Source organism: Neodiprion virginianus, chromosome 4 (genome assembly GCF_021901495.1).
Source record: "Neodiprion virginianus isolate iyNeoVirg1 chromosome 4, iyNeoVirg1.1, whole genome shotgun sequence".
NCBI classification, from domain to species: domain Eukaryota; kingdom Metazoa; phylum Arthropoda; class Insecta; order Hymenoptera; family Diprionidae; genus Neodiprion; species Neodiprion virginianus.
In genome coordinates this window covers 280996-396812 of record NC_060880.1, presented here as the reverse complement: position 1 = coordinate 396812, position 115817 = coordinate 280996, and the positions used below count along the sequence as shown (strand labels likewise).

At 39.0% G+C, this 115817-nt stretch overlaps 13 protein-coding genes and 2 long non-coding RNA genes across 33 annotated transcripts; 9 read left to right on the top strand and 6 right to left on the bottom strand.

The window, feature by feature from the left end:
- Positions 1–4334: 4334 nt before the first annotated feature.
- On the bottom strand, positions 4335–29634 carry LOC124302210 (unc-112-related protein-like). 3 transcript variants are annotated; one of them, XM_046758116.1, is made up of 8 exons: positions 29496–29634; positions 8855–9088; positions 8011–8279; positions 7501–7920; positions 6993–7421; positions 6690–6902; positions 6365–6601; positions 4335–5851 (listed from the first exon to the last, which is right to left on the bottom strand). In XM_046758116.1, the coding sequence occupies exons 1-8, from the start codon at positions 29632–29634 to the stop codon at positions 5651–5653; spliced, it is 2142 nt and encodes a 713-aa protein (XP_046614072.1). In that variant the 3' UTR covers positions 4335–5650. The 3 variants fall into 3 exon arrangements, with proteins under 3 accessions (XP_046614072.1, XP_046614073.1, XP_046614074.1); XM_046758117.1 differs by having other exon boundaries at positions 7501–7917; XM_046758118.1 differs by lacking the exon at positions 29496–29634 and adding an exon at positions 14396–14432.
- LOC124302237 (uncharacterized) lies at positions 24831–29866 on the top strand. 2 transcript variants are annotated; one of them, XR_006907658.1, is made up of 3 exons: positions 24831–24971; positions 29101–29427; positions 29500–29866. It is a non-coding gene; the product is annotated as an uncharacterized LOC124302237 (long non-coding RNA). The 2 variants fall into 2 exon arrangements; XR_006907657.1 differs by lacking the exon at positions 24831–24971 and adding an exon at positions 28797–29008.
- Positions 29867–32838: 2972 nt separating this feature from the next.
- Positions 32839–36451, top strand: LOC124302222 (acyl-CoA Delta(11) desaturase-like). The gene is made up of 5 exons (XM_046758149.1): positions 32839–33190; positions 34124–34254; positions 34377–34582; positions 35143–35328; positions 35420–36451. Exons 1-5 carry the CDS (start codon positions 32947–32949, stop codon positions 35817–35819), a joined length of 1167 nt encoding a protein of 388 aa, XP_046614105.1. The 5' UTR covers positions 32839–32946; the 3' UTR covers positions 35820–36451.
- Positions 36452–36742: 291 nt separating this feature from the next.
- LOC124302239 (uncharacterized) lies at positions 36743–37103 on the bottom strand. Its single transcript, XR_006907660.1, has 2 exons — positions 36981–37103; positions 36743–36791 (listed from the first exon to the last, which is right to left on the bottom strand). It is a non-coding gene; the product is annotated as an uncharacterized LOC124302239 (long non-coding RNA).
- Positions 37104–38161: 1058 nt separating this feature from the next.
- Positions 38162–40135, top strand: LOC124302224 (putative transferase CAF17 homolog, mitochondrial). The gene is made up of 2 exons (XM_046758151.1): positions 38162–39768; positions 39994–40135. Exon 1 carries the CDS (start codon positions 38633–38635, stop codon positions 39731–39733), a length of 1101 nt encoding a protein of 366 aa, XP_046614107.1. The 5' UTR covers positions 38162–38632; the 3' UTR covers positions 39734–39768; positions 39994–40135.
- A 2185-nt stretch (positions 40136–42320) lies between these two features.
- On the top strand, positions 42321–59414 carry LOC124302208 (NADPH--cytochrome P450 reductase). 5 transcript variants are annotated; one of them, XM_046758108.1, is made up of 11 exons: positions 42321–42892; positions 52275–52486; positions 53008–53200; positions 54634–54783; positions 56021–56145; positions 56607–56795; positions 56881–57119; positions 57215–57546; positions 57635–57896; positions 58013–58241; positions 58327–59414. In XM_046758108.1, exons 2-11 carry the CDS (start codon positions 52308–52310, stop codon positions 58469–58471), a joined length of 2043 nt encoding a protein of 680 aa, XP_046614064.1. In that variant the 5' UTR covers positions 42321–42892; positions 52275–52307; the 3' UTR covers positions 58472–59414. The 5 variants fall into 5 exon arrangements, with proteins under 5 accessions (XP_046614064.1, XP_046614063.1, XP_046614062.1 ...); XM_046758107.1 differs by lacking the exon at positions 42321–42892 and adding an exon at positions 49567–49593; XM_046758106.1 differs by lacking the exon at positions 42321–42892 and adding an exon at positions 51126–51232.
- Positions 58548–67955, bottom strand: LOC124302206 (enolase-phosphatase E1). The gene is made up of 6 exons (XM_046758102.1): positions 67258–67955; positions 66599–66700; positions 65155–65345; positions 64498–64630; positions 64283–64406; positions 58548–64191 (listed from the first exon to the last, which is right to left on the bottom strand). Exons 1-6 carry the CDS (start codon positions 67360–67362, stop codon positions 62525–62527), a joined length of 2322 nt encoding a protein of 773 aa, XP_046614058.1. The 5' UTR covers positions 67363–67955; the 3' UTR covers positions 58548–62524.
- Positions 67956–68608: 653 nt separating this feature from the next.
- On the bottom strand, positions 68609–73615 carry LOC124302193 (zinc finger protein 225-like). Of its 2 annotated transcripts, XM_046758057.1 has the most exons (5): positions 73338–73615; positions 73078–73292; positions 72715–72792; positions 72495–72625; positions 68609–72223 (listed from the first exon to the last, which is right to left on the bottom strand). In XM_046758057.1, exons 2-5 carry the CDS (start codon positions 73259–73261, stop codon positions 69227–69229), a joined length of 3390 nt encoding a protein of 1129 aa, XP_046614013.1. In that variant the 5' UTR covers positions 73262–73292; positions 73338–73615; the 3' UTR covers positions 68609–69226. The 2 variants fall into 2 exon arrangements, with proteins under 2 accessions (XP_046614013.1, XP_046614014.1); XM_046758058.1 differs by lacking the exon at positions 73338–73615 and having other exon boundaries at positions 72495–72641; positions 73078–73286.
- Positions 73616–74383: 768 nt separating this feature from the next.
- LOC124302209 (BTB/POZ domain-containing protein KCTD3) lies at positions 74384–82932 on the top strand. 4 transcript variants are annotated; one of them, XM_046758112.1, is made up of 11 exons: positions 74384–74592; positions 74902–75215; positions 75833–75994; positions 76091–76291; positions 76404–76883; positions 76977–77093; positions 78318–78338; positions 78986–79125; positions 79217–79403; positions 79485–79763; positions 79919–82932. In XM_046758112.1, exons 1-11 carry the CDS (start codon positions 74531–74533, stop codon positions 80125–80127), a joined length of 2172 nt encoding a protein of 723 aa, XP_046614068.1. In that variant the 5' UTR covers positions 74384–74530; the 3' UTR covers positions 80128–82932. The 4 variants fall into 4 exon arrangements, with proteins under 4 accessions (XP_046614068.1, XP_046614069.1, XP_046614067.1 ...); XM_046758113.1 differs by lacking the exon at positions 78318–78338 and having other exon boundaries at positions 78965–79125; XM_046758111.1 differs by lacking the exon at positions 78318–78338 and having other exon boundaries at positions 78962–79125.
- Positions 80975–84473, bottom strand: LOC124302227 (CAAX prenyl protease 2). Of its 2 annotated transcripts, none has more exons than XM_046758156.1 (6): positions 84343–84473; positions 83552–83657; positions 83344–83482; positions 83024–83260; positions 82837–82899; positions 80975–82731 (listed from the first exon to the last, which is right to left on the bottom strand). In XM_046758156.1, exons 1-6 carry the CDS (start codon positions 84456–84458, stop codon positions 82517–82519), a joined length of 876 nt encoding a protein of 291 aa, XP_046614112.1. In that variant the 5' UTR covers positions 84459–84473; the 3' UTR covers positions 80975–82516. The 2 variants fall into 2 exon arrangements, with proteins under 2 accessions (XP_046614112.1, XP_046614113.1); XM_046758157.1 differs by having other exon boundaries at positions 84271–84379.
- Positions 84474–84602: 129 nt separating this feature from the next.
- Positions 84603–100398, top strand: LOC124302199 (F-box only protein 11). 5 transcript variants are annotated; one of them, XM_046758078.1, is made up of 10 exons: positions 84638–84740; positions 85854–85955; positions 86264–86560; positions 86924–87712; positions 87799–88651; positions 88726–88946; positions 89022–89240; positions 89354–89561; positions 89683–89846; positions 100320–100398. In XM_046758078.1, exons 1-9 carry the CDS (start codon positions 84644–84646, stop codon positions 89810–89812), a joined length of 2916 nt encoding a protein of 971 aa, XP_046614034.1. In that variant the 5' UTR covers positions 84638–84643; the 3' UTR covers positions 89813–89846; positions 100320–100398. The 5 variants fall into 5 exon arrangements, with proteins under 5 accessions (XP_046614035.1, XP_046614034.1, XP_046614033.1 ...); XM_046758077.1 differs by lacking the exon at positions 100320–100398 and adding an exon at positions 90939–97589; XM_046758076.1 differs by lacking the exon at positions 100320–100398 and adding an exon at positions 90784–97589.
- LOC124301974 (centrin-3-like) lies at positions 98979–100372 on the top strand. The gene is made up of 4 exons (XM_046757644.1): positions 98979–98993; positions 99657–99897; positions 100019–100213; positions 100320–100372. The coding sequence occupies exons 1-4, from the start codon at positions 98979–98981 to the stop codon at positions 100370–100372; spliced, it is 504 nt and encodes a 167-aa protein (XP_046613600.1).
- Positions 100399–100460: 62 nt separating the features above from the next.
- Positions 100461–101260, top strand: LOC124302233 (vesicle transport through interaction with t-SNAREs homolog 1B). The gene has a single exon (XM_046758176.1). The coding sequence runs from the start codon at positions 100461–100463 to the stop codon at positions 100803–100805; it is 345 nt and encodes a 114-aa protein (XP_046614132.1). The 3' UTR covers positions 100806–101260.
- LOC124302221 (39S ribosomal protein L37, mitochondrial) lies at positions 101079–103229 on the bottom strand. The gene is made up of 7 exons (XM_046758148.1): positions 102986–103229; positions 102690–102872; positions 102369–102596; positions 102192–102311; positions 102017–102123; positions 101730–101912; positions 101079–101646 (listed from the first exon to the last, which is right to left on the bottom strand). The coding sequence occupies exons 2-7, from the start codon at positions 102860–102862 to the stop codon at positions 101225–101227; spliced, it is 1233 nt and encodes a 410-aa protein (XP_046614104.1). The 5' UTR covers positions 102863–102872; positions 102986–103229; the 3' UTR covers positions 101079–101224.
- Positions 103230–103383: 154 nt separating this feature from the next.
- LOC124302196 (uncharacterized) lies at positions 103384–111679 on the top strand. Of its 3 annotated transcripts, none has more exons than XM_046758064.1 (6): positions 103384–103702; positions 105285–105668; positions 105771–106162; positions 106580–106694; positions 107265–107715; positions 107853–111679. In XM_046758064.1, exons 1-6 carry the CDS (start codon positions 103648–103650, stop codon positions 109501–109503), a joined length of 3048 nt encoding a protein of 1015 aa, XP_046614020.1. In that variant the 5' UTR covers positions 103384–103647; the 3' UTR covers positions 109504–111679. The 3 variants fall into 3 exon arrangements, with proteins under 3 accessions (XP_046614020.1, XP_046614022.1, XP_046614021.1); XM_046758066.1 differs by lacking the exon at positions 103384–103702 and adding an exon at positions 103806–104192; XM_046758065.1 differs by lacking the exon at positions 103384–103702 and adding an exon at positions 104232–104314.
- The last annotated feature ends 4138 nt before the right edge of the window (positions 111680–115817 follow it).

Here is a 115817-nt window from a genome sequence, read left to right as displayed (position 1 = left end):
TTTGACCAAAAAATTTTTCGTCTCAGAATTGATTCGTATGACTCTTTCCCGACCAATTGGACCCCCAGGAACTCAGAAAACGCAGCAAAAGGAGCGTGGGATCAACGGGAGAGAAGATACGAGGAAAAAAGCACCTGCTGAAAAATGTCGAAAATTCAGGTTTTCGTTTTTTGGCTGTAACTTTCGATGCGCTGATCGCAGCGTATTGGGACTGCGCCTAATCGATTTCTCTCGCAAAATTTCGTCGGAAAAGTGCCACAATCAATTTATTCCAGCACTTTTGAAAATCGCGAAAATTTTCGCCAAAAATACAAAGGGGTTAACCTTCCTTTTTTTTTGACCAAAAAATTTTTCGTCTCAGAATTGATTCGTATGACACTTTCCCGACCAATTGGACCCCCAGGAGCTCGAAGAACGCAGCAAAAGGAGCGTGGGATCAACGGGAGAGAAGATACGAGGAAAAAAGCACCTGCTGAAAAATGTCGAAAATTCAGGTTTTCGTTTTTTGGCTGTAACTTTCGATGCGTTGATCGCAGCGTATTGGGATTGCGCCCAATCGATTTCTCTCGCAAAATTTCGTCGGAATAGTGCCACAATTAATTTATTCCAGCACTTTTGAAAATCGCGAAAATTTTCGCCAAAAATACAAAGGGGTTAACCTTCCTTTTTTTTTGACCAAAAAATTTTTCGTCTCAGAATTGATTCGTATGACTCTCTCCCGACCAATTGGACCCCAAGGAACTCAGAAAACGCAGCAAAAGGATCGTGGGATCAACGGGAGAGAAGATACGAGGAAAAATGCACCTGCTGAAAAATGTCGAAAATTCAGGTTTTCGTTTGTTGGCTGTAACTTTCGATGCGCTGATCGCAGCGTATTGGGACTGTGCCCAATCGATTTCTCTCGCAAAATTACGTCGAAATAGTACCTGAAAGAATTGATTCCAGCACTTTTGAAAATCGCGAAAATTTTCGCCAAAAATACAAAGAGTTAACCTTCCTTTTTTTTTGACCAAAAAATTTTTCGTCTCAGAATTGATTCGTCTGACTCTCTCCCGACCAATTGGACCCCAAGGAACTCAGAAAACGCAGCAAAAGGATCGTGGGATCAACGGGAGAGAAGATACGAGGAAAAAAGCACCTGCTGAAAAATGTCGAAAATTCAGGTTTTCGTTTTTTGGCTGTAACTTTCGATGCGCTGATCGCAGCGTATTGGGACTGCGCCCAATCGATTTCTCTCGCAAAATTACGTCAAAATAGTACCTGAAAGAATTGATTCCAGCACTTTTGAAAATCGCGAAAATTTTCGCCAAAAATACAAAGGGATCAACTTTCGATGCGTTGATCGCAGCGTATGGGGACTGCGCCCAATCGATTTCTCTCGCAAAATTACGTCGAAATAGCGCCAGAAAGAAAGGATTCCAGCACTTTCAAAAATCGCGAAAATTTTCGCCAAAAATACAAAGGGGTTAACCTTCCTTTTTTTTTGACCAAAAAATTTTTCGTCTCAGAATTGATTCGTATGACTCTTTCCCGACCAATTGGACCCCCAGAAACTCAGAAAACGCAGCAAAAGGAGCGTGGGATCAACGGGAGAGAAGATACGAGGAAAAAAGCACCTGCTGAAAAATGTCGAAAATTCAGGTTTTCGTTTTTTGGCTGTAACTTTCGATGCGCTGATCACAGCGTATTGGGACTGCGCCCAATCGATTTCTCTCGCAAAATTTCGTCGGAATAGTGCCACAATTAATTTATTCCAGCACTTTTGAAAATCGCGAAAATTTTCGCCAAAAATACAAAGGGATCAACTTTCGATGCGTTGATCGCAGCGTAATGGGACTGCGCCCAATCGATTTCTCTCGCAAAATTTCGTCGGAATAGTGCCACAATTAATTTATTCCAGCACTTTTGAAAATCGCGAAAATTTTCGCCAAAAAATCAAAGGGGTTAACCTTCCTTTTTTTTTGACCAAAAAATTTTTCGTCTCAGAATTGATTCGTATGACTCTTTCCCGACCAATTGGACCCCCAGGAACTCAGAAAACGCAGCAAAAGGAGCGTGGGATCAACGGGAGAGAAGATACGAGGAAAAAAGCACCTGCTGAAAAATGTCGAAAATTCAGGTTTTCTTTTTTTGGCTGTAACTTTCGATGCGTTGATCGCAGCGTATTGGGACTGCGCCCAATCGATTTCTCTCGCTGAATAACGTCGAAATAGTGCCTGAAAGAATTGATTCCAGCACTTTAGAAAATCGCGAAAATTTTCGCCAAAAATACAAAGGGGTTAACCTTCCTTTTTTTTGACCAAAAAATTTTTCGTCTCAGAATTGATTCGTATGACTCTCTCCCGGCCAATTGGACCCCAAGGAACTCAGAAAACGCAGCAAAAGAATCGTGGGATCAACGGGAGAGAAGATACGAGGAAAAAAGCACCTGCTGAAAAATGTCGAAAATTCAGGTTTTCGTTTTTTGGCTGTAACTTTCGATGCGTTGATCGCAAGCGTATTGGGACTGCGCCCAATCGATTTCTCTCGCAAAATTACGTCGAAATAGCGCCAGAAAGAATTGATTCCAGCACTTCTGAAAATCGCGAAAATTTTCGCCAAAAATACAAAGGGGTTAACCTTCCTTTTCTTTTGACCAAAAAATTTTCCGCCTCAGAATTGATTCGTATGACTCTTTCCCGACCAACTGGACCCCAAGGAACTCAGAAAACGCAGCAAAAGGTGCGTGGGATCAACGGGAGAGAAGATACGAGGAAAAAAGCACCTGCTGAAAAACGTCGAAAATTCAGGTTTTCGTTTTTTGGCTGTAACTTTCGATGCGTTGATCGCAGCGTATTGGGACTGCGCCCAATCGATTTCTCTCGCAAAATTACGTCGGAATAGCGCCAGAAAGAGTTTATTCCGGCACTTTTCAAAATCGCGAAAATTTTCGCCAAAAATGCAAAGGAGTTAGCCTTTTTTTTTTTTATTTCCTACAATCGCGAACGTTTAGGTCAACGATACTTTTACCGCAGAAATAATTCAAACAATCCGACTCAGTCTGATTGGACCCGAAGGCATTAGCAAAGTAATCAAGCCGTCTTAAGTCAAGCAGCTGCGTATGTAGGAATCAAATTCTCAGAATTTTCGCTGTTGTCTGATCCGGAGATTGCTAAAATTATAGTCATCCTAATTAAGTTTCCTAACTCGAACAAAAATCTGAAATATTCAATCTTATATCGTTTAGGAACCAGCCCAATTTTAGCAGCGGATGAAAAATTTTCGTCATATACGTTTCCTAAGTTTTATCTCCTACATCCCAAATTGACCTAGTTTTTCCTTACATGTTTTCAAATTATGAAACACAGTCACAAATTTCATTGTGTCTAACAATTTATGGATTAACCCGATTGGCATTATGTGATTTTGAAGGAATAGATAAACAACTTATTGACGTGGTGATCATAATTCCATTTACTGCATAATCGTCATCCAACAATATACAAATTTTCATTTTGAGCTAATGAAAGTGGTTGTATTAATATATATACACATATCATATATATATATATATATATATATATATATATATATATATTTATGTTATTTGATTTGAATTGCATATGTATACAAATAATGTAGAATTTTTCGGTCAATTATATTGTGTAGAGTTTGTGGGCTGCGTTCGCACTTTGTTAAGTTTGAAATAATTCCATCAACAGAACAACTGGTAGTTCATTCTATCTTTCTTCTCATTTCCGCGTTTGCTTGCTTTCTAACACTTATTACTAGTACAGTCGGGTCCCGCATTAGTGCCTGGTAGGGATAAAAGGGGAATAGTTTTTTGGCGAATCGGCGTTTCCCCACCTTCGATCTCCGCACTCACACCCGGATTTTCTGCTCACTTCACTAATTAGTGGCGAGCGCTCTAGTGACAACACATATAACGAACGAAAAGAAATATTGGTTGACGGCATTATTAACATTACGGTACGAAAAATTATAGCTCGCGATAATTTTCTGAGATATGGGGAAAAGGGGTCACGCATAAAACTAGAGAAGCAGCACTATTGGGAGACGCGACCGTATTGAGTCATTTAGGTGCAATGCAAGAATACCTAACAAGACGAACATATAGGATTATTTGATTTAATCGCGGCTAATCGCATAAGTCAGCGTGGCAGATATGAAAAGGAAAGTCGAAACTACAAAACGTAATTAATATTAGTTCCGAGTCAAGAACGTGCGTTCACATCTGTACTTCGTATCATCCCAATCATCTGATAATTCAAGATAAGGTTGATCCACAACGCCTGGAGTAATCAAAGTTTCACTAGAATAAATACGAATATGCATAGCAGATATCGAATTTAACACCTCCCAAATTATCGTACAAAATGTAAAGCATACATGTCATATCACTATTTGCATTACTAAAGGCACATAAAACTTTGTAATACTTCCGCGTATTTGTTCTCTTAGTATGCATGTTCAATATTTTTAGTTAAGAATACTTTCAAAATACATTATCTATTTAACAAGCTTACAAGTTATACATTAATCAAAACGCTTGTGTAAATATTAAACGTCGGTTTAGAAATTGCAAGAAATGTGTAAGAATCATACAATTACCGCTGCTAACATTTGCCTTCGAAACATAGTTATCAGCGATCACTATTATGTGTAATTCCCGACCCATATGATAAATTCATATTGATCAACAAACGATATTTATGTTCATATTTATATTTATATTTATATTTATATTTATATATCCATTTGTTTATATAATATAAATATAACATATGGTGTTACTATGTTATTATAGATGTTATTATACGATAAAAGAAAGGTTTGTGTAAACGAGATATTTCTAAATATATTTTATAACTATAGATACGACATAATTAAATGAAGCTTCGTGAAAATAAGGGATATGGGACAATTCATTCACTTTTTTTCATCCCAGATTCTAGTAATTCGTGTGCAATATTGTACAAAATATACTGGAATAATTCTCCAGAGTAAATGCTCAAATTCCAACTACTGCTGTCTCTCTCTCCCTCACCCTCTCACTCGCTATGTTTGTCTGTTTCTACTCCGAGGCTAAAGGCTGGGTGACAAACGTTCTTCTTCAGTAGCCAAACTACAAGATATTGGATAAAATTCACATCATGCCTGTTCAACATATTTACAATTTGACCAACTTGGGTTTTAGTTTGAAACTATTCATTGTCAACATTTTTATTTTCAAAATTATGATTTAAACCGCATGCACACACACACATACACGCGCGCGCACGATTTTTTACACGTCCAGGCGCACACACACAGCCACACAAACACACAACTTTTGTTCCACGAATTGAGTTTAATTTAGATTCTTCTCGAAAAGAAAATAGAAATGACTATAATAATAAAAACAACAATAATAATAATAATAATGGGAAATAACAATCTCTTAGTAAAAGCTTCACTATAGATTGGTTAATCCTTTACAATTCATACATAATGAATAATGTAATATGTATAATATATCGGTAAAACAAAATTTCACTTCGATTTCTGCTCCCTTCAAAATATAGTATCTGATGTGACTGAGGGAAGGAAATTTTAACGAAACAAGAAAATTGCCGCACTGCAAATAAATAAATGAGGTATCTCAGTGGGCTTATACCCATCCTCCTGTCAGTTTGTGGAACAATTCCTCATTCAGGGTTTGATTAGCCTCTTTAGAACGCATTGAGAGGAATATGTAGCCCCCGATGAACTCGTGAACAACCTTACAGTCGGCTGAATGACATTCGAATATGACATTACCTTCCTCGAACTGTACCATCATGTGCTTGACTTCCCAGTTAACGTTCCATGCCTGGTATAAAAAAGGAATGAAAAATTCTTTGATTAGTCAGAGTGACGACAGATGACCGTGTTCAAAATTTCAGGGCATTTCCTTTTCTTCCAAAGCCCACTTACTCAAAATTCCCTGTTTTTATACCTATGATGCTTCCGTAATGGTGACGTAAACACAAGTCAAGGTTACTTGTAGAGAATGGTGTAATTAAATAGTTGGAGCAGATTTTACAACAACGTACAAATTAAAAACTTGAAGGTGTTACAATGCTGCTCTAAATATATGTAAAATATTTGATTTGTCATTAGTTATGCCTTTCATTACTATACTTCAAGTGAAATAATATTGAAAAATAAAGCTGGTGACTCCCCTCAAATTTTCCCGAATTTTAATAGGTTTTGGAGAATTTTCGGGAGATTTCCAAAGCGCGAGAATTTTCTCAAATGTCCCTGATTTCCCGCTTCTGTCGCTACCTTTTCAGTGAAAAGATGAAAACGAGAAGACAAAAATCATATCGAAAAACTGAATTACCTTCATGGTATTGTATCTCCATGTTCTGAGATGATCCCCGCTGCTCAGCTCCATCCTCATAAGCCTATTGTTCGCAACGCCGAGAAGTTCTTCCTTGCTTTTGTCCATAAACTTGACTATGAACAAAGATATGCCATAGTCTGGAAGTGACTGCCACGCCTTGATGTAGTTCAATTTAGCCTCGATGAGTGGCAAGTCTTTGACGTTGGTGTGAGCCTCCAATATTCTCTGAACCAACTGCTTATGCAAAGAGTGCAGATGATTGAGTTGTGTTTTTCTTGAGCGAATGTAGAATGAATTATGCACTATATGAATCTCAACTTACCTTGCCCTTTAGCTTCTTCGCAAATCTTGGAGCTACATAATCTTCTGGATTGATATCTAAAGAACTCGGATTGATTGCTGGAGCAGGAGCAGGTCTTTGAAGTTGCAAAAACGCCATTATACTGTTGACCTCAGTTTCGTACGTAGCGTCAGCCAAGCTGCGTCCCTTTGCAGCTAATCTGCAGGCTGCCATCCACTTTGCATATTGTTGCTCCTGTTGTAGGGGGTAGGAGTTTAGTCAGTGAAAGCTTATACCCTTCAATTTTCAAACACTCGTGTAGAGTAAATTAGAAGCGATTCTTACCGTGTCACACCTAATCCACATTTCCGTCATGCCCTCAGCACTGGGTACTTCGAGTCTGATTCCGTACCGACCTTGCGAAAGGTTAACGTCAGGCGTGACTTCGCATCCGCGAAGATTAATGCTGTGAACAGGTGATCCAGATCCGTTCAATTCTTCCTTAGTCTTGTACAACCTCAGCTGAAGGTCTCTGCATGTGAACCAGTAGCGTTTAAACGCCTTGAGAGTGAATCGTTTTGGTTTTAGGAAGCGGAGATAGTCGCAAAGCTCCGGAACCTGAGTAATGTCACTCGGACTGTTGCCGATGCTGCTCCCCTCCAAGGTGACCTGAAGGTCTGTGAGCGCGGCGTCTATGTCGTCCTCTACGGGGCTTGCGGATCCGTTGCTGTCAAAATTTGGCTGCGGCACGCTCGCCTGGAGGTTCACTTGAACCTGCAACGTACGGAGACGAACGAAATGAGCGATAACCTCGCAAATGGACAAAGACTCGCCTACTCTACCAAGCGCATACCTGCAGGGCTGCAAACATAAGCATCTCCTCCTCGGTGCAGTCGAGTTCTTCGGCAAGCAATTGCCACTTGGCTTGTTCGTATATCATATTGATGCGTACAGCGTCGGTTTTTGGGTTCAGATCGTAAAACGAGTAGAATTTGAACTTTAGCCTTAGAGTATCGAACTCTCTGATTCCCTGCTCCATTATAGACAGCGAAGAATCCAGCCAGGCGACGTTCATCCTGGCTCGTTCCACCAGGGTCTTTGGTCTGATAACTTGTGACCGCGTCTCGGGAGACACGAAGGATGGACTGTGCGCCAGAGAATCGCTCAGACCACCGTTCAATGCCTCTAAACTCATCGTACTGTTGTTGGCATTGAAGGAACCGTTGCTACCAAAGCCGGATGAGTTGTTGTTACGCTTCCAGGTTCCAGTCTGCTGCGAATGGGATGAATCAGATCAGGGATGAAATGTGGCGGTGATTCCGAGGGTAAGAAGAAGACGGGGTGGTGGTAACGGGAGACTTACGGAGACTGGCGAGCTTATGGGTGTGCTGTGATTCTTATTATTCGGCGTCACCGGAGCGCACATGAACGGACTGCTCTGGTCGAGACTGCCGGTAGAGCCACTCGGACTCTGCGTAGCCGGAATGAAAGTGTTGGTATCCGGAGACACGTTCCACTGGCCATTTTTCTGTATTTCAATTTTCTTCTTCACAGGAAGATCCTTCAAGTTGTACTTCAAGTGATTGGGCTCGAGCGGTTTGCAGAACGATAACTCCTCAGGGTGTCTGATGCCTGAAACGAGAGAAACGAAAAAAAAAAGGTAATGTACACAAGACGCAACGGCGTGCAAACATCGCTCCACGTGTAAAACCCGTTGCACTACCAGCAGCGATCAACGTACAGTACTGCATATGGATGAGAGATATATTTAAAGTAGATCGTGATTCGTATGCGCTCTACGACATCACAGAGGACGCGCTGTGCTCGCCTACGAGCAAGAAGAAGGCCATCATTTGGGTCATCAGTCGTCATATCGAGCAAACGAGCTCTGTATAATATATAATTGCAAACTCGTATAAATTAGCCGAAACGTTGCTGCGAGCGATATCGTCCGACTAATTTCATCGCGACGTCGTGAAAAATAGGTGTAAAAATAAAAATGTGCAAATAAATGGAATATTTCGTAATCGTGCTGTTTAATATAAACATGTACGGCTGGTAGAAAATATGATAAGAATGAGAACCGAAGTTCTCCTGTAGGTACTCGATTTCAGGCTGACTGCAATCTCGCAAAATCGATTTGATCTGCATCCTTATATAGAGCAAATTCAATCGAGTTAATTAGCGTGGCGTGGGGGGATACATACCTAACTCCTTGCAGAGATTGATGACGGCGTTGAATGTCTTGACAGAGAAGTCGACTCTGCAGTCGAGGCAACGAAGATCCGGTAACTGAACCCTAAGAGTCTTGTGCATGGGGGTGAAGTGGAGCACAGCATCGGCTGCAACTCCGTACTGATCCAGGGTGCTCTTAGTTCTGGTTAGCCAATCGTTCCGAGCTGGCCACCACAACGCGTGATCGGACCAGTCCATCGCGATGTCTGTAATCAAAATAACGAAGGCATGAAACATAAGTTAACCCTGCAGAGGCACCGTTGCCTCTTATTTTGCAGATGGCGGCAATTATCTCTATGATTCGCCATAAACCAAGCCTACAGCAATACGAGGTGGTCACGTTTTTCAACCGCAGAAGGGACAGCAAACCGTAGAACGAACGAAACGGCATCCTGTAACAACAACACATGTTCATTCGTCGCGCCAACCAGGATCTTTGTGGAACTTCTGTATGGTGCTACTAAAGCCACATCTGCAGCCGTTCACACTTTCATTTACGGCGCCCGCATGGACGTGTCGTTGGTTATACTTGCACATACAGAGATTAGACCATTATACATCGCATCCCAAACCACGATCACTATACCGAGGCATAGAAGTTTCCGTGTAATTTCTTTAGCTGAATTTTATAGCTTTGCTACTCCTCGTACCGTTAGAAAAAGTAACAGGAAATCATCAATATCATTCGCGCAGAATTAGTGAAATTGTTTATTTACTGTTTATTCCTCAAATTTCGTCCGGCAATATGCTTTTCGCCCCGGTGTCGTAACTTTGAGCAGAGGATGGGCGGGGGGGGGGGGGAGTGAGAGGCGGGGGAGAGGACCTCGTAGCACCTCACGACAAGCTGCAGTGCAGCAGCTAAGACGAGGGTGTCGAGTGGCAGAGCCCACCGTAAGGGGAGCTGTTCAAGGGTTTCAACCCCGAGCGACTGCTACTGCAGAGGAAAGCAGCAACGGACGAAATACTTCTCGTTACACCTTGCTCAAGGATTACTAATAAATCGTCAATAAGAAATAACGACCATTCTTTTCTACTCCATTCCATACATGCGAAAATTATTCAATTTAATTTCCTGCGATCCGGGATTTTTTGTCACATATACACATTTGCTAATACCTGTCAACAACGTAGCTGCAGCTTTAATCCCACTGGGTTCTATAATTCCCAACGTGACGTGAGATTCGACGGTAATGAAAGAAAAAAAAAAAACTACCACGCAAGAACGAAAGAATCAAGTATTTCGAGTGTTTCAACCTTAAGCGAGAATTAAAAAATTAAACGCGCGAGTCGAGCTTGTTAGAGCTGTTTTCTGTTAAATTTTCCCCCACAGCGACGCGTGCTGCCGCGTTCGAAGACTGCGATGACAGGTGTTGACCGAACTGCTGCTTGTACTGTTTAGTTCCTTCGGGCATACAAGGGCCGAGAATGATGCTGTGCTGCAACGCACGGACCCCGTCCCTTAATGGACTCGCGTACGCAGAAAGGGCGACAGCATAAGCCGCGGCGACGCGCGATGCAATAAACTCCCTTTAGGAAAACACAGGAAGTTGACTCAAGGAGTGGGTGGCTGGGTATAAGATATATAAGATAGCTGCGCGTAGTAAACTGCAAAGGCAAAGGTCTTGAGCCAGTTTCTTCTCACCCTCGTTCATCGTCAGTCAGCCTCTCTCTTTTTTCCTCTCCTCACTGACATCGTCTGTCTTTCCTCGTTGCACGAGCAGCAGCAGATAACCAGCGTATCGCTCGAGGACGGGAATCACGTCAAGAGTTGACCCGGGTCCTGACCGAGTGAGTGCGCTTTCGCTTTTACTTTTTCCTTTCTCTCGGGCAGCGAGCGTCTCAAGGACTTTCGTAGCTTTTAGAAGATAATTAGGACCGGCGTAATGTCACCGCAACAATTACTTTCCCTTTCCTCGAACAATATACGAACGCAGATAACTGAGACCTTCGCTTCGGAATATTTCAACTCGCACGAATCCCGAAATTTTCCTGTGAATTGCCTAATCGTAACTTTCGTTCCCTGTATCTATTACGTAGTAGCCACCTACCTACCTACCGCACCGAGACTCGAGGCATGCGGTAGGGTATTTCTAAAAGCGTGTTGCTGCATCGTGCAGCTGCATGCGTCCAAACTCCAAGTTATAAATAAAACCGCGTAGCTTCACGTTATAGCCGCAGTGCATATACCGTAAGGTTATCGCATGCGTGCCCTGCGTGCATTTCGCGCCTACAGCGGTTCCAGCGACGATCAAATCCGATTTCTTGCCGAAAAATCACGCCGATAAATCATGGAATAATAAAAAGCGACGAGCATTGAGGTATTCGTGAATAATATTCTCCGAAAATCCGCCGTCCGTACGAAAGTTTACTTTCCAAATTCCACGCCGTTAATTGCCATCTATTGCCACCGTATCGCAGTATCACACACTGGGGGAAACGCTTGCTATAGGAGAAAATTAGGTGTGGCAACAATCAACCGGAGCTGAGCATCGAAGGGCGTCGATACAAAGATCGAATCGTGCAACTGGGACAGGCTTCGTGTATTCGTGTAAACTGTGAAGCGTATAAACGATCCCGCAGCCGCGGCATGCAGGAAATGGCGATGACGAATACGTTCGAACAATTTCCTAGCTTTATTTTAAGATATGTGCGTCGTTGTTCATAGGCATTGCGCTATCGTCTATACTTATACATTTTTGTGCAAACAAACGGCAGGCAAATCCGTCTCGCTTAATCGGTGATTATTTTCGCTCCCTCCCTTCTTTCTTTCTTTCTTTTTTTCTTTTTTTTTCCAATTAGGTACACGTTTGACATGAAAATGAAAACTGGTACGTGTCATCCATAATAAATTTTTTTCTTCTCGCCTATACCGTTTGATTGACCAATCAGATAACTATATATGTATAGATGATATAGAACTAACGCAAAAATATTGCAAACATAATTGCAAATGTAAAAAATATGCAGATACAGATGTAAAACATCACTTTAATGAAGAATGAAACATGCGCCAGTATTCTTAAAACATGGCATACTAAATCCTCGCACGGCACGTAACATGCCTAGGTTTTATAATTAATGCACGAATTACACACTGCAAAATATTTTACAACGTGTGTACTTCGCATGTTTTAAATATTCACGATTCGCGAAACGCGCATCGCCCCGTAATTCTTAGGTCATTATTATAATTACAATTAAAACCCTGGCACGTGGTACGATTCACTCGGCCTTCCGTGCGTGAAATTATTCCCGGCACGGACTGACTGCGTATTTAATTCAAAACGACGACAGAACGACAAAAATTTAACAAGCTGTTCAAAATGGGTCATCCATTTCATAGAGAACGACAAAGTTAATTAACAATAAGTATCTATCGTACGGAAAATTTTTCTACGTACAGTCGTAAATATTATAATGACAACTACAGCAAAAAAAATGTTGCATATAAACACGCGACGAATACGACGAATGTAATTTTTTGTTATCAGTACAACGTCAATTACATCGGAATTCGATTAAGAAATAAAGAAATACATAACGCTATTTATTTTGATCACTTTCAAGAACAGATTTTTCTTGTAAAAATCTGTGCAATATGTAAGAATCCGCATTGTACAACGCATAAAATGAATTATTCACTATCACGCGGGTACGATTATCAAGCATCTGATCACAGATACGCTGTAAAATAATTCACACGATGAATATTATTATACATACATGTGTTCAACGATAACAAAACGATTAAATGCCTGCAATCAAGTTGTGGCTCAAAAACCGAAAGGGGGAGTCGGATCACCGTGCCGTCACTCCTGTAATAATTGTGATGATAATGACAAAATAGACAGCGGCTAAGGGAGTATAAAAGAGAGACCCGACCTGTTGCGTCGGGCGGGGGGCAAACTCATAGGCCTTATTTAACATATTTAACGGATATATGTACATATTAACACGCAAGTTCAACCCACGCGCCTCCTCCGCAATCAATCCGATATAGCTCTGCACTGCGTGAGAGTAAACTGTGTGAACTTGGCAAACTCGAATGTCGACATATGTCATGAATAAATCCAAGTTCATTTGGCATCCATGTTAGTTCAATAATTCGGTAGAAATTTTAAAAAACTTAAAATTACCAACTTCGTTCTGCATCCCCGACAGATGTTTTTTTTTAAATTTAACATATCAGAGATATTAGGATAATATGTGAGGATTGAATTGTAGTTTTATCGGCACGAAGATTACTTCTGCAGTTCCCAACGGATTAATAACGATAACAATTCGTTCAATTTTCTCGCCTTACATCCTCCGTAAAACGAGGAATTATCTTCAATTTTCAACCTCGCTTCGCAGCCGCTCGTCGCCAAGAGTCAATTTGTTTGAACTTTGAGAGTTTTGCGTAAATTAACTGCACTGCACGCAATTGGTACAATAACAGTAATAACAACAACAACAACAAAGAGAATAAACGAGTGGCGCGAGTCGACTCCAGCGACTCATAATCGCGTCAGCCATGATGATCCAATTCCTCTGGACGATTATACGCGATGATGTTGTAATACAATTCATGGATCTACACCTCCGTTCAATGGGCGTGACACGTGTGTACGCAACGCTTGTACGTGTGATGTACATGTTTTACCCATACACCGTGGACCCAATAACGGAGTATAATTTGCTGGCCGAATCTCATTACACCTGATACTGCGGTATTAAGCTTCGTCGCGCCGGCAGAGAAGAGAACGGTAGCGAAGTGATACAGTAAAACGCTTTTACATCTTCTAAAATAAAGACTGACTCACGTCCCGTATACACACGCTGGGACGTCAAGCGCTCTTTATTATTACGTACGTTATACAGGCCGCAAATGGACCGAATATATGCGATTCCAACGCGTCCACGACGGCCTCAGTCGACGGAAGAATGGAATGTTTCTTGACGAACGGTGATCGGTTTTGGGGTAAACATATTATTGTTAGCGATTGTAAAAACACGCCGATTGTACACCTGGAACAGGCGCGACATATTATACGTTAAAAACTGACGGGCAAGCTTGCAGATGCGTAGGTACGGTTAGAGCCGATACAACGGCCGTTGAGATAAAACGTAAACGCACCCTTCCGCCATAAATAATGTCATCATTTATCATCGAACGTTGATAATCGCGGGGGCGTGTTTCGACGAAGCATCGTCGGTTGCATTCGCTAGCCAGGCGTAACGGGTCCTCGTTCTCTTGTACTTTGACACGCGACGCGTTACAGAGATCAAAAAGATATGAACTTTCGCTATCGTCTACACCTAATTACTGCAGATTTAACATTTTATTCTCTATTCCGTTATCGTGTTGTTTTAGTTTCTCGTGCATTTCTTCAGCTTTGTAACATGGAACTTGTGTGAAGAATGAGCTGGGACAGAAAAAAAAAATCTACCGTATGTCAACGCTGACAATAAGCCATATTAAATTGCGGTAACAAAATGGGCGTATATTCAAACGAGGCTTATTCAAAACTCACCGCCAGTGAAAATAAAATTCATCCAATTCTCTGCGAGTAAACGTCGAAGACAGAGCGTTCGATGGTTGAATCGTTCGGTGAGCCATGTGGTAAACGTGCGTAATGGATGCGACGGTGTAATGGTATGCCTGCAGGTACAAGTACAACTGCGTCACGAGCAACGTGACAATCACGAGCATCAAAGGCAGCAGTAAACTGCAGCATAATGCCAGCGGACTGGCTCCGCGATGAAAAGCTCTCTTACACACTCGTCTATCTACAACCTCCTGGGGCACGGATGATAAATGGAAACGAGCCATAATTAAAAACCATCAACTCCAATGAATTTCAATAGGTCGATAAAAGAATAGCCCAGCGTGCTTCGGTGTTACGTGCATTATTGTAGTCACGCCCGTATAATATAATATTAATAATAACGTGGCGACGCGTTCCAAGAGAAAATGCAACCCTGCAGTGATTTAAACCATACGTTATGAAATCGGGCGAAGAAGAAGAATTAATGAAAAGAAGAAAATAATTTTACGTGGCTGAGTGTGCATTATATTCATTTGTTTATTTATTGTTTGTTCTTGCAACACGGCGGCCACAAATTTTGGGAGAGAAAAATTCCATAACATTTCCAGGTTTTCCAGGATCTAAAACCTAGTTTCTCCTCACATTTTCCCAGTTCTAGTAAGTTACTAAAACCTGAGTCGTTCAGCTTATCGACTCTAAAATTCGTTTCAAATTCAATTCGAATTGAAGAAAAATATTATGTACAAAAAACCGTCAGTTTGGGCCAATTTGTTTTCTCGGCGAAACCTGAAAAGTAAACCTGAAAACCTAAAAACAATTATTTCTAATTCCTACGATAGAAAACTGATATTTACAGTTTTTTCCATGACCCCCTTTAAATACCCCGACATTTCCAGGCGTGTGGGCGCACCATGTACAAATTTATTCTGCAATCGTCGTGAATTCCGAGGAAGAGACGAAGAGATTTAACCGTTCGCTTCCTCGACTATACATATATCCGTGACGTGCTTTAATTTCGTGTCCGCAGGTTGATAACATTTACGATGCAGATCAGCCGGCACACGTCGACTCGCCAGAGAAATCGAATATCGATTAACCCCAGCGAGATATCAGGACTTGGAACGACGACGGTGGGTGCAGCGCTCGCTACGACCCGACCTAATTATTTTTTTATCCTTCCAATTTCTGTATACGTACGTTCCAGTCGTGGAGATTGTCATTTTCTGAAAAGTCAGCGCGGGTCCGGCTTAATTTATTACATACTCGAATACATGTATCCATTATTTACAACTTGAAGTCTTCGTCTAATCCAAATTGTTCATCCAATTTTCGCTGCCACGTCAAACTGGTTTCTAAAAGTTACAAATACGGATAGGTATAATAAAGCTGCGGGACATATCATACATGTACTATTGTATTAAAGTTTCTAGATTCAGCTGCGCGAAAACCGACGAGGCGTGTATGTATAATAGATAGACGCAATGGCGACTGAACAATGCCAACGATATTCGGATGGCCCGACGTGATTGATGCGCGTTAGCCTATTCAGACGGCTATTTTGTGATGCGGAATCGCGAGGCTAGCCGAGGGCACGACCGGTGATCCGTAATTCTCTCTGCATGGAATAGTTTCACCGGCACAGCTGACACGCCATGGCGAAATAATGCGAAATACGGCAAGCACGGAAACACACGTGCACGGAGGGAAAAGAATTCTCCAACCAACATAAATAGAATTTGTTGCTTTCGACCATTCGCTGCAATCTAGGCTAGTATCCCGTACCTCTTCCACGTACGATGACTTAAATTTGTAAAAATGATTTAGTCGAGCGAATTCTTTGATTCGACGAAAGCCTTTTTTCTCACGTTCGAGTGAACCTTTTGATGTGTTTCCGAAATTGAGTCAACTAAATATCATACATCACTTCACCGGGCAGCGAAGTTTCTCGCCAGGGAAGTAACTTGAGAGAAGATGGTTATAAAATAGAGTGGTCGGCTAGGAAGTCAGATACGGATGATGAAAGGTAAATTTGTCATCGGGCCTGTCAAAGCCGAAGAGAGCGTTAATACCAAGTATCGAGTCATCGAAATTGATATTGACTACAAAGAAAGAAAAATCAAAAACTATAGCCACATGTCCAATTTATACTTTATTAAGTATATTGTGTTAAATAACCCTTTCCCTCCGTGTACCTATAAAATAAATTCAAAGATCAATATGTCGAGTTGTCAAATAAAGTCGCAAAAAACACCATGACGATAGGAGGAAAAAAAAAAAGAATGTGCGCAATTATAGCTCGGTACACCCTGCAATATTCTCTCCGCGTCCCTCAAACAATCGTCGAACCGAAAACAAAAAGGTGGAGGTCTCCCGTGTCGGAGGGTTAAAATAATCCGACGAGAACGGTCGCATTCGCGCATTCAACGCTGCGGTTAAAATTATAAAAGGACCGCGAAATTGTCAAGTTGAAATAACCCCAAGTTATTATACCACGTGCATGTGTACGAAAATATACCCATAGACACGAAGTGGTTCTTCGTCATACACGATTCAAGGACGTCGTCGTTTAGGGCCGTTTGTAAAACACGAATCCTTTTGCGACCCAATTATACTGCAACCAATTAGCGGATAGCAGCCTCGTGTCTGCAAGATCATAGCGTAAAGGCTGTATCACATGCGGCAGTGGAAGGACCGTATGACCTACTTCCGAACGAACCATCCTAAGGAAAATGCCACCTCGACCCATTGTCACCCATTGTCAGAGTATATGAGGTGTACCAACTCCGGCGTACGTAGATGTAACATCATGTTTCACTCTTCTGTTTTCATTTCTCCTCATCATTTTTCTTCAAAATTTTCAATACTTTACAGATTCTTTGTCTTCTATGTTTTGTAAGAAAAAAAAAAAATTCAATGCTCCTCTGTGGTTGAAAACTTGACGTTTTCCTCTTTTTCCCCGCAATCTTTCAATTTTATAAAGACAGAGAACAGAGCATGGAAATCATTTTATTTATCACAGTGATATTGCCAAAGAAACTTTTTATCCCCGTGATACGTACGCGCCTGGTATATGACCCCGTAGCGAGTTTTTTACCGTCGACTGATGATGATTGACGAAATTTACTTCGCTCGCCATCAAAGCGACCTACAGCAACAACATATTCCCTTCTATCCTTTCTAGCCGTAGAGCGGCAGCAACGGTCGGCGTCGCGGCGTCATTCTCCAAAGATAAATTCGGCTGGCATAGATTTGTGTTATTCCCCTTCCTGATAAAACTGGGTCGGTATGAATAACATTTATAGCACAGGGTCATTTCGACGCCGTCCCTGCTGCGTATTAATCTCAAAGAGACTTGTTCTTCATCTTCATTCCACTTGCGTAATATGTGAGTCGCGTGCGAAAACTATTATTTTCTTTTTTTTTCTTCTTAGCTTCACTCACCTGTCGATGCCTACCTTCGTTGTACAAAGTCTGTACAGTCTGCTAATTAACGTAATTTTTTTTAAATCCTTTTCATCGGGATAATTTGGAAATTATCATTGGCCTGTCCACTGCTACGTCCAAGGTGCATAACGTGTGCAAAATAGGAATTCGAAACGTGGTTACAAGAGGCAGCGGTGTGACGGCAGGTCGAACCGAAACGGAAGACCGAACAAACTTCAAACGTAATCGATTTCACCCTTCGACGCTCCCATTTTCCTATCTTTAACACACACGCACACACCGAAATCAGTGGTGCATCAGGGGCGTTTCCCTATATATTACACGTCCAGAGAGAAAGAGAGAGAGAGAGAGAGAGAGAGAGAGAGAGAGAGAGAGAGAGAGAGAGAGAGAGAGAGAGAGAGAGAGAGAGAGAGAGAGAGAGAGAGAGAGAGAGAGAGAGAGAGAGAGAGAGAGAGAGAGAGAGAGAGAGAGAGAGAGAGAGAGAGAGAGAGAGAGAGAGAGAGAGAGAGAGAGAGAGAGAGAGAGAGAGAGAGAGAGAGAGAGAGAGAGAGAGAGAGAGAGAGAGAGAGAGAGAGATATTGGAAAAGATAAACAAGTAGATTTGTTGCTGTTATACGAGTAACTCAATATTTTGCACCCGTGGTGAGAAAATTCATTAATTACTGTACGTGACGCATTTCCGGTTCAATTTTCTTGATTCTTAATTTTCTTCTAATCTCGGCCTTGATCCTAGTTTATAATATATTTGAGTTTTTGACGGTTCGATGACTGTTCAGAATGTGTGTTGTCGTGTCCGGAGACAATCTGTAGAAAAATTTACGCTACAAAAATATTCTGTAAAACAATTCTCCTTTCGAATAATTCATGCGTGAATTATTATTTCTCATGCGAATCGCGAATATACATTTGTGTAGAAAATTATTTCCGTACAACATTTTCTCTGTAGAACTGATTTCCGTAAAACCGAACAACATTCTCCAACCCCGTAAGTAGAAACCGGAATCGTAATCTCTGTCAGTGCCAACGGAAACCGCAACATCCTATTTAACGTTGCGCAGAACTGATTTTCTTACTCGTTGCATCGAGCAGTGTTAAGGAAAAACAAAGACAATTTTACGCGAAAGTATTTTAAGCAGGCATTTACATTTATATCTCTACAGATATATATATATATATATATACGTGCAGGATACATCTCCCGGTATTTTATCTCGTTTAAATAAATTATAAATTTTAGCCCATTCGACTGATATGAGACCCTGCAATCGATTTACAGTAATAGTAAATCGACTGCAATTTGTCACGATTGAGCAGTACTAATAAATCGGCATTGTTATAGTCTCCGAGTAGGTATTGGAGCCGATGCTGTTTTCGCTGCTGCTGCTGCTGCTGCAGGGTTGCGGAGGAACCGCTATATATAGCTTTAATCTTATCATTCCGAAGGGGATTGAACTCGTTGTCATGCCTGCGTACGTACGTGTGCCGAGAAAAATCGAAGGAGAATATAAGAAGGGTTCGAAGATGTGGTAAATTTGAAAGGCTAAAACTACTCAACTCCTACATATATACACTTACCTAATTACTCCCCTTCGTTATAATTCCCTTTTTCTTTTCAAATTTTACACGTTCTGTTGCAAAAAATCGGCAACTTGCGCGATAAGATTTGAGTACGCGTATATACGCATGTGTAAAAAATTTTCACCAAGTCTGTATGAAATTCGCGTAAATTTTTCTACTCGAAGTTAAATTCGTATCAATTTGTACAAATAAATTTTTTCTTTCTTTTTTTTTTTTTAATTGTGTAAGTTTCACTCCACCCTTTGATCGTTATTTATAGCCAGTAAAGTTATTTTTCGACGGACAATACATAAATGCCTGTCAGATAACGATGACGCCGAATATGGTGGTGATGGTAACGCATTTTAGCGAACGCGTCTGTATACGTCTACAATATGTGTCGTTAGTTTCTTGTTAATTCTGACTGATGTCACAACTTTCCTGCCACGCCGCAACTTCCTTAAATGTTTATCGCCTGAGCGTATGAAAGTATTGCGGGAATTTTCATACCGCGTATGGAAATCTCGCAAGAACGTACTACGGACATACGGTGTAAAAATATTATTTTCCTACGCCTCTATATAAGAATCGTTACATTACACGCGCAATGTAATTGTTATTACGTTATTAATGAAAGCAATAACCATTGCATATCTAGCACACAAACGATGAGAAATAAAAATAACCCAGAATGTACCTGTAAATAGTAATGTTGACACGGGTACGTTGTAATTATAACGCTGTAGGTAGCTAATTTTGTAAAAAAAAAAATCCGTACAGGTTGGTTGAAAAAAACGCACACGTCAGTTTTTCGATCAAAGATTAAATTGCATTATATAAAAGTGAGAATGATAATGATAACGATATTTACTACAGGCAGCTGGCATATCTCGGTCAGACTGCCGCGCGGTCTAAGAGAGCGTATAATAATTCTATCTATCGGCAATAGTAAGCACACCATGAATGGAGAGGAAAGCGAGCGAGGTGTCTAGGAGTAGCGAGTGAATGGAGGCCGGCCACAGAGATATTCGCCTACGCTGCCAACACCGACCGCTGCACCATCGATGCAATGCGCAAACAAGATATACACGTATACAAATATACACGCATGCACGATATTGACATCATACAGGTATACAGCCTACGCGTATATAGTCGAGGAATGTCGAAAGAATCTATAAAGTCAAATGTAAATACCTAGTGATGTTCCTATATGATTAATTTTTAATCAAGCAACGATCAGTTCTGCATACCTACAAGCGTGTGTATATATTAACGTGCCTTCCAAATTGTTATTTAAAATTTATAAATACCGCATGTTACGCGTTATGTTAATACCGAAAGATATCAGAGTCAAGAGTCACGTATGAAATCGGGCAACGTAACCGCGGCGGCAAGCAAACGTCTATCCGTACAGCACCAAGAATTCACCGTAAGTAAGTGTACCTACGTGTTGGACGCGTATGTGGAAGGTACTGTGATAAGATAAAAAATTATACGTAGATAATTTATTTTTAGTTGAGAGACAATGGTGTTATCGTCAACGTCGAGGTGAAAGAAGAAAAACGAAAAATTGACGTAAAAGGAAACTTGGGAAAACTGCATCTTGTCTTTTCGTCTTATTCAACTTTCACGTGAAATATTCCGGACATCGAGGCGTACCATGGATCCTTATCTAATCGAGGCAGTTAATAAACGTACAATGTCATACTCACGGTCATGTAAACCAATTAAATATACAATCGTGCCGTGACGAGTGCATGCAGCGTATGTTATACGTATGAGAGCGCAACTTATTCGGTCTGATGAAAAGCTGATGCGATGCAATTTAATCAAGTTCAATAACAATCGTCGCGTACCGTACATACACCTACTCAGAGTTAGTTCATTATTGTCATTATATTGGTCGGTAATTGCATACCACACGCATATCCGTACGACCAGCCAAACACATGCTTGCATGTAGAGCAACGATAAATATTTCTCCTCTAAATAAACACACCGGATTGGTCGAGTGAAGTCACGGATTATTTGTCGAATAACGTCGTGAAGAGTCGCGTGTGAAATGAGCTCACCGACCGAATCGCAGCGAACTCGTACGTCGTATACTATACTGGAAATAATGATCCCCAAATTTGGAATCAGCGTTCCATAAAATAAAAAAAAAAAAACTTTTGTCAAACACTGTAACCTACACATTTAATCTGTGGTGATGTGTCTGCATCCTCGGTATGTATTACACCCGGGTGGTTCGTTCGTCAACTTTTTTTTTTCAAGGCTCTACTCGAAAAATTTCCCAACGTATACACGTAAAAATAAATAAAAAATATTACAATATTAGATTCGGCGTACAGGCGATGGCTGGAAGGCGCAGCAGCGCAGCGCGAGAACCTTGACAGCGCTATAACGACGAGTGAGACTCGTACCGCGCGATGGACGCTCTCCTTATGTGATCTCGCTTCGTCTCGACTCACGACGCGGATAGCCTTAATTAAACACGCAAACGTATAAAATTTATTATTCTCCCTTTCAATGACTGACGCATGATCTGTGTATAGTTCAAATTTAACGAAGCAACGAAAAGTAACGCACCGTCGTCTTGCGTTATATACATGTATGATAATTTGTGAACCTCGCGATGCAGATTCGATTTACTCGTGGCTGTTGAATCCATCTCCTTCGATCCCTAGTCAGTTTATCACCACACCCATTATAACGAGCGCTTTATTTTCATAGTTAGAGAAAAAGTTTTAAAAAAACATGTCGGCCAAGAAGAGTCGACGATTCGTGTAATAACGCGAGTGATTCAACAGATCGCGTGAGTCAGAGAATCCGCGTGAGCAGCGAAAGTTCGCGATATTGTGGGGTGGGGTGGGAAGGATGAGCGTCACGACGCCTGTTTCTTCTTTCTTTTCTTGTCCTCGCTCCTTTATTTCTTCTTTTGCCACTGGTCCGGTGTGTACAAAGATCACGTGGACCACCGCCATTGCAGACTGCGATAAAAGTACATTCGTGCCAACTTTTATCTTATACCTCCATGTACGTAAAACGTGTGCCGCAGCAGTCGTAGCAGCGAATTTCTCTCCCGCAGTCCAACACACGTTCTCAAATATACGCGAATGCCCACGTATGTTTACCAGAATCGTCGCGAGTCAGCGTATAACAAATTCAAGTTTCTGTCCGAAACGCGTAGTTCTCCGACAGCAAGCAGAGGTATCCATCCTCCGCTTTTCCTTTCCCTGCTCCCACCAACGCCCGATCCAACGACCACCACGTCTATAGTTACCCGTGTCGTGTGTATATCACATACATACGTGAGAAGTGTGTGGGTAGCTACGTGCGAATGAAACGAATTCTATGTAACGAAGTAACATCATCGTTCGAGAAATTGTATTATTCTCCACTGGCGTGAGAAATGGTGAACTTGAACATCGACGCATCGTGCAATTATACTTTATAGCATTATACGACTATACCTATGCCGCTGCACGCTGCAAGCATTCGATATCGAATACGTGAGTTTGACTGGAAGCTGAGGTGTTCGTTACGGTCCTTTAACCAATGATTGGCTGCAAGGTGTAGGTATAATACAAACGGGAGCCTCCCGCAGGAGTCTTGAAACTCCAAGGCTTGTCAGGAATTAGTTATAGAAACAATACGAGACAAGGGTCTGAATTTGGGAAAATTTTCACATCTTTACGGAAAAGACCATACGCTGCACCCAGAAATAGGAGTCAGGAAGAATGGTTCTAGGAACGGTACACATTATAGGTACATACATATGATTGAAGAAAAATGAGGAAAGGTCATTGATCGAGGGTTACAAAATTCGCAACAGCAGCGACGAATTGAAACCGAACCTCGACGGCACCGACTTGACGCCGTCGTAGAGAGTCGTAATTAGCCCGCACTGCACCACGGCGTTAAGGACACGTAGATGGTTAAGCTGCTGTTTCAAGGGTATAGAGTTACGCTGATGGTGATGGTGGTGGTGGTGGTGGTGCGAGCTTCGTCGCGTACATAGTTTGTATACATCGTACTGTATACGTATATAAGTAACTTCACACGCATCGTCATACATGTATATGGTTACCTATCTCGTATGTCTCTATAGTCCCTATAGGTACGGAAAGTCGAGTTTCTTATAATTCGATACGAACATATTACGCCTGTACATCTACCATATACTCTACGTTACTCGGGAAAGAGAAAAAGTGAAGGAACTGACAAAGGAGACGGAGTAGAAAACACGAAGAACCGTAGTCGGTTAGTTTCTAATGAAAGATCGCCAACGTTGAATGAATAAACAAAAAGGAGGATCGGGTGTTTCTGTTCTTTTCTTTCTTTCTTTTTTTTCAATGGGGCAAGAACACCGAAAGATTTATAGGATATCGCCACCCCCCTGCTCCGTTTTACCTACCTTATTATACATTTATACCACCTTCGTACAAGACGTGCTCGCTGCACACCTACGTCACGCATAAAATCGGACCGACAAGGCAGAGAGAGAGAGAGAGAGAGAGAGGCAGGCGTTATACGCACGTCCGCCCTGCTCGCCGTAAAACGCGTGTGTGTATATACGAAACAGCACGCCTACGACAAACGAACTCTGTAATACCGAATCCGAATGTATTGAAAAAAGAACAAGAAGAATAAGGTGAGGATAAAGGAGGCTACCGTAAAGTGTCGTAAGCATGGCGGGCAAACGTCTTCTGACACGCATACCTATACGTGTCAGAGGTATGAAACCCACACGGACCACACGTGTGTATACGCCACACATGCAATATGTATAGCGACAAATTTAACCGAGATGGAAGTTGCGAGTATAGGCGACGCGCGTCATTGTGATATTATATCGCGAGATATACGTAAAAGGCAGTGTCGCTGCCTATACGTATAATGTGAACAGAAACAAGCAATGCGCGAACTTTTAGAAATTCCGCTACATCATTCCTAGACTAATGCAATTAAATCGTAAAATAAATTTAAAAAAAAAAAAAACAAAAAAACAAAAAAACAAAAAAACAATAATATGCTTCAATTAAGAGATTTAGTCATTTCCCAACTCGCTCGCCGCGTTCTGTGGCCCAGATTCTATTCTTCCGTTCGCCGATTAGATCGCGTGACGAATGACGAATTGATAAATTCAGCGAGCTTGGCAAATCACTCATTATTACCAGATTGAAGTTAGTAACGTTTAATGTAACGAAATATTGAAACTAAAATCAATGTTTTGAAAATTTAGAACGACGTTGAAGGTGTTTAATTTCCAAAATCTGCACAGCACTTTTTGCTTTAAAAAAATATATTACTCAATTCGAGAGGATCCTGCAATTGCGAAATAATGATTTCTCGTAAAAATGAATCGTTAGGTTAACGTTAGGAACTTGACCACCTTTAATTATTGACCCAGGTCCACAATGCGGATAGACGTTTGATAAGACTGGGACACGCGTGCAGTGAAGAGGCAGAAGAGGCAGTAAAGCTTGTCAGCATCTTTGCGCCAAGACTGCATTCCTGCCGCATTGTTTCTCAGAATTTTCAACAACTCCGGTAGGTAGGTACGCGATGTGTGTGTGTGTACTTTCGTTTCGATGCGTGTGTGCGTGTAGCGGCTATCTAAGTCAACGCTATAGCACGCGATCCACTTGGACGTCGTATGCTGTGGCGTTTCATAACGAAGAAAAATTTCAGAGAAATAATTTTGCTCTCCGGTCTCAGCATCAAACTCCGTCAATTCGTTATCATTGTATAAATATATTATTGCACATGTATTGCGTGCGCTTGCGTAACGAGCCGTATGCAACGCGTTAGCAAAAATTACCGACTCATCGAAACATGCTGAAGTTAGTAACGTTGTCGTAACGATTTCTGCTGAGGAAAAACCGTTGTTACTTCACGATTTTGAAACTGTCTGAAATTGAGTAAACCGTAATAAGAAAAAAACATGCTCATATTTTGCAATCTTAGTTCCTTCGAAATCATTGTAAAAATAAGATTTTTTTTTGTAATTTATTCCCAATCTTTCGTCGAGCGAACGTTACCAACTTCAACCTCGTCTTATTCAACACTAACGATTGCACCGCACGTTATATCATTTACAAACATAGCGTAGATACATCTTTCTCCTTTTTGTTCTTCTACTTCTTCTGTACTCGTACAATCAATCCGTCAGAATAAATGTAATTAAATTACACGTTCAAACCTTCTCTTTGATGCCGCACGCGAATTGAATTTCAAAAATGACGTACACCTATAGCATAATATGCGCGAGGCATGAATAACAGGAGGAGAAAATGATACGCAATAGCGAACAATGAATGCGACGATCGTTGACCGGAATCGCGGAGCGATAAGCGCCGGGTCTCTTCCGCTCTCGCCATTTCTCTGTTTTGTCATTCGTTATACGCATGTATAAAATCTTTACGCTGCTCGTCGCCGAAGCAAAATGGAAACCAGATAACTAGTGTTGCAAGACGAGAATCGAGACTGAAATTGCGACGACTCGCACGGTCAGCTGATTGTTGTGAGGCTGGATCACGAGCGGAGCCAGACGCTGGCGGTTTTCTCATGCTGCACTACCGTTACTCGCGGTCCTCCTTATTTCGCCACATGCGTTGTTTCTACACGTGCATATTGCACATGTATACAAGGGTGTGTCGCAAAGCCACGTTTTTCGAATTTCGACGCGTACTCGTGCGGAAAATTTCGGTCTTGACAAAAAAATATTGAGTGATTCCAAGGAGAACATTTTTGGTTAATGTTTTCAGCTTGAGCAAACGGTTTTAAATTTAGGAATTTCCATACTACAGCCAAATTTTCCCGAATATAGTAAGGAAAACAAGAATAATCAATACTGGTTTTTTTTTTCAATAGATAGCAGGAAGTAAATAGGACTTTCCTTATTTTCCATTTTGAGCTGCATCTCTCATCCGTACCACTATAAACTTTCAAATAATATTACAGTTTTCAGAATGATAGATCACACTTGGGTAAACATAAAAGGAAAACCCTGAGTCAGTAACGTGGTCAGAGTTAAGTCGGGAACAGAGCCGTATATGTAACACACGAATAAGACTCGATTATTCCCTTCTTACACAATGTACTGTAATATTAATTTCCTTATTCTTCTCCACGTCTCTCGTACGCGAGCATTTCATTTTTACGTTATAATAATAAACAATAAACGCCTGCGTTATTACGAGACTTGGACGTCGTTGTTTATACGCCGGGTTTGACAAACTCTTATTACCATACAATGCAGTTACGGGTCCCTAATTCTTACAATCAGCCATATGACGACGAGAGAGACTCTCTGCCCCCCCCCCCACTGCTCGCGATAATTCGTACAATCATGCATTTACATTGGCCTTTAATACGCTATTTATATGTATAAAGAAATTACATCCGGCGGGAGGATTGCATGTGTATATGAAGTACTACATGCCTGGGTGCGAGTGTGTAAGTATGTTTCGAGAGAAGAACGGTACAACGGAAAGCGCTGCAACAGAACCGTGACACATATTCTTTATTACGTGCATAGCGCGCTGTTGAAGAAAGTATTACAGTATGTACGATATTCTGTAAGCGCATCGACGCATAAATATGAAGGCAAGATGAACATTCGGAGGGATTTGACGAAATTGTGGTTTGAAAAGCACCTGCAGTTATACGCGACACAATATATACATAACGCGTAACCTGTCGAGGAACGCGCGCCACGCGTGTATACGTATACGCATGTATATCTGTGGGGTAGATTGTACGGGAGATCGGAGAAAGAGATTATATCGCCCGTCGGGATTTCTACCTGCCGCTCTTCTTCTCGACGACCCCACGTGCATATAAGCCTCGTAACCCCTGAACCCCGAATACATCAAAGCCGATTCAAAGTATCACCTACGAACTCACACGGTGCGTAATGTTTGTTTCATTCGAAATACCGAGTACAGCCGACGAGTACGCTCTGCGTGCATATCGTTAGAAGAGTGCGATATTACGCAAAATGCGGATAGGAAGGGTTGTTTAAGGGGATGCCCTGGTCGGTTTCGACGTTGGACGTATACATCTCCGAGTATCGAAGTCCACGTATCTCAAACGCGAAAAAAGGGTTTAATAAGCCCCATTCGTTACACACGATACTGAACGAAAACACTCCAACGCATTTTCATTTAGACGCAGAAATAAAGTACTGGCACGATTTCCATGAGATCCCAAAAGTAAATTCGTAGATCTCATGCCATTTCTTTATTTATTCGTCAGATGAAAACTCATCGGAGTGTCTCTGTTCAGAATTGTGCAGAAAATGGGGTAGTTTAGCCCTATTTCGCGTTTGAGATACGTGTACTTTGATACTTGGAGCTAGGTAGGACAACGTTGAAATCCACTGGGTCACCCCCTTGAGGAGCGATGAAGTTTTTACCACAAAGCCTGGCACGAGCACGGGTCTATTATCCAATATTATCTCCGTGTCGCAAGGTGTTAGTTTAAAATAAACGTGAAAGGGCGGAGGCGCGGGATGCCGTTGCATGCACACCGCACAGTATGTGCGTGCGTACGGGCATGTACGAGCTACATTGATATGTATATATATATTATATACACATACATATATACACACAGATCTGGAGGAAGGGGAGGTGGTGCGTTTATAACGCAAGCCGGCGCGGCGTGCGGCCGCCTAGACAAACAACCAACGTTTCGTTTCTCCTCCTCGACTCGACTCGACTCGACTCTACGCCACGCCGAAAATACACCTTTGATGATGCCTGACGTTCGGTTCGGTCGGCCTGACTGCTTGCTTGCTTGCTTCCCTGCCTGCCTGTCTTACCGCCGATAAAATACGCGCAATCTCCCGGTTAATATCATCGTCCGATTCGGTTGTGCGTTAAACCCTGTCACAAGTCACGTAGCGCAAAACGACGGTCGCATGTGGGTTTTACTCGTTTTACTCCCAAGCATGTACGTACACGGTTTGAGGCTGGGACGAGGAGACGGCGGTCAGTTACTACAGCGAATGGGTTTATTGAAAGTGTGCAATTGGCCGCGCCAACGGAGCGACGAGACGACGATGAGAACGGGCCGATTCAATTCGAGATGAGGCTGAAGTCTGTAACGTTAACGTAACGCGAAAGATCTGGGGGAAAAATCGTCGTTCCACAGTTTTAGAATGACTTTTGAAATAGTAAGCTTTTCGAATATAAGAGTACATGTTTTGTTTATCGTGGTTTACTAAATTGCAGACATTACTGATAAATGGTGCAAGGTAACGATTTTTCCTTAACATGCATCGTTACAGTAACGTTACCAACTTCACGCTCGTTATTCGAGGCGGGTCTTCTTCCGTAACGAAGCTCGTAATCGCGGGGGATCAGCTCGTCTCCTTGTGCTATTTTCGAGGCCGTAGGTTCACGACGCGATTTCTGAACCGAGTTTCGCGAGGTTAAAACTGTTCTTCTTCTTCTTTTTCTTCATCTTCTCCTTCTTCTTCGAGAAAGCAAGAGAGGAGGGGATAGAGAGTGGAGATTAAAGGCCGAAGATTAACGCCGGTCAACAGTAAAACTCAAGCCAGCGTAGACAAGAGCCGCGCTACCTGTACGGTCTCCGCAATGCGTCTCGCTCTTCCTCCTTTTTCTTCTTCTTCTCCTTCTTATTTTTCTTTTTCCATTTCCTTTTCTTCTTTGCAGAAGTTCGAAGAGCCCCGCAACGCAGGAACGGCGGCTCCAGCCATCCAGCGGCTGTCCGACCAAGAGTCAGAAGAAACAAGAAAACCGAGACGGCGGCGGCCTCGAGCGTCGCCTTATGTATAGTACACGCAACGACGTGTGTAAATATCGATGCGTCAGCGTTAATCTTGGAATAACTTCGAATGAACGAAGCGCGACTGATGCTTGCACGGAAGCTACAGCCGGACCGAAGGAGTGCGGATCGAGTAAACACGCGGTGAAGAGACGGTGACGGGTGATCGGATCGTGATGCCGATTTTCACTTTTCGATACACAGGCATATGTGTGGTACGGATATATAGGAATATGGATATATATATATAGAAATGCCTGTCGCTAATTGGCAATCAACTCACCAAGGTCTTCGACGAGACGAAGCATGACGCCACCGATGTGAAGTTCCCCCTTAACCCGGAGGCTTCTCTCGACCTGGAGATCGGTCACGAAGACGCGCAGCACCCAGCTGCCGTCGACCTCGTGTCCGTCGGAGTACATCCTGTTTAGCTGACGATGGCCTGCGAGCCGAGATATATACCTGCGAGCGAGCGAGCGAGTGAGCGATTCCGGATTTCAACGTTCGACGCACTTTGCCCGGCTGCCTGCCTTCTTCTCTTCCCTCTTCCCTCTTCCTCTGAGCCTTTGTTACGCTCTTCGAATCAAATCTCGCACTATAATCATGGCTGGAATTTCTCTTCGTGTAAAACTTTATCGAACGACGAGAACAAAACAAACGAAAAAAAAAAAAAAAAGAAAAAACTTTTGCAATACCTTTGCGCGCGGTTTTATTTTATTTGCCTTCGGAAGGACGAAAATTCTATCCGCCTTGGAACGCGCGATCTTAACTCGACACCGACACACCGGATCTACTTTACTATATATCTTCAGCCTTTTTCCACGGCTTATCGACAAAAGTTTTCTTATCTCCCACTCGAGCGACCGTTACGCGACTCGACGACAAACCAGAATACTCCGGACGGCTCAGCGGTCTACGCCGTACAGAGCCATCCGTGCTTGTCCGTCCCCCTACCCCCCTTCAGCCGCTTCGTCCAACATCCACGACCGACTTCCGTTAGCTCCGCATCCCGTTTTCGTTCCTGTTCATTGGTCGCCCACCTCGTGGCGCTGCGGGACGCATCTGATTGTAAGATCGAGTCCTACCTTACCGCACGCGGTAACTTGACGTTTGGTTACCCACGCCGTGGCGCTATTCTTGAATTCCGTACCTGAGTAATCGGGAAAGCAGAGAACCGTGTCAAAATTTCGTACAACTATAAACGGTGTATAATATGAAAAATAATTATTACAAGATTTGCAATACGGTGTTTCTACCAACGAACCTTCCGATTAAGAACTACGATCGATTAATTGTTGCTTGTAATTCCTGCCAACCTATCGTACGGACTGCTGCAGCGTCGAAAAATGAAACTGCTTAACGGGAGATAGTCGGATAAACACGAAACCTCGAAAATATGTACTTGGTATATGTACTTTACCCTTGCGAATTCACAGAATTCGCGACATTTTCTTTATTTCTGCGTCAAATGAAAATGTATCGGAGTGTTTATGTTCAGAACTGCGTATAGAATGGGGTTGTTAAGCCCCTCTTCGCGTTTGAGGTACGTGGACTTTGATATTTGGAGATATATAAGTCGGCGTCGAAACCAACCAGGGCAACCCCTTAATATTATTAGATGCTTCAAAAATTTGTGCGGAGCATCGTTTGCAAATCTCAAATTTACAAAACTTACTGATTAATTTCGCAAACAACTATTTTTGGAAATACTTAAGATTTTCCTGCGGGTTTTATAATGAAGCACTTGATCACAAGGGTCGATAAATTCATTTTCCCGTTCCATTCTCATTCTTGGAAGAGGAGCGGAAATTTAATTATTTTCGCATCGACAGTACTGGGAAATAAATCTAACATCCGATCCCTTGTGTAATCAGCATCTAACAACACGCATGCCTTTTCCTTTCATACTGTATGCAGAGTCTGCGATACTATAGATATATAATAAATATTCATGACACAAGTACTTTTATACAGAGTAAACTAGTAGACATTTATGCAATAAAAAGTTTCAAGTTCCAAATTAATTTTCATCGAAAGGGCGGCGTTGTAGAATACTTGAATAATCTGCTCCCCCTACGCTAATACAGCTATAAATGAATTGAGTCTGCATCAACATTTCTAAATAATAAAACCGTATTCAGTTTGAAATTGTAGAAATAGGAGCGGGTAGCGCATAGTATTTGGAATTCCTATCAATAATTCATTGAAACGTGACCTTGTAGTGGCATTAACGTCGTTCTGTCCTTTCCTGTCCGCCAAAACATAGAAATCAAATCAAGTATCTGTCGCGGACGCTTGGCAGGTATTATAATTTCCAATGGTTAAATTAACATCGTTCGCCAGTATTTCTATCATAATTTATGTCGCTTAGATCGATAGTACTTTGTTAAAGGTCACTTGCATGCTGTCGATACAGTGAATTTCCTTTCTGGTCCACGACGTTCGTAACTTAGGAAATGAAAGGAATCTCTAAAAATTATATTATCACTGAAAGAACGAATGATCGATTTTAACCCGTAATAAGTTATGTCGCACGATCGACCTAATTTTCTAAAAACGTTTTCTTTCATCGCTGATTGTTATTTATCGATTGTTCAGATGTCGTATTATCTTCGTTCACGCCTCATGACGGAGGATCTCATCGAGGAAGATGGGGATGCAGGTGAAATGATCAGTAGTAAAATGAGCCAATAAATTTTTGAGATGGCATTGAATTATTTTATTATTTCAAGCCCTGAATCACCAAGGTCGGCGTTTGAAACAAATACACGTTTTAAAACACACCGTACCAAACTATTTTTTTTTTTTGCATGAATGTGCGATGCCGCACAAGTACCGTCTCGAAATTTCGCCAAGAAATATGAAAAATTGAAGAAGTTATGAATTTCTAAGTGAAGATCCGTGTTTTTTCGAAAAAATTTTTTTTCAGACTATCAAATCTAAATTTTACAATTAATCGCTGAGAGCATATTTTTCAATATTCAAATTACGTCTCTAAATTATTTCACGGCAATATAACGCATCATCCTGCCTCAGTAATCGCTCAAAGTTGACTGCTGTCAAATTTACCCTGTGTAATCGTTATAAAACTGTACTGAAGTACAATCAGTACGGGTTGATTGGGCGCGAGAATTATTTTTGAAGCCAAGAATTACGAAAACGATAGGATAATAAACAGAATCTGTCGTTACGTAAACTTGTCGATCCACTATTTGAGTGAACGTTTATCTGGAAATTAAGAATTCGTAGATTAAAATACCCACAAGACGTAAATATGTCTACTCAAAGAACTGTCCAAACCCTACAACCTCGGCGTACAACCGTATTCGAGTCTACAACTTCGTTATCTGTTGGACAGATCCATCACTAATATCATACCTTACAACATCGACATTTCGATACGAATGATCGGCATAATTCATCACGTATCAATCAAGGATTATCTCATAGCATAACGATTTGCTGAAATGTATGTGCATATTATGTTTTCATTATAGCTCCGAAATCTGGAATGCAGATACAACTCGACTCGAATTTTGGAGGTAGCTACATTCAATTTGACCACTGGTTCTCTCCCACGACAGAATCTTAGCCTACCTTTGCCAATTATAAATACGAGTCGGCTCTTCATCACTGTTCCAGTGATAGCAGTGATTTTGGCTAGTTGAATAGTTTCGACGGTCTCAGGTGCTCCGAGAGGCGGTATCCCGTTTTAATATACCGCAGTTTTCGAGATGTCCGTCACACTCGTGGACGCTGGTGCAGCTGCACGTGATGAAACAACGGTCGAGAAACTATGCGAGGAGGCATACAGAGAGAAAATTGCCGAACACTGGACGTGGAATTACATTTGGAATAATATCAAATGGAGTCAGTTTATTCCCATGGTAATACTCAACGTTGGATTGGTAGGATCCCTGACGATGTACGCCTTCGGACTACATTCGATACCCATTAAACCGATGACCGTTGCTTGGAGTGAGTTATACGAAATCTAGCCTAATTTATTGAACTGCTTCAAGCTGATATTCCTGAATCTAATAGGTAAAGTCGGCATTCAAGGTGGTCCCTTCGTTGATTGCTAAATTTATATTAAATAAAAACTTTTTACGAACAATTTAAATGAGGTTGAAATTCGTAACGTCAACGTACCGAAACGCGGTGAGAAAAATTGTAATCTCACATCATGTTCGGAACATTTTTTAATGAGTTTATTTTGCAAAATATGAGCTGACTTTACTATGTTTTGCTTAATCTCAGACAATGCTAATGTTGCAAAATAATCCGTTCTGCTGAAAATGCATCGCTTTAATAACGCTACGAACTGCAACCTCGTCAGTATAATCCGTTGATTTCACTATTCGAGAACACTGCGATGAACGTTAAATACGTGTCATAATCTTCAATGAAAAGCATTTTTTACAACCTTAGGTTTCGATGGTTGATTTGTGTTACACCTCCAATTATAGCCGATCACCTAAGGTGGACGTCTGAAAGAAGATTTGCTTGCACAAGAGAAAATTCATATTTTCTATCGAACTAAATATCTCTCATAAGTTCGAATAATTTACGATGCATCAAATTATGACTATTTTGTACGATCACCTTCGTAACAACAAATTTTCTCGCGTTTACAGCGCGTCATAATTTTACATACATATTAAGCTAATGCCCTAGCACCAGACGATTGAATTTTATTCCAGAAATTTGAACTTTTCGTAGGACTGACTGTAACGGAAAAATGTACTTGACATTTGAACAAGCAGACTTTTCGAAGGTTCGGAACTCTATCAATTGGAATCAGACAAGTTTCTCAACTCGGAATCTAACGTCAACCAATAATTCCCTTAAAAACTAATGATTTCTCACAACTTCTGCAACAATGGCTATTTTATTTCGTTAATGCCGCAGTATTCATCGTCGGTTGTGGAGCATTCGTTGGAACAACGGCAGGAGCACATCGGCTCTGGTCTCACCGCTCGTACAAGGCAAATCTCCCGTTGCGAATACTGCTGATGTTCCTCTACTCCGTTCTCGGATTGGTAAGCGTACCCCTGATCAAAGTACCGTGAAATTTGAGAGAGAGCAAAATAAAAACTCATTAAAAATTTTCCATCGAACAATAGTTCGTTTTTCAAAATCCGCGCATTAACGAACTTCACAGTACACGATCTACGACTGGGCAAGGGACCACAGAGTCCACCACAAGTACGTTGAGACGGACGCAGATCCCCACAACGCTAAGCGGGGCTTCTGGTTCTCCCACATGGGCTGGCTCTGCGTCCATCGTCACCCGGAGTGTCTGCGCCGAGGGAGAGAGGTCGACATGACCGACGTAAGGAACGACGGAGTCGCCATGTTCCAGAGAAAGTATGACGCCCACTTTTCCGTCTGATTTCGATTTTTCGCATTACGATTATAATTGGCAAGAAGTGAGAACTTATTTATTCCCGACTCAGCCATATAATGTTGACTTTTTTTTACCTAAAAAGCGGGACGAAAGTAGCACATTATTCCCTCTTGAGGGGTAACGTCACTGTAAAAACCTGAAACACGCGCATTTTTTTTTTTTTTCTTGCACGCGAAAATCCAGAAAAAAAAATCCTTTTTTCTATTTTTTTTCCTAATTCAAATATCCGCCATTTGCAGAATTCAACATGTACCGCGAGAATGGCTCCAGTATCGCTATTTTCAAATATTTTTTGATAGCAATCTTCTGTATTATACTTAAATGTAATCTTAAATGTATGCCTGATGACATCCTTAAATATTATTATCTTATTAGCGTTTCTTCCGTAAAAAAAAAATTAAACAAAATAGCGCCTTTCTATTGTTTTTACGGTAGTGTTACCAGTAAACAAATTTACGGAAATAATCTTTGACTTTATTCCTTGGTCGCATAATGTACTATTTCCTAATTCTTAATTCAGATACGGTACCATTCTAAACATCATATTCTGCTTCACATTACCGACGATAATCCCGGTAATATATTGGGGTGAAACTGTAATGCATGCTGTGCTGACTCAGGTTTTCATACGCTACGTCCTGGGCGCACACTGCCTCTGGAGCATAAACAGTTTCGCACATCTTTGGGGCGATCGACCTTACAACAGGTCGGTATGAACGGTTTTTTTTTCTGTCTTTCTACTTTACGTTGAGTTTAATTGCAAGTATAATTGTGATTTTTTATCTTTTTGTACCCAGACTGATAAACCCGGCTGAGAATATGTTGGTTTCGGTGCTGACGGGTGGCGAAGGATCGCACAATTATCACCACACGTTCCCTTGGGACTACAAGGCCTCCGAGTTGCCCTACATAAACTTCAACGCGGCAACGATGTTCATTGACGCGTTTGCCCAGATCGGATGGGCATACGACCTGCGACAACCCTCGCCCGAACTTATAGACAAAATAGTTCATAGAATCGGCAAGAAGTCCACCGTTCCTGTGCAACACCAGCAGTACTGGTTATTCAGGCACATTTCCGAACTTGGCTCTCGTCTCAGGCTGTCGCTCAGATCACCAAAACGGTTCCTCGGTCAGATTTTCATGAAAGTTGACCGCAACTTTCATTTCTGCGAGACGAGACCACACCAACAATAACTGTTGAGCTGTTTACCAATGAGCGAATGTAACGTAGATACCTATATCATTTAATCATATGGACCTGATAGATAACGAAGTAGCATAGATGTAATGTTTTTCCTATTATCGCTGTTACGTGTCCCGTGTATGATACTTTTGTACGTGTATTATTAATCGTGATCGCGGTAAATGAAAGCTTACCTTTGAGTCAACAAACTCCACGTTTCAAGTAAAATGGTGAAAAATGTGTAGTTTCAACCGTATCTACCAAACGAATTGCGCTTTTCTCACAGTGTGTGCCTTCGTAATATTAAGTCTCATCATTTGCTATTGTGAAACATCGATACATGTATTTAGCGGGGATGCACTCGGAATAAGATAGGGAAATACGAATTTATCACGTCTCCATACCCCTCATACAATACCGAATCATTATTTTTAGTTTCATGTACGTGAGAAGCAAAAATTGTATCACGAAAAACTACAATTCGTCAATACTTGACCAATAAAAATAAGTCCGTTTTCAAATTTTTATGACTATTCACCTCAGATCACCCATCCTCTTCGATTGTAGAATGAATTTAATGGCTCGCCTCCTATTCACTCATCATCAGCCCATTGTTGGAAGCAAATAAATTATTTTTCCATGATATTGCCGTGGTTTTTGATTTAATAATAAATAAATTATAGAAATGAATTATGTAACAAGACTATCAAAATGAGCACAAGTTAGTATCGAATAAGAGTGCGTACGATCAGTGAGAAAAGTATAAAATCAGTGATCAGCATTCAACATCAGTCGAGATTCTAAAATCGTTTACGGCCAAAAGCGACAACGCAATTAAAAATCATATCAGTTACGTACCTTCCACGTTTATTCACTGTAGTGGTTGGTCAAGTTTTCACTTCGTCCTCAGAGGTCGATTGAGTCGGGTTATTTCTTTCATAGCATAACTATTATAAATGCAGTCGATAGTACTGACCCTATAACTGGGTAAGAGATAACAACATGTTATCAGTATTCCATTTTCCAAACCGACACATGAACCATTGAAAATTTAGGATAGTTCTTACAAAATATAATCAAGGATCGAATAACAAAAAAGTTCAACTGAAAGACAAATTTCTGATAACAAAAGTAGCGTGTTAGTATAATCAAGAATAATTTCATGTGTATACCTGTGTTTTATCCTGCCACAGCATTATGACCTGTTCAGCTTCGGAATTTGGTTGACCAACGAATATTATTAAAGTAACATTCAGATATTCGCTAACCTCAATCAGTTCAGCTGCAGTTTAATTCTGTAATCAGGTAAAAGACCACAACATTTTGTTAATATTTCGTGTTCAACATCCATATACTGAGTGTTTAAGTACATGCAATTTTAGAGCGTTACTTATTACGTCGAGTCTCGAAAAACGTTACTGATTACATAATCAAGTGGGAAATCATTCGGATCCCTTTTACACCGGTTGATTTTCTGTAATCAATTCATCAGTTTCGCTAGCGAATGATTTCTTCCCAGATTGATTTACAGAGTCTTTCAATTCAAATAATCACAAACGCCGATCAACGTAGTTACAATTTGTTTCTGTAATCGGGTAAAAAAAAATTTTCTAGCGAGGTAACTTTTCAAATCGATTTAAACAGCATTCAACATTTACCATATACTTATTTAGAAACTTAATATGTATGATAATTGAACAACAATCGACGGTTTACATTTACTAAAAATTTCAAAACAATCAGTAATGCCGAATGATGCAATAAAATTCGTTACCTGGTAATACGAGATAACGAAATAAATGATCACTGTATCGATCTCCAGGAAGAAATTCGCTGAACCTGTCACGACTAAGAATTATCAATAACAATCGATTTTCGTTTGAATCGATTATTTTTTCCGGATTAATCAAGTATAATACATTTTTTTTTTTTTTTTTAATCGTTTGATCGATGGACGCGATTATTTTTCCTCACATTCGGTTTTGTTTTTTGACTTCCATGAGCGACGTAATACAACATCAATTTATGCGTATTCATGTGATTAGAATATCAATCGTCATCATTGTCTTACTTACTAAGTACCTATTTGTTATAATAAGTAAAAGACAAATGAAGATATTCACCTAAAATTGAAAAATATTTTAGACGAAACTATAAATTATGCAACAAAACTTTTCAACTATTAAGACTACATGCTGAAATTTACGAAATTTTGGTTTCGTGTGGACCGTTACAAAAAAAATGCGATGTACCTAATCAATGCATCGACTAATTTTTAACTGACTGGCCAATTTTAGTCACAAATACGGCAGTAACTCTACGCCATTATCCACTGCTTCCGTGCTATCATCTACGGCAGAATAATTATCAGTCGATTCGTCGACTAGCCATCTCGAAACTTAGTTCCAAATACCTATTTTGTGTCAGAGGGCGCTACGAGATCAGCGACATCACTCTCTGGGCAGCTGACAATCGGCAGACTATCGATTACCTAAATTGCGAATTCCCGATGTGACGATCCGACCAACGCAGATAGTGGATATTATAACCTCTAAATGCGAGTCCCCCATCCCCCCCCCCGCCCATTTCTAGTGAGACCGTAAATTGTTTGTAAAATTCTCGAAAACTATCCGCGCGAATGAAAAACAATATAACGTAAGCTGATTTCACGTATTGTTGATATACTTGCATTCTATCCGCACGATAATCCGAAAATTCCTAACCTAACTTAACCTCTACTTCTCATCACATTCGCCGGAATCAAGTCGGGAGGGTTCGAAATTTGATAGGAAAAGATAGTAAAAAGCCAATTCGTAATAGAAATATGTTTAAACTGAGGCCATCGCGACTTCGACTAGCCGCCAACATGACGAGAAGCAACTCGACGAATCCAACTAGCAAAGTGATAGAACACCTGAGCAAGAGGAGCCTCCTCAGAGTTTCTGGCACAGAATCGTCCTCGTTTTTGCAAGGTCTGATAACTAACGACATGAGGCACTTGGACGAGGGGAAAGCGAGCATGTACACAATGTTCCTAAATACGAAGGGCAGAGTGATGTACGACGCGATACTCTACCGAACGCATGAGGCAGGAGTCTATCTGCTGGAGTGCGACAGTCGGGCTTTGATGTCCGTACAAAAACACCTCAAGCTCTACAGAGTGAGGCGAAAGATAGACATTGATGATCTGAGCAACGAGATGAAGGTCTGGGCATTATTCGATCCTGACAAAGCATCGACTGAGTCGTGGAACGCTGGCGCGAACATAACGAAGAAAATTAAGCTCGAAGGACAGATATTCCCATGTGATTCCCTGGTTGATATCGTTGATACCAGTTCGAGTAAAGTTATAGAAAACATCAGGATATACCCAGACCCAAGGTTCTCGGGTCTTGGTTTCCGCATTTTATCCGACCTTGGGACACAAACCGGAGACATCGTCGCTCGCATCGATCCAGACACCGTGGAGAGTAAGGAGGTGTCTACTGGCTACCGATCCCTCATTTACAAGCTGGGAATTGGCGAGGGCTGCGACGACCTGCCGCCTGGCAAGGCGCTACCTCTGGAATCAAACTGCGATTATTTACACGGCGTCAGTTTTCACAAGGGCTGCTACATTGGCCAGGAATTGACGGCAAGGACATACCACACAGGGGTGGTCAGAAAACGACTGATGCCCATTACCCTTGAAAGTTCCCCATCTGAGCCCATACAGTACGACCAGAGCATTACAGATGAGAGTGAGAAATCAATTGGTAAATTGAGGGGACATGTCAATGAGAACGGACTTGGACTTGTCCGTATCGCCGAAGCACTAACTGCTCAGTCTCTCAGAATATCTGGACTCAAGGGAAAGGTTTTAAAACCTGTCTGGTGGCCGCAGGAAGCTCCCAAAGAAAGTGCATCGATCGGAAAGAGCGATTGAAAATGAGGGTAGAAGGGCCTCCAATGGATAATATTGTATAGACAATATTACTATTTTTTAAAATCAATTAGTAATATAGATGAGAGATTATTTTGTATAGGCGATGCCGGCTGCAAAGACTGATACGATAGATTTAGGTTCATTCTTTGTGTTGTTGTTATACATCCTCTTATTTATTCTTTATCTCGTTATTGTTGTAGAAAAAATTGTCTTCTGACAAATAAATCTATTTATTAACCAAATGAATAATTGATTTCTAGGATGGAGCCAGTAGCTACCACATCTGCGGAATATTCCGAGTTTTCTGAAACTCATAAGCGAGTAAACATGGAGCCGGAAAGTACGAAGATAGAAAAAGATCGTGGCAAAACGTTTGAGTGTAGCTTTTGCGGATTAGCGGAACGTTACGATTACAAGGGCTCTAAGCCACCGTTTGCAAGGACTGTGACTTACCTGGAAGAATGCTACATTATGAAGGATCCATTTAGCCTACCCAACAGGGGGGAAATCCTAGTGCTAGGTTCTGACTGTGGAGTTTGTACAAAACCAGTTTGTCTAGGCTGTAGTTTATTTTTTATCAAAAGATTCTGCCAGGCTTGCGCCCAACAAAAAATGTCCAGTTTGCCCGTTCAGTTACATGCCAAAATAAAAGCATTGAAAAAGAAGGATGTTAACTGATCGATGACAATCTTTAATTTATTTTCATTACTATCATGTAAATGTAACACACACATTGACGACTGATAAGATAATAAAACGATTCAAGTATTGGGAGAAAACTATGTTCCCTAAAATTCAAATATGAGATCAAATCCTACACGACGAGTGATACATTCGTGATTCGGCTAGCCGGAAAATGAGTCATATTCATTGAATTTCAAGAAGGCCGTTACTTGAATATAAATGTGAAAAGCAAAGTCTGATTTTTTCCCTATTCGTTCTATATCGGATTCTTTTACCGTGACAGCTACATCCTGTGAGCGTAAACGGCAGTTCATTATAGAATGTCTTGACCATTCGAATATGCCACATCTAGAGGCATAAGAGTTGTAATAGTCAGAGTACGCAGTGGCAAGAAGTGAAGACAAAAGAGAAGGACAGCAAAGGATCGCCGTTGTTTTCTAGCGTCTGCTTTCTCAGCAGCTCTTATAATTCTGGACTCTGCCAAATTCCTGAATCCAGTGTCTTTCCTTTACACCTGAAGCCTGCCATATTTTGGTAAAGATCTGATAAACGGTAGATAGTTTAGGAAGAAATACAAGTTAGCTAGCGAAACTACATATAGCAAAAGAGTGTTTGTGGATTTCAAGTACAATATTTTATTTATACCGGCGTACACGCACTGAAAAATGCCTCATTTATAATCAGGGTCTATTTCTATCATTGTCTAATCCCAGCAGAGCTTTTATTTTCATAATTTTTCCGTTCGTGACTTTTCTAAAGTAAGATAACGTTCGCTCTTTGTTGTTTTTCGAAAGCTGCTGCTGATAGTAATCAATAATTTTTTTTTTTTTTACCGAAGTCGTTTTAGTCTTAAAACTTCTTTCTTTCGAGCACTGCTACCAAACGGAGTGTGCAACGTATTAGTAATTACAGTATACATGGTGTCTAGATTTTTTTTGGGCCCATCCAATGCTGTCTGGCCAAACCTAGGCAGAGGTGGTAAACCAGCCGGTCGTTTAAACTCGTGGTAAGTTGGTGCAAATGAATTGTGTAACGAAATATCTGTATATTCAATACTTTTCAAACCATTATGTACGTTTTGCCCAAAGACTTTGTTGATAATTTTTTACTCCTCAAAACCACAACATCATTCTGTTACAATATTCGATTTATACGGTCGTACAGAAACTGACAAATGTCTTATTTATAATCAATAATAGTTTTATTTTTTAACCTTGTAGAAATTTTTTTTTTTTTTTCTATATCTATTCGCGATTCGCATTACTAGTTTCAGTTCTGTAAATCCTAATGTGTTACCCTAAGTTTGTGCAGTTAAACTTCAACCATAACTGCATACTTGCACAATGCCTGCAATGTCTTCAATAGCTATATTGTTGGCAATCGAGTTATGAATTTTCATTCAAATTCGCTTTAAATAAATACTGGTATTTTGTTCCGTTGAAGGCAGATTTCAATACTGTAGTCTAAAAAAATATATTCTATAAAGTGAATAATAAGTCAATAGAATTCGCTCATTTTCATCATTGGTATATTAAAAAAAAAAAAAAAAAAAAACATACGTTCCGCAGTCAAATTCAAATTCACCGCTCTGAGGCAGCCACCGTGAAGATTTTCCGCACGGTTCCATTCCGCAACACTGACGGATTTCATACGATTTCCTGTGGACATTTTTTTTTTTTTTTTTTTGCGAACACAGCGATATAAACTGCACGGTCACGCCACCGCTACTACCGCGTGGTCAGTTCAAGCCAACGGCCAATATGCGGATGGTGGCGCCACCACCGTAAATCACGGATTACAGTCTGGATAACTTCAATGAAATCAAGGTGAAATTAGTTCGAGGAGTCCCCGCGAGGTGCGGCGATTCTGAACTTCTCAAGATTTCTCATTGTCAGTGCTGGTTTCATTACTCCCGAGTTGAGCGTCGCGCTTCTCAGCCCAAGAATCGGTTCATCGATGTTCCGCCTTATTATACAAAACTATAATTTCTATTCGAACACGTAACGAGGCTCGGACAGACGGTGTGCCAAATTCGTCAGTTTATTGTTCATTATTTATTTATGTTTGGCTTGTATCAACTTTCCTGTACGCTACTTCGATTTTTTTTTCTCTCTTATACATATTAAAAGAACCCTGACGGTCTGGTCACCGCGAGTACATCGGCAGCAACGCGAATCACGTACACCGACGAACACTTACCCATGACAACGCAAACGATAGGTAGAGGGGAAATAGAATTGTAAAAACGAAAAGAAAATCGAAGAAAAGTTATCGATTCAAAAATCACCGTGAGGTGATAATAATCGAGACAAGAAAATCAGATTGACACAGTCATCGTCGTCGTCATCATCGGTATCCAGTCACGTGTTACCTAGTCGAAACGTCGGCGGTACCTACGTCACAAGTCAAGGACATCGGTCGTGCAAAAAATTGAGAAGCTCCAGCGCGACTGCCTGCCGTTCAACAAGTGTGCAGGTAAGGCGGGCTTTACATCGGCTGTTGCATGTAAATCAAGCAGGTGGTGGCGTCGTTTTGCGCAAAAGTTACGAGAGCGGGCGGTACGCAAGCTAATTCAACAAGTTAGTTTTCGAAGGCGATTTAACTTGTTTCCCCAACCACTCCTAATTATCCCTTGCTCTTCAAATTCTTTGATGCGTGCGTATTCTACTTTCGCCCTGGGAAGTACACGGGTGATATTACTTAACTCCGGTACGTTCAAATTTCATCACATTTCCAATCAAGGTATAACTAGCTGTTACGCTCCGTGTCATGTCTCTTAACGTACGAAAAAATTACAACACGTTCAACCACTACACAGAAATGACGGGTTGACACGTGCAAGGCAGATGACAGAAAATTGCTGCTATCAAGTGCCAATGCCAGTGTAGTCGCTTATCTCTCAATAAATTGTAGACCTTATACTGCATACTGTAATCAACTGCAAGTATGTAGTATAATACGTAATTATTCGAACTGAAATCATCACGTGATCTTAGAACCGTTACCAATGTTACTATGTGTATGACGGTGAGTTATAGTTGCAGACTACAGGGAAGGGATATCTTATATATGTAATTTTTATAAATTAAAAAAAAATTTCATTGCGACGTCGCTCAGATCTGTGAAAAATCTGTGTAAAATTTCAAGTTCCTACGTCAACTTAAACATGTACTTCTAAGCTCCGTAACTTTTAAATGTAGAATACATGTAGTTTTTATACCAAGTTATTTCGTTTTGCATGAGTTTGGTATAAATTGAGGGACCGATTTGGAACTTGGCAGAGTTGTTGCTTATAGTAATAGGAACAAACCCTGTTCAAGATTTCATCATTATCGTTCCCTTATATACACTACCGGCCAATAGTTTTGTCGAAATTCTTGCTGCACTGAAAATTAGATAACGGACTCAAAAATAAAGATAATTAAACGTTCCAAGTGGCGTTTTAAAGATAACAAATTTACCTTCATTTTGCTTTTTTAGAAAATACCCTATTTTTTTTTTTTTGTTTTTGCCCCGGTACACATTTTTGAACGTGGCCGTTACTGCGGCTATTTTTTAGCCACCGGAAATTATTTTGAATTCTTTCTGTCCAGAAATGTTTTAACGTAGCATGATTATTACTTTACGTAATCAAGGCACGTCATATCTCATTATCGCGAAAAAATGAATAGTTCGATAAATAAGGTTTGGACGGCGCAAGTGCCTCGCTTTATCGGAATATTTCTTTTATTCTCTCTGTTCGTATCCACCCACCTCTTTACCGCGAAATTTCACGTAAAATCAGGAGCGCGAATTAGCACGGAAAGAGAGAGAGAGAGAGAGTGTGTGTGAGCGAGTAAAATGTTACTCCGAGAAGCGTAATTCAATCCAGACATGACATCCGACTCTCCATGCAGAGTTTGAGAGTAAATTGATGCGCGGACATTCAAGTTCAGCCCTCACCGGAGTCGAGTAATAATTAGGCAAAAACGGCAAGGACGTAAGAACGTTGGGTGTACGTGTGTTGCATACGACGATACCGTATTAATTCACTTGCCTGTGAAGGTCCTTAACTTATTTATGGTCATTTAACATTGAACTTTAATCTGACTGAAAAACCTTGGTTGCCACGATCACGCATACAGATTGAATTAACGATATGATTGTTATTGCTATATTATGATACGGGGATTTCAATTTCAACGTACAGTATACGTATCATCGTCAATCGTGCGTATTATCTATCATCGCCTTACGTCCGGAACTTTATCTCCAACCATACAGGAGACCACTCGAGTCGATATCTATCAAAGAGTGATCATGTAAAATCAGTCTCGATCACGGCGCACGTATAGATGATGTATACGTAAATGCATACATATACGTAAATCTAAGCCACAGGTACAACCTGGGCGCAGGTAAATTTTTACGGACGCACAACTTCTTTGACAACCTCGGACGTGGCAGCAGCAGCAGCAACTATTTCTAGAGCAGCACACAAATATTATACATTTGAATAAAAGATGAAGGAGAAGTGGAAGAGAACTTCTATGCCCCCCCCCCCTCGACCAACTCTTTCTCATTGTCAGCGATGTGAAAGAAACCGTTTCAAAGATCACGAAATCGAAGTTGGTTTATACGCTAATGTAAAGATGTAATATTTTTAAGAACCCCTATTTTGCCACTTAACCATTGTCTGAAACTCACAATCAGTAAACCGTGTAATTTAAGCAAAACGTAGTTAAATTTTGGAAACTCGGCTAAATCGTGTCTCAATTTTTTACCCTCATTTTAACCCTGCAGGGCTGGAGTTACCTTTTTCATTAGGAGATAAACTTATTTCGCCGATCACGATTGAAAGAATATATATTAGATAATGATCAATTTTCGAAACCACGTATCATCTATTCCAAAAGTAATACACAGAAGGATATTAACGAGTTCATCGTCGGTTATTCCATGGTTTTGCAGAGCCTCGAATCAACAGCGTACCCGGCTACCGTTAAATTTCGCAGTATTTTTTTCGATTGGTAGCGAACCTTGACAGTTTGACACCGACGCGGGAGAGGGAGAAAAGATTCGGCTGCGCTAGCAACGTTACCGCTAAAATTCTTACACGCTATAGTCAGCGAATTTTGCAATCTCATCGCGGCATGGCGTACATCACTCGCGTTATTGTAGTTAAATTGTTCACAATAACATCATCGCGCTTCGCAAGTGCCTGCGAATATTGCCCGAGGAGTACATTTCTGCACGTATAAGATGCGCTCAACGCTACGAGGGTATTGCAAAACCTCTACATCGACACATAATTGCGGAATTTTTTGCCTCTTACCGTTCGAACGAATAGGCATTCGATTTAAATTTCTTTAAAAGAATCAAACCGACCGAAAAGAAAAGACATCGAATAGAAATTCTACGTTGCATTGTTACGCGAAGTAATACGTCGTTTTATTTTTCCTTGGTCATCCTTCACTTTTACGTATGTCTAATGTTTTCCGAACTTGCTCGAGGCTAGACAGAATTGCGTTTAGAGCTTATCGTTTGAATAGCCAACGTGTCATCGTGTTATATAATGATTGTGTAAAAAAAAAATTACCCGCGCTCGTGGCAAAAACGACGAATTCAAGAACAGCGCGTCTACAGTCCTTGAATATTTCGCCTAAAGTATAAAAGTTATACGGTCCCGGTCTGAGAAAATAAAACCACCTGTGTGTGAATGATGAATCGATTAATTAATACACGTGTCGTTGCGTGATCGCGATTCGAGCATACCTGCGTAACGCAACACCGATAACAATAGCGAAATTATGCCTTCGCAATTACGCGGGTTCTCCTCCTCTTATCCCTGCAGTGACTTACTTTCGTCCCCAATGCATCGCTAAGGCTATGTTCGCCTCCATGTTCGTAATCGTATCGTCGGCCAGCCAGTCAGTCAATCGGACGTAGCAATTACGATAGGTATAGACAAAGGCACGCGTGTCCTGAATAACGCCACGATGGATCACAGTTCACGGGGCTGAAGTTGGTAACTTTACCGTATCGTAACGTTGAACGAAAAATGACTGTTTTGCACCTTTGGAATAACTCGAGAAATTTTATTTACAAAATCTGAGTTTGTTCATGCTTTATTAACGGTATCCAAAATTTCATGTAATCCTCTAAAGTTGCAAGACAACGAGTTTTTCTAAAGATGCATCATCACAGCAACGTTGCAAACCTCAGTCCGATCAAACTTCACGGTAGCACAAACCGTAAGGCGCGTATCGTTCGTTGCTTTTGTCCGATGAAGAATTATAATATTCTCGCTTCCAAAAAACGGAATCAATCCCAACATCGGTACTTGACCGACTCCTCTTCCTGATAGCTACCGACATGTTCTATCGTTAACCGAAACCTTGCACCTTTTTCTTTCTCTTGTCATTTTATTTCTAATATTCTCTCATATTTTTTTCACCCCCAGCCTGAAAGTTGCTCGGTCTCGTTATTTTCTCATTCAGCCACTTCCGAAACAGTCCCTCTCCCTCGCAGACAGTATCGGTTTTTTCGCCGTTGTTGCATTTCCTTTCGACTTTAGGCGACGTGGACGCGGATTTCCCGTCCCTGTGGGACGAATATTCCGGGTTATTATCATATTGCCCGAATAGATGTCCTGTACTCTGCTACAAATGTGTGACATTTCTTGAGATATGTATTAACGCCTCGGTGCAACGGAGCCACGATGTGAATTCAAATTAACCACACTACCGCGTGGACATTTCCTCTCGACGGTTGAAAAATTTTGCAAAAGATGAACAGATTTTGGTGGATAAAGGTGACGTGAATAAGGAAATACTGACTTAAACTTTGGCCTACTTCTTGATGCTCGAAAATATCCCCTCGCTTTCGCTGTATAAAAAGTAGGAGCATAAAGCCGCGTTTATCGAGAACATCGCCATCATGCACTGCGTGTTGAAGTCTTCCCAGTCGATTACACCCATGGTTGGGAGTAAAGAAATAAGAGAATATCGTTTCTCGCCGTATGAAACTTTAACTGGATAATTTTATTTACCAAATATTAATGTCTGCACGTATTAAAATTTCTTACGAGTCGTAACCTTTTTCCGTGTTGTTGCAAAATAAAATCGAATCTTGTATAACAGACAATTGACGCTCAACGCTTGGCAAAATTCAGCTTGAAGACGATTGAGCGAATCCGCCGAGATGCTTAAAAAATTAACAACAATTTTCTTATAGTTGCGAAATCGTTGCGTTTCAATTACCAAGGGGCAAATGGTTATAATTTATTCAGAGTTTTCTGACGATCGCGACGATGGCCTGTCTTTTATACTTTTTTCCGGCCGACACCTTGATTTTTCACTTATTTCCAGTTGAATTATTCGCATATAATGCATATTAAAAAGATGTGGACTTCTTTTGATATTTGTGATTGATTAAATTGAAGTTGATCTTACTGCGTAGCGACGAAGGAAAAGTACGCTTGAGGTTCATGCTCTCATGTCGGCAATCAAGGTTTTTTCAAGCTGTTTTGCTCACGTTGCGCTTATCATTCTTACGAAAACGTGTACAGGTGTATACATGTACGAGCAAAAATTGAACGATTTCAAAGTCATCGACGCGAATCGACGTCATACGTACATGTATGGATGTGTTTCTTATAAATCACATTGTGACCGGATCGTATGATTTTGTCTTTGCTCTCTCGTCATTCCCACACGGAAAAAAAAATTCAGCTCGTGGAACTAAATATTAGATAGTTACTTGTAAACAGTTCGTCGAACTAAACGTTCTGTTATTGGAAGAGCACTGCATGGTTCGTATAACTGACTGTTAGTCAGCTGTCATAGCTGTACGTTGTTTAGCTCTCTCAGCTAAACAGCTTCGTTCGAAGAGCTAGACCAGAATTTTTCGGCTCCGCTCACAGCGCTTATTATTAAATAGTACAATTATATTGCTATTAGTATTATTTTTCATCATTATTATCATTATTTATTCAGTGTCATTTACATATTTGAATGGACTATTTAAACAATTATCTATCAACTGTATTTAAATCATACTCATGAAATTTGAAGGTTATGAAATATGTCAACGCACCAGAGCACAGCGCAACTTACAGCTCTTAGAGCAAAACCATTCAGCTGTGAGAGCTGAACAACTTGCAGCTATCAGAGCTGACTAATATATAGTTGCTGTAACTACAAGATAGACCGTAGAGTGCGTATAGTTACTGGAGCTGTAGAATACAGCTCGCCGAACAGAATTTTTTTTTCCGTGCACCACCTGGCACCCGACTATGGAAGAAAAAATTTCGAAAACTGATATCGATTTCTACTACGTTTGCACTCGTTTGTACCTCGGATACACTTGTACTTCATACTTGTGATTCGCTTCCTCGTTATTAACGAAATAAAAGGAAAATGGAAGAAGAAGAAGAAGATGTATCCAAAGCGATCGGAATGAGAACGAAGCAAAAACGTGGCCGACTCTGTCTCTGATACCCATCATAACTAATTCGCGTGCACAGCAAGTCATCGTTTATTTAGTCGTTGTATTTTCACCCGAAAGGTGAAACAGGTATATCTTTGTGCACATAGTATACTTTCACAGGAATGCGTCCGAACCGCGTGCAGGAATAACGTGACTCGTGAATACAACTGTACGTAGAAAGAAACGGCATTTCTACTATCCTCGGCTATACTCGACGGCTGGGAAATCGGGCGGTGACGTCGACGGCGTCAAGGAAGACCGTTTACATACATTCGTAAATATTAAACGCGGACGTAAACGCACACGTACGCTAGCCAGGGCGAAAAACGTCACGGTCACCGTGTCGCAGTGCTTCCGCTTATATATTGCTGTTGAAGAAATTTAACGAGAGAGAGAGAGAGAGGGAGAGAGAGAGAGAGTCGAGTCGATTTACTGCGGGCGTACTCAACGTCAGTTACGTCCCAACGACGGCTTCGGCGGGTTGCTGCGGTTGCGGCTCGAATTCACTGCATTCTATCTCGTTTAATTTATCCCCGCAAAGTATAGGAAAATTTATCTTTTACCGTTGTATGTTGCAAAGTGATTGGTTATTTGTTACTCGTTGAAACTGCATCGTACGTTACAGATACTTTTATAATTTGAAAACATATCGATATTTTTTTTTTTTTGTTTTTTTTTTTTTGTCGACGTCAAATATGGATTTACCGGTAAGTGTTATATACGTTTAACGCGATATGTTTCAACAATGTAATATATTATTATTATCATATTCTCCCTGGGCGATAAAGACAATTACGATTAGGATTAGATGTAACTTGTATAAATAATCCCGTCGTGCAAGGTTGAATAAGAATGAATTCTCAGATCTGTGTATAATGAAACATGTTCACGGACAAGGCTGGCAACTGATGGCGATGCTTATCCCAAACGAATGACACGCTCGGTAATGTCGGTCATCAAAATACCACTGACGTTATTCCGATTTATTATTCAGTTTATTTGTCAAATTATACGACTATCAATATTATTGGTATCATTCATCAAGGTTCACTTTTTCATTCCAACAGCTCAACACAGAATGTTGTCTAATTCAGTGATTTTTCTCCGCACATGGTATACAAATTGTTTTTCATCCGCTATAGCAATTCATTAATATAACGATGATGTTGACAATACCAGTAACAATGATAATAATATAAGTAATAATCATCGTCTCGCGGCAGAATTTCAGACGCAATACGCAACGCATGCACTGATTGGGGTACTGGTAGTAACAATAATCATAATCATAACCGGTTGTCACAGATAAACGGATTTGAAATCGTCAAGTCATGCTGCTGTAACGGCTAATACATTCTGAATCGTTTTATGTATTATCTTTTTGTTTATTCTTTGCCAACTCATGCGGGATTTCGGAATCAAGGGTTACATTATCTAATCCTTGTACGCTCAGACTTTATCGTGACCTGCAGTAATTCTTATGCAAATTGATGTGAGCGTGGTGTGAGTCTCGAGAATATCCGACAGAATTATTACTCAATGGATTGGGGCGGGAATTGAATTATTTTATCGTTGGTTAGGGATTCCCAATTTTTATTTATTTTTTTTTCCTATCGTATTGGACTTGAGCAGAAGATTTTATTGCGACTAAAATTGCGCAACGGAATTGTATATTCATCTACGGCTGTTGGAATATTTTTGTCCTTAGAATCCGCGCCTGCTTCTTCGGTACCTCAAATTTGACTCTTAGCTAATTCCCATAATAATGAGCATGACAAACATACCGAAATTCGGGATATTATACCACTTATCCTCCTTAAGATGTTGTATATCTGCGTGGAAAAAATTTTTTAAATCGAAGTCGTTCAACTATTCGGTAAACGCAAGTTTTATTTCGTACACGCTGTAACTCTGCCAATAAATCCCGCGTCCGTCGATGAGAGACAAGATTTCGTTTCAATTCAGGATAACTAACGCGAATAAGGTGTATTATATAAATGGCTCACGCCTATGTGTGATACAACCGGGTATGAGGATGCCTGTATAGGTATTACACTTATTGTCAGGTATGTCTGGAAAAGCGATAAAATTAAGTAGCCTCGGGTGATTATTCGTCGACACGGGTATTGCACACGAGCTTACATCCGTTCACGTACGCAGGTATATCTCCGTAATCAGTCTCTGGGTAAAATTGTGAGTAAACACGTACGTATGTATGTGCGGGGGATATCATTATGCGCTAAGGAGACAGACAGTCGTACTACTTCACGTGTGCAAATCACTCTTAAAGAGCTAGCTGTGCTTCGAACGTCGCTTCGCATCGGATTCGCAGTATCGTGCAAAGAAGTCGGTATAGTGAATCAGCGTTGAGTTTCGATGTAGTGGGTGTTTCTCTTTTTCTTCGTTAAATTTCATCTTTTTTATTTTATTTTTGTCCTTCAATTTTTCCGCCTTCGAACTCGCAATGCCGACTCCGCATATTTTATTCGCTACTTCTTCTCCCCGCGGTGGTGGTAAACTACGTAAAACGATTTAATTAATCCATTTTAATGACGCATGTCGAATCCGTTAAACGTAAATTATACATGCATGCTAAAAAACGATGCCGTATTAATGTACGCTGCATGTTTATGCGGTTTGTCGCGATTACGTAACCTCGGGAATGAAAAGTATGCGGCTCGGGGTGTTTCTAGAGAATGAAAATTTCGATTTCTCGTTCTCCTATCCCTCCGGACATGAGTTTTGATAGAAAAAAAAACATTCTCGCGAAGAGGGAGCTCTGTAGCGAAAAATTTAACACCACGGGGACCGTATTTCAAATTAAGAGAAACAAAATTTCATTGAATAATTTTTTTCATTCTCTTTATTCCTAATTTCTCATTTTTCATAAAAAATTCTAAACAATTTTGAGTTGAATATTTTTTTTGCGACTAAAAGTTGCTTGTAAAGTGTTGCGAACAATTGGAAATTTTTATTTTTTTTTCTCCCAATTCCAAATACAATCCTCACGGTGTCATATTTTTAGCTACAGAGCCCCCTCTTCGCGAGGATGTTTTATTTCATTAAAACTCGGAAGTTTTGAGGAGATATTATTATTATTATTATTATTATTATTTTTTTCCGAAACACCCTAACGTGGCCGCCGGAATTGGGGATATTTTAGCCGAAATATTCGCGTTCCTTTGCACTTCTTTTTCCTACATCCGCAGCGGAGCATTATTACCAGAACGAAATACAAACCTAACCCGTTGTCCAATCTTTAGAGAAACACGTACAAGAAATTGACTAAGGAAACACATAAAACTGTGATCGACGAAATTTACCTCAAATTTACATTCGTTGTAATCGGTTTTTTTTTTTTTTTTTTTTAATCTTTCTGTTCTCAAAGACTGCCGACGCCTCTCAGCCAAAAGCAATCAGGATGGGGGATTCGCCAGTATTCGAAAATGGAGAGGGAAGCGAAGTAGTTGTCGAGCCCTTGTTTAGCACCTTCGACATCGTGCTCCTGGGTGCCCTTCTACTGGCAGCCGTTTGGTGGTACATGCGATCCAACAGGCAGGATGTCGAGGAGACGTTGACAACGAAGTCATACTCGATTCAGTAAGTACACGACAATATGACGATCGTTATTGTATGTACGAATTACGCAGTATAATAATCACTTTTCTGACGCGATTCGCAGCAAGCGAGTTAAACGCAATCATTTTTTCATTTTCGGACCACTTAATTACCCACAATTAATAATAAAGAGGTGAAGGAAAGTTTTTTTTTAACGATTTTACGCTGCGAATATTATAAATAGATAGAAAAAATTTCCGCTGCACATCAGGATCTTTGTTCGTTACGTACCAACCTATCTTGTGTTTCCATACAGGCTATTTTTTGATTTACTCGTTCTTTCCGTGGTTCGGATGTATCAACACGCGTTTGAGATAGCGTGTGAAATATGATACTTTTTTCCCCTACTTCCTGTGTCGTAATGACTATAATTTTGTCTTTGCCCTGTCATCCAACTCTTGATTGCACGCGATCATATAATTGTTTGATGATGAATTAATTTTGACAAAAAGTATATACGGAAGTGTGCGAGTAAAAAAAATTACGCAAATTTCAATCTTCAGACCGACGTCTTTCGCTACCGCGCCACCAGCCGAAAATTCATTTATCAAAAAACTGCAGGCTTCAGGACGAAGTCTTGTCGTATTTTACGGAAGTCAGACCGGAACTGGAGAAGAATTTGCGGGTCGTATCGCCAAAGAGGGGATACGCTACCAGCTAAAAGGGATGGTCGCCGACCCGGAGGAATGCGAAATGGTAAATGTGCATATTTTTAAAGAGAAGAAAAAAATATTAAGTAAAGAAATAAACAAATATATACATAAATTACTCCGCATACCTGAAACCTGTTATAATATATTCATCTATATTTAATCGTATACACTGGAAATAGCTGTATCATACTCGTCGGCACTTACATATAGAATTTTAGACTTTTTTACATATATCTATATGTAATGACAGGTTGGTCAAGTTTCCAATAGCCATTTTAAAATAATCTAGTGGCCTACACACAGTAGTAGATAGCGGGCTAATCGTAAGCATGACTAGGCTGTTTAATACGCAACGGCAGAATCACGTAGGCAACTTCAATGCGTACATATATCCATACGTACATGCATACGCATATGAGTGTGCGTGCCTTGAGCACTCGCACGTATCGTATGTGTACACGACTTGTCGTTCGACGCGCTATCCAAGTAAATAAAAGAGAAATAAATCCAAACACACGAAGATGCGGAAAAGATACCGCAAATTTTCTAACCCACTATTAACTTTTGTATTCCATACATTTTTTCGCAAAAAATTAACGTGCTGAATTTCGAAGGAATGTTTACGTAACAACATCTACTACATGGGATAAATTATATTCCCTCGAGTAGGCGTTTGTCGGGACGAGCAATTACTGTCTGTAACATCAAAGTCAACCGTCTACAAACAAGTTTGCGTGTTTCAGAATTGTACATGTTATGTTGGCATTAAGGATCTTCATACAGATTGGTATGTACTTATATACGGGGAATTTCATGCGAACCCGACCAAAGTCTGACCCTCACCATTTCTGATTTTGATGAAAAATTTGTCCGCCATTGTTCCAATTCTGATATAGTACACTGAACTGTTTCAGATTTTTTGTTCGCTTGTTCGATTATTTATAAATATTTAAAGTGATTTTGATAAGGATCTCTTTTAAAACTTTTCTATTGACAACAATAATTGAAAATGCTTAAGAGAAATGGAAAAAAGAATCGGCCCGGTATTGAAATGTTTCGAAAACAAATGCAGTTGATAAAAGTTATTTGAGAATTTTGAAAAAGACTTTTTTTCAAAATCACTCTCATTATTCATAAATAATTAATCAGCGGGATAAAAAATCTGAACAAATTTGGGTACTGCTTCAGAATTGAGACAATTGCAGACAATTTTTAAACATAATCAAAAATGGGGAGGGTGATCGGACGTTGGTTGGGTTTGCATGGAATTCCCCGTATGATGTGATTCCTGCATCGCGGGCACACAACCGAAATTGCGGAAAGAATGATTGATAACCTGTGCCCGTAAACTTCTATTCTTTGTCGGTGTGAATTCGCAAATGTACGATAATTGCGTCTGCTTATCGCGAGAATTATGTCAAATGTCAAACCCTGTACGTACGTTTTCAATTTCGTTACTTTTAATATGCTTTTCAGGAAGAGTTGGTCAATCTTAAGAATATCTCCAACAGCCTTGCGGTATTCTGCATGGCAACTTACGGAGAGGGTGATCCAACCGATAACGCCATGGAGTTCGTCAATTGGCTGAAAAATGGCGACGATGACCTCACCGGTCTCAATTACGCGGTGAGTTACTTCTCATCTTTCATCCTCCTCTCACACCTCTTTATCCAATTCTCCTGCAATCCTGCAAAAGATTCAAGACGTTTAAAATTCACTAAAAACGGTTTCGCATTATTTCATTGCTATCTACCCGCGGTGTTGTTAATTACGAGTGGAAAGTGGTGAAAAATGATCCAACGATTCGAAATTAGAATCGAAGGGATTTCGATGATAGTGCCATCTGCCGCGTTCAAAACGGCTGCGCGCGCATCTTCGATTATCGTCTGCCGGAGTGTCAATTAAAGTGAATCCCGCCGACGTTTTTCGCCTGCCGCCTCAGTTTCTAACCTCAATTCAATCACCACGTTTCGAACGACGCCGTATATCTCTGCACGGTTTAGGCGCCGTGAAAGAAATAATTTAGCGATAATCGTAATTGAATGAATACATACATTATAGTTTTACGATTCTTTCGGTCGGCCAACAGCGAACATTACGACCGTTACGTAAAATCAGATCCATTCCACGTGACTTATAAATATTATTATTATTATTATTAACATCACGATTGTCAGACATAGACGGCAAGTTACAGCAATATTTTTTCCCCTCTTTTTGCCTTCTGGTGTTTACTTTTTTCGTTTCATTTTTATCTTTTACTATGCATCTGATTTGGCACGGAGCACGTGTATTTTTGTAATCACAGAACGGACAATGATTTGAAACGATGAAAAGCACCGTCAGAAATTATACGAATTCTTTTTTGTATGAATATCATTCGCAGTAATGAACATTACGAAATGCGCGAATGTCACACTACGCGGAAAGTTTTTCCGTATTTTCGTACAGTCCTCTGTCATCCACACTGGCGCTACATGGTGTCGGTCTGATGCACTAAAATTGCCGGGAATATTTGAGGTCTGTTTTTCCTTCTGCTACAAATGTTTTTTTCTTTTTACTCATTTTGTTTGCATTCAAACTACATCTAACAATAAGTTGTGTACTTCAATTCCCAGAATTCGAAAATTCCGAATCTCAATCAACAGTACTCAATTTTCTTAAATTGAAACAAAAAAAAAGAAATAAAAATTCCTCAATGATTTTAGCTATCAATTTGGTAAAAAATTGTAATCCAATCTTGGAAAAGATTAATTTAATATGGAATTTATTTTATTTGCAAATTGAGGTGACACTTTGTATAAAAAAGAAAATTACAACCGATAAGCTATGTCCATATATTAGTTGAAATAATTGTTTTCAGGTATTTGGCCTTGGAAACAAGACTTATGAGCATTACAACGAGGTAGCTATATACATTGATCATAGACTAGAGCAGCTTGGAGCTACTCGGGTCTTTGAACTCGGTCTGGGAGACGACGATGCTAAGTAAGTGGTATTATTGTTTATTTTTCTCAACCATTTCATGATCTTATTCGGTTGATTAACATTATTTGAATCGTGTAAAATCGTTTTATAACTATCACCCAACTCATTATCGGTATGAAAACATGGCCTACGTGCGTTTCGAGTGAGCATATTCAATCGTCTCAGTGAATTACACCGCCGGCTGTTTGCTTGTTACGCACAATATCACCTCTCATGACCTCTTGTTCCTGAATAATTCATAGAGTCTAATTAATTCCCGTAATTGAGGAAGTACGTTATCTCTTGTTATTTGTTTTGTTTTTCGTATTTGTTTCAACAGCTTGCATATTTGAAATAATTTAGCACTGTTTTTCCAAATACATAACTGCTGTCCAGCCAATTAGAAATCCTCGTTCAGACTTTTTCTCCCTTTCATTTCCTTATGTAACCAAAAACCGAATGTGTCTTTTTCTTATTCTCAGTATTGAAGACGACTTTATAACATGGAAGGACAAGTTCTGGCCAGCCGTTTGCAAACACTTTGACATCGTTGCCACAGGCGAAGATGTTAGTATTCGTCAATACAAGCTAACTGAACACATAGAGTTGAAACCTGAGCGTATTTACACCGGTGAGATCGCCCGTCTCCACTCCTTCCAAAACCAAAGGCCGTAAGTCTTCAGTTGTATATTTTTCTCTGAACATCGTACATTTGATTCACACAATTGCACTCTGAACGTGTTTGCTCTTTTGCAGGCCATTTGACGCAAAGAATCCATACTTGGCACCGGTGAAAGTAAATAGAGAATTACATGGACCGAAATCGGAACGTTCTTGCATTCACATAGAGTTTGATATCGAAGGATCCAAGATGCGCTACGAGGCTGGTGATCATTTAGCCGTTTATCCCGTAAATGATTCGAATCTGGTTGAAAAAATCGGCGAGAAATGCGGCGTTGACCTGGACACTATCATAACTCTGACAAATACGGACGGTAAGATAAAAAAGAAGCTGACAGCAAAATTGTAGCGTTTCGAACGTCACGGTTCACTCTTTCACGATTTTATTAATTTGATTTTCTTGTTTCAGAGGAGTCAAGCAAGAAGCATCCCTTCCCTTGTCCCTGTACATATCGCACTGCTCTTACTCATTATTTGGACATAACAAGTAATCCTAGAACTCACGTAATCAAAGAACTGGCTGATTATGCTAGTGACCCGGCGGACAAAGAGAAACTGAAGCTGATGGCATCTACTAGCGCAGAAGGGAAAGCACTCTTCAATCAATGGGTTATTCAAGACAATAGAAACATTGTTCATATATTGGAAGATATTCCAAGCCTGAAACCAGCACTAGATCATCTCTGCGAATTGCTGCCTCGACTCCAGTGTCGTTACTATTCTATTTCTTCTTCACCCAAGGTAATCTTTGAGAAGAATACCATCCCGTTCTGGTTTAAAAGATCTCTGGGTTGCACGGTTTCGTTGATCGTAATATCCTATTTTTTAGTTCCATCCAACGACTGTTCATATCACAGCCGTTGTGGTAGAGTACAAGACATCTACTGGACGATTGAACAAAGGTGTAACGACCACTTGGTTAAAGCAAAAACATCCGTCAGATCCGCCAGCTCTTGTTCCAATTTTCGTCCGTAAATCACAGTTCAGGCTTCCAACTCGACCGTCTACTCCAATCATAATGATTGGTCCTGGAACGGGATTAGCACCATTCCGTGGTTTCATACAGGAACGGGATCACGCCAGAAAAGAAGGTATGTGGATAGTTGCAAAGAATATGATGAAACATGATTCATTCTCACGGATCTGTATATCGTTACAGTCTTTTACACGCGAAAAAACGTGATTCTTATTGACCCTCGTGTTCCAGGCAAAGAGGTTGGGGACACGATTCTATACTTTGGATGCCGCAGACGCGAGGAGGATTACCTTTACCAGAACGAATTGGACGAGTACGTCAAGAGCGGGACTCTAAAATTACACGTCGCTTTCAGCCGAGAGCAAGCGCAAAAAGAGTACGTCACGCATCTGCTGGAGCGAAACAAGGAGGAATTGTGGAATGTCATCGGTGAAAATAATGGCCATATCTACATATGCGGGTAAGTTGTACTTTATCTCACATTTGAGTTTGGCCAATCGTTTTCACAAATCACTGACGACACCATTCATCTTTCTGTATTTCAGTGACGCACGTAACATGGCTCGTGACGTACACAACATTCTTATCAAAGTTGTGATGGAGAAAGGGAAGATGACTGAAATGGAAGCGACCGCGTACATCAAGAAGATGGACACGCAAAAGCGTTACTCGAGCGACGTATGGAGTTGAATGGTCATTTTCATATTGATTAATATGAAGAAACAAATAATCCACATGTCAATGTATATTACTTTTCAATTAACTGCATCTCATTCTCATTCTCTTTCTCCTTTATACCAAACCATTCGGAATACAGCCTATCCGTTATCGCCATATTTTTATTATTCTATTCACTCATAATCAACTCATAAGTAACATAACAGTTTCATCACTAGGAATACGCGAACTGGAACGATTCGCAATGCACAATGTTTGAATCGTCAAACATAATACTTCATAAAATTTCACTGTTAAATTTGATATAATTGGATCAGATAAATCACCCCACAAGAACAAAGATCAATGTTTCAGAACGACAGCCTCACCTCTTTGCGGTTAATGAAAAAGTAAAATTGACACTGTGACATGGTAAATATCGGTATATAGAACCTCATTGTCAGATTGACCATATATGAACAATATCTTTATATATTATTAAAGACGTCAAAGAAAATTTAGTCCAATTTAATTTTAATTGTAATTTTGAATACTATAAATTAATTAATCACACGTGCATCATATTTTGTTCTTAATTTTAGGAACAAGGATGCAGAGGAAAATGATAGGTTTCAAACAATTTGTAGCAATACTGTAACATAAAATATGGTTAGAAATTTTAAAAAAAAATTATGTATGTAGAAATCATATTTGTAAATTAATATTCGGGTGATCGAAGTATGCATTATTTGTCATACTAATCTATTAGTTACATTATCTGTATTCTATTTTGACCAATAACTATGAATACCGGAAAAGTATTTGCAGCAATTGGTGGCATTTTACGCATGTTCAAAAATTGAATAACTGTAAAAATTTTGGTATATTATAAAGTGCATGTTATATCGTGTAAAGATGGATTGCATGAAAGTAAAGAATAAAAATGTTGCAAAGATTTGTCATAATAGTAATCGAATTTATCGTTTCTATGTCCCTTACTATTCTACTCCTTGCTACAGTTAAAGGGTTATGTGATTGTTTTAAAATTGCAAAGACGACAATTGCAATACCGATCTTGGCTTTTTATTAGAAAAAACGCTCTTTTACAATTATTACGACTTACGATACGACTTACATGATATCTAACAAGATAGTTACGGTGGATTAATTCAGGTTTTACAATAGAAGTGAAACTAATGCACAAAACGTCGATCAACTTTTTTCTGTATCACCATAAGAGGATCTGTTTTATGAATGTAGTATTTCATATTACGTAGTCACACCTTTGGAATCAAACAACATTTGGTACGAATACTTTGATCGAACACTGCCCTAAATGAGAAAAAAAGTGTACGTACATGTACCCCAAATTTCTTCGTAAATCAGAAATGAGGATAGGTGAAAATTATATATCAATGAGTCTAGCGAGTCGAACTTTCTCGGGAGAAGTTCTGAGGTGCTTGGAATACAACAGGCCTATCGGTACAGTCAGCAATAAATAGAACTATGTGATATTTATTGATTATGCCGCACAGGAACTTTCGGTCTGCAATTAAAAAAACAAAAATAAAAGAAAGTAAGCGGATGATAATACTGCAATGCTGCAGTGGAAAAATAGATTGAAGCACTTAGTTTTAAATTTTATGCACTTTTAAAATGGCAGTTCTTTTTGATCTACAACGATGCTGCTAGTATTAGTAACGGATTAATCAGGTTTCAATAGCCAATTAATTGATCACCTGCGACAATGAATTAGCTAAATGATTGGGTATATTAATGAATCGGCCGGCAGTCAATTAAAATCGGTGGTGATAACTTATAAATTTTTATTCGATACTTTTTAGAAACTTAGACATCTAATGGATCATTGTTTTCAACTCATGGTGTTGTTGAATTCGAAATTGAGTCATGTTTGAGCGTTCAAGAATTTGAACATGGAGCAACGACGAGTACAGTAATTTCTCTTGACCATTGACGCAAACGGTATATGAATGATATGGAATGATGATTGAGGCGATGTCGTGAAAGTCAGCCAAAAAAGAAAGAACTGTATTCCCTCGTTGCTCTCCGCTAAATGCATTAGTTTATAATAATTAAGTTTCTTTACTCGTAGTACCTTCTTCGCACGAGTTGATTATTAAGAGTTAGCAAAGGGAGCTGCTCAAAAAAAAAATCTATATATACAGAGAAAAAAAGACGAAGCCAAAACTAAATACGAAACTAAGATGAAATGATTATTGTATTGCATATGTATAATATAAAACAAACAAAAATGCTTTTCTCAGTTAAATAAGGCATGCATTCGAATTTTCAACCTAATATATGATCAAAACTCCTTCGTTGGCATGTACGCCGACAATTGACATGATTATTCTAGTTGAGATGAATGATACAAACAATGACGTTTCATTGAAAATTTAAGGTGTTTCAGGATAAAATGCTTTGTGATGCAGCAGCCTAATACAGTATTTGATTGTAAATGTAAATGGCAATTAGAGTATGTGTGTGTGTGTGTGTGTGTGTGTGTGTGTGTATATATATAAGGCATAACGTAGTTGAGAAATTATAAACCGAAACTAGAAGCATTTCGAATATAATGGAAGTGAACATATCTGGACACTAAACATCAATATATGTATGCATGGTAGAAACACATGAGACAGTTTATTAATGATATATTTAAACCTAAGGAGTTATTATTTTTGGTACAGCTCTGACATGTCTCGGAGAGAAGCAGTTAGATAGGTTAAAAAGAAAAATAATCATAAATTTCCTCTTTGAAACATTTCAAACACGAGTAGCAGATATCTGTTAATATGTACGTCTATCATATTATTGTTAGATCACAGTCAATTTTATATTCAAAAACAAAATTATAAAATAAAATTATTACGATAAATAAATAATTTAGTCGCAGACATTCAAACAATGTATAATCTGCTGTTGCATACATGCTAAACACCGGTAAGTCAGTCACACATCAGGCAAACGATATTTACGAATGTGACATACCAAATTCACGACAAACTTTCACTGGTTTGGATTCATAATTAGTCGTGTTTTTTAAAGACCGGTTACTTTCAAAACTTTACCAAAAATAATAACAGTACGTAGGATAAAAGCAAAACAATTCGCTGTAGTAATGGTCCACGCCCTAAAGCTTATTAAGTACACTAAACGCAATAGACAGTCGTTCGTCTTTGCCAGCGGCACAACGCTTCATTACCAAATCAGTCTTTGAAAATCATTCATTGTAAAATGCTACCTGCAGAGACACACTATATATAAAGTTGAACAAGATATTACGTTTCCTATTTGACGAATATTTTGAAAATTCGAAAAAGGACAGGGATAATATCATTTGGCACAGAGTATATTCGTTATAGAATACTCTCCCACTATGACTTATTGTTAGCCTATCTGTATTTGTGTATCGTAATGTTATTATCGCTTGTGAAGACATTAATAATAATTTTAAAAAAAATAGAAAAAAGAAAAAACAAAAAAGGTTCAACGTTTTTAATCGCTTATTGTAAAATAACTTGAACAATATACGTAGATTGTGCGGTGTGCATGACAATATCGATCATCCAGCACCCCGACATGGGCTTGCGAGTTTGTCAGAGTATAAAACACTGTACATAGTTACGGGCAACTTGACTGATTTGCTCGTGTTCAAAATTTACATGAGAAATTTCTAGCGCTGATAAATCGCACATCGCAATGATTTTTCAACAAACGTGATTCAAGGTAGATTCAACCTTCTCACCATCAAATGTAATCCAGACACAGGTATTTCTTTTTTCAGAAACGTCAGTCTATGTGCCGAATAATAAAATTTCTTTGACACGCCAAACTGAGGATGATCGAATATGAAATACAGCGTACAACGTACTTTGTTCTTCGTTTTTCTTTTCTCATCCAAGGAACAATAGGTAATGTAAATCTATGAGCTATTTTCTTAAAATTTACCACTTTATGTTTTAAATGTTGATTTATTAGGACGTGGGGAGACAACTTAATAGTTTATATTTTTAAGATAATTGTTGTTGCTTTTTTTTTTTTTTTTTTTTTTTTTTTTAGAGATTAGGACGTCGCGGCTACTACTACAGTCGGCGATACGTCAGGTTCTCCGGCGCCGTCCGCCACTGTTGAATCAACGACTTTTTTAACCTTTATAGACTCTGCACTAGCATCGGTCGAGCTCTCGGGTTCCCTCTTCTGCGACGACATGTCTTTATTCGTTTTTACCTCAGCTGATACGCTGCTGCATGCTTCGTTTACCCCATTCGTGTGTATTTTTTTATTTTCATCTTCCGTAACCGTTTCCCCATTCTGTGTCGTACCGTTCGTTTTGTTCGCATCCGTCGTCGGTTCCTCCTGACTCTTTGCACCTTCTTTTTTGAGTTCTTTGTTTTCTTCTTCTTCCACATCCACATCCTTAGTCACAGTTTCTTTCTTTGCCTCAGCAACGATGCTTGTTTCAGCCTTAATTGCATCTTTGCTATTACTTTCCGTCTCTTTCGTTGAGTTAGCCACAGTTTCCTCAACTTTGGATTCAGTCTTTTTTACAGCATCTGAACTGTCTTTGTTCTCAACTGCCACGTTTTGATCATCAGTCTTGGACGGCTCCTCAGTCTTTGCCATTCCATTTTCTTTAACCACATCCTTAGCTACTGTTTGATCCGACTTTAGAGCAGATTCCTCGTTCGCTTTTAATACTTTGCTGGTTTGAATGGCGGTTTTCTCTGTTTCTGCTGCCATGCTTTCTATCTTCGCATCACTTTTCACTGTTTCCTTCGTTAACGGTACGTCGACTTTAACGTGAGTTTCTTCAACTGCGGGTTTCGATTCCATTTCGGATTTCTCAGTCTCTATGCCCAACTTGTTATTTAAAATTTCACAACTTTCTTCAGAACCTTCGGTCTTAATCTCTTTAGCATCATCGGAAATTTTTGTAGGAGTTTCATCCGGCTTTCTTGAGGCAGACAGTTCGGTTGATTCGTTGACCACCTTGCTATTTGTCTCAGTTATGATAGAATCAGATTTCTCCTCAGAAAGTTCGACTTTTTTCTCCAAGAGTTCAGTTTTCTGACTATCGGTGAGTGTAGTTCTCTCAGCCTCGTCTGCGTTATTCTTTTCTAGAGTTTTTTCTTCACTTTTCTTGCTACTTTCTTTATCAATAGTTTCGCAGATCACTTTAGATTTGTCATCATCTTTGCTTACTTTCAAGGTACCTTTTTCACTTTCAACTACCTCGACCTTTTCCTCCTTCTTTTCTTCTACAGGCTTAGCATCAGAACCAGATTCATCAATTTGTTTTACAACTTCAGGTTTTCCATCAGTCTCCATGGCTTCGTCTTTTTCCACAGTAGTCACAGACACTGTAGCTTCCACATCAGTGTTCTTCTTTCCTTCAATTTCATTTGTTTCCTTTTCTCCCTTCTTTTCCTCCTTCTCCCTTTTAGCATCCTCTGACTCAACTTTTGACTCATTCTCTTTTTCACTGACATCAGTCATTTCAACATCACCAGATATTTCCATCTTTTCTTCGGCTGTCGGCTTTGCTATAGACTCCTTCTTGTCAATTTCCGGCGTGTCCAACTTTTGGCGCTTAGCTGCACTCTCGAATGACAAGTCCAAAAATGACGTCGCAGTTCTGAACTCCATCTTCTCCTCCGCACTCAATGGAGCATTGCCTTCACGAATCATGAGGATTGAATAAAGTCCAGCTTCCTTGGCAGCTTTGGCTTCTACAAAAAAATAAACAGTAACAGGAAGGAAATTTAAGATGCCGGTAATACAGTATAAAAGAGTGCATGCAGACACATGAAATATGCAAACCTTGGACAATATCGGTGAGGAAAATGACGTCACTGGCCTCAGACTTTACCTGATCCAGAATATTTTTATAGCTGGTAGCCTCTTGTTTCATTCCAACTCCAGTATCAAAATGGCCACTGAAATACTAAGGGAAAACAAAAGAATAAAAAGAGCTCAACAAATACTGGACGGACGTATTTTTAACGAAAAATGTTATCGTGATGATCATTTTATACCTCAAGCAGATCCCCGCATTGGCTGTGTCCAAAAAGCAGTTTCTGTGCCTCGACACTTCCACTTGAATAAATGTAAACCTTCTTTCCGGAAATTTTCCAAGCTTTGAGACATTCCGGAACATCCTCGTATACACTGGATCAAAATTATGCTAATAAATTCAGAACTCAAAGGATGTGAAAAAATAAATATGCAAATTATTGTAGAGTAAGAGAAAAATGTTTTGACACTGGTTTCTGGTTTTTGATGTGCAAAGAATTCGATCATCGTTTTATTTGGAACGGAATATGATACTGAAAGTTGAGTAGCTAGCATAATTCAGTGTGTCGATTGAGTGAAATTTTTCTTCACCAAAGTTTCATACAACTTTCAAGTTGACACTGGTGTGCTAAGAATTGGCCCAATAAATAAATCATCAATAATTTCACACCAAAAATCAACCACTGATAAGAAGGTGCATATATTCAAAATTTTCAATAATTCAAGTGCCAAATTGAGGACAGACGTATCGCGAGTCAGAGAAGAGGGGAGACTACCTTTAAAACAGTATAGCCAGGTTTTAAAATACCAAAGGTAATTAGTATTAAATAATCAGTCATTAGCAATTTCACAATATCGCTCAAAACCTAATAAGAAATACACATGTTGAATTAACTCACTGTCCCTTGACATTGCCAGAGTCATAGGCTTCGCGCCACATATGACCCTGCAATTGCTTCAGGGCCCCAGTTTTTCTATCTCCATCCATTTGCCACAAAATATTCTTAACAACTGATTCCTTTTCTTCATCAGTGGTAGAACCAGTAATGGCCACAAGGCCTTCAATCTTGTCTTCTTCATCTTTCTTAGCCTGAAATTTTTGGGACGTAATAGCATGTTCAACAAAACAAAAATGAAAAAAAAAAAAAGAAAGAAAATAAATATGCCGGTTCTTCCTATCGAGTTTCACATATTATTGACACTGTTGAATCAGTGTTAACAACTGTTAAAAAATTTTAACGATCGAAGACAGGGAAGAAAATTTCAAATCGTTCTTTGCGCACATTTTGATTTGTGAATACATACTGAAATATTGATTCTACATCTGGGTGTTACTGGAAATGCTTGATAACCAGCATTTTCAATCTACTTCATTAGGCGATCCCAGTAATGTATCTCTTTGATTTTAAACCGTTAAATATCACAAAGAGAAAGAAACAAATCTGTATTATACATACTATAGTTTTCTTTAGTAAATTTAATCAGCTAATGATATATGGTGTTTTCCCTTGTGCAAAAATAAGCGGTAATATATTTATATAGGGAATACACGAGTGAAAATAAAAATTCTCTACAGTTTCAGACCAAATCTGAGTGAGGTGCAAAAATGTTATACGAACAATATTATATTGTTGAAGAAAATGTAAAATGTAAACTTGATTCGGAGTTTTGAGTCTTGGGGTCTCTACATTGTCTTCATGCTTTAGGAAACAGGGTAAAATCTGGGACAAAGGACTTACTCAGGTCAAAAGAAGGAGGCTGACAGCTAGACTAGCCGTTCTCTTATTATTTCCATTGGATAGACTTGGGGGTATTTGTATATTTTTATATTTCTGAGTGTATGTATACTGCCTCCACAAGATCCTTGGCACGATTTTACATACTCTATAATAACTATTTGCCCTTAACTTTCGTAAATCATTATTGTTTAAGAGTAATTTGTTACACATCTCATCAAGCTAATGCAGATAAAAAGAAGACCTGGGCAGCTTGACGCAATTCACTTTAGAAGCAATGGTTTGCCTCGCAGAACTTTATGGTGCGGTATGGTATGGTATCGTATGGTTTGGATTCGGTGTGTATGGGGGGGGGTTTGTACAGAAGAAGATAACATTTCTACATAATAAAAAAAAAAAAAAAGAATGGGGTGAACAATGTATCTTAGTGTACGACTGATGAAAAGAAACAATAGGAATTATTTTTGAATATTAGATGGCTCATATTATATTATTGGAATTATTACGTAAAGTAGATATAATCAAACAAGAATCCTGACATTACGACGAGCATTAAGAAGGAATATACGACAATAACAGTAACTGTAACGATGAGATTAATATTCACCTGTTCCTTGAGTTTTTCTAAATCACGTTTAAACTCTTCCTCCTCCCATTTAGCGTCGATGTATTTTTTAACGTTCTCTCGGATGTAAGGGAATAGTGTCTCCTGCAGAAATGAATGGAGACACAGCATTGAATAAACGGTGAATAAAGGACGATGCAGCAGGAGAAAACATTTACAATAGAAGCGGCGCCGGCAGTAACGGCAGGCGGGGGGCCGGGGGAATAAAGAGGAAGGAAGAAAAACCGAGCTGAGCAATGTGAAAAATGCGATTTGTATGAAAAACGAGACATCAAAATGATGATAAAAGAAAAAAGGTACGCGCGACGAGTGGGGAAGCATCTGATTGGAATTAGCGAAAAAATTTTCACGCGATATTCGCAACGAGAGCCATCAGAGAGCGAGAGCGCCGTTGATGCCGGCAAAACTGGCTACTTTGGCACATGGAAGGATATAAATGGACGATTGTTTGCAAATTTATAATATCGCGATGCTGTCCGTGATAAACCCGCACGACTCTTGAAACGCATTTGTGAAATAATTGTAGCGTAGTATCAGAGCAACGATTGGTAGATAAAAGAAATGTGAAAGCCGGGCGAGATGATCTGACGGCCATGCTTTGGGGAGCTGAGAGTAGAGGAGAGACGGTGTCTCTTTGTTACCTTAACAAAAGTTATGCTCGTTGTTGTTCCCTCGATATCAACTATGATAACGTTCTGCTTCAGCAAGGACTCTTCCTGATCCTGACTACGCTTTTCCCCGGCCATTTCGACGCGTTTAATTCGTATTCAGAGCCCGTGTGAAATAACGTTATATTAATCCCCTTGTCCGTTGCGCGCGATGCGTCTTGCGTATCGTTCTCGTTGGACCGGCGAATGAATTCTGGCGGACAGAGAGCGATCGGTGTGCGTGTGTAAAACTTCCCCCTGCTAAAGCACACGGGCGAATTTCTTCCTCTGTGTCCCTGCGCGTATGTATGTGTGTATGTGTTTATATATGTACGTATCTACGTATTCGTTAGAGCGGTTGTGTACTTCTCGCTCGAGTCGAACCGCACGAACCACCCCGCAGCAACCAACTGACGATCACCGCCGCCGACGACGTCTGACAAAGTAGCAACCGAAGGCTGCTACGCGACGCGGACAGGGCGAGAAAAATCACGAAAAATTCACGGCGAAAATATCCACCCTTGAGTAGCGGTTATTTATGCGCGAAAGAAAAATCGCCTGTACTATGCGAGCAATCGAAGGAAAGACCGCGCCGTGCGTATTGCTTAAATTGATTCGCCGATAACAAACGAGTTCTTTGAATCGTTGCACGCTCTCTGTGTGTGAGTCCGCGAACGGTCCATCCCCCGAAATGTTACTCCGCGAGAAAGTAGTCCCGCAACGACCTGCCTCCGCTTCTTCTCTTTCGCCACTCGCAATTACGGGCAACGAGTACGATAACTTTTTCGTAACCCGCGTCTGTCGGGTTTTCTCCAAGAGCTGAGTAAAAACTCGGGTAATCTTGATCTGTATATTCCCTTTATCTGCACGACGGGTTATTTAAAAATTGCAAATCCTCTCTAGATGGCAGTGCACAGCTGCGCCAATACGCGACCACCACTTTCAGTCGCATCTCAGCGCGCGCTCTTGTACGTGTGAAGCGCGTGTCAAGCCGGGTCATTTAAACACCATTTAAATTTTGACAGAAGATACTACGAACACGTGACACCCGCACGATACGCTTTTTACTACGAAACTGCCTCAACGCAGTGTTGAAGATTTTACACGGGTGATCGTGCTCGGAGTATATTTTGTACTCGAGCAGTTACACGTGTATTCCTTGTTTATTTATCATGTGTCTCATTATTATATTAAATTAGATTTTGAGCTTGAGATTGGATTCGATCAAACAATATCAAAGAAACAATAATACATTGTATGTTTCTGAAACAAGATCTGTATCCGTTATTACGACACGTAGACATCAATTGGATTGTTTGTCGAAGGGTACAATAATTTCTATAAATTTATTTCTTTAAATTACTTTATTTTGCAGCCTAATAGAAAAGTCCAGTGAATAATAATTACGTGATTGACGAATCATCGAGCTGACAATCTGTGGAAGAATTTCGAATTCGATACATTCGTTACGATTTAACTGACAAAGACGAAATCGAATTAGAAAAAACTTGACGCATTCATTTTTACTTGGAAAAGTACAGATACACATATATATTTACAAGGACAATTTTCATCCTGACAACAATATCAACTGTTACAAATACCTTGCCACAGGTCGCGAGATAACAGATTAGTTACTACAATGATACATACTGTTTATAAGATTGTCGAAAATTGTGTCTACAAGTACTAAGTTATCACGAGGAAAGTCGAATTCCAAATTAACTGTAACATGTACATTAAGTACAATTCGCTGCACGTCGAATTAGAGTGCACTAATATTTTTCTTATAATCCCTTTGTATTCTGGATTTGATCCCCTATAGTACTGCGAAATTTATACAAAACTAATCCAACAAGTCGGATTGACGAATATCGTATAAAAATTTGAGAATTAACGTAAATTCATATACTTGAAATGATCTAATAAAGGATATTTTATCTGTTGCCTAAGCACCAATTTTTCAGGTCTGATTTTCTTGCGTATTCTTGAATTTTTCACTAAAATGCATGTTCAAATGACTTCTTACTCCATGTTCGTCAAAGCAAGCTTTCCCACATTCTGGACAGTGATGAGTATTGCCCTCGTCATGCTCACGTTTGCGATGTTCGCGACGCTGTGTCGTTGTTGCAAATGATTTGTCGCATCGTGGACATTTGTAGGGCCGTTCTCCGGTGTGTTTCCTTTGATGGTGGTCTCTGGATTCTTTCGTCCTGAATGTCATTTCGCAGTGCTCGCAGCTGAATGGTTTTTCTCCGGTATGAAGGAGGATGTGATTGTGCAGAGACGTTGACTGGTTGTATTCTTTACCGCATTGAGCGCATTTGTACCGCTTGCCACCCTCGTGCTTGTTCTTGATATGGTTAGAGAGTACTCGAGCATTTTTGTAAGTCACGTTACACACGTCGCAGTGGTAGACTGGCCTCATTTTTCCCTCGTGCTTTCTTTCTCTGTGCACCTTCAGTGACATTTGATGCTTGAATTTTTCATGACAATCCTCGCACTCGAACCAAGGTTGGAGATCGGTTAATATAGGGTCCGGACTTTTCACTCTGTGTGTTTCTTTCATGTGTTTCTTTAGAATCCTAAACGTGGGAAACATTTCGAAGCAGACGGTGCAGCTGAAAACTTGGGGGAACATCATCGTCTTGTCGTTCTTCCAATGTCTTTCCAAATGCTCGTTCAAGTCCTGCCTCTTTCTGAATGCTTTCTTACATATTTGACATGGAAAACGTTTCTCAGTTATATGTGTCTTCTTGTGAGATCTCAACGCGTTATTGGTCATGCATCTCTGTCCACAGATTTCACAGGCAAAGGGTCGCTCCCCGCTGTGACTCCTCATGTGTTCCTTCAGCCTCGCTTTGAACTGATAAGACTTTCCGCACAACTCGCAAACATGCGGCCTTGCTCCCTTATGAACAAACAAGTAATGCTCGAATAGTGCTTGTTCTGTGCTCAACTCCTTGCCGCAAGTACTGCATATGAATTCGTCCATGTTCTCAGAATGTCTCATTATATGGTATTCCAGTCTATCTTTTGTTGTAAAATGCTTGTTGCACATGTTGCAGTGATACTGCCTCCGAGATATTACTTTAGCTCCGTCCGAATCTACCTGCAACGAGAGCCCGGGTCCTTCGCAGCTCGCGCAAGTTACCGCATCGTTTATTAAGTTGGGATCTACACCCCAAACGACTTCGCCGCATAAAACGCAATTTACAGACTTCATTTCAACGACCTCTTCTGCTATTACTTTTTTGAAAGCAGCGCTGTCAACGGCCAGGGCGTTTCCATCGGTGTCAACATCTATTTCTCTCGAACCTTTGTGTCCATACTTTACTTGGTGTCTGCTCAACAACGACTGCTTGTGGAAAAGCTTACCGCAAGTTGTACAAGCATATCGCTTTGTTCTTTTGTGCATGTACTGATAGTGGTCCCATAGCACGTTCTCGTTTGTAGATTCCCTCCCACACACCATGCATAGGCACACATCCATCCTTCCCGTTTTGTGTCTCTCCATATGAAATTCATAGCGTTCCTGAAGGACGAAACGCGCTCCGCAGTCTGAACATGTTATTTTTGGCCTAGATTTACTGATATCTGACAATTTAACATCACCGTCGGTCTCAGTCTGTCGAATTTGGTCCTGGCTGGTCACACGTTTTCCTCCTTTATGTCCGAATGTTTTTAAATGATAATTCAAATTAGCTCGTTTCACAAATGTCTTGTTGCAAGTCATGCAAGCGATGCGTTCTCCAGATTTATGCTGATACTGATAATGATCCCAAAGAATGTTTTCACTCTTGAATTGCTTACCGCAAATCATGCAAGAAAATATCTTGATATTGCCCAATTTATGTCTCTCCATGTGAAACTCGTAACGTTCGCGAAGCACGAAACGTGCTCCGCATTCTTCGCAAGTTGACTTTGTACATCGTTGATTATTCTCTGGCTGTAAAGCGTTTACGTTTTCAGACACAGTTTCACCACCTTCAGAATTATTGGAGTGATGATATCGATGATGTTCCCACAGATCATCTTCTGTTAAAAATTCTTCCTTACAAACGTTGCATACGAATTCATAAAAATTTTTGGTGCCGTGTCTTTCTACATGGAACAAGTACCTCTCATAGGAATAATATTCCGCTTCGCATGCTTCGCATTTAAATTTCGCGCGTTTTCTCATAATCTCATTGCTGCTGTCTTCCAGAGCATCAAGCTCTACAAATTCTCCAGTTATACCAGGGACTTCGAGATCAGAACTCGAGGAAAACAAAGCTTTTTCTAATGCATCAGATTCTAGTTTTCTCGTTATTGCCACGTCGTTAACAGCACTGCAGACTGGCGCTCTTTTTCTGATATCTCGAAGTTTCATTTTTCCTTTTTCTCTAGAGCTTATACTATTGCTGGAACCGTCATCCTCGGGATGTACGTTGCAAATTATCTTACTGGTAGATTTTAATGGCGTTAAAATATTTACAGTCGCACCAATTGCTTCAACATCATTGATATGATTTTCTTCAATGCCTGTATTCGCAGATTTCCCCGATGCTTTTCCTAATCTCGTGCCAACTCTTTTCTTGGCACTACAACTTCGTGAAGTATGAGCTTTGTTCTTAATAGTTTTTACAAAGGAATTAGGAGACGTAGATGCATCAGTTGCGATAAGGGAAGCCTGTGGCCCATTATAACAATTCTGGGCTTCATCAGTTCTCGTTATCCTCAGATCGACTTTACAGTTCGGACATTTATAAATTGCAATATCATCTTGAACTATTATAGTGTTTTCCCTGTTTCCATCAGCTTTACGTTTTAGCTTCACCCTTAGTAAGCTTCTCGATTTTGTTATACTGCATAATTTCTTTTCAGTTTCTTTGCAGACGGATATGAATTCATTAATGGCTTCCAATTTCTCATTGCATGCTGTACAAATGTGCTTGGACAACTGGTCGTCACGTGTAATCTGCAAGAGTACAAAGTATTTTTAGTCATTCACATCTTATACCGGGAGGATCTGTAAATCTTGCCACCACAATGTCATCAGTTAGGCGACCAAAGCTACATTCTAGGTATGTACTGCTATTTTTGTAGATATCCCTATCTGACTGATGGAATATACTTCAGCTGCTAAGCCAAATCATTTCAAAATTGCCAGATTCCACCCGGTATTGATATAATTTTTTGTATCTTATAATCTTGGCAAAAGTAATTATTGAAATAACTTTCCAACGCACAGAGACAAGAATTAGGTTACTGATTTTCTGGCTTATGTCTTGAAATTTGCTGAAAATTGGAATTGGGTCCTCAGTTTTAATACCACACAAACGGCACAGCAATCCATTACAAATAGGCTGAGCATTGGAATCTGTAAGAATATCAAACTTTATCAGGTTATAGCATACGGATTAGTTAATGAAATACGGAATAATAATGATAAAGAACAGAGCACAATACCTTTGCTAATCGAAGCTGCGGATTCTGGTAAATCTGGCAGTACAAATTCAACAGTCTCATCCTCGACCTCTGTGTTATCTATAATTATTTAACGAAATACCATAGATTCGATATCAGTAATGCTGCCTAATCTCTGAAAGTATCTCTAGCGTTGTTGTTCACTGATATGAATGAGTTTATTAATTGTATGTCACATAACATTTATCCCGCTATATGAGTACGGATTACAAGCATAAGACGATTGTTTGAAAGGCAAGCCTCGAAAGTTTTGTTGATGTATCAGAAATTGGGTTCGCTTGTTTTCAAATCTGTTACGCGTAACTATAATTGCAATCCTGAATCGAAGTTCATTTTAAGGTTTACCTATGTTTTGGTTGTCGGCAACAACTGAATCTTCAGTCAGCAGTTTTTTCTCAATAGACGTCACATCGAAGTGGATATCATTATCGTCCAATTTTTTCGTCAAATCTTTAAACTCTTCATTATCGCCCAGCGTCACGTTATCAGTCTCATTTACTTTTATAATGAAAGTCCTCATGTTCGACATTTGCGTTTCCACGTATTAGGGTATATTTAATTTCGAATTGCTGTCAGTGGTACAGAACGCGTTCAAACTTATGACGAAAATTTTGTTTTGTTCCATTCACAATCGGTCAAATTTTCCCCATCTAACTTGATCAAGCCACTGAGATCCGTATTCGGTTGCGAAGACGGGGCTGGTTATTTTTGGCAGCGGTTTATCCGGCCACGTTATCGTTGCCGTATTTGACAAAATACACAATCGCATCGTCCAATTACCGATGATCACCAATCCGTAAAATTTGAGGTTAATGTTAAATCCCAAAGTGTTGTTATTTGTGTTTACGCAAGTCTATGGTTTACGCAAACTGTTGATCGAAGACGGTTACCGCTGGGCAAATTTCGTGACCAGCTACTCGGCGGGTAAAAAACTTCTAACCTCTGTGGTTATAGGGTTGCAGGATACATTCCGAACTAGCCGGCAGCCAAGAAGATTAGAGCCGTTGGTTTTTGCCAAACCGTTCAGTCGATATTGCGACTGCTGTTAACACCATTGTACGAAAACGGTCTTCAAAACGGGTACTTAATTGTCGATCAGGGTGGCCCGAAGCGAACACATTGTGCAACGGGCAGTTTTGAATAAAAGCAAGAAGCCCGTGTCATTGAAGTACTCGCATACGAAGACCGCGGGTATGTACTACATACTGCTTCATACACTATCAATTTGTGATAAGCGCGCGAAAAATCTGTTTCGCGCGAAGAGGGCGCCACCAGCGATTGAAGCAACGGACCCAAAAACCGGAGCGCGAGCGATCAGTTTGTCAACCTGCTGGATCAGATCACCACCAACACCCGACGTGACGAGTCGTTGCGCCAAATTTAGCCAAACACTCGAGACTCACGTTTCGCGAGAATTAGTTTAGCCGTAAATAATAATAGATCCTTCCTTTCGTTTATGTAGTTGGAATATGGTAAGAGTGCGTACGACTTTTTTATGGTAACTGCATGTTGGTAAGGTAGGGCGCGGAGTGGCAGCCATCGTAGTTATTGGCTGGTACATACGTAAAACGTGCACGCGCAACTCAAGTCGCCAAGCAATCGGTACGTAAAGGTGAGTCTCTCTCTACTCTTCTTGATAATATAGGTCCAGTAGTGACAGAGATGACTGCATTGGACTGCATCATCGGCGGTTTGGGTTTGGTTGCAAGTCTGCGGTTGCGCGGCCGCTTCCTCCTCCGATCAGCTGTCAAAATAATATCCCAACATAAAAAATTATTAATACAAGTGTGAAATAATTATGGCGGTATCGCATGCAATAAACTGTGGAGATATTGTTCATCTTAATGTTGGAGGAACGAGGTACGGTTATAAATTCAGCAAATCATACTCAGAAAATACCCCTTTGTCTCTCTCTCTCTCTCTCGCTCTCTCTCTCTCTCGCTCTCTCTCTCTCTCTCTCTCTCTCTCTGTTTTCCCCCCTCTTCCTCTCCTCTTACTGTTTTTTGTTTTCATCAGTGTTTTCGAATAAATAAATTTACGCTATGGTGACACACGCGTATTATCAATTATTCAGCGCTTATTATTTAATTGGCTTCGGCTCAATTCGAACTACCAACCATGTGCCTTCAATTTCACTCACACTTGTCACTTAAGTGCTCAAATTTTCAGGTTCTCCACATCTCGCCAAACGTTGTCCTGGGTCCCCGACTCATTTTTCACGGCACTTCTGAGTGGCCGAATTTCCAGCTTACGAGATGAGACTGGAGCGCTGTTTATAGACAGAGATCCAAAAATATTTTCAGTCATTTTGAGTTACCTGAGAACAAGGGATATCGATCTGAAAAATGCAGATCTTCGTGCTCTTAGGCACGAGGCTGAATATTACGGCATTGCGCCCTTGGTCAAGCGATTAATGCTCTGTGAAGATTTATCCCAATCATCGTGCGGTGACGTTTTATTTTATGGCTACTTGCCGCCACCGAGTAAGTTCAAGTATTTTTCATCATTGTGAATTTGTTGTGAATATTAGGTAGTGTTAGCTATGTTATCCTGTCTCTTTTGTTCCTGCTGCTTTACGCCTTTATTGGAGTTGAAAAGTTTCCATTTGTTTGTCCTTTTTACCTGAGATGCGTTGCTAATATCGATGTTTGTTTCCAATCTGTCATCGGCGTTTATTTCATCTACTTATTTGATATATCAAACTAAAAGTGAGAGCTACAGGTGTATCTCGTCAGGTTTGACTGCGCAGTACAAAAATTTTCGTAGTACTTTCTCCACAGTATATCAGCGAAATTTACACATTAAGCAATAGTTGTTTCATTGTCTTGAAAATATTTGAATAGTTCAATCTTGAGCGTCTTCTTTTTTTTTTGGTCATAAACTAAAGACAATTGACAGTTTAATCGGAAAGCTAAGGAAACGAAACTAACTTGATTTTTTTTTTTTTTTTTTCTACTTTCAATCTTCAACCTTCCGGGTGCATCGTAGTGCGAATTTGCCCTAGCCGCACATGTATTTTGACGAAATATGATGTTCACTAGAGGGATTAATACTGCGAATAATAGCTTCAACTGATCAAATAAATTTTTTATTCCCACAGATATCCCTCTGCAAGAACCAGCCACAGCAATAACACCGGCCAATGATGTTTCTGTACATGGCAGAACAGGCGGCGTCCCGATGATTTCCAGAGTCGAGATTCCTAATAACCAGCAATCGATTATCGTCACATCGTGTTCTTCTAGTACCACTAATAGTAATGGTAAACTGCTGAAACTACTGAAAAACTTCCATCGCTAGATTTTTCCTACATTTTGAGTATTTAATAAAGACTCATCTAATCTTCTACGATCCACAGTGAATAATGGAAGTCAACAAAGTCAACGAGCTTCTCTTCCAACTCATGTACGTAATTCTTCTCTCGATTACCGAATCTCACAGCGAGGATTACCCCATACACGCACTCCGTCCCTAGATTTGAGGCATGTTAGAAATGGTTCAGCGGATCTGAACAAGATATTCAGAAATGACGTTGGTCTAGTGTTTGGTGGTCAGCAAGGTAAGTTTACTATCGGATTTAAGCAATTTTTCGTAGCTATGGGAACAAAAGGACAGTCACAGCAGTGAAAACACAAAGAACTGCAAAATATCTAACGATAAATTACTTCAAGTTTCAGCATGGGTCGATCCGTTGAGGGTGCAAATTATAAAGGCCCACCACAACTGGATAGTCATTGCTTACGCACACTTTATAACTTGCTACCGTTTAAAAGATTCGTCCGGTTGGCAGCATGCATTCACAAGTCCTCATATCGAATCAATAATTGAACGAGTAGCAATAAATGCTAAAATGGGTAGCGGCACAGATGGTAAAATGGTTGCAATTTCATACGGAAGTCAAGTTCGACTGTGGAGCGTGTCGGAGGAAGGGATAAAGACAAATATCGGAACATTCAATCTGAACGTTCGTGTTGAATATCTATTTTTCATTGGTAGCCAGTTGGTTGCCCTTTCTTCGACTGGGAAAATTGGAGTGTGGCATGCCATGACCCACCACTGGCAAATACAAGATGTTGTTCCGATATCGTCTTTTGATACAGCTGGTTCATTTCTGTTGCTCGGATGCAACAATGGATCCATTTATTATATTGGTAGGTTCTCACTCTTAGTTCTCAGCCCAGTTTTACAATGCTAGTCTTGTGTTTATGAGACTCACGACTCATATTTATCTATTAATGTTCTAGATATGCAGAAATTTCCACTCAGAATGAAGGACAATGATTTATTGGTCACTGAGCTCTACCGTGATCCCAGTCATGATCCGATCACTGCTATTTCTGTTTATCTTACACCAAAGACCAGTAAGTTTTATCAACATGTCAGTTGATTTATTTTGTAGAATTAAGCAATCATGTGCTGTACTCACTGTGTCTCATTTGCCGCAACTGACATGACGTGTTGATACTTATTTCAACGATGATCCAGTGGGCTATACTTAATCCAATTAAGGTTAAGCATGTTGTTCACCCTAATTAGAGATTGAATACAGTAATCGAGAATTCTGCTTAAATACGTAAGATAGTGCTGTAAACCTTGAGTGAGCGAGTGCAGAAAATGACGGGCCGAATAATTGATGCATTGTTCTATACATGAATACAATAGTAGCTTCGAATTTTATGGCCAGTGGCTGTACGTCGTATAAAGTTTAGTCTTTAGTTTTGACGTTCGCATATTTTTCGTTGATAATCATAATTTCACCATCATCGTGTTTGGTCATGTTATCTCTATGTTCATGAGAATCGTCAGTATCATCCCATTATACGTATCAGAATATCGACGTCATTATACTAACCAATTGCAACATGTATTCACGCTTGATAGTGTGTATAAGAAATCACATTGCTATAAGTGTATTATAACAAAGTCCCAAAGATTAATCTTATGATTTGCCTTGCGCTCTCCCAAAATACCTTTATCATTACTATTATTATTCGAGCATTTGCAAGATTCTCTATAGAAATATTACATATTACATTGTTTCCTTCATATTTTCATACCGTACAACTGGATTCATAGCACAAGGCAAGTATATGATATGGGTGTTCAGGAATTACAAGCGTTGTGTATACAAATACAAAAATCGTATTATTGAAAAGCATGGACATTACGCATACATCTTTGGAGACGACCGAGTGTTACTGCACCGTTAATGTTACCCTTAGGCGTAGCTTTCCCTCCCTCTCAAGGGGTTACCGTTTATTTTTCTACATCGCTATTCAGAGAATCGTCTCCGCATCATCGTAGAGTACACCATCTTGGAAAGAATCCTCATTGTCTTTCAAATAATTTTCTGGGTTTAACTTCAACATAGATATTATATCTGAAATATAAATCTTTCCATAAAAGTTGGTATTCAATGTGCTTGTCCAGTTGTACGATATTGTGCCATATCAATCCCATCATCACAAGGTCTTAACGGAGTGTGTCCATTCTCATGTTCTTTACATCTGTTTGCCTATTGGTTTTTTTCATCATTATAGTAGCCTGCTTGCTCTCCCTATTCATAGCCTTATGTTACATGCCAGCATCTGAGAGGGGGAGGGAAGGTAACAAAAATCAAAAGTATATTCGCTTTTACACAGATTTATTTGTACCTGTATTATACATCGTTTCTTAAGAAAATTATTGAATCGCCATAAAAAAAATTATCTACACTCCGACTTTCACTCATTTTGCAGAAAGATTTTTTTATCATATGTTTAATTACTATCTCACAGCTTCACCATAACGTAGTTTACAATTATTGACCAACTATGGACTCACGCATGGTTTTTTTTCGCTTCCTTATTGATTGTGCAATACATTGCAGCTGTCGTTGCAAACTAAATGAAAGGATTTACACTTACAAATATCAGCGTGCACGCGAGTTCCTCTTTTTTTTTTTTTTTTTTTTTTTTTTTAATGCAGGCACCGCGTTTTTATGATAAATTCATTAATGTTTGCGTGTCAGCTTGTACCCTGTATCTGTCGTTCATCGCTGTATGATAATATGCATATTTATCGTGAGCTAGTACCTAGGCCCCCATTAATTTCTTCTCAATCATCTCTACTTTTTTGTATTGAACACACTGAATTTTCATGTATAATATAATTTCGAAAATTTGATCAAGTAAATAATTTCGATTTTAGAAACGACTGATACGCTTTACTAATGATATATTATTACCAGAAGATTTCCTGTACCTTCTCACAGGTCTGTGTGGGAATTGGATTGAAATTGCTTACGGTACAAAATCGGGGAGCGTACGCGTTATCGTACAGCATCCTGAGACTGTCGGTCACGGACCTCAACTCTTCCAAACATTCACTGTCCATCAGAGTAGCGTTACTAAGGTATTCAAATTCAAGAAAACTAACAGTATGCCGCCTTGGAACTAAGATTACCTAATTTTCCATATTCAATTCTGCTAATTCTTCATTGCAGGTTACACTGTCAGAAAAGTTCCTGGTATCTGTATGCTCTGAATACAATCACGTTAGAAGTTGGGCAGTAACAAGATTTCGAGGTATGATATCCACACAGCCAGGGTCCACTCCAGAAGCTAGTTTTAAGATAGTTTCACTCGACGCTGTTGAACCGTGCGTTAGTTACAACGCTGGCAACGATTTTGGTACGTAACTAATCAAAGTACATTTTTTTTTACGGATACCTACAGAGTCAGTTCACTATTCAAATCATGTACATTTTGTAGGTCCGTTTGGTGAACAGGACGACGAACAAGTATTTGTGCAAAAAGTTGTGCCGGAAACAGATCAACTGTTTGTGAGACTCGCTTCCAATGGCAATAGAGTTTGTGTGATTGAATCGGTAGATGGTAGCGTTATAAGTTCATTCTGTGTCCATGAGTGCGAAGGATCCAGTCGCATGGGATCTAGACCTAGGCGGTTCATTTTCACCGGTCATTCTAATGGAGCCATCCAGATGTGGGACCTAACTACTGCCTTAGATTTGTGTTCTAAAATTGACCAGGGTAAAGTTATTTTTACTTTTATTCTTTAACTTTATTCTATATAATCGTGCGGTTTTAAATATGCTGTGCAAAGGTTTATACATTAGATAAGTCAGATTTTCTTGATACTGTCACTATGGAGACTCGCAGCGTCTCATTGAAATATAATATTTCAGTGAAAAAAGTTAACGGCGGCCCGACACCGGAAGAATTATGGAAATTACTGGACCAATGTGATTTGAGCAACAGTCACTGCTCGACTCCGTGCATCAGTCCTTCTCCGTCGCTAATATCAGCTGGAACTCGAATTAAGGCAAGCAATGTACTATTTTTAAATCAATCTCAACATCTGGAACCTCCCAATGGTTCCAGTCAGCTTACGTGAATGCAAATATCAGAAATAACACCAGGGATGGTGAAAATATTTGCCAGTCAAACTTAATCATTGAATAGAGAGTTGTATTTGAGTTGAAACGCAAACTTTGGCCAGCTGGTTTTTTTTTTATCTGGAGCAAGTTTTCTGTTTGCACTTGATCGTCTTTCTATCATCACTGTTACTCAATCTATATGATTCGTAATTTAATATTTCGTTTATTAACAATTAGTTGATCTTATCTTCAACTTTATTTGAAGTTCCTACAGCATCTATACGTTTATCGATGTGAAGTTACACTCGAATTATAGTTGATCTTTAACATATTATCATTATTATTATAATTTTTAAATTACGCGCCCGAATCTGAACTAGTCTTTCAAAAATTAAAGAATCCCCCCTCCCAAATTACCCGTCATATGGCGTACCGCTCCGCCGTCGTTGGTAATTACAGCCGCGAGTAACTCGTGTGTAACTTCTCGAAGTGAAGTGCAATATCTTTTCTAATAATGAAATCCAGAGGAAAGTAATTAAAAATTAACACTAGACTCAATATGTTGCATTTCGTTACTGGATCGTTGCTGAACGCAAGAGCGTCAGAGATAGTCATTTTATGTGGTATCCGCATAAGTAGCCGTCTCTCTTACTAAAGGGTCAGCGTTCAGGAATCAATAAATGACCCCATGTGTATAAGAACGTCCTCATCACACCAATGGGTCACTATGCATTCATGGTATATTTTAAATAATTTATGTTGATAGGACAAAGATAATGAATATCTTATGATTCGCTATGGAATAATATTATAGCCTAATTTTCTTGGTCTTCGATGCAATTAAAAAATGATGGTAATGCTGAGTTATTTTTCAGTTGGTTGCATGTACTTTATTGGCGCGTAGCGTTTGTACTATTTTTCAAGTCAAAGGTACAAATATTCATACAATGTTTTTTTTTTTTCTACAATATATAGTTGAAGGTCTTGACGTTTGCTTGATAAATGAACTTCTGAATGATTTTCATACCAATTATGAACGGAGGATGATGTTCTCATTGTAACAAACCATTAAAATGGCATCAAATGTATAAAGTTTTGATAAATAGTTATACTGATATATTTTTGTTATATTTATCTCAAAGACATGTATGGTATAGGTAGAATTGCGCAGCTAGAAATTCCTTGTGTAATCATACGTACATACAACGTGGTAGCAACGAATAGCGATCTTTATTGCATTTAGTTTTCAAATAATTTCTAGGTTTAGTTGAAACTCCACTTCAGGACAATGCGTTGTATTTATTGCCGATGCTTGAGGCATTTTTAACTCCGCGACTCTGAGTAAATGTATAATAACAATAGAATATTATATAATAATGCTGTTGTAATTATCTTCTCTGTGATCTAAATAAATTAAATGCAGTTTTCTACTACTGAAAATTTTCTGGGTTCAAACAGAGCATAAATATATTGAATTTATTTAAAAACGTTTATTTATTATTTATCAACATTTATATTAGGTAGATTAAAAAATAGTCATACCTTTTGCACCAACATTATCTAGATTTGTTTGAAAATGTCAATGTCACTTCACAATTATTTAGTCTATTTAAACACCTATGTACTCCTACACCCGTTTTCCAAGACAAGGGTATACGAACCATTCTATAAGTATTTATCAATAATTCATATCTTCGAACATTCGCCTGAAGTAAATTTTATTCTGCACTGATAACAATAACGAGTGAATAAGCCTGGTTAAAATGCGATCAATTATCACAGGACTTCCACTGTTTGCTTGATTAAAACAGTGACATAAGCGGTGTAATGAAGTCCCTGTTATCACATCAGCTGTTCAACTTACTTTTATTTTACACGATCGAATTATGGATGTACCTGTGTATAACTATGCTTGGGACTGGAAGAAGAAAATCTCTTCCATGTTTGTGTATAAATAACCGAATCATTTACAGGCACTGTGGTGATATATTTTTCTATACACGACGAGATTTAATTTGGAAACTGTTATTCTAGAAAACATTCTCGTATTATTCGCCGCATGTGCCTTGTGCAGGAACAATATAAACTCGCAGGTCCTATAAGGATTTTGAACTATATGTCAAATTGTACGTCTAAATACTGTGTTTATGGTATTATAAAGTGATATGGAAGACATTGAAGATTTAATCGTTAACAACTATCAGAAAGTGTGAAATGCGAATTATACTAATAACTTTAGTACCTAATTACATCAGTTTATTGATGTGTACGTTGAAGAAAATTTGTTATGAAATAACATTGAAATTTGTTGTAAAAAGAAAAAAAGATAAGAGCAAACGAAAAAAGTTGATTAGATCAGTGTACGTAATTCATGTAATACAGTGATTTTATTATGCACTAACTACTTCAAAGTGGATCAATATGCCAGAACAATTTGTTGCTGAACCAAGCAGGATTTGTCATAGGTGTCAACAAAGAACACCACCCGATTACTCCGGCAAAAAATAAGCTGAGCAATATTTTTCTTCTCGCTGGATCCTTGCAAGCCAAAACTTCGGTGAGATCTGGAAATCCCATGTGGTTGCAAAATGCGTGGGCTGTAAATGGTGCTATGTAATGACCTGTGAAAAATGTTGAGGAAAAAGATTGAAGAGTGCAGTTGAGCGTGTAAAATTAATGTACAATATGTATTTGCTTGCGGTGCGAGAGGAATGTTTATTACTAACCAGTTTTAGCAAATAGAAATGCTGCGTAGGCACCAAACAGTGTTGTGTAAACGAATTGAAAACCTACAAAACAAAAAAATGTGTTGAAAATTGAAACATTATAAGGTAACAAATTATTTCAACTGTGCGATGAAATACAAAACTTACACTAGCATTTCTAGTTCAAATGATGTACCGAAATACTCACTGCATAACTTAAGAGCATCTTGAAAGTTTACACCCGCCCTGATCATTTCAATAACGTGATGAAAATGTGCAACGCCAAAGAACAATGGGCATATGAAAATAGCGGTAGTAGGTTTATAACACTCTAGAAGTAGCGGCAGCATACAGGCTCTGAAAGTCCATTCCTCGGATAAAGGAGCGACAATTCGGTTCCGCCACCATATGAGCGATCTAATATTTTTTGTAGAGTGCATGGGTGCTGCAAAGGTGAAATTGAAAACAAAGTTGAATCAATTGTTCGTTAACATATGAAAATTTTATATTTAGCGTTCCCAAACTCACCGGCGTATAATTTCCATGGTCCATTCAGTACCTGGACACTCAGTGGCCCCAAGAACAATATCATGGTTAAAAGCAGCGGTAAAACAGCCGCTTGAAATAAACCGACCAATTTTATGCCCAGCAGTTCCCAAATGGTAGTCTGAAGTTTGTTTAATTATTTACATGTGATGTTGCTCAAAAACAGTGCCAATGAAACGAAATAACGTACCTTTTGTAACATGGATCTGCTTATTCCAAAGTATACGAATAACGGGGACACAAACATCATGATAAAGGCGCTGAGAAATCTTTTCTTAATCGTCTCATTATGCTCTCTGTAAAAAATAGATTATAGTTCATCTCCATTTCCTCTATAGTTCCTCCCCATAAGTTTGAGATCAATTTTTCAGCGCGCGTCAGGAAATCGAAGTTCGAATTATCGGGAAGAAACGCGGAGCGCCGATGCGACAATGTGGGAGGGGGGGAGTTTTTCGTCGATTTCTTTGACTCTTGTTGAATGAAAATTAAACAACAGTGTGCGATGTGTAGAGGCTTCCGGGGGAGGGGGGAGGCTGGCTGGCTTTCCAAGGGCTAGTGGGTGCAACCTGATTTGGACGAGTTTAGCAGTACGCGCGTCGATTCCCGCATTCGTACCGTGTGCGTGTCGCGTGCGTGCTGTGATTATGACGATTGAACGACGCGGAGTGTCGTTAAAAGTAAAACGAATGTTGTAGGGGAACGAGTAAATGAAAGTCGACGCGACAAAATCCAAACGAGGCTTTCATCGGCCATGAAAATTTACTCATAGTTGATCGTGAAAATTTGTGCACCGACAGACGAGTGAGACGGGGGCCCGAGCAAGAATCCGGCGGCTCTCTGGGACACGAAACAGTTATACATTTTCTTCGTGGTCCGTTGTTAAAGGGCTAGTTCTATGTATGTACATACATCGTGCGGCTGAGGCGCGAGGGCGTAACGATGATATACGCAGCTACGGGTAGGCTCGCGAATTAATTTTACCTATGGTACGGCGAATTCCATATGTAGAGACTGGCTACGTAGACGACAGATAACGTGAAACATGACAAAATCGCGGTGGTGCGAGAAAAATCTGTATTTTCCTCGGTCTCCACCATACTGACGTTCGTTGAATCACGTGACACGCTATAGCGGATAAAATCGTATCCGATTGGCAGTCGCGCAGTAGTCGTCCGTGTAGTGAGAAGATGGCCGCCGTGCTCGATGGATGTGTCGCCATTGTTTAGTGTATAGTTTTTCCCCGTTTTTCTTATAAAATAATCGGGATACACCTAACTTCAAGATGCCGAGCGCGTCATTCACATCGTCACGTAGCTACGTCCGCAGATCCCGGAGGAAAGGCGCCAACAGAATCCCGTTACCCTCTAGAACAACATCGGGTATGTAATAGAACGGGGCTATAGGCGGCTGCTGCTACTGCTGCTCCTCGTAAGGTTCGCGGCTTAGCTCGCTCGGCTCGTCGTTCAGCTTGCGTTTCGCTCCGACTCCTTTCCTGCCTACTCAACTAACATCGATTCTCCTCTTTCCTATTCTCATCGTCTATTCTCATTGTACGATCTATTATTAAATATTATCCAATGTCATTTCTCCGATTACCAACGAGTTCGTACAATATCCGATTTGCATGGACATTTGTCACACTATGTACCTACTTACATGCATACGATCATACTACTACTAAATCGGCATTCCCTCCCTAATCTCGATTACAACGAGCAGAAAAATTAATATACTACATATGCAGCAAAGCATATTATGCGTATCTACATACATACGTGTGTATCGATGTAACGTGAAAGAGCAACAAAGAGAAAAGCTCCCCAAAAATGTCGATTATCATCATCCACACCCAGAGGTGTACCCGACGTAACTATATTTATTTGACGTCTATTCCATTTATACCAAGCTACTTTACCCTTCTGGAGTGTCATATAAATATTCACGCTGCATGGATTATTCGATTTTCCTAACTGGAATTTCAGAATCGTGTAATCCGGCATTTTTAAATGCCAATCATGTCACGTGAAATCGATCACAATTAATATTAATTTGCCATACAAAAACTATACAATTATAAAACGATAAGAAAACGCTGCTTCTGCCTTAATTCTAGGTAGCGTGTGTCTGCAACGAAAAACGTCTGTATGCTAATGAATTTTTTAGCATATGCTGTAGTTACAGCAGATGTGCCACAGAATTCAATTTCATTTATGTTAAATTTCCACTATCTATACATTGTGCCACTACTGCTTTGGACAGTGGATTGAAATATATTTCAATGTATAAAAATAACCTTTCCATTGCGTTATTCCTTGATGTAAGAGATTTACACTTCCCATTGTTGCTGCCGTGTTTTTTATCTGCGCTGCTCTAAGAACAGCGTTCTACGTGTGTGTGTGTGTGTTTTTTTTTTCCCCATACATAACTTATGGTTATCTCATCTTATTCACTGAGGACTATGAATTAAATAAGAAACTTCATTTGCCTTGTAGGGACAAGATTAACTTCAAATCTCTATATTGAAAAATTCTATCATCGTGGATACGTGTTCTACAATCGCCAGAGACGCCGTCAATATTCAAGAAGCCTGATCGGTGCTTCCTAAGTTATAAAATTTATAATATTTATCAAACTGATTTATCTATTGAAATGATTCGATCTAATTTTGTACGATGATCAAAATAGTGATGGTTTTTTTTTTATGAGAGTTCAATTATCGAATAAATCGGTGCAAAACTTATCGCATTAGAGCCAAGTCGTGTGCTCATACAAGAACAAGCAAGACGAGATGGAGAGACCAGTTCTTTTCTTTAAATATTTATTTTATAAATATTCGAAATCCATAGCTGTATCAATATCCTTCAAATATTAAGATCTAAAAATTTCATGCTCACTTTCTCAGCCGAACCATGCGAGCTACCGTGTCCAGCTTCAAATCCAATTCCTTCAGGAGGCGGGGGTGTAGGAGGAGGCAGAGGATCTTCGCCTAGTGTTTCGGGGATAGCCGCCCCTTCTCCGTCTCATTCGCACTCGTCACCCTACGATCTTCGCCGTAAGAGTCCCCCGCATCCGGATCCTGCACCTGGCACGAGTTCAGCACTACCACCTCCCGGAGGAAGCAGTATCGCCGCTGCTCTTGGAACCTCATCTTTACCAGCCAGAAAGCGACCTAGGAGAACGTGCTCACTTTCAACCGATGGTAGGCAATGAATTGTTCTTCTTTTCTTCAAATAAAGATTACAAATCCCTTCTTTTACTCGCCATCGATGTAAAACTGTATTGCATTATATTGCTGAGCAGGAGTTTAGCAATTGTCACACTGAACCTGGCTGCTAGCTTCAGCTTCATTAGCAAACTTTCAACTTAATCCGGTTATACATGTATTCTCTTTTTCAACTCTGTGTTAACACTGAGGTTACTTAATCGCTTTTACCTTATTTCAAACTAAACATAAATTGAAGGGGTAATGTTTAAATGATCACTAGAGGAAAATTGAAAATCAATTCGTACTTTTTCATTATATTTCTAAAAATATTCATTTATTTATTTCACTCTGCGGTAGGCACAAATACAAATACAGCTGCACACTACCTACAGTACGAGTTGCCGGATGAGGTGCTGCTGACGATATTCAACTACTTAATGGAACAAGATTTGTGCCGTGTCTCGCAAGTGTGTAAACGTTTTCAAGCGATTGCGAATGACACGGAATTGTGGAAGTCGTTGTATCAGCAAGTTTACGAGTATGATTTGCCACTGTTTAATCCGGCACCTTGTAAATTCGAATTTATCTCGCCGGACGAATCAGATTATTCGAACCCCTGGAAAGAAAGTTTTCGACAGTTGTACAGAGGAGTGCACGTCAGGCCTGGTTTTCAGGATCTTAAATTCAAGGGTAGAAATCTCCCATATTTCAACACTGTACAAGGGGCTTTAGACTTTGTTGAAGAATATAGGAGTAGCAATGGATCGACGCCAAATGCGAACTCAACTACCAATGTTCAAGGTAACTGTTGCATCAATAATTCGCAAGGCACCGAGGAAACGCCCCTGCACCTAGTATTTTTACATGCCGGGACATACCGTGGTGAATTTCTCATCATTGACTGCGACGTAGCTTTGATAGGAGCTGCCGCAGGCAACGTCGCCGAGTCTGTTATTTTAGAAAGAGAATCAGAATCGACAGTCATGTTCGTTGAAGGTGCTAAACGTGCGTACGCAGGCCACCTCACTCTCAAATTCACACCTGATGTAACCAGCACTGTACAACATCATAAACATTACTGTTTGGAAGTAGGCGAAAATTGTAGTCCAACGGTCGATCACTGCATTATTCGTAGTTCAAGCGTCGGTAAGTTATTCAGATTGACACGAAACTCTCCAACCTTGACACTATTGTCCTTCATTGATATTAATATATGAATTTTGATTAAACAGTTGGAGCAGCGGTCTGTGTGTCGGGTGTTGGAGCAAATCCTGTGGTGAAAAATTGCGACATATCTGACTGCGAAAACGTTGGCCTGTATGTAACGGACTATGCCCAAGGCACCTATGAGGACAACGAAATATCCCGAAATGCACTGGCGGGGATTTGGGTGAAAAACTACGCGAATCCGATTATGAGAAGAAATCACATCCACCATGGTAGAGATGTTGGGATATTTACGTTTGATAACGGCCTAGGATACTTTGAGGCGAATGATATTCATAATAATCGAATCGCTGGTTTTGAAGTCAAGGCGGGTGCTAATCCGACCGTTGTGCACTGCGAGATACATCATGGTCAAACGGGCGGCATATACGTTCATGAGAACGGTCTTGGACAATTCATCGACAACAAAATTCACTCGAACAATTTTGCTGGCGTTTGGATAACATCAAATTCTAATCCAACGATTCGTAGAAATGAAATATACAATGGTCATCAAGGTGGGGTTTACATATTTGGCGAAGGCCGTGGCCTTATAGAGCATAATAACATTTACGGCAATGCTCTCGCCGGGATACAAATCCGGACGAACTCAGATCCGATTGTCCGACACAACAAAATTCACCATGGACAACATGGTGGTATATATGTTCATGAAAAAGGTCAAGGTTTGATCGAGGAAAACGAAGTTTACGCCAATACGTTGGCCGGGGTTTGGATAACGACGGGATCAACTCCAGTTTTAAGAAGGAATCGAATCCACAGTGGCAAACAGGTCGGAGTTTATTTCTATGACAATGGTCATGGGAAATTGGAAGACAATGATATTTTCAATCATTTGTATTCTGGAGTACAGATTAGGTATGATTTGAGACTGAGAATTTCGTTATTTATGCTACATATAACAAATTATTGACAAAGATTCTTCCTTTCAGGACTGGGAGCAATCCTGTCATTAGAGGGAACAAAATATGGGGTGGACAAAACGGTGGAGTCCTCGTGTACAATAGCGGTCTAGGCCTTTTAGAACAGAATGAAATTTTCGACAATGCCATGGCAGGTGTTTGGATTAAAACTGACAGTAATCCAACGTTAAAAAGGAATAAAATATTCGATGGAAGAGATGGCGGAATTTGTATATTCAATGGGGGAAAAGGTTTGTACCCTGAACTCATTTGTATGTGTACTTTCGGAATTAAGCCTCACTGTTTTAACGTTGTCCAAATAACAGGTATACTCGAAGAGAACGACATATTCCGAAATGCGCAGGCTGGAGTTCTAATTTCAACCCAATCGCATCCAGTCCTTAGGAGAAATCGTATTTTTGATGGATTAGCCGCAGGAGTCGAGATAACGAACAATGCGACCGCCACATTGGAGTTCAATCAGATCTTCAACAACCGATTTGGAGGTCTTTGTCTCGCCAGCGGAGTTCAGCCAACAACTAGAGGTAAAGGTCGAGCCGATTCCATACTTTTTTTCCTTATGGTTTGCAAAGATTATGCACTGCCAGTTAATCTCCTCGATAATCGTAATTCTTACATTACGTTTTATGCCCTGTAGGTAATAAGATATTCAACAATCAAGACGCAGTGGAGAAAGCTGTCGGTAATGGCCAATGTCTTTACAAAATTTCATCGTACACGTCGTTCCCGATGCATGACTTTTACCGTTGTCAAACGTGCAATACGACAGATCGTAATGCTATCTGTGTAAATTGTATAAAAACTTGTCACGCTGGCCACGACGTAGAATTCATCCGGCACGATAGGTGAGTGGTATTATTTTATTTGAAAACCCCCGAAATCATGACTCCATTTCAGGCGATTCTCCCGAGCGTCTCACCGACGAATACATTCCACATTCTCAGTACCAAAAATTCTTGTGCACAGATTTTTTTGCGACTGTGGAGCTGGAACCTTGAGTAACCAGTGTCAGCTGCAGGGTGAGCCGACGCAGGACACCGATACTTTATATGATAGTGCTGCACCCATGGAGTCACACACGCTCATGGTCAACTAGATGTAGCTAAAGTGAACCAACTGGTCCCAAATCCGTAAGTTAGATGGATCCGTTGAGATGAACGTGCAGTAATAACAATAGTAATCTGTTGTCGAGTTCTTTGATATCATTATTATTATTATTAAACTCATGAAAATCCCAATATCGACAGAGTTATTGGCAAACTGAATAATTAAAGCTTTACCAAATTCCAAATGACATGCCCAACTATTTGGAAAGACCGTGCGATTCCTACTATTTTACTAATTATTTCTTGTTAAATTTCACTGAACACTTATTTTCATCGTCACATGAATTTTACCATTTTTAATGTTTTTATTTATTTACAATAGATTATATGCGTACGCGTATTTAATTCCAATAACTTTGTTATATCATATATCTAAATACAGCATTGTATTCTTTCAACCAAAAGTTGTGCATTATCAATGGTATTGAGACACATTAAGAGAAGAGAAGCTACCAGAACCAAGAGCTCCTCTCAGTTGTTGCTTCTCTTGATAGTGGAATAAAATATTTGTATATAAGCATAATTTGAATACAAGTAGAGATTTATTGGTATATTCAAGAACATTGAAATTTACATTGTCGTTAACACGCAACGAATGGTTGTTGGTTATATGATGCTAAAATTTTCTAAATTTTACATAAACGTTTCAAAATATAATAACGATGATGAAGAACTCTGTCGCAGTCAGTTTTGTATCCATAAAAATAAAATACCTAATTGCACAATGAGAAAAATATCGAGTTTGAAAACTGAAAACTGAACTGATACACATGACGCAGCCTGAGGTAGCTAATTCCTTCTAAACATAATGAAAAACGATAAGTGAATGCAAACGAAGGGAAACTGAAACAAAAGAACAACAGAAAACATAACTCATCAATATTAATTAAAAGTGTATGTATCATACCTATGCAAGCACGTTTCTTAATGAATGTAATCTATATATTAATTTTTATTAAAGGTAATGAGTGAAATGTGATGTCTGTATACGAGGAAGGTATATAAATCAAACAGTAAATACCATTTGGTTTATAACAGACTTTGCCAAATGGTTGTATGCTGTTGTGGTATTTTTTGTAAACTGTAGCTTCGAGTTTATAAATAATCTGTTGACAGTGACCTGTTCGAAAGAACGAGATTACGGAGGTGTGTGCAAAAACAAGAAAAAACGAGTGATAAAGAGAGAAAAAAAAAAAGAGCAAAATCTAGAATTCCACAAGATGCTTAACTGTGTATATACTATAGTGGCAAGCATCTTGCTAATAATATTGAGAAACTAAAGACAACTTTGAGCAGTTATCTGTATAAAACATTTTGTTTCCGAACGAAGAAACGTATTTTTGCAGTGGGGTACCACCGAAAACTAAACCGTCAAACAATGCCATGTACCCGAACAATTACAATCGGAAGATGCGTCTCGTCTCGTAATTAGGGGAGAGATCTACGACTTGCATTACCATGTTGTACTAAATCTTTTTCTACAATCAATACAACAGAAGTGCTGTGCACAAAACATTAAAAAGCAAGTAAAACATTATAATTTGGTAAAATAATCCCAGCAAACGTTTACGCATTGTAGGGGTAATATTTTTTCTTTTTTTCCCCCTTTCCCGCCCCCGAGGAAGTATGCTACATACGTACGATGTCCAAAGATAGAGTGGTAATAAATAACGAACAAAAACGTTACATGATAAAGGAAAGTAAATAATCAAATAATCAAAAAAGGGATGGAAAAAAACTGATTAAATGAAGACATTGATTCTAAAATAAAATAAATAAATGAATGGAGTATCTTATATGAAACAGTAAAAAGTTAAGAGTATACATTTGATTAAAAATATATATTCTCTTGTGTTAAATAAGATGGATTAAAGCAGCTGAATGAAAAAAAAGGCAAAGTGCATAATAGAAGGATAAGAATTAAGACAAAAAGTATTTAAACTATTTAATGATTTAAACGAAAATGAAGATATTGGTGTGTACCGGTGAGAAAAAAAAACAGCAAATCATCAAACAATAAACTGTCCGCAGAACAGTGAATCTCGAGTTGTTAAGAGTGATCCAACTGCTTTAAAAACATTGTTGTTGTTATTATTATTATTATTATTATTATTATTATTATTATTACGTTTAATATAATGTTCTGTCGTAACTCTCGTAAGAGGAGAATACCCTATGATACGAACAAGCGCCTATTAGCCATGCCCCCTCCTCCCAGACCCTCGCCCCTGCCACTCTCATTATGTGTCCAGGGAATCCAGACACACACACACACACACACACACACATGTATATGTATGTATAATTCAATAGATAAGAAGTCTGTGTCTACAGAGTCTGGAAGATCTGGAAATTGGGCCAGAATTTTTTTTAATCTTAAAAACTTGAAAATAGCCTGGTATCTCGTTACAAGCCTTGAATTTTTCTGGGACATGCGAATTACATTATTTTTGCACTTGGCGTACGCTTTTAAATCAATTTTCGGCAAGATAAGATACGTTCTTTCAAGTGCAGAAATAGACGGAGCAAACAGGAGCCTCTTCTGGTTCCTGCCTCAACTTCTGGCTTTCTCTGCTCTTCTTTTGGGACTGGTGCGACTACGTCTGTCAGTTGCTACTGTCTTTATTTCAATTTTTTCTACTAAAGCCTGTATAAAACTTGTAGAGACGGGCTCTTTTTGGTTTCTAGGATATTCTCTGTATGAAGCTGAAGCTAGCGGCCAAACGTGTTGAACTTTTTGGAAATAGAACAATGCAGTTCCGTTATATCCTCATAATTTTATGAAAGTATCGGGTTTCAAGGTATTTTACAGAGTTTTGATTTTTGGATTTTATTACCTTATTCAAATGAACGTCAAAACGTTTGGTTGCTACTTCTGGCTGCTAGGCTTCAACCTCCTATTTTCCCTTCCACATCGAGGTGTCGGGGACCCAGTGGTTGCCGCATCCTAAACACTATCATTGTTACTAAATTTCAGTCAACAATAGCTTGTATTTAGTTTGACAATCTCATCCTCATTACCCATCTGAATTTCAGTTTCTCAAACATCTTATGTGTAAGTGGCTCGAATTTTTTTGTTGCAAAATGGTTTGACAAACCTAACAGAAAAGCCTGAAACTTCGTACTCCAAACTCTGTACATTGATTACAGTAATTGTATGTAGCACATTTTGTATTCTAAGTATCTGCCAAGTGGTAAAGATAAAAGCTACTTTTGGCATTGAATATTGTCCGTTGGTTTTAAAAGTAACGCCAAGTTGTTGTAAACAATGTATAAAATTCTCTGTAGTGTTTTTAGAAACATGTAAGACAAAAAAAAAAAGAAAAAAAAGAAAAAAAAACAAACAAGAAGACAAAGACTCCAGAGGAAACTTTTATCAACGATCAATGAAATACGTTTTATAGAAGATAATCGTGAAATGAAAAAGACGAATAGAAATCGTATATTCAGAAGCAATGCAGGTGTATGCCGGTATATTGTTATTTTGTTTTTAAACTTTATAATGGATTGAAAAATTTTCAACTTTATGTAAAGAAATTTTAGTAGGGAAAACTTAAAGTAGAATATCTGTTGTTTTTTCCATTTCTGTATTGTATAACAATATTAATTTGTTTTTGATGTGGTATTTCGTGGGCGACTAGCTAAGAATATATTTTCAAAATCGTCAAATATAAAAACCATTGTTGACTTTAATCATACTATGCCAATTGTAAAATGATACAATAGTAGACAATATTTTGTTCTCCCTATCCCAAAGATGAGGACATGATGAAATGAAGTTTTCCAACAGTAGTTACCTATAATCCGTAGCCTTAAGCATGACGACCGACAAGTGATAATTAATATCATCCACATTGATTTGTGCCGCGGCTATGCATATGAATTTTAAGTGATTACAGCCTCAACGATCGACTATAGACCATGGCATCTGCTACTCAATTCATTTCTTCCATTACCTTCCGAATATACCTGGTTAATTATACTCACCCATGTATTTGGTGACTTGCAAATTTGACATGAACAAAAACGAAAAGCAACAGAAAAATAACTTTAAATGGCACTATTAATATGACAAGTAATTCTGCACAAATAGAAACTACGACTACGACTACTACTACTACTTAAAATTAGTCAAAGCCAACTGACACTACTTCCAATGAAATTTTATAATACGTCGTTATTAACATCCAGTGCAGTACCGATTCAGACAATATTCAAGAACTTTCTTACTGTGTGGCAAATTTCTAGAATGGCTGTTTTTTTATAGTTGATCAAATGTCTGTTTCCAGAGATCAAAGCATTGTTATTCATTATTTTTTACTGCAGCAAGATTCTAATACTTGTGTTTATATTTGTTGAACGCACTAGGGTAAGATTTAGTAAACAATGTGGACACGCCATGTTTCAATCCCCCCCGTACCCAATTCACTCCCACAAAATCTTACCTCTTATCACAATTTTCACATGCAAATTGAAAATGAAATTTCTTGGGCACTCTGTTGATTTGATTATCAGAAGGCATATGTCGCCGTTTATGAATTATAAATTTTGAAACACGTTTGAAGAAAACTGTGATCATGTGAATTGATTGGTTTGTCGAATAGTAGTTCCAAAAATGTGTAACGTAGGTATAATATTCACATATAGCCATATACATTTAAACATTAGAGAGCTGGCCTGGCTGTTTTAGGAGTCAGCAGATAACTCGGAAGCTCCATTGGGGACGTGCTGACTATTTATATGCATAAATCATACCTCTGAAAAATATCAAATTTCAAGCCAAAAACACCGGCCCTCTAATGGTTAATTATCTTCCTTGAAAAATTAGATGAAAAAAGAGCTATGGCAGAATAAGAGAATATATTCAACTTTTGCTTTGATCGTTTATGGATCACAATGAGAAACTTCTAAACCTTGTTGAGTACCTCGTGTAATCAATTTAAAAAAAAATAATAATTCATTAGCATTGTAACCTCCGCTCTACTATTAATTTAATTTTTTATTTGTATGATTATTTAAATACCATTTTGTTCAATCATACACGCACATACAGTCGTACGTTAACTGAGTATTGTTATTTCTTTTCTTTCATCCGTCATTAGAAGTAATCTATATTTAATAAATTGAAAAAAATCTCTTTACTATTTTTCATTAGATTACTAATAAGATCGACAATTTTTTCACGATTAGGCGAATAAATAATACTTCATTCCAAACATTTTATACACATACTATTATACTCCGTACTGAACGCTACACGATTGTTTTTTTTTTTTTTTTTAAGCAAAATACTTGCCATTATTATGTTAGTGGCCATAATATTATTTGTTTTGTGGTATAGACAATATAGCTACTATAATATACACATACACAAAATGTGCAACGCAAGCCTATGGAAAAGTTGATACCACTACGTATTCTGTACATATTAATCATTCACACTATTATTATTATTATTGTTATTGCTATTAATTTTTTTTGCTTGTACTTTCATGATTCATATACCCTTAGTTTTCACCATGACATTCATCGTATTGTATAATATCGTACAAAATATTAAAAGTTCCATACTTTTTATTCAAGACAGAGCCCAACGCACCTATGCCCCACTTTTACTACTTTACTGAAACTAGTATCAATGCTACTAAGACTACGTAAATTATACATATATACGTACTACGCTTCCTGTGCTGAGATGAAGAAATGTCGGATATTAATATTGCCTCTCAAACTTTGCTGTGAATTTTGTAACAAGCAACCGATACACAAAGAAGATCTCGTGAAGTGAAGCTACCAATATCTCAACGACGAGGTTGAAGCTAGCAGCCAAACTTTCTAACGTTTACTCGAACAAGATAGTGAAGTTAGAAAATGAAAATTTTGAGAAATACCATGAACCCCCAATGTGTTCATAGAATTGTATGGATAAGATTGAACTGTATTTTTCTATGTCCAAAAATTTTATCACGTTTGGCTGTTAACTCTGGCTGCTAGTTTCAGCTTCGTCACCTCAGTGTGGTTCTTCCAGGGTCCAACAGACAACGGTTAATGCAAAGAAAGCTTGAAGTCACCTCGGGTAGCTTGAATGGCTATATGACACGAGATTCTCTTGGTGAAATCAAAATTGAACAGAGAATAAACTTTTTACACTCTGTCAACCTCTAAACTCGCAACAATAAATTATCCTGACCCCCACACACACACACACACAATGTGAAAAGCGAAAGTGTAAATTGTGATTTCTGACACACACACAAACACACGCCCAGAGAGGGGTGGGGGGAGAGAGACAGAGAGAGAGAGAGAGAGAGAGTCAGAAATCACAGCCAATATATTTGTATGTACACGTATCACAATTTACACTTTCGCTTTTCACATTTCTAAATTACAATCTGACGATCAGATACATATTACAAAAATTTATTATTAATATTATTATCCACATATTGTATCAGCAACGGCGACAATTACGCTACGCGTAGTTTTCGACATATATTAAGTCATACATAACTATTTACATATATTGTAATGATAATCAAAAGTACTAGGTATGTACGGTATTTTTCAAAAGAATGGTGTTTTTCATTAGTACAAGAAGATCTTGTCATCCAGTAGATGAGATTTTACAAAACCGGTTTTAACAAAAACTGATCATTTTCATCTCATCCCAATTACAGGATTCATTTCAATTTACACATTGATGGATATTGATTGAAATTTTTATTTTTTGAGTAATGTGTCAATAACTGTAATAAATTATCAGAGTTCATCGCGCTATATAAGTTTAATTTATCAGAGAAGAAAAAAAACAACCGTACTGTACTGCAAGGTGGCATTTACGTTACTAATCATGAACATGATACATTGTATATTGAACTGTTGCGTCAACACACACACACACACATACACACATATGTTACATATAGAAGTAGAAGTAAGTGTAAAGAAAAGAATCGAATCCAGACCGAACAGTTGTATAATGAAAGGAAGCAGGATTCCTTTTTTCTTAATGTTAATTTTACTTTGCAATGCGGGATCAGGGGGAGGGGGCTTTGTATTGTAAACGCTAATGCGCAAGAGTGCAATTTTATAAATTATAAACCATATTACATACATATATACATACATACATGATTATAGGCGTAAATTAGTTCATGAAATGAAATGAATTATTTTAAAGCTCAGGCCAGTACAAGTAAAGTAAATGGCCAGGGCTTTTATTTGAATAATATAATTTTTAGTGTGTAATATAACATACTACAATTATAAATATAATATGGCTTGAATTGTAAATAGATTATCTTAAATGTATTCGACTCTATGATTATATCGCTACTACACTGAACCATACTAGACTGCATACATATACTTGGATAATAAAAAGTATTGATGACAAATTTCAGATTATTAGAGACCATGGCAGTGTTCAAGTTTACGCCTGGCGAAGAGCCTTCAAGTAAATTTGTTCATACTTTTCTTTTTTTTTTTTCTTTACATGTTTCACAAACGTTATATCGATTACCCAATAATTGGGTATCGATGATATACTACGCATTAGAAATAGAAATGTCAACTATTATTATTATTATTGTTATTATTGTTATTATTATTATTATTATTAATCTTACTACTACCACTACTACTACTATTACTACTACTACACTTGATACTTGAACGATGCCATTATATAATTAGTATTGCCTATATACTATAATTCCTTAGTAGCTCAATACCCTACTTATACAATTATATGATTTTTTATTTTAATTTCCACTTCTTATTACGATTTAAAACAATCCGATAGGTTTCTCATAAATGAAAGTATTATATTATACGAGCAAATAGTATGCTTGTTTTTTTTTTCCCCACAAACACGTCGATCACAACATTGCAATTTTGGAATGATGTGATATAAAATTTGTTTACTTACTATACACATATACATTCGATCATACCTATATGTATATGTTGTAACTTGATTGTGACTGCATTTGCTTTTAATCATCCATCTCTTTTTGTTTACAAATTACCTGCATATTTTCTCTATGAAACTATTTTTCTTTATCTCTTTTTAGTAAGTAAGTTTAATTTTGTCACATAGGAATTGATAATAATAGTAATTGAATAGTGGAGACAACTTGAGCATAAACCAAGTACAACCCATACATAAATGATTTCCAGTGATAAGCTGGCCATATATTTGATTTAGATTCATTATAAGAGCAAAACTTGGAAATTTCTGGAAAATTGCCTCTGGCCAATATTTTTTTTTAATAATGGTATTTTTATTGTGAAAACCTGCCTAATATCCAAATCATAGTTCAACTATCACATCCAAATAGATATTTTTTCCTTGATCTGTATAGATGCTCACCTTTATTTACGTTCCAATCGCAAATGAATTATAAATGTTGCAGGAATCACAAAGTACATTCTCACATGTAATTTTCTGTTTTGTTTATTTATTTATTTATTTATTTATTGTAAGAATCTGATCCAAGTTAAGGCAAGCAAAAAAGGGATGCAGAACCACATTGTGTTTCCTAAGAAATAACAACATAAGTATGCAGTCAAAAGAAAAGTTGGCGCAGGTAAAATGTTCATTAAGTAATATGCAAGAATCTGTGATATCTGACTGAAAAGTCGATGGTGTGGTATTTGAAAACTGTTGCTAGATCACATTTGAGGTCACAAAACGCAAGATTCGGTTGACATTGGCACACATTGCATGTAGAGGAGATGAATGTATAAGTTTGATATTAAGAGAGGTGTGTTTTACACAACTTTGATCGGTTCTCACTTAGTGCGAAGATTAATGTATCAGTTACGAATTCACTCTGCATATACATATACTTATATAAGCCGGAATACAAAGCAATCCTATGAATGATCTCTTGGCAGGATAGCTATGTACATACATACAATCTATTACTCAACGTATTCAGTGTTTATCGAAATGCATCATTTTCACAGAAGTTACTGTTCCAAGTTAGATTGACTGAAGAATGTTTGAAACCGGGAAATACCAATTTGAATCTCCCGCAATTTCCGTATGGTGGTAGTAATGCTACACACTAGAGCTTTTACGACGCATAAAATTCATTTCATCGAAATAAATTCCGATAGGCTTTGAAACACTTTGAAATAAGTTGTTGAATGGCGGAACAAGCCGTGAGTGGATCATATTCTATTTACTATAGACCACGGTCTCATAGACAGGTCTGGACACTCCGGCTGTAAGTAAAATCGTGCTCGAAAATGAAGCCGATGTTGTGAATTTTCGCCTCTACCGCTAGTGAGGGAGAGGCCTACTTAGTACGCATACACCGGCCTCGGAGATTGTAGCGCTCCGGTCTTTGGTACACAAATTCAGAAGCACAGGCTTCAAGACGGTCACGCTGCGTTATATAGGAAGGGGCTTGGAGTGCCCAGACCTGTCTATAAGACCGTGCTATAGCCGAAATCATTGATGATGGCTAAATGTCGGGACATTTGCGCTCCAAACGAAAACTTCTCCAACTAATAACATAACCTGCAAGGAAACGTCAAAAGTGTCAGTGTCGTTCCTTCCAAGTACCTACGAGAGTTTGTTATTCAAACTTTTAAGTTGTGTATTCGTATGAATCGCGTATAAATGGTAAGTTATTAGTGATGTATCGGTCTGATAATTCATTTCGAAACTGGAATAAGTACAATTTTGTATCTCTCGACTGCGCGACACGTTAACTTCTTTTGTGTCTCCATTTTTTTTTTTATCCCTATTAAATTTGTCAGATATTGCTAGCGGATGTCGGACAGATCTAATAATGTAATCACATATAAAATGCAATCCAGAATCCAACGAACGCAGCCAGTAAAAAGATACGGCAGCTTTCTGAGGATGAAAAAATTCACATTAAAGAAGCTTTTGATTTGTTGGATACTGATAAGGATGGGTTCATTGATTATTACGAGATGAAGGCTGCCACTCGAGCCCTGGGCTTGGAAGCTAAAAAAGCACAAATTTTGTCAATTATGCGAACTTACGATCCGCCACATGGGAATAAAATTGGCTATGAAGATTTCTACTACATAAGTATGTCTAGAAATGTGCGACATGTGTCAGCAGAGTAACTTCATTTTAACGCAAATTTTTTGCACGCATATTCAAATTTGGCTGCATCTCTTGTAAAACTTCATTATTAACGTCTGCACAGTATCAGATAAAATGGCTAAGAGAAATCCTTTGGATGAACTAAAGTACGCGTTTACGCTCTTCACTGCTGATACAAATTCGAATAAAATAAGTTTAAAAAATTTACAAGAAGTAAATCAGAGAACTGGAAGTGGATTAACGGACGATGAAATGCAATCTATGATTGAAGAGTTTGACACTGATCTTGACGGTTTAAGTAACTTGACATTACAACAAGTATTTTTGATACCTCAAAAAAATTCATCAATTTGTCGATTAAGTTACAGGAACTTAATTACACTTTATTTCGTATGTGATTACAGTTGACGAAGCTGAGTTTATGGAGATCATGACCAAATCCGAAAATTGGGCTTAAAGTAGGAATTGGCTCGCGTAGAAGCAATTGTTGTTTCTCTTTCAACTCATATTTATCTTGTTAAAACAATTTTTTTTAAACATATAAAATGAATTCTGCCACCGATTGGGAAGCCCAACATCGGCAGACACTTTTGGAGAGCCGAGCAACCCTGGAGCGTTCTGCATCTTCGGTTGCACGATCGCAACGCATTGCAGCAGAAACTGAACAAGTTGGAACAGAAGTAGTGGCAGAATTAGGAGAACAGCGAGAGACGTTACTGAGGGCTAAAAGGCGCTTATCACAAACTGATCAAGAGCTAACCAAAACGCAAAAAGTTCTTCGAACAATGACAAGAAGAGTTTTAACGAATAAATTTATTTTAGTATTGATCATCATCCTAGAAGTTGGAATTCTTGCTGCTGTCGTTTATTTGAAATTCTTTAGAAAGTGATTCGCACATCATAATCATTGACACTTGTAAATGTGTACCAATCGATATCCAAGTATTTAAATTTTATCCACATACAACTAGCTTCTATTCAATAACCAATTTGCTATGTTAGAAAAGCCACTACATCAGATATGTATCTCGAACATGTAATAAGCGTCTAGATCGACTGTAAAACAGTTTTTATCTCAATGGTAAATTCCATGAAAGCGATGAGGTGCTGTTGTGAGTAAAGTATAATGGCAATGTATTATTTGAATGAGAATTCAAATCGTCTTGTGTTATTTTTGTTTTTATATTAAGTAAATGACACTATATACAAGCTATAAATTCGGGTGATTTGGTAAAAGGGACAGTGCTGTCTTATAGCAGTAGCACAGGACACTGTTACTTTCACCGAATATTACAAGTTACAATAAAATTCAGTTGTTATTATAAAATGCAAATATTCTCCTGAATACTTCGGGATTATAATTCTGGACTGTTGGTATCCCGCCTTCATAACCAGCTTTCTCATAGAGATTTATATTCGGAGCTGACCACCATATATTTCTTTCACCACCAGATCCATTCAAGTCTAATGTATTAAGTTGCAAAACTGAGAAGTGAAACATCTTTCCATCCGATTGTATGCATTGGACAGTCACAGGCTCTGGTAGGCTTAGAACTTCATTTCCAAAGCGTTGTCTTGCACATGCTGCGCCTACTGCGAATGACTTGAGTAGCGAACGTCCAAGAATTTGCGACTCAGTAACGGGAGTTTCATAAATATTTTTCACCTCTCGTGGATTAAAATGTGCGAAAATTGTGTGCACGTTCATCCACTGAGAGTTTTTCATGATAGCTGTGAAAATGAACGAGCAATTAAAGTTATGGATGCTGTTGCAAAGATAAAAACTGAATGTTTTTAGTTATTACATAACTTACGATAGAAGTTCCGAAGGGTGTAGATATTTTCTTTCTCCAAAGTGATTGTGGAATCAATGGGATGAAGGTTCGGCAACTGAATGTCATTCCCTTCACCTTTACTTGCCATAGGTTTCAAAGGACTTGTAGAAGTCACAAGCATGTCTGCTCTCAGCTCAAATTGTAACTGCTTCTCATCTTTTTCTACAAATTGAGAATATGCTGATGATAATTTGAATCCTATTCACTTATAATATGTATATTTACAATAGGCTGATTTCCCTTTTTTACTCAACAGTGACACATACCAATTGGTAGACTAACGACACCATTGTATATCAGATTTCTTTCAAATGCCACTTGAGGACCGCTCAAAGATTCGCATAGTTGGAGTAGCTTTTGCGATAAGTTTCGTCTGGAATTAATACAGCACACAGTTTTATCAGTAGCGGCAACAAAATTGGCAAACACAGCAATACTCACGCTTTTCTTATGGCAGAAATCCCATATGGTCTTGGGAACATAAATCCTGGTCTTTCGGGATCTTTTGGTTTAGGAAGACGTTCTTGATATGCGTCGTATATAGTTGAATTGTACACTGTCCTACGAATGTAGCACATTTAAATTATTGTGCATGAAAGTGATAGAAAATTTTTTTACCTTAGCACCAATTCTTCAACACGCTCATCATGCTCAGTTATTAGATTATTCACGGATTCTGGTAGCCCGTCGACGATCTCAACAGTTTTAGTCAACACTTTAGCCTGTTCTACACCTTCGAGTAACACATTATGATCACGATAAGACAGACAGGGTTTGTCTTTCCAGTTTGGATGAGTTTTATCTTTAGGTAGTGGTAGCGGTATCAGCGGTTCGTTCAGTTTCAATCTAAATGTGTAATAAGATAATGGAATTAGCTCATTTTTTTTTACGACCAACGTAAACAGCTGATGCGTTTGAATTAGTCGAATACTCACTTACCTCTCTGGCAATTGCTTTACTAACAAAATTTCTGGTTCAACGATTTCTATGTTCTGTGATTTGAGGTAACTTTCTGTGGCAGTTTGAATAATTGGGCGATTTCCTTGAATGTACCAATGCCTTTTTATCATTCGCCCTAGGTGTTGAGCCCATAGGCTTGAGGAGAGTCTCATATTTTCGCACCTATAAAATGTCAATCCATTTTTACATACGTACGAGTGAAAAATTTTTCGGTAGGTTAAAAACCAGTCGTATGAATGAAGGCGGACAGTGGAGGGCGAAGATTCTTTACGCACCTTGTGTTCCAGCAATAGTAAAAATTTTTTCCTTTGTGGCTATGATCCTTAATTCAAGGATATGTGCCACAATGCGAAAAGTTGATGGTACGCCGCAAGCGGTTAGCGGTATCAGACAGAGTAGAGACGGACAGAATCGTGAAACTAGACCCTAGGGGACATCAAGGATCGGGACCAGCCCCCTGACACTCACCACTGCTCCTATACTAAAAAATTTTACGCGTCTTGTTCCCGTTTTTTAGTTCCTCTACGTAGCGCTAGTAGACTTCTGACACGCTCGCTGCCATCGCTGACTACTAGCCCCACTAGTGGTCGAAACTGGCGGCAGAATCGAGGGACATTTTGCGAACCACTTTTAAGCAGCGTGTGTCAGGGGGCTGATCGAGGCCGTGTTCGAAAATTGACTGACAGTACTGTCAGCAATCTTTCATCTCTTTTGCGCTTCCAAGCTCGTAAATAGCTCTGATTCTGTCCTAGGGAATTTTCAGTACTGTCAGTCAATTTACGAACACGGCCCGAGACGCACCTAACGGGCTCGGGACGGTTGTCAGCCCTGCAAAGTTGAAGTTTTGGTGATAAACAATAGAAAACGGTGGAGTGGAGAGTTGGAGACGACCAGAAGGCAGTGGAATGCGGATACGCCGCGAAAGTGAACGGTCACAATGAATACAAAAACAAGCTTGAAACGAGTGTACAACTATTACAGCGGAACAGAACGTAAGTTGTACTTTTATCTAGAATGAGTAATTTATGTTTCGAACAAATAACGGGTTAAAAAACTATTGATATTTCAAAGGTTCCGCTATGAAAACAAGCTCTAAAATCCGTCTGCTGTGCGTCCCGATGGCGTCTGCTAGTTTGACGCCGCTTTGGCGCGGCGTTGTCGTATTTTTCGTTGACTTTTCACTCATATAAGGCTAAGTAGCAACAAGACAGCGTCCGATACTCGATCGTCGAATATCGGGTGAATATTTTTGCTTGAAATGTGAACTTTTAGCCTAAATTTCATGTTAAAACGATGGGCGATGCCAAAATATCACTCTGACGGATGGACCTCCGATTGTCATTTGACAAGTAAAATCACTGTCGTTGTGACGTCACTAATCTGCCTTGCAGGAGCTATGCTCAACAGTGTGCTCGCCGTGCTCACTCATCCGCACACCTACGTGCGCATGTCATGTACTATACGCAACGTATCTCGTTTAGTGTAAGTAGCTGATACGTATATTCGTGTCGGCTGCGCACGCATTTGTAACACACATCCACACATAGAGGCGTACAATGTTTTGACGTTTCTCGTTGCATATGCGAACCTCACCGTCACGATGTGTAATTATGATATTATATTTATTGTCTGTTGGCTTATATTTTCATATGCATGTCCATCTTCCTACCGTCCGTGAGAGGTATTTTTTGAAGAAAAAAAATAACCGAAAAGCCTAATAATCACTGTCGTTAGTTAGCATCACCTTGCTTTGTTCAGAAAGCGGGCAAATACCGCGAAAATGCTATCCAAGCAACAAGTGTAATGTTATCGTTCTTAAGTACTTGTCGATATTTAAGTTTTTTTTATTACCCCAATACAACTTGTGATGTATTAATTTGAAATTTCTAAGTAATCTAAAATCATTACAGTCAGATCAATGTCACCTTCTTATAAACATTAGTACTATTATTATTATTATTTTTTTTAATTCGATTTTCATTCCCTTCACTCGATTTGCCAACGACTACACCACGAGTAATATTAACATAGCAATCTATCCGATAAAAATATTCAACTCAATTTCTGACGAACATTGACATAGTTTACGTCAACCTATATACATTATAATATTCGTGGACCTCCTCCCTCAGGGCAGAGAAGGTGTAGTTATAAAAAGGCTTCAGCTAAACTCATTGTACTTATTTGGTCAATTTTTTTTCGATACAGTTATTGAAAGATAATTCTTACTGTGAATAACTAATTTTTATTGCAATCTTACCCATCATCTACAATGTAGAAATATTTTGCCACTACGAAAAATGTTATTTCAAGAAATTATCATGTGAGATCAGAAAATGTTGATGTATCATTCAAACAAAATAAGTAGAAAGCTTGTGAGATACACAATTTCTGTAAATACTTTCTACCTTATACAAATACGAATATAATATTCTGTTAAACAAGTATAAAAGTTCAGTAATAGAGTCTTGATTTCAAAATTGATTGTTATATCGATTTGTATTTGGATTCGTTCTAGAACCCAGTTTTTGAACATGCATCTTTGTTGATCTTCATTCGATTTGTAACAAACAGATGGCGTGGGAAGGGACAGTCCTGGCGCGCTGTTGGATATGCTGGCAGAAGTTGCATCACAGACCTTACACTCGGAAAAAAAATGGACGGAATCTAATGTCCCTTTGAAATCTCAGTCAAAGAGGGTGTCCGTTAAACGAAAATGTCAACAAGAGCCATCCTTCACTACGTCCCAATTATTGGCAATGCCAGCTACTCAGCTGGTAAAACAGTTTTCTGTTTTTAATAGCGATGAGTTAAAGCGCCAGTATTCTTACACTTGCGCTCTCGTACCTGGATGCGGGCAAAGGTATACAAGCTTTGCCAGCGAGGGCAGAGCCAGAATGTCTATTAAGGCTCATCTTGCCGATCACTTGGATTACCTCAAAAGGGATAAGGATGCATGTGAGTTTCTTGATGTTTATTTGTTATATTGACAGAGAACAATGCTCATGAGAGAGGAATGAAAGAAATTTGCGTAGCTTGATGATAGCACGTTATTTTCAGACTCTACTTTCATGGCGATAGCGGTCAAACAGCGAAGTCCCAAGTCGAGTCCTGCGACCAAAAAGATGAGGGCAAATCAACAGAAAAAACCAGTTGAGGTTTTAAACAAAGAGAACAAGGAGTCTAAGTCTGAAAAGTCGACCAATTATCTGCGCAAAATACTTTCAAATGAAATGAGTTTCGTTGAATTTGAAAAACAGAAGACACTGGCTAAGATGAACAAAATTACTGAGGAACACAAGGCTGAGGTCAAAAAGGAGCCACAAGACATTTCGGGTTTTCAGGTTCTTGGTGATCACAGTTACTATGAGCATGTTAAAGTTGACAACAATGACGAAAAAACCACCCCCGATTTGAACGAAATTATGGTCAACCAAGCCATGGGTGAAAATGTATGTTTTATACCGTAAACAGTTTAAATTTAGCGTTAATCGAAAAAATTTCAACTTCATTACTAATTTTTAGTTTCACGCAATAGCTTCAATTGCCAAAAAAAAGTATATTCTTTCTAGTCTATTTATCCTACTTATTGGAATTAATCTATGTTTGAATTTGTTTTCCATGTAGTACTCTGTTCGATATTATGGTTGTAAGTATTTCTGGAGTTGGATCTGACTCGAAATTTTTTTCCCTCTGAAATGACCAATTAGTCGTTCCATTAATTTTTTTTATAGATATTTTACAGTGGAAAGTCAAGTGTGTAATTCACTATGTAATAGAAGGAATTGTTCAAATTCATGGTTGCTCTATTCTTATTACCATTATGATTTTCATTTACGTTACGTAACACCGAACCATTTTATTTTTAGATTATGCTAATGGTGGTTGAAAGTGACGGAGTTCACATGAAAGAGCTGCCTTACATAGCTCAGGATATTTCTGTACCTGCTGATCAGGATGAATCAGAGTCGATTTATGTACCAGGTATGGTAAAATTGTTATCCACCTAGTGAATAATCAGTCTGTTTATCATCTTATCTCTCGCTTCCATAAGCATGTATTTCTGGTTAAATTTATCTTGATTTACACAATTCATACATATAGTATTAATACATTTTGTCGCCCATACAGCTACATGTTACATTTATTATTACAATAACTTGACTCTGGTAAACTTTACAAAATTATGAAGATGACATGCTCCATTTATTCATACTGGTTGATATACAATTTATTCCACATATAAAACCATCCAACCTCTTTGAGGTTCATCTAGATTGTGAAAATTGTGTTTTTTCCTATTATACAGTTGTTCAACTTCAAAGTCTCTGTTACTTTCTAAAAACATTCTGACCATTTTGTCAGTCTGACAGGTTAGGTTTCCTGGACACAACCTATGATAATGGTTTTCAAACTAGCAATCTTGTGGATAAAATCATACTAAGTTGCATAACCGTTGAAAAGTGAAATTCTAATTCAATTGAAGATAGATGCATTTCATGGCTCTTATCGTACTTATTACAGTAATAAACTTGAATCAATAAATATTTTTAGAGTCTGTAACTTGGTCTGAGGATCCGAACGATAGAAATATGGAGATGTCAGTCCCTTCGAAGCCAAAAGGGAAGGCAAAGTTTATAGGAACAAGCAAAGAAGAGCGAGAAATGGCTTTGGCGCTAATGGATCGCATAAAACGCAAGGGGAATCCAGCGGGAGGGAACCTGCAGTGTCGTATATGCGATCCACCACGAACTTTCACAGCACCTACAACACTCGTGTCTCACTATCGTAGTCACGCCGGTATTAAGCCATACGAATGTCGCATATGCAGGGCTGTATTTACAAGAAGGCACAGCCTGAAGTATCATATGTTGATTCATCAGAACCAGACACGTTTCACGTGTGCAGATTGTGGAAAAAAGTTCAGGCATCCTTCTCACTTCAGGGAACACAGACGGCGACACACCGGAGAAGCACCTTTCGGCTGTGAGGATTGCGGACAAAGGTATGAGAGGACTTTGTTTCTGTGTGGTTGTTGGTTTTAATTACAGTCGTAATTACCATCATCTGTAACAAATACAGAATAAACAGTTGAAATGTGATTCGATTTTATGGTATTTTAACTTTTTGCTCAAAAAATAGGTTTAAAACAAGAAACACGTACAAACGTCACTTGAAAACACGCCACGGTAAAGTGCTGACAACAACTGGAGAATTATTACATCTTTCGGAGGAAGACTTTCAAAAAGTACGAACGAATCCTAAGAGAAGATCAGAGACTATCAATTCTGAAAGCACGGTTGACGAGGACGTTACGGCGCCAAAGGCTATCATACAATTTCAAAACCAGGATGTCAATGAGCCTGAAGTGAATCTTCAAATTGGCGCAGGATTGGAAACCAATTATGAAGCATTAGATAAAGACAGTGAAACCAGTTGCAACGAATTTTGGGATAATGAAAATGTGGTAGCAGTAGGTGACACTAAAGTGAAAGCAGATCGTTACAGAAATTATGAATATTTTCACGATTCTCAAGAAGACAAGACTGATGACATCAAGACTGAAATAGGTGTAAATAATCTTGAATTTGTAAAGGTTGAGAACGTATTGGAAACTCTGAAATACAATGAGGAGATAGCTAAAGATGATGTGACTATGGATGATCGGTGTATCAGTGTCGGTACTAAAGGGGATAATGACGTAGATGACGTAAGAGTTGTGAAAACTGGGGAAGCAACGTTTGACGATAGCTTTGATACTCGTTCAGAAATTTTATACAACGAAAATTCAAATAAAGCAAACACTGATTTGATTGAATATGTTGAAGGGATTGACGTGACGGGGTGCGGTGATAATACCATGGCTTATGAACACGACGCAAGTGTTTCAAATCCTGATGAAGACTGCTACAATTTACATGACCAACAGGAGGAAACGTGCGTGCATTACTTTGAAGATAATTTGAGTTTGGAAAACGAAATTGAATACGAGGAATCTGTGGAAATACCTGAACAGGTTGATGAAGATCCAAGTATTGGGGGATACGACGAAATGCGTGTTGCCGTAGAAAATGGCGAATCATCACAATTGGATATTGTAGATCCTCTGCAGTCCGAAGAAATGATTAACTGCGAGGAAGAAAACCAACGTCTCTTAATTGGCAATGATAGAGACGGCGAACTTTCTCAAGACAATAATTCATCACATTCTGACAGGGATACTACATTGAGAGAGAATCAAGGTGTATATATTTTAGGTGAAACAGAAGTTGCAGAAGAAGATGGTGAAGCCGCAGGGGCCGAAGAACGTGAAAGAACGAAAACGCAATACTCTAACCAATTCATCCTTCAAGAACAATCTCCTACGCTTAAACATCAAAGTTCACGAGCTAACGTTGCGGTCGAGCACATAGTTCAATATCCAATGACAAATTATGAAGCTGAGGCAAATCATGCGCATAACTCGCATAACTCCTCTCCTCGTATTTATTTACAAACCAGTCAATCGAATAATATTACAATAGAAAATAAAGGACTGATAAGTTTTTTGACACAGAGAATAAACCTACAGCAGAAATCTACTGATAACATTGCGTTACCAAAAAGTGGAAACGTTGTTAAGCTACTGAATGGGCATCCTCAATCGTTCAATCTGCTACAAAACGGAAAACAGAGTACAGTCCTGCTTGTAGCAAGCAGCAGCAACAAGATAAAGAATAATTTTTTACAAAGCGATGCTGATAGTGATATTGGGATCAAAGCTTTGCCGGTTATTACCGTACATCAAAAGTAAATAACAGCAATATACTTCTTGTTACATTGATTATACTTGGCGTTTTCCATTGGTTAAATGATTTAGTGAAAGAGGAGGGGGGGAGGGGGGACTTTGAATAATCACTAATATAGCCTAAATTCTTACCGGTAATGATGAAAATGAAATAATGAAATGAAAACAACCAAATTACGTTCATACGTTTGATAAAAATAAAGCTAATGAACGCAAAAATAACAACAACAATGGTAACTGAACTATTAGTAATAATATTCATAGTCATCATGGTAATAAAAATGATGATAATCATACTAAGCACAGTTATGAGTACACTAAGAATAAAAATAATTAAAGAAAAAAACACTATCAGAAACACAATAGAACGAATCAAAATAATTCTTTGAAATTCGTAAATATAATAATAATGTATTATAAAGTTTCGTGAATAAGGTGATGTGAAAACCGAATTTCATGTATCTCGCATCGTATTTATACTTTTTTCAAGGAATGTTCATCATAATGAAATCAAATATATGAGTTACAAAATACATTGTGGTGGAAGCAACGCGATTTCAGTTATTGAAGCTCACAATGAGTATAACGAGCGATGAATTCGCACAAAAACATCTTCACATGTGAAATTTGACGAGCATATGATAACACAATGAAAGAAGAAGTGAATTATTTGTTTTTTTACAATTATCATTCATCTATGTAGAAGTTTGTATCCTTTAAAATTTTTGCTGATGGATTATAATGTATGCACAGTCACCTCATCTAATAAGTACGTTATAAGTAAGTTACGAACATGAATCGAAAAAATTACACCAACTTAACTTTTCTTCTCAAATATGATGCCAGTGATTGGTATAAAAGCTCACAATGGTCTTCCGCTTGAGGTAAGCCTACCTCCTAGATAATATCTTTCTATTTTTTTTTACATGTTATTATGGTTAGAATCGAGGGAAAAAAATTAATAACTGTAATTATGAAAGCAAGTGAATTGTTCGCGTAAACTGTCACGAAAATTATTTAATAAATTTCATTTGAAATATATTATAAATGAAATTTTGCTGATTTACGGTGCGTTAATATTATTTTGAAAAAATAGCCAAGAAAAGGAAACTATTATCGACTTTGTTTTTTTTATAACAGAGGTACCTCACTCTCATTAATTGGGGTTCAGTTGAGGTCTTATTTTTCAGTATATACGTATCCCCGTAAATTGGCTATTTTAATTGCGGAGGCGTATGGTAAATAAACACGCAGTGTACGCATATTCTATTTCGGATCAAATCACGGTGAGATTTACTTGACCAATAATTCAATGATTATTCATCAAACTCTCACTATCTGATCCGTACAAACGATGAGCAATATTAAAATATAATATCTGTAAACCTGATAGCAAAAATCATTCTATTAATAATATCACAGTCAGGTTTATTTATAATAATAGACGGTGTACGGGTATTCTGTTGCAATCAATCATTCTCGACGTGATTAACGTGAACTTTCCGAAGTAATTGAGTCAAGAAAAGGCTCGTTAGGCACAATGGAAAAATATTCGTAATGCGATGCGCAATTAGAATTTAATTTCCATACAAATGATTATACGTTATATTCGTAAAGCAGTACCGCTCGTGTGACAGGCGTGTTACATGTGACATTGTCGGTCATTATTGTTACAGTAATTTTTTTCTTTTCTTCTATTCAGTCCACAATTATAAAAGTGCCTTGAATCGAATACCAATATTGTATATTAACCTTAAGTCCATACGCAATAAGGCTTGGAAAAATTGTAGTATTCAATGGAAAATCAAATTAAATGCGTGGGCGTATATATGATGGCGAATTATCGTTACAAGCGAAATAAATTGAGTAATCTAGTGTGTATAATGTAATAATTGTTCTTTTCGATAATAACATAGGCACTTGGCGTACATGTATTTATAAAATACGCTGCAAACTAAGATCTATATCAAATATCTTATAATTCTATTTAGCACAAAAACTCCGCTGACTTGACTTCTTTACTACTATATAACTATACATATGACAGCATTATTGAAAATAATCTAAAACAGAAACTACGAAGAAAATTGAATAACAGAAGTATTGTAATTGTCAATTATCATATGATATCGTATTTTTATACCTATTTTGTACCCTTAATAAAGATTAAGCATTAAAGTGATGACCCTCTTCATATCTCATACTTCATTGAAATAAATAGGACCAGTTTGTCTTCTTCAGAATCATTATAGACTTTATTGAAATATACTACAATGATTTTGACGCGTTCGATGTTTTTTAGGGTAGCGGTTAGATGTGTTAGTTTCGGATCACAGATGATTATGATATATCAATAGCATTTGATTTGCGCAGCAGATGATTTGACACCGTATACGATTTAAGCAACTATGTGTGACAAAATACTAGATGGAAAATGTTTTTCCATATTGCATTCTTTTGGATCTCTGCCGATTTACGTGGTTTCGCGTCGATTGACTCGAAAATTACTTTCTCTCGCAGTTACTTCAATTTTGCGTCGTCGTTGATGAGCATACTGATATAATAAATACACGCTTACATGCACTAATTTAAAACACCAATGAATAAATTTATTGAAGTTGGTAAAATTTCAGCTTGATCAATGCTCGTCTGCTCTACAAGCCAGAACACAAATACCAAAAACTGTGTCTCGTTTTTCAGTATCCATTAAAAAAAAATAGGCAAAAAAGTGAGGCTTTACGTATCTTTGGCGACAAGTTTCGCGATTTTGAAAGGACCTAGAATGAATTGTTTGTGGCACTTTTCCGCCGTAATTTTGCGAGAAAAATCGATTAGGCGCAGTCGCGATACGCTGGGAAAAACTGATGAAAAGTTACAGCCAAAAAAAGAAGAATTTTATTCGCCATTCCTCTCCCGTTGGTCCTACGCTCTTTTCGCTGCGTTTTCTGAGTTCCTGGGGTTTCAATTACTCAGGAAAGCGTCATACAGATCGAATCTGAGACCAAACATTTTTCGCCGAAAAATGAAAAAAAAGTAAGGCTAACCCCTTTGCATTTTTGGCGAAAACTTTCGAGATTTTGAAAAGTGCTGGAATAAATTCCTTGATGCACTATTCCGACGTAATTTTGCGAGAGAAAACGAATAAGCGCAGTCCCAATACGCTGCGAGCAACGTATGAAGAGTTAGAGCCAGAAAACGAAAACCAGAATTTTCGACATTTTTCAGCAGGTGCTTTTTTCCTCGTATCTTCTCTCCCGTTGATCCCACGCTCCTTTTGCTGCGTTTTCTGAGTTCCTTGGGGTCCAATTGGTCGGGAAAGAGTCATACGAATCAATTCTGAGAGGAAAAATTTTTTGGTCAAAAAAAAAGGAAGGTTAACCCCTTTGTATTTTTGGCGAAAATTTTCACGATTTTCAAAAGTGCTGGAATAAATTAATTGTGGCACTATTCCGACGTAATTTTGCGAGAGAAATCGATTGGGCGCAGTCCTAATACGCTGCGAGCAACGTATGACGAGTTGGAGCCGAAAAACGAGAACCTGAGTTTTCGACATTTTTCAGCAGGTGCTTTTTTCCTCGTATCTTCTCTCCCGTTGATCCCACGATCCTTTTGCTGCGTTTTCTGAGTTCCTTGGGGTCCAATTGGTCGGGAGAGAGTCATACGAATCAATTCTGAGACGAAAAATTTTTTGGTCAAAAAAAAAGGAAGGTTAACCCCTTTGTATTTTTGGCGAAAATTTTCGCGATTTTTGAAAGTGCTGGAATCAATTCTTTCTGGCGCTATTTCGACGTAGTTTTGCGAGAGAAATCGATTGGGCGCCGTCCCAATACGCTGCGATCAACGCATCGAAAGTTACAGCCAAAAAACGAAAACCTGAATTTTCGACTTTTTTCAGCAGGTGCTTTTTTCCTCGTATCTTCTCTTCCGTTGATCCCACGCTACTTTTGCTGCGTTTTCTGAGTTTCAGGGGGTCCAATTGGTCGGGAAAGAGTCATACGAATCAATTCTGAGACGAAAAATTTTTTGGTCAAAAAAAAAGGAAGGTTAACCCCTCTGTATTTTTGGCGAAAATTTTCGCGATTTTCAAAAGTGCTGGAATCAATTCTTTCAGGCACTATTTCGACGTAATTTTGCGAGAGAAATCGATTGGGCGCAGTCCCAATACGCTGCGATCAACGCATCGAAAGTTACAGCCAAAAAACGAAAACCTGAATTTTCGACATTTTTCAGCAGGTGCTTTTTTCCTCGTATCTTCTCTCCCGTTGATCCCACGCTCCTTTTGCTGCGTTCTCTGAGCTCCTGGGGGTCCAATTGGTCGGGAGAGAGTCATACGAATCAATTCTGAGACGAAAAATTTTTTGGTCAAAAAAAAAGGAAGGTTAACCCCTCTGTATTTTTGGCGAAAATTTTCGCGATTTTCAAAAGTGTTGGAATAAATTAATTGTAGCACTATTCCGACGTAATTTTGCGAGAGAAATCGATTGGGCGCAGTCCCAATACGCTGCGATCAACGCATCAAAAGTTACAGCCAAAAAACGAAAACCTGAATTTTCGACATTTTTCAGCAGGTGCTTTTTTCCTCGTATCTTCTCTCTCGTCGATCCCACGCTCCTTTTGCTGCGTTTTCTGAGTTCCTTGGGGTCCAATTGGTCGGGAAAGAGTCATACGAATCAATTCTGAGACGAAAAATTTTTTGGTAAAAAAAAAAGGAAGGTTAACCCCTTTGTATTTTTGGCGAAAATTTTCGCAATTTTCAAAAGTGCTGGAATAAATTATTGGTGGCACTATTCCGACGTAATTTTGCGAGAGAAATCGATTGGGCGCAGTCCCAATACGCTGCGATCAACGCATCGAAAGTTACAGCCAGAAAACGAAAACCTGAATTTTCGACATTTTTCAGCAGGTGCTTTTTTCCTCGTATCTTCTCTCTCGTCGATCCCACGCTCCTTTTGCTGCGTTTTCTGAGTTCCTTGGGGTCCGATTGGTCGGGAAAGAATCATACGAATTAATTCTGAGACGAAAAATTTTTTGGTCAAAAAAAAAGGAAGGTTAACCCCTTTGTATTTTTGGCGAAAATTTTCGCTATTTTCAAAAGTGCTGGAATAAATTATTGGTGGCACTATTCCGACGTAATTTTGCGAGAGAAATCGATTGGGCGCAGTCCTAATACGCTGCGAGCAACGTATGACGAGTTGGAGCCGAAAAACGAGAACCTGAGTTTTCGACATTTTTCAGCAGGTGCTTTTTTCCTCGTATCTTCTCTCCCGTTGATCCCACGATCCTTTTGCTGCGTTTTCTGAGTTCCTTGGGGTCCAATTGGTCGGGAGAGAGTCATACGAATCAATTCTGAGACGAAAAATTTTTTGGTCAAAAAAAAAGGAAGGTTAACCCCTTTGTATTTTTGGCGAAAATTTTCGCGATTTTTGAAAGTGCTGGAATCAATTCTTTCTGGCGCTATTTCGACGTAATTTTGCGAGAGAAATCGATTGGGCGCCGTCCCAATACGCTGCGATCAACGCATCGAAAGTTACAGCCAAAAAACGAAAACCTGAATTTTCGACATTTTTCAGCAGGTGCTTTTTTCCTCGTATCTTCTCTTCCGTTGATCCCACGCTACTTTTGCTGCGTTTTCTGAGTTTCAGGGGGTCCAATTGGTCGGGAAAGAGTCATACGAATCAATTCTGAGACGAAAAATTTTTTGGTCAAAAAAAAAGGAAGGTTAACCCCTCTGTATTTTTGGCGAAAATTTTCGCGATTTTCAAAAGTGCTGGAATCAATTCTTTCAGGCACTATTTCGACGTAATTTTGCGAGAGAAATCGATTGGGCGCAGTCCCAATACGCTGCGATCAACGCATCGAAAGTTACAGCCAAAAAACGAAAACCTGAATTTTCGACATTTTTCAGCAGGTGCTTTTTTCCTCGTATCTTCTCTCCCGTTGATCCCACGCTCCTTTTGCTGCGTTCTCTGAGCTCCTGGGGGTCCAATTGGTCGGGAGAGAGTCATACGAATCAATTCTGAGACGAAAAATTTTTTGGTCAAAAAAAAAGGAAGGTTAACCCCTCTGTGTTTTTGGCGAAAATTTTCGCGATTTTCAAAAGTGTTGGAATAAATTAATTGTAGCACTATTCCGACGTAATTTTGCGAGAGAAATCGATTGGGCGCAGTCCCAATACGCTGCGATCAACGCATCAAAAGTTACAGCCAAAAAACGAAAACCTGAATTTTCGACATTTTTCAGCAGGTGCTTTTTTCCTCGTATCTTCTCTCTCGTCGATCCCACGCTCCTTTTGCTGCGTTTTCTGAGTTCCTTGGGGTCCA

Bases quoted from the DNA above. Each gene is read 5' to 3' on its own strand.
- LOC124302210 (XM_046758116.1), bottom strand. From the start codon at position 29,634: ATGTACTCCGACGGACACGAGGTCGACGGCAGCTGGGTGCTGCGCGTC. The intron at 6,903-6,992 runs GTAAGAATCGCT...CCCCTACAACAG, and splicing joins TGTGGATTAGGTGTGACACG to GAGCAACAATATGCAAAGTG. The intron at 6,602-6,689 runs GTAAGTTGAGAT...TTGCATAAGCAG, and splicing joins CGAAGAAGCTAAAGGGCAAG to TTGGTTCAGAGAATATTGGA.
- LOC124302222 (XM_046758149.1), top strand. From the start codon at position 32,947: ATGTCCGTCACACTCGTGGACGCTGGTGCAGCTGCACGTGATGAAACA. The intron at 33,191-34,123 runs GTGAGTTATACG...TTAATGCCGCAG, and splicing joins ACCGATGACCGTTGCTTGGA to TATTCATCGTCGGTTGTGGA. The intron at 34,583-35,142 runs GTATGACGCCCA...TTCTTAATTCAG, and splicing joins GTCGCCATGTTCCAGAGAAA to ATACGGTACCATTCTAAACA.
- LOC124302224 (XM_046758151.1), top strand. From the start codon at position 38,633: ATGTTTAAACTGAGGCCATCGCGACTTCGACTAGCCGCCAACATGACG.
- LOC124302208 (XM_046758107.1), top strand. The intron at 56,146-56,606 runs GTAAGTGGTATT...TCTTATTCTCAG, and splicing joins CTGGGAGACGACGATGCTAA to TATTGAAGACGACTTTATAA. The intron at 58,242-58,326 runs GTAAGTTGTACT...TCTGTATTTCAG, and splicing joins GGCCATATCTACATATGCGG to TGACGCACGTAACATGGCTC.
- LOC124302206 (XM_046758102.1), bottom strand. From the start codon at position 67,362: ATGGCCGGGGAAAAGCGTAGTCAGGATCAGGAAGAGTCCTTGCTGAAG. The intron at 66,701-67,257 runs GTAACAAAGAGA...TCATTTCTGCAG, and splicing joins CGAGCATAACTTTTGTTAAG to GAGACACTATTCCCTTACAT. The intron at 65,346-66,598 runs GTGAATATTAAT...CAAAAATTTCAG, and splicing joins TAGAAAAACTCAAGGAACAG to GCTAAGAAAGATGAAGAAGA.
- LOC124302193 (XM_046758057.1), bottom strand. From the start codon at position 73,261: ATGTCGAACATGAGGACTTTCATTATAAAAGTAAATGAGACTGATAAC. The intron at 72,793-73,077 runs GTAAACCTTAAA...AAATAATTATAG, and splicing joins TGCCGACAACCAAAACATAG to ATAACACAGAGGTCGAGGAT. The intron at 72,626-72,714 runs GTATTGTGCTCT...ATATTCTTACAG, and splicing joins CGCAGCTTCGATTAGCAAAG to ATTCCAATGCTCAGCCTATT.
- LOC124302209 (XM_046758111.1), top strand. From the start codon at position 74,531: ATGGCGGTATCGCATGCAATAAACTGTGGAGATATTGTTCATCTTAAT. The intron at 74,593-74,901 runs GTACGGTTATAA...TCAAATTTTCAG, and splicing joins CTTAATGTTGGAGGAACGAG to GTTCTCCACATCTCGCCAAA. The intron at 79,126-79,216 runs GTATTCAAATTC...TCTTCATTGCAG, and splicing joins ATCAGAGTAGCGTTACTAAG to GTTACACTGTCAGAAAAGTT.
- LOC124302227 (XM_046758156.1), bottom strand. From the start codon at position 84,458: ATGGTGGAGACCGAGGAAAATACAGATTTTTCTCGCACCACCGCGATT. The intron at 83,658-84,342 runs GTAAAATTAATT...TATTTTTTACAG, and splicing joins TGGAATTCGCCGTACCATAG to AGAGCATAATGAGACGATTA. The intron at 82,900-83,023 runs GTGAGTATTTCG...TTTGTTTTGTAG, and splicing joins AGATGCTCTTAAGTTATGCA to GTTTTCAATTCGTTTACACA.
- LOC124302199 (XM_046758078.1), top strand. From the start codon at position 84,644: ATGCCGAGCGCGTCATTCACATCGTCACGTAGCTACGTCCGCAGATCC. The intron at 86,561-86,923 runs GTAGGCAATGAA...ACTCTGCGGTAG, and splicing joins GTGCTCACTTTCAACCGATG to GCACAAATACAAATACAGCT. The intron at 89,562-89,682 runs GTGAGTGGTATT...TCTTGTGCACAG, and splicing joins GAATTCATCCGGCACGATAG to ATTTTTTTGCGACTGTGGAG.
- LOC124301974 (XM_046757644.1), top strand. The intron at 99,898-100,018 runs GTATGTCTAGAA...ACGTCTGCACAG, and splicing joins TGAAGATTTCTACTACATAA to TATCAGATAAAATGGCTAAG. The intron at 100,214-100,319 runs GTAACTTGACAT...ATGTGATTACAG, and splicing joins CACTGATCTTGACGGTTTAA to TTGACGAAGCTGAGTTTATG.
- LOC124302233 (XM_046758176.1), top strand. From the start codon at position 100,461: ATGAATTCTGCCACCGATTGGGAAGCCCAACATCGGCAGACACTTTTG.
- LOC124302221 (XM_046758148.1), bottom strand. From the start codon at position 102,862: ATGAGACTCTCCTCAAGCCTATGGGCTCAACACCTAGGGCGAATGATA. The intron at 102,124-102,191 runs GTGAGTATTGCT...TATTAATTCCAG, and splicing joins ATTTCTGCCATAAGAAAAGC to ACGAAACTTATCGCAAAAGC. The intron at 101,647-101,729 runs GTAAGTTATGTA...TCATTTTCACAG, and splicing joins CACCCTTCGGAACTTCTATC to CTATCATGAAAAACTCTCAG.
- LOC124302196 (XM_046758064.1), top strand. From the start codon at position 103,648: ATGAATACAAAAACAAGCTTGAAACGAGTGTACAACTATTACAGCGGA. The intron at 105,669-105,770 runs GTGAGTTTCTTG...CGTTATTTTCAG, and splicing joins CAAAAGGGATAAGGATGCAT to ACTCTACTTTCATGGCGATA. The intron at 106,695-107,264 runs GTATGGTAAAAT...AAATATTTTTAG, and splicing joins AGAGTCGATTTATGTACCAG to AGTCTGTAACTTGGTCTGAG.